The sequence below is a fragment of the Electrophorus electricus genome, chromosome 6 (genome assembly GCF_013358815.1).
Source record: "Electrophorus electricus isolate fEleEle1 chromosome 6, fEleEle1.pri, whole genome shotgun sequence".
In the NCBI taxonomy this organism is placed as follows: Eukaryota; Metazoa; Chordata; class Actinopteri; order Gymnotiformes; family Gymnotidae; genus Electrophorus; species Electrophorus electricus.
This window is the reverse complement of record NC_049540.1, coordinates 8,008,672-8,149,511: the sequence shown is the minus strand read 5'-3', so window position 1 is coordinate 8,149,511 and position 140,840 is coordinate 8,008,672. Positions and strand designations below refer to the sequence as shown.

The window sequence follows — 140,840 nt, the reverse complement described above, 5'->3', positions numbered from 1 at the left end:
TCTTCTGCAGCTGAGGGGTGTTTATATGTGGGGGAGGTGGGGTGTGTGGGCAGGCCCGGGTGTGGTGCCTTCTCTCGGGGCAGGCGAAGACTGCCTGCTGGCCTGCGAGCCACTGACGGCCCGCCAGGCTGCTGTGGTGAAGCGGCTGCCGGCTGTAGACTCCACAGTGCCCGCCGCCCCGCCCGCCTGCACAGTTTATTTTAGCTCCGCTGGCTCTAATCAGTTCCAGCTCTCGTGTGGTGGGGCCTGAGGGGAGAAAAAAAATGAAAGAAAGCAAGCTCTCTCTCTCTCTTTCTCTCTCTCTCTCTCCCTCTCTGACATTCGTATGCTGTTTCTAGCTTTCATACCCTTTCATTCTCTTGATCTCTAGTGTACTCTCTCTCTCGCTCTCTGCGTCTGTCTTAAATGCACATTATTTCTGCTCATGCTGTCTGTCTTCTCTCTCATCCTGTCTTCTGTCATTCCCACAGCCGTGTGTCCCAGCTATGTGTGTCGCTCGTTGTTCCCTCTGTGGTGCATCATCCCTCTTAATGCTTTTGTTCTTTCTATCCTTTTCTGTTTGGTCTCCATCTGTTTTCCTTTTCTGACTCCCTGAAGTTCTTAATCAAATTCCCCTTGTTTTGGCACTACCTGACTGCTGCACTTCACTTTGCAAATGTGAACAGCAACAAAAAGGAAGATCAGCATGTCAAGAGCACTAAACATCAACCACCACACTAATGAACAGAGGACTAAACTGAAACTGGATCTCTCTCTGTCTCTTCTCTTCTCTCGCTCACTCTCTCGCACTCTCTCTCTCTCTCTCTCTCTCGCACTCTCTCTCTCTCTCTCTCTCGCACTCTCTCTCTCTCCCCCTGCAGGAGAAAGAGAAGAAGTACATGTTGCAGGTGGACAATCTGAAGCTGAGGGATGTGGAGAAGAGCTTCATGTCCAGCAAGCACATCTTTGCCCTGTTCAACACAGAGCAGAGGTCTCTGCACATCGCAAACTAAAAACACAAAACAATCTGCCTGGTTGGAAATACACCTGTAACTTCATCTTGGTGAACTCATCAAGGTTATGACAGTGTCTCTCTACATCACTCTCTCGCTGTCTTTTTTTCACACCCACAGGAATGTGTATAAGGACTACCGTCAGCTGGAGTTGGCATGTGAGAGTCAGGAGGAGGTGGATGGTTGGAAGGCATCTTTCCTGCGCGCGGGTGTCTACCCAGAGCGTGTGGTGGTGAGCTTTCCATAACACTCCCATGGCATAAAGGTCACTACGAAGGGCATGAGGTTTTTACACCCTACAAAGTTCACCTTTATCAGCCTTCATTGTGTGTATTACTAAAAAACATGTAGAATGATAATATAGAATTATATTGCCAATCTTCATGGTTATATATCTTCATGCTCATGCATGGTTACTTATGGTGATTTTTGCTAAATGTCCCATTGTTATTATAATATATACATATATACATTTGCTTACACCTTTTACATACATGTGTGCTTAAAAAGTGCTATGTGTCGTTTTTTCTTGCTGTCGCATTAGGAGAAGGAGAAGGTATGTGACTCTAAACCAACTCAAATATGATTTGATTTTTATTTGTATGACACTTTTTACAAGTGATGGGACAGCCTTATAGGTCTTCAGGTCTAGACTCCTAGTTAGCAAAGGAAAACGCCCTGAAATGACAATCCCTGGGAGAAGACAGGCAGGGGGAGGGCTTCTTCCTCTGGGCTTCACTGGAGAGTGGCGTTTTCATGTTCAGCGCACAGAGCAAGTGCAGGATTACTCTCACACTTCAGTTCCAGTTCTACTAAAGTACAGCTGCAGGATGTTCCATATGAGAAGAGTTGAAAATAATATGTAGAGAATATATCTGCACTGCTTATAAGACAAGATGAGTTCCTGTGCAGCTTGACCTAGGCGTTACCGGACCTTTGAGTCTATGTGCGCTACCATGGTGATTCACTTGCTTCTCCACCCGATTTAGGGTGAAGCAAGCGAGGAGAGCAGCTCAGATGGCTTCATGCACTCCATGGACCCACAGCTGGAGAGGCAGGTGGAGACGATCCGCAACCTAGTGGACTCCTACATGGCCATCGTCAACAAGACAATCCGCGACCTCATGCCCAAGACCATCATGCACCTGATGATCAACAACGTGAGTCTGACATGGCTGTGAACTGGGGTAGGGCGGGGAGGGAACAGCTCATGCCGCCGCGTGCATTTGTTGAGGCTGTGGTCCGATGTGTTGGCACACTGTAGATATTGGGAGGTGGTTTAAGGTCTAGTTGGGACATGAACTATGTATGGCCCCCCACACATGCACAAATAAGCACATACATACACATGCACGCCCACGTCCAAACACATGCACGCACACACACACACATATACTTTCATAGTTTGTATGGGTGGTGATGAATGGCTTAGTTCTCTCTAATCTTCTTATGTGAAGTTGGGTTTTCAGGGTTCAGACAGCTGTCTGTGTGGCTTAACTATGGCCTGCGTGCTGCCTGTTGATAAACAGACTTACACACACCTACATTCTTGGGAAGCCTGGTGCTAAACACAGCTAAACACTGTTCACTACCTGAGAAACCTACCCTTCGCCTTCTACCGTCACAATGATAACACTTACAGAGTAATACTTCCACATACAACCACACTGTACTACACACTCTATAGTATTACAGTATTATATACTCTTCTACAGTAGTATACACTCTTCTGAAGTACTACATTCTGTATTTTACAGTCGTCTAGAGTACTATATTCCCTTATACATTGTTAAACACTCTTCTATATTACTATATTCTCTTCAACAGTACTATATATTATTCTACAGTATTATACACTCTTTACAATACTGTACACTCTTTCAGTCTATGTGTCTACCCATCTGCTTGTATTTTTTACTTGTATTTTAAACATATGGTAATTGGAGTACTCAAATAATGTATAGTAAAAGTGTAGAACAGTGTATAGAAGTGCTTGAAAAAAATTCTCTTCTTTTCCTCTCTCTCTTCCTCTTTTCCCTCCCTCTCTTCCTCTTTTCCCTCTCTCTCTTTCTCTTTTCCCTCTCTCTCTTCCCCTCTGTCCCTCTCTCTCTTCCTCTTTTCCCTCTCTCTCTTCCTTTTTTCCCTCCCTCTCTTCCTCTTTTCCATCTCTCTTTCTCTTTTCCCTCTCTCTCCCCCTCTGTCCCTCTCTCTTCCTCTTTTCCCTCTCTCTTCCTCTTTTCCCTCTCTCTCTTCCTCTTTTCCCTCTCTCTCTTCCTTTTTTCCCTCCCTCTCTTCCTCTTTTCCATCTCTCTCTTTCTCTTTTCCCTCTCTCTCCCCCGCTGTCCCTCTCTCTTCCTCTTTTCCCTCTCTCGCTTCCTTTTTTCCCTCCCTCTCTTCCCCTTTTCCCTCTCTCTCTTCCTCTTTTCTCTCTCTCTTCCCCTCTGTCCCTCTCTCTTCCTCTTTTCCCTCTCTCTCTTCCTCTTTTCCCTCTCTCTCTTCCTTTTTTCCCTCCGTCTCGTCCTCTTTTCCCTCCCTCTCTTCCTCTTTTCCCTCTCACTCTTCCTCTTCCTCCTTTTCTTTCTCTTTCTTTTCTCACTTCTTCCCTTCCCCCTCCCAGACTAAAGAGTTCATCAACGCAGAGCTGCTGGCCCAGCTGTACTCCTGCGGGGACCAGAACACCCTGATGGAGGAGTCGGCGGAGCAGGCCCAGCGCAGGGACGAGATGCTGCGCATGTACCACGCGCTCAGGGAGGCGCTCCACATCATCGGGGACATCAGCACCTCCACCATCTCCACCTCCCTGCCTCCACCTGTGGATGACTCGTGGCTGCAAGTGCAGCGCACTGGCTCAGGGGGAAGGTATGAGACAGAGAGACATAGAGAGAGAGAGAGAGAGAGAGAGAGAGAGAGAGAGAGAGAGAGAGAGAGAGATACAAAGAGGGAGAAACAGAGAGAACCCGTGAGAGGAATGGAAGGGGACAGCAGGAGAGAGGAAGAGAGAGGGAGCAGTAGGGAGGAGATAGAGAGAGAGAGGGAAAGAATAGATATGAAGGAGGACAGAGAGGCAGGGAGGGAGACAGCGAGAGAGGTTGAGAGATGGAAAAGCTGGAGAAGGGAGAGCGGGATGTTGGGACTGAGAGAGGGAGAGAGGGTGTAGAGAGAGAAAAACTGACAAAAAGGACAGATTAAAAAACATAAACAGATATATAGTTTGTGAGAGGTGAAAAAAATCAGATTTTCCATGTTTCCTTCAGAAGAATGTCTGCTAAGAACTTTTTAACACCACAGCAAACAGAAATGACAGAACTGATGAACTACAAATGTTACCCAGAAATGAGTCCACCAAGCTACAAACAAGCCATTATGTTCTGCTTAAGATCAAAAATCCATGAAATGGCTCCACCTACAGGTGGAAAATGCCTACAGCGTCTCTTTAAACTTCAAAACCTTAACAATGCATTTTAGGTTAGTGCTGTAACAGATTCCAAGGAATTCGTCTTGTTGACTAAAGTTCCTGGTGAATAAAACTGATTCGGATTCGGATTCTCTCTCTCAGGTCTCCGGCCGCCAGTCCCACTCCCCAGAGGCGGGCACCTCCTCCAGGACCCCCGGTTCGCCCTGCCTCCCGTGGGTCCGCGCCAGGACCACCAGGGGCAGGCGGGCCACCTGTGCCCTCTCGCCCTGGGGCCTCCCCAGACCCATATGGAGGACAGCCCCCTCAGGTGCCCTCCCGGCCTAACCGTGCCCCGCCCAGTGTACCCAGGTGAGACAAACAACCTCTGGCACTTTAGCGTGGAACACTGCGGAGTTAAAAGGAGAATGTGTGGGTAACCGCTCTGAGGCAGTGAATGTGACCCGGTGTTAGTGCGATTAGTCCTACCTAACGAGCCGATCCGTCTGCTCCTAGCCGAGGCGTGTGACACACCTGAAAGCGGAGCCATGGGGGTGAGTGATGTTTGGGGCATTCACTGCTCACCATTTCAGTGGTAAATTGATAAAGTTCTCACAGGTTTGCTGCCATCAACAGACCAGCTTTACCTCACAATAGTTGAAAACGCCCATTTGAACTTTTGTTACGCGTCTTGTTGGGTAGTCATGCTTTAGCACTATGTTTGCCATTTGCGCATGATTGTTACCATTCAAATGTTAAAGCATTTTGTGACTGAGGAAAGTGCATACACGCATACACACACACATAAAAAAACACCCACGCACATACAGATTAGCACCGCTGATTAATTCTGTTAACTGTCAAATGAACAGAGTGAGGGAAGAAATGAGTGTGTGAGAGAAAGATGACATTCGGATTCTCTTTTGATTTCCCTGAGCACTGCTGATATGCTTGTCTATCTTCTGGTCTCTCGCTAAAAGACACACAAACACACACACACACACAGACCTTTAGCAGGATTCCCATAATGAAGGGGCCATAAATGTTTTGAGTTCTTTCTGCTGGTGTGGATGGGTTATCCTCTGAAGGTATACGCCAGCACTGGGACTACGGGGCACTGGCAGTGGTACATTCTCCCTTCAATTTAGTCTACCACTGGATTCGGCATCTGTCCAAAACATTAGACCGCTGTTTCTCAGTAATGCCAGATGAATATAAACATTTAATAATTAATACATTTGGGTCATTCATTTAGTGTTAAAGTTTCTCAAATCAGGCTAGAGGTTGTACAGGTCACTGTAAGTGCTGTGAGAGAAAAGGGCTGGTGTGCTGCTCTGAGTCGTCATGCTGCACTCCGCCTCTCTTCTTGCTCTGCCTCGACTCCACCCGTTGACTTTGATTGCTGTTCACAGAATTGCTATCAGTGACCAGTGAGGAGTGGCACTTGTGGTATGTGTGTGGTTCTCTGCCCCGCCTCCAATGGCCTTTCTGCCCCACCTTTACTCCCATTCTACTGCGCCTCCAGAGCCTCTCTACTGAAACCTGCCGCCTGCTCACGTATCGCTGCATGGCCTCTCACTCAAGCTTCCAGATATTCACTCACTCACACACAATTACAAACACAAATACACACACACACACACACACACACACACACACACACACACACATGCAAAAAACACACATAAACCATTAGAGTCATTATCACTGTGGTGTAATGCATACTGCATGGTGTGTGTTCCCCACCCAGAGACTGTGTGGCAGTGGTCAGGGAACAGGCACCCCTCAGATACTGCAGTCTTCTCTAGCATGTCATTGCTTTTACTTTGGATAGAGATAGCTATACTAGAGTAAATACAGATGGAGATAATGTGTGTGTGTGTGTGTGTGTGTGTGTGAATGTGTATGTGTGTTAAATATTCTAAATATGCTAAATATTCAGTTTGTTTGTTAGTTTGTTTTTTTGTTTAGGGATGATAACTATTTTTTAGATTCTTTCCCAAACTGTTAATTTCTCTTATACACACACACACACACACACACACACACACACACACACACACACACACACACACACAATACAAACACATATACATTCCACCCTTCTGTGAGTACAAGGTTCTCTCAGGTTTGAGCTGTAAAAATGAACCTTGCCTGGTCTTGGCTGTTTCTGTCAGTTGTCTTATCATAGCATCACATGCACTGTTGCTGAATATAAACCCATTGTTCAGTATTATGTCATGATATGAATATAAGTCCATTGTTCAGTATTATTTCGTGTTATGAATGTGAGTCAGATATTCAGCAGCATCTTCATACAATGACATGTTCTGTAACTGCTCGCTGTTCACTGTGGTAAATTGATCAACATTTTTCCTCTGGGGCAAATTAGATTTACACAAACAGGGGACTGACATTCAGTTTCTGTGTTTCTATCAGAGGTAGATTTCAAAGTTGCAGTCCAACTTTAATTAGTCAAACCTAAAATCTTGCTCTCTGATGTGCAGCTAATTATTAGCGCCACTAGGTTTACAAACATTTTCTAATAATTGTTATTTAATAATTGAGGACACCACGTCAAATATGTCAGCTGTATGCCTCAGACAAAAAGTCCATATTGTCTTATATTTTGTGTGCAATTGTATTACATAATGTCCTGCAGTTATTGTAGGTGTGCGTGTTATTTTGTGTGTGTCTTTTGTGCTATTGTATTACAAAATGTTCTACCCTTTTTATAGGTGCATGTGTTATCGTGTGTGTGTTTGTGGGCGTGCACGCACGCACGTACAGTGCATGGCTCCTCGTCTCATCCATGTTCTCTCTGTCTGTGTTTCCATAACAGCCGACGACCCCCGGCCTCACCCACTCGACCCATCCGATCCACAGACTCCTCCCTCTTTGACTATTAGCTCCTCCCATCACAGTGACAGAGGGGACAGATACGCCTATCCAGCCAAAACTGATCCCTCCCATCCTCTTTCTCCTCCACAACTTCACACTACTGCACACAGTCTCACTACTGCACACAGTTACAGTACCGCACACAGTCACACTACTGCACACAGTCACACTACCACACACAGTCACATTACCACATGCAGTAACACTACTGCACACAGCTACACTTCCATATACAGTGACACTACTGCACACAGTTACACTACTGCACAGTCACACTACCACATGCAGTGACACTACTGCACACAGTCACACTACTGCACACAGTTACACTATTGCACTCAGTTACACTACCACACAATCACACTACTATACAGTTACACTACTGCACTGTTACGCTACCACATGCAGTGACACTACTGCACACAGTTACAGTACCACACACAGTCACACTACTGCACACAGCTACACTACCATATGCAGTGACACTACTGCACACAGTCACACTACTGCACACAGTTACACTATTGCACTCAGTTACACTACCACACAATCACACTACTATACAGTTACACTACTGCACTGTTACGCTACCACATGCAGTGACACTACTGCACACAGTTACAGTACCACACACAGTCACACTACTGCACACAGCTACACTACCATATGCAGTGACACTACTGCACACAGTCACACTACTGCACAGTCACACTACCACATGCAGTGACACTACTGCACAGAATTACAGTACCACACACAGTCACACTACTGCACACAGTTACACAACTACCCAGTCACATTACCATACACAGTCACACACAGTCAAACTACTGCACACAGTGACACTCCTGCAGCCAGTCACACCCCACACAGGTAAACTACCACATACAGGCACAGTATCACACACAATCACACTGCTGCACACAGACACAGCACAGTACACAATGGCACAACAGCAGCTGCGCTGCACCACAACTCTCACGTCCTGCTTAGGTTAGGGAGAGACAACATGAGGCCTCCAAAACTGAACCCAAGCCATGTTTGTGACCCGAGTAGTTTTGTCTATGGGATGTTCCCAGTGCCACTTGGGTCATCTGGAAGCTTGAAACACAGAGCTTTAGTAAAACATAGGGATGAGGAAATCTAAACATGTACATCTAGATGATTTAGTCACACCTCTACGTCCTTATTCCACACTGTAATAGAGGACCTGTGTAAAGAGAGCACAGCCCAGTCCAAACGCTCCTCTCTGCATTTCTGTTGGTTTATTCTCCTTCTCTCTTTGTCTTGCATATGATTAATTATGTCTTGATTTCCTCCTTCTTCATGCTTTTCTAATGCTAATGCAACTTCGGTTTCTGCTGAATGGCTGCATCAGGGTCTCTTTGCGAAGATGATGCATTATCTCTCCAGAGTGCCGACTGGAGTGTTAAGGATAACTGCATCTTTTAAGTAGAGTATGCTTTTAGACAGCGTTTTTATTTCTCTCTTATGTTGATTTTCTTTGTGTTTTGTTTTGTGTTTGTTTCTCGGGCAGTGGTCCTTGAAGTCACAGGCCAGCAGACGACACCTGGCCTGAATGGTAATAAGCTTTCTGATGGTCCTGATTTAAAGACACAACTTCATTTTGCAGAGCTAAGCACGTTTTTCCTTTTTCCTCTAAATGGTCGCCACCTCGTGGTGGAATGTATAGTGACACCATGTCACTTGAAGGTCTCCTGCGGTATAGGTCTATGTCAGTACTTTTGTTTTGTTTTGTTTTGTATTGATCCATATTGGTCTGGCTCAGACTTTCTTCACAACTTAAAGCTTTAAAAAAAAATTATTTTTTTTTTAATGCAAACCAGAACAAACAAGGATAGCAGGGTGTCTTCCAGCCTAGCTGACTTTGGGGACACCTTTCATTTAATTTCTACTGCAAACCTATTGTTTAGATTTTTTATATATACATATACATATATATATATATATATATATATTTATTCTTCTCTCTCTCTCCTCCTCCCAATGCTCAGCCGGCCTCACAAGGGCAGCCTGCCGTGTCCCGAGAGTCCTCTTCCTCCGTCTGACTCTTAAGCAGCCCGTCACATCTTTTCACTTCTCTTCCTCTTTCTCTTCCAACTCCCTCCACATTCACCATCCAGTAACCATAAACCAGATCTCACCGGCGCAATTGAACTTTGACACGCACACATGCAGGGGCGAGCCAGTGGGTTGGGAGAGAGATGCAGAGATGGAATCCTCTCCAGATGCTGCCTCTCTTCCCCTCTATACCCATTTGATGATCTTCTGCGTTCTTCACAGTGGAAAAAAGAAGGAATGTAAGCAGCATGTTCTGGCAGATGTAGACTGTTGGTTTTGCGGTTTTTCTCTTTTTGGTCTGCACCCAGACCCTCTGGGCTGCGCTAATGGTCGACAGTTGTGCGTCACCATCTGCTAAACAGTTTAGATGAATCATCGTCTGATCCTCTGATACAAATACAAGTGTCCACATCTTACAATAGTTAGAGCCTCTTCTCCTTACCTTACCATGCAGCTAAACCCCTTTGTGGAGCTTTTGCTAGGAGTATACGTTTGTTCTTCTGATGTTCCTCAGAAGTCCCACCTTTCCAAGTAGCAAAATAATATCTTCAGTGAGGCTGGAATTATATAGGAAGTGCAATATAGCCAGGGGTCAGCTCTTTCAGTGGCTGGGCACCTTTCACCCCACACAACACACGACAGACCCGACATCTCCGAAAGCAAAGGCATGACCTTGCGCTTTTCTTTGGTTAAATGTTGTTCTTCCTAAATTTGTTTCGATTGTGCAAGGCAGGAATACAGGAAGACAGGGCTGAGGACCGCAGAAGCTCACCGTAGCCATGTCTCTTAGCTACACCTATTCTCTCTGTTCTAAAGTCATAGGGATGTGAAGCAGTTAGCATCTATCACAGATGTTTTACCTACTCAGTCTTGTATGAACATCATTTATGCAAACTTATCCCAAGTCAAATTGTGCTTGTTTGTAATTAATAAGTGAATCAGGTTTTAACAAGTGCATCCATTAAAAAATAAAATAAATAAATAAAATTTAATATATATATATATATATATATATATATATATATATATATCTCACTGCTGGTCTATGCATACACATCATGGTCATTTGGTCTAACTTGTTCTGTTTTTGTTGATAATACCAGCTGTGAATAAATCAGTGTGTGTAGTGATTGTTGTATTCAGTGGGCATGCTTACAACCCCTGCGCCATAGCCAGGCAATGGTAACATTTCTCCTTGGTTTCCTACAGACACAGGATCTTTCACCTTTCACCTTTTCCTTAAGCATAGTCTCTCAGTAAACGTGGTTATGAAAAAAAAAAATCTTATTTAAGAGTAAACAGCTTATGGACATAACGTTAAATGTGTTATCTTTGTGGTGCTTTTCTGGAAGTTTGCTTCCACTATCTAGAAATTAGTTTACTCCACCTGTAGGATTACAGAATATTAAATTACAAGTGAAGAAATTAAATTATGTGCATGGGAGAAAGCAGTGCATTACTGAGAGAGGGGAAGACGTTCTTGCTGTCAGTTCTTAAATGTATTCAGTGCGTGTGATGTGTAGCATGTACACACACACAATTCAAGACTTTGTTTTGTGAGGAGGAATGTGACTCAGTACAACCTGTAGCTTCTCCCACTCAGTGCATGAGTCAGTTCTAACAACACTGACTTGTTCAGGACAATAAAATTCAGTGTACCAAAACTTGTGACTACTGCATTTCATTGGTTTCTGAGAAGTCTGGTTCTGTCTGAGATGTCACAATTGATTATTACCCACAATTTGTATTATTGTTTTATTACTTATTTAAAAGAATGATATCGATTTAAAACATTGAGGAAAAATGATACAGCTCAAATTCTATATTGTGATATATACTGTTGAGAAACTACACTTCATTGAAGAGTGCAATGACAGATTTATATTTTTACTTCAATCTCTTAAAAGAAAAGAATCGACAGGAACAAGAGGCTCTTAATTTGATAAGGTTTATTTAAGAGACCAAAAAAAAAAAGGGGGGGGGGGTGTGTGTGTCAAATTTCTTTTTTTGCAGCAACAATTTTTTCTGTTATTCCTTTGTGCTCCAGCAGACTCTACTGAATTAAAACAGATTAGTGTAAATACTTATTAAGAATAAATAGAATTTAATTTACCTTTGAATTTTATTAAATCACAGAAGCCCATTACCCTCCACCTCACCTGGTTCCTTTTTTAATTATTAGCTATTCTTTTTTTCTCCAGTAGGCAAGGGGTAGTAGTACTACTATTTCATGTCCATCTCCCACACACGTTCAAATTAATATACAATATGTTACACAGTTACACTATTTACAGACCTGTTACAAGCACGTTTTTCTCCTCTCATTTCTCAACAACATACTTAAAAGAACATTTCTTAAGTAGCAGGAAAATACAAACAAACCAAAAAAAAAAACAAATAAACGACCACAACATCCTCCAGAAAAGGAAGTTACAGTTATTAAATTATTTTCAAAAGATAATGAAAGCAAAAGTTAAGGAAGAGATACTTGGAGACAACAGAGATCCTTCCCATCTCCTGCATGGCCTCACAGGGGCCCACTGGAAGTGCTTGGTTTCACCATGTTTCAAGTCTAGCTGTAATGATATTAGTCATCCTTAAAGGTGGATGTACTTTTAGAGCCAACTCAGATTTCAGATCTCCACTGCACCCAGTTCTGTAAGCCTATTCATATGTGCGACACACATTCCAGTTCTAATGGTTTAAAAACCAGTCTGTTTCCCATTACATATTAGAGCTCCCCAACATTTTCTGATTTCAGGAACAAAGGTTGAGTAAGTCTCTGGCATTGTGGTTAGAGGGAGACATTAGACATGGCAAAACCAACCGTGATGTAAAACATACCCACTGAATGAATTGCCCCTTTTTTAAAAAACTGAAACTCTTACAAAAGCTTTAACTTCTAGTTATGCATGTTTACAGCCCTATCCATTAATCACTTCAGTCTTTACAGAAGCAAACCCTCAGCCAACCAGGATCTAATTAAAACATGGTTGGCATCATAGAGTTTTCCAGCACTCCATCACCACTCATCATGTTCACATGTAAAAGCAGCAATCCTCTACACGTACGTATGTGTGTGAGAGGGATTAGTACTGGGAGCAAGCCAATAAAGGATACTGACACTCCAAGAGTGCTTTTGGATCCATGGGCTACTAAAGGAGCATTTTTCAACACATTACACACAAAGATAATTTGTCATCAGCACACGACAGCTGCAGACATGCCCTCTCCAGACACGTGATATAACGCAACCACTGACTGAAGGTGAATGCGAGGGGATTTTGGCAAATGTTTTAGGGACAGAGTCTCCAGTAAATAATATCCCTTCAGTTTAAGGAGGGCTGTGGTCATTGGGGGGGGGGCGATGCTTCATATGTAAGCTTCTCCTATTGCCGACATACATGTTTGCCCGTTATTACCCCGTACAACTTGCTAGACATTGATGAATGTGGCCTTACTCCACACCTCACATCAGTCCTCCAAATCCAGTGCTCATATACGGTCTATACTTTGTCTTGTTACAAACCAAATGACACTTTTCTGGTCAAACACTGACATTTTTTCATGAGCACAAAGAATATATTCTGCTCATTTTGGTTTTCACCAACAGATATACACAGATCTTCCTTACTTAAGATAAACTAACAAGAGTTTCCGTGCTTCCCATTCTAACTGACCAACAGTTACTAATGCTCATTTGCTGAGGCATTCATTTTGTTTCCAATCTTCAAAACAAAGTGAAAAAAAAAAAAAAAAAAAAAAACCACAAACAAACTTCAGTAACCCAAAGGATTTGACCCAATCGTACTGATTGTGATATGACTAATATAGAATTCAGACAGAATCTTCCTATTGCACCTACTGTCCAGAGGAGTAAAGCAAGAGAGAGAACCATGTAAAGCATGTAGGAATACCACTGCTCAGCTCAGCACCCAAGCCTCAGGTTACTATACTTACAAGCTACTCTTCTTGCATATCTGCTAGGTTTAGGAAAGTGGCAATAATCAGAAATAAAGAAGGACAAAATGTCTTCCACCAAAATAAAATGAGCTAAAACGAGGTTGGGTGCACAGCGGGGAGCTCGAGGGTCCATCAGTGTGGGTCTGTGTAACAAAAGCAGCAATCACAAGCCTTCAGGCATCTTCTATGACAGGCAGGAGAGTGGAAAAGCAGGGGTTCTTTTCTTCCAGAAGGCAGAGGGTAACAGAAGCAGAGAGCAAGGGTGGGGCAGTAAGGGCAGGGGAGGGCTCTCAGATCACCATGATCTTCACTTCATCGTTCTCGTCGGGCCGGTAGAAGAAAGGGATGCAAGGGTTCTCTCCCAGGAAGGGGGCGACCCGCGCCTGAGGGTTCTGGATCTCCTGGAGCAGCTGCATGATCTGGCGGGCCGTACCATCCTCCCTGGGCCTCAGAGACGGGCCAGCAGGGGGTTCTGGTCCCCCCGAGCTCTGGGGCAGGTCTGTCCTGGACTGCAGATTTGTAGTCAGGTCTACAGCCGTGCTCATGTCCATAAAATCTATAGGAGACAGAAGCAGACCAGTAATAAATGTTACAACATTATTTGTGTCCGTAGCCACGCTTAGGAAGCATTTTGAGTGTTTACATGTAGGCCTGGACAATGATATTGCAGTAATTTTAACCCAAAATGTGACATTCATAACGTCACAGTATAATCTTACCATGCCTCAGTAACTGTTTCAGCACCATATAGTGTCATTTTACACAAGAGTCCAAAACTATATTTTCTCACCACAGTAAGAGAGAAAGAAGCTGTCAACATTGATGTGAACTCTTCATTTCCTCCCTCACTCAACAACTCCTTTGAACCCATGTTCTTAATACCACAATACCGACATTTTCACACTGATTTTAAAAAAATATTGACTCCTTCAATAAACATCAGTGTGTCGGCCAGTCCCGTTTCCACCCGTCGACTGACCTGGGCTATCTACAGCATTCAGCTCCACATGTCTCTCCACAGGCTGGACGATGTCCTCCTCAGCAGACAGGAGGTCGGGGTTTCCGATGGCGCTCATGTAGCGACTGTACCACTCGTTCCTCTCTCCCACCAGACGCATCACCAGCTCCTGCAACTCTGACAACTTTGCCTACGAGAGAGAGAGAGAGAGAGAGAGAGAGGATCCACATGTTTCTTTTCTAGTTGGCTCTGTTCCCGTTTATTAAGAATCCCCAATGTGGTAGGAACAAAAAGACATGAGAATAAGAGACAGATTTTGGTACTGTCTCTCAAGTTTGGTAACCTGCACTGACTATGTTACGTACATCCAACTTCACCTAATAGGCTCTCAACTGCAAATTCTTATCCACCACTGTGGATGCTGCACCATCACTGCACTCTGAGCCCGTCCATCTGCATCTCTGAGTGACAATACTTATATTTATACTGCAAATGCAGGATAAACTAAGTTATATCAGTTTAAATATACAAAAAATTGCATTACACACGTGCGAACAATATAAATAGATATAAAAGATTGGCAACTTTTAACTAGAGCTATAGCGCATGTGTACCCAATAAAGTGACGACTCGGTGTAGGTAACAGTACCTTCATCTCCTCCTTGTCTTTGGCTAGCATGCTGATGTACTGCTCCTTCTCTTGGTGCTTCTGTTTCATAATGGCTCTCTGGTTTTGATACAGTGCAATGTATTCACCTAGAAGCAGAGACGCAGATAAACCTAACTGAAGTACAGACTTCCTGCAACCAAATTAAGGATTCATTTTCTCTTGGTCGCTCACACACACACACACGCACGTCAAAGCCTGCCTGGCCGCATGCAAGTATCAGCACGTAGCTCTCACCGATGGTATCGGTCTCTCCAGAGAGTTGGATGCAACGGTGTTCCAGCTCATCCACTCTCTCTTTCAGGTCCACCTTCTCTTGCATCAAGGCTGTGAATCGCTCTTGGAGCTTCTCCATGGCGAGCTGCAATGCCTCATGCACCTCCACAGGGACACCATCCAAGTACCCTAAACACACCCACCCCAGCAGAAAAACACCTCAACCACATTAGAAACTTGATTAAACTTTTTAAAAATAAAAATTCTTCTAAACTCTAATTGCACCATGATAAAGATGAATAAAATGGTCACTATAAAGAAACAAAAATGTCTTTACTTTTGCATATGCTCCCAGTACACAGGGTTCACTCCTTCAGTGACCAAGTAGTTAGAAATAACTAACATTTGATCACGGAAGCTTTATTTGAGGAGTTCCACTGAATGTAAATGAAAGAGTACTACAATGGGACCCACCTGTTTCTGTGCATGTATTGTGGTGATGGTGTTCGTGGCTCATGGTGGTGACCTGCTGCAGGGCAGCCTGGTGTAGCTTCCTCTCCTCTTCCAATCTGTGCAGGACTTCATCCCTTTCTCCCTCCAGACGGGACAGGGCAGAGTGCAGGAAATCCTCCTGATGCCATGGCAACAACAACAAAGTTCACCCATCTCTTAGTTTGACATTCCCAAATGACACCCCTCAAAGACGTATGGAAATGTGGATGTAACTGTTAATGAGAACTTGTGCTGCCATCCTAACATGGAGTCTCACCATTTCTTCTCTGCTGTCAAAGTCCTCTGGGATGGCTATAGACGATTTCTGGAAGCTCTCTGGCAGCGAATGGCTTTCCACTCCATCACCTTGACAAACAATATATAGGACTCAGTTGGAGATGTAAATGGTACACACTCCAAGCTTTTGGATCAATCCTCTGAACTCACCTTGGTCCCTGAGCGTTGTATTCACAACAGAGCTGTTCAGGAGCTCCTGAACCTCGGTTTTAAGCTGCTCGTTGTCCTTGGCCAGCAGGTTAACCCTCTCCTGCAGATCAAGAGTTTAAAGAACAATATAAGCAAACAGTGACACCAAGTAATAAGCAAAATGCCACTGCCTGATAATTATGGGGGCTTAACAAATATAACATAATATCAACCTGAAGTCAAGAACAAAAGCTACTATTGTGATGACTTACCACCACCACCACTATTTTTAGGAGCCATACTGGAGCCATAGTGCCAAGTACGGCTGTACTGAAGCGTGTCTGACCTGGGCCTGCTGCAGTTGTAACTGGCTCTGCTCCAGCATGACCTTCCCCTGCACCTCCTCGTGCTGCAACTGGTCCATGAGTTGCGTCTGCTGCAGGAACTGCTTGTGGAGCTGCTCACGTTCGGCAGCCACCTGCTGGTAACCGGCCGAGTACTGCTGTAGGTGGCCCAGGTACTGGTCCCGCTGCTCCTGCAGCGACGAGCACTCCTGTGTCCGCTCCTGCAGCTGCAGACCCGTCAGAACTGGTTAGGAGGGCGGGGCACTTCCGAAAGCTTTTTTTTGGCAACTTTGGCCTGCTGGAGGGCGTAATTATCTTGCAGGAGAATTCGTCGACAAGCGATGTGTCGGGTACATGCGACGAGGATTGCTCACCTGTTCTTTGGCGTTGTGGAGGTCTTCCTGCAGTTGGCCCAGCTTGCGGGCGATCTCCTTCTTCACGTGCTGCTCTGACTGCAGAGCGCTGGTGAGCTCCATGTTTTCATTGGTCTGCAGAAGAGAGGAAGGGCAGAGGATACAGTCAGATGGGCTGGAACCGGAGCTTTGTCTGTATTGTTCCGTATTTGCCGAGGTGTGTAAACAGTGCAAATGAAAAACTAAGCCATGTGAAAATATAGACCGCTTTCCAGAACACAGAACTTACACGGGACACACACGTTTTGTTTTTTTTTTTGTACCATGTCGTGTTTAACCACTACAGTAGCCAAAAAAGAGAATATTTCTGCATTAAGGTCATTATATTGCTTCTAACACGGAAAAGGTTACTCTTGTTTTCCCTACCATTAGGACATTTTTGTTCCAACACACAGCCCCAAAACCAACCCCTCCCCATTTTTGTCTCAATATACACTTAACCCTAACAACCCCCCCATCCAATGACCACCACCCCTGCAGGAGCGCACCCCCCCCCACTCCTCACCAGCTTGACAAAGCCATTCTGGAGCTCAGCAAGCTGGTCTTTGAGCTCCCGGTTCTGGCCCAGGGCTCGGCTGATGGTGGCCTTGTCGCTCTGAGCGTCCTCCAGGATGCGCAGCCTGTCCTGGACCTCCTGGGTGGCGTGCTCAGCCTGCTTCTCCAGCTCCTCCACCCGCACCTCCTGCTCCTGCACCAGGCGACTCAATTGCTCGTTATCTCGGACCTGCAGGGGCACCGTGGGAAGGCAGCGTTTGACAAACCGCTCACCTCTCTCTCGTGGGGGACCACCTTTACAGTGACAACTGCAAGATTAATGCTTGTCTGACAAACATGTCTCCTGTTTTTCAAACCCCACATGTATTAACTCTAGTACACTGTCGTATCCTGTGCGTCTGCTGGTTTGTAGGTAATAAAGTAGCTAACCTGGGCTTGGTACTGCAGAGCGAGGGCCTCTTTCTCCTCCTGGAGGGTGTGGAGACTCTCCTCTAAGGCTCGCTCCCTCTCTGAGGGGCCCAAGAGCGGGGACGCTACCTGGTTCTCTGGCTCCTGAGACATTACAGCTGAAAGGCCAGAGAGGGTCAGTTTCCTGTCAAACACACCCTTCTTTTCAGAAACAGATGCCCTGAATCTGTCAAATGGTTGGTTATAAGTAAAAACCCTTTAACACAAAGTGAAATTCTGTGATCATAAACCAGTTATAGCTTTGTTTAAAGTTGGGTTCAACACACAACAGAACTGAAAATGTATCACTATGTATTAGCATCACACTATTATTTTGCTTACATCATTCCATTTGTGATAAGGAAATCACTGTCTAGGTAAGTCAGATTAAATATGAAAACATGGTGAGTGAGCGAGGAAGAGGAGTGTGTGATGAAGACCTGTAGTGTTCTTGAGCTCTGTGATCTGCTCCTGTAGCTCCTGGATCAGAGCAGCATTCCTGTCCCTCTCTTGTGACATTAGGGTCACCTGGACACCAGAGCCACAATCAGACACAGACCAAAGCACCTTGGGAGTGTGTTTAGAAGGGTCTGTCCCTGGAGTGAACGCGCACGTGCGCATGTATGTGTGTGTGCGGCAGTACCTGAGAAAGAAGCTGTTCCGTCTTATCCTTCCATACCTGGCCCTCCTCCTGGATCTGCTCTGCATACTGGTCTCTCTCCCTTTGCAGTTGGGCTACCGACTCCATAAGCTATTATACACACACACACACACACACACACACACACACACACACACACACACACACACACACACACACACACACACACACACACACACACACACACACACACACACACACACACACACACACACACACAAGCCTTCCAACAAATGCACTTTACTCACTTTAGTAACTTCAAACACAGAGACAAATGAAGACACACACCTCTGCTGTGTGACTCTCCAGTTGGTGTTTCTCTTCCAAGAGAAGTTGAATCTGCTGGTGTTCAGAAGGCGACCCTGATTGACTGGAGAACTAGACAGACACATCACTGCCTATTAATTACCGAACATGTGCAGAGGTAAAGTATGGGGGGCTGTTATCTGTAATGAATCCCACAGCATGGTAAGCTTCGGGGCGGAGCTGTGTGTGCTGGGCGCCGACCTGCTGGAGCATAACATCAGCCATCTCCAAGCGCTTGCGGAGCTCATCCAGCTCCAGGCTGAGAGCGCCATTCTCACTCGATCTCAACCGGAGCTGCTCAGACAGCTCGGAGCTCTGCTGTTTCATCTCTTCACTCGCACTACTAAGAAACAGACAGAGCGAGAGAGAGAGAGAGAGGGAGAGAGCAAGACACAAAGGTGGGAACAAAATCAGAAAGAAAAGGAAGAGACATAACACAGGAAAAACCTCACATTTGCAAGACTTACTGTAACCTGACTGCTTCCACCCGCAGACTGTCTCTCTCCTTCTCCAACTCTCTAGTGTGCTGCTCGGTTAAAGAAGAGGAACACATGGAGGAAAAAAAACCCCCCCCAAAAACCTCAAAATCAGACAGCTGCAGTTGAAGCCCATGTTTAAATCAGGCATGATCCCAGACTGAGCTTAGGGAGAAGCGGTGTTGCTTTTCTGAGGATGCACCTTCTCTGTCTGTTTCTGCTGTGTAGACACTGTGGATAAAGTTCTCTCCAGCTCTGATATCCTCTGCTTACTGGCCTGAAACCGATTGGTGAGCTCTTCTGCCTCGCCTGAGAGCGACAATGCAACAGACACACACACACACGGACACGGTTCAGTTAGATCATCACACTTTATGGTGGGTGAGTAATAATAAATAGATTTAAATAATATTAAAATAAACATTGCTGCTTAGGCATAAAATAATCTTTGAACCACAGAACTTTATCTTCCCAACACGGAAACAAAATACTTAAGGATCCCTGTCTGTGTGCAATCCAAGAAGGTCACCAAGGCTCTAAAACATGCATATCTCCATCCTCATGTAAAACACACAGATACACATTTTTCACCCTGTGCTCACTTCACTTCACTTCCCTCCTAAGGATCTACAAAGAGACACACACACACAAACCTGTCTTTTGGCGTGCTGCTTGTTGTGTGTATGACAAGGCGGTTTGTAGCTCTGTTTTCTCAGACACCAGAATGCCAATGGTCTGAATGTGAACCTGGAACAGCACACACAATCTTTATAGAATGCCCCACAAAACTTTGAGCTCTTCAAGTGACTCATTCTAAACACATTTCATATTGTTTATCTTGAGCTGTAGCTGTGATAAAGATGAATATGTACCACGGCTGGTAAAGAAGCACTCATCCCCAGCACCAGTACGCTTACTTGCTCTATATTACTCCTTATTAGTTAGTTTTATGAACAGCTTACAAAGATGACCTATCAAATGGCTGCAAGTGGTCGAGGGTGCTTCACCTGCAGCTGCTCCCGCATGGCTCCTTGCTCCTTGGTGAACTTCTGCTCAAACTCCTTCCGCTCCTTGCAGGAGAAAGAAAGAGAGAGACTGAAACAGTAGCAACAGCAGTTTTATACGTGCCACAATTAAATCTACAGTTTTACTTTGCAGTATGTTGAGGAGGAGGGTACATTTAAATTCTTGTTTACCTTTTGCAGCTGGTCCGACAGCTCCTGAGACTGCTTTGTCTAAAAGCGCACGCACACAGGAGACAAACACGCACACGAAAATCTCCTTATAACGCTAGTAAGAAAATGTAGATGGTCTGTGCAGTGTCATACTGCTATGAATAAAGGGAAGTATTAGTAAGCATCAACTGCAATGAGTTTTAAATGAGTTATTATAATAGCCATCATGGGCCCACGCTGCCTAGATCTGCTAGCACCTGGCCAGTAAGTCTGTCAATTAAACACATCAGCTTGGTTAGCAGACAGAGACATGCTGCAGTAACTATTTTATGTTAATCCAAGGATAATCCTTAGAAAACAAAGCTACATTACACTAAAAAAAAGAAAAGCAACAGAAAGGTTTTGCCCAGACAGGTTCTTCATCGTGCAGATAGCAAGTAAATCTGAACGTGTGAACACAAGGGGGTTTGGTTGCCCGAGAAGCCATTCTGCTTGGCAGCATGGAGAAAAGGTCCACGCAGCAGACACATCAGTACTAGGACTGAACTACACAGCCTTACCAGCGTGTCTATCTGTGCAGAGAGCTGAGAGTTTGTTAGCGTGCTGGAGTCCAGCGCTGCAGACAGCTCCTGGTTCCGAGCCTAACGTGCAGGCATGCAGACGAAGGGGACAGAGGGAGGGAGAGAGAGAGAGAGAGATGAAATGCTGAAACATTAACCCAAATTAAGCTTTCGTCAGAAAGAGAATAAAATGTGATGCTTCCAGGTTTCAGGTGAGCTGAGACTAAAACGGGAGCTGTACTCCTCTGAAGATGAGATCAGGGATACAGCGTAGAGTTATACACCACGCAAAGCCCTAGGTCACCACCCAGAAACCCCTTTATGGTCTGTGTACAACAAAGGGTCCAGAGAAGAGAAGAAATTGTAATTAAAACTAATGTCTCACTGATCAGTGCTATGTGTAATGTGGTCCATTCAGTGAGTCTGCAATGCTGCTGCTCAACCACATCCTGGAGTGGGAGTGTTCTGCTCACTGCTGCAAGAGATCATGTGACCATAGGCACCCCAGGTCAGCAGTGGCTTTACCATACTGGCTCAGACAGACAAATTCTGTGAACAAGACCAAGAGAGTCTGAGTGGGTGTGTATGGAACAGGAGGCTAGAATATATACCAATTTCTGTGGCCATCTAACTTCATGTGGGACAAACATTAAAATGTATAAGATAAATAAAGAGAGACAGTTAACCTGACAGAGTCTGATTTTTGTTACATGACAGCCAAAAAGGTTTTTGAATGTTTCTTTACTGCATGACTTCTATTTTTAATGACTTACTTCTCTGTTCACTTTGAGACAATATTTTAAAATAAAAACACTTTGACAAACCCAGACACCAGAGGTGGCATATGTATGTAAACCAATCCTGCTGAGGGCCTGGCCTCTTGGCTTTGGTGCAATTACCATCACTAGAATCCCAACTGTTAACAAGACAACCCAAAACAGAAGCGCATCTGAACCGAAAAATGAAATGTGACAATGAGGATTATATTCCCTGGTTCCTACATTTGATTTAAAAAAAAAATAAAAAAATTAAAAAAAGCTTTAGCTTTTAGTGTTGGCTGGTGTTTGCTTCAACTTGCCTCCAGTTGTTTGTCACTGACAGGAACTGGCCCACCTGTGTCTCCATTGACATATGAAGACGGGGACTGTTGTTAGGACACCCAGGAGGAAGAGCAGACATTACACAAAACACATGAGAAGATTTTATAGTCACAGCTCAAAGAAAAGGAACCCACATTTCAGAAAGGTATTTCCACATTCTAAGAACAGTACTGAGGATCATATTTTTCAGACAGATGCTGGTAATCCCTCTGAGTGACTCCAAAACATCTTCTGGGTCTAAATGTGTTATTTGACATTCAACAGCTTTGAATGTCACAATAAACGCAGCCTTTTCTGTTTTGCCTATCTGCACCTGTTGGTTCAGAAACTCTCTCTCACACACACACACACACACACACACACACACCTCTAAACTCTACTACTGTTGGCCGACAAAAGGGATAGCAGTGGGGCAGCGAGGCGGCCATGTTGAAGCATTTGCTCCTCACCTCAGACACGAGGCCGTTGAGCTGCTGGGACAGTTGTCTCAGGCTCTCAGTGGATGACAGCGGCCTGCAAAACCACAGGTATGAAAAACAGACAAACCATGAGCTGGGAAACAAATAACCCCACCACCACACAGTCCTGCTCCTAGTGGCTGTGCTCCATTTTCTTCGTCCTTCTCCTCCCTGATCGAAGCTGCTCTGCTCACACTTGGCATCCAGCAGGTCGTCAGGGCGGAGCGGGACGAAGAGACCCAGACAGTAGAGCCCGAAACAGCTGATAACACCTCACCTACTCTCCTCTGGAGCAAACCCATCGCCATTGGCATCAGAGTCGTAGTTCTGCTGGGGACATAAAAACAGAAGATAAAGAACATGTCTGATAAACATGACACAGTCTGACTAGACATGGCAACATGAGGCAACAGGAAGCTAAAAGTAGAAGAAAAAAAATACAAGACAGTTCCAAGAGATAACAGCACAGACAAAGCAAATACGGGTAATGCGACAAACACCACACTTGGGTTGCGTGGCACTTAGTACTGGGTACAGCAACAAATGCTAAAACACAAATAACAGTGAGATGTGCTTTGACAATCTTTAAAAATCAGCGGGTGAGAAACACGACTATGCTAGCTTGTACTGTTCATCAGTACACGCTCACAGCCATCCACTCTGGCCCACTTCACCCTCCCCCTGACCCCATCATTTTTACCCAGTTTTCCTCCCCAGCTTTAGTCATTATGCCAGTTCCTATGTCATATGACAGCTACCAACCAGGTGCAGCGAGCATGCACTTCCCTGAGACACTACATCTTTTTGAGCTGCCGCCCATTCCGTGTCTCAGGGAAGCGGAGCACACTCAGAGGAAAGCGCCAACTGCCGTCTGCACACAGACGTCCACGATAGGCTAACATCACTGTGACTGAGCAAGGACAGAGTAATGCCGCCCCTCCCACACAGTAGTGCCAATTTTTTTTTTTTTTTTTTTTGTGCTCTCTTGGACTCCTGGCCATGCATGGCTGCAACATTAGGGCTCGAAACAGCAAACCCACAAAGACAGGGCGAACACTTTTCTTTTGCACCCCTCAGGAGGCTGAGACCTGGTTTTCTGGTCATAGTTTAATCTTATTTTTAAACTAAAACATTTGATGGGGACCCCAGACAGAAATATGATTTTTTAAATCTTTTTTTTTTTGGTCTAGGCCTAGGCTGTGCCCATGAAAGTTGCCTGCGGCATCAGACAGGCGGACAGACAGACCTGCAGGGCAGTGTTGTCAGCGAGACACTCTGAGTTAGTAGCAGTGGGGGTGTTAGACAGGGGCGAGGCGCGACCAGCCTCTCCGATGGCCTCCTCCTGGATCTGGGAGACGGGGGAGCCCCGCGCCTCCACATCACCATGGTCCTGATTTAACACATGGCAACAGACACATTTTACACACACACACACGTGACTGGAAATCCAAGCTATGAGTGTGTTAACACAGCCAAAGCAGATGATGCATTTGAGGTGTTTATGCAATAGTAGCACATTGCTTTGCAGTCTGGTCAATGGGTTGCATGACAATACAACACTGTATTATACATCTCTGTAATTACAAACTCGTCCAGTGCACCATTCATCAACTGAAAAGCATCAGAATTAAAGTTCTGATCCAGGAGGGAATTTGCCTGCCTCCACTACAGCGTTCAATAAAAAGACTGAGTCAAGGTCATCACTCCTACTCATGAGTGCTTAGGAACAGAACTTTGTCACAGCATATATTAGAAGAAAAAGCACAGAAATAAATCCTATATTTGAGGCAGTATAGAGGACTGTCAGTACTGTGTATCAAACACACAGCTCAGCGCTCGAACAAAAAGAACAGAAAGACACAGAATATGTAGATCAAATATGAGAAATAACCAAACTTCAACACTGCAGCAATGGCAGTACCAACACTTTGAACCTAGTAGTGTTCACATTTATCTGCAATGCACCTTCGCCAACCAGCACCATTAGAGTGAACATGCATTTTATACAGCAAAGATGCATTCCAGTTCACTTAAACTGGTTCAAGTGGTGAATTTAACATTAGCTCCCGTGGTGAGATTAAAGCATGCAAAGGGGAGGAGAAATCATAGATAAGAAAAAGAGAGCAATGGTGGATAGGAAGGTATGAGAAAGACCAGCTCACCTGGCTGTTGACCAATGGAGGAAGAGCTACGCCATTAGTCAGACTAAGATCAGACACCATAACATTCAGAATATTCTCAATCTACAGGGAATGGGAGAGGAGCGAAAGAGAGGGAAGTGTCTTAGTGAGAGGGAGAATAGGAGAGAGGCACAATGAAAAATCAAAAGAAGCAAGACAAGCATTGGAGAGAAAGAAAGTCTATTTAGTGCCACTGTTAGTTGCTATGGACCTCACTGAGTTGGAAAATATCGGCCACGCGGAGATAACAATCGACCAGAGATTGTCATCTAACAAGTAATATTTCACTGCTAAGCCAAGGAGACTGCTTCAAAGTATTAGCAACACGGGTGGCATGTGAATTTAACAATGTGTGACACCTCGGCATAGGTAGGTATGCATATGTGAAAACCGTTCATAAAGCATGCTCAAAACAACCTAACCTCCAGGTACCCTATGCTCTCTGCACTGCAAAATGCATACTAGGAAAATGAGCTTTAACATTATTAGCCAGCTGAAGAGGAATGCTAGCTGAGACTCACGCGGTCTGGCGAGTGTCTGTCGGCAGAGGCAGAGTCTGCCTGGGCCCCTCCCTTTACCTTCCTCTTCTTCTTTGGTCCGGCAGCAGTGCCTGTGGATGGAGCACTCTTCTGCTGAAACTCTTTCAGCTGTCACATGGAGAGACACACAGGCAATAGTCAGTAGACTGCTTCTGCACTCTTCATTCAAGTGCACAAACTCCTTGGCCAGATAGCTGCAAGGCAGCAGCCCAGAATTCACTTTGGGATTTTGGTCTTCCATCCAGACACCAATCACATGCAGGTAGGAGCTTCTTACAAACCTGCCAACCAACCAGTTCAGGGAGGGATTATAACAAACTGGTTTAGAAACAACAAGACTTATGGTCCTAAATGACAGTCTTGAACACTCATATGTAATGATTCCAAATGGATTGTGATCATCTAATCATGCATATCACTGTGATTCAAACAAAAATGTCTCAAGAAGAAAGGGTGTGACTGTCAGCACATTCGGTCACATGGTAAAGTACCATTTCCTCACATCACCACTTAAAGAATAAACACCATCATATTACATTACCCACAAAGGATCAGGGGCCTAATTTAGGCTTTTCCTTGTGGTTATGCATTCACAGATATGAGCGCAGAACAACTCAGCTGCATTACTAAACACTTATGCAGTACAGAATATGATACAGTATACAGTACATAATAATGCTGCTTAATTAGGGTCAAACACTTCACGAGCAAGGCAATAAGAAATATTTCACAATAAAAGTTTCAGTATTATGTCGATCTTACATCGTTTGGTGCAAATGCACTGAGGACAGCTGCACAGTTGCAGTACATGCAAATGACAGCTGTCTCAGAAGGAGTGGGAGGAAGCAGTCATCTGATATATACCAACTCTTGTCATGACTCGAATTCCTCAACTCTGTCCAAGCTGGAGAGTTATCCCGTCTGCACTGCACCAACAGTCCATCGTTCACAACTGATTAGCACAACACAGACTACAATACAATTCTGAGCTCTAGCCGTCATGAGATAACTCGATTTGAGGGCAAGTCTGGTGTGACCGGACTTAAAACTGCGTGCAGCTTGAAAGAAGCACTCTTAGTTTACGTGGCAGACATCTAGACAGCTACACAAGAGACCAGGAACTGTTCTCATGAATGCATTAACAAACGTCAGAGAGCTTTCTTTGCTTTGCTAACTACCTGAGAACGTACAACACAAGGCGGATTCAACTATCCACCTGTTAAAATGTACGCTATCTAGCTGCGTAGCTATCTAGCTAGTAAACCAGCTGAATCTTGTAATTATCCAAAAGAGCAAATAAAAATAGCCAACATAGCTAACTACGTAAGGTTTGCACATGATGGTTAGACCTACTTAACCTAATTACCTTACAAACCTAACTAATTAACCACTTGACGTTAGAGAAAATGCAACCTAGCTGGATATTTAAGGAAGCTAGCTACCTACCTACATCGACGCGTCACATCCCGGTATTTCGATATTCCAGTGAAACTTGAGAAGTCAATGTTAAATGTACCAAAACATCCTCCTACTAACGCTAGCTAGCTAACCATGTAGCTTGTGGTCTTGGTAGCCATTTAGCTAGGTTAGCTAACATTAGTCGACTTACAAGACGTTAGTTAGTAAGATAGCTATGTAACGCCAGATGGCTAACCTAGCTAGCTAGTTAACCAACACAAACCAATCAAGACACTTGTACGTTTAGACTGACAAATCCTGTAACATACAGCGGAGGCATAGATGCAACACTCGCTTTATTTTCATTTCCAGCCTTCGCCGCTGGCTAATTCCAACGACACAACATTATCATTAGCGAATGTGTCATACAGGCCAGGCTACATCCCCGACATCCGATTAAACCAAAACGCGCAAAAGGGCGACGCGCAACTGGACAAGTTCCTGGACGGAGATCGGTAGACGTGGAACAGCTGTACATAAAAACAAACCGGCCGACTGAACACACCTTGCTAACCTATAGTACACATGCGAAGCACCGTATAAACCACTACTGGTGGCACAGAAAAGTTGACCAAATACCTTTTTCTTTGCTGCAGCGAGTTTAATTTGCCTGCTGTGATCGGCCATCCTCTCGTCCCCGTGAGCGACTGGCACCACGTCATCAGTTTAGTATCCGTGTGTGTGAGCATTCTGCGACAGAAACGAACACCTCCCATTTACTCCACAGCGTCCCCATCGTAAAACTAATTTCCAGACTTTAGTTATGAGAAACTGCCTTTACAGCCGCGCAGTTAAGACATATGGGATATGGGAATGTTTTGTCTTGTATACAAGGAAAAAGTTTGGATGAGTCGATTTAAAAAATCTAGTGTTATACTGTTTGGGGTCATTGAAGAAATAAACACAGGTGGAATGAGTTCAATAAAAATGTAGATTGATATATAGACAATAGCCCTTTTTTCTTGAGAACAAATAATTTGTTTTTAGAGTGTCAATAAAATTAAACGTCATTTACGTAACAACTCGAGAGCCAACAGGCGTCCCTGTTCCTGGATGCAAGCACGCATGCCCAGTAGAGGATGAAGTTGGCTTCTTATTCGCCAGCTTCATATTCGACTTTTCCGTGCCACCTTAAATCATGCTGCAGTTATTCTAAGCCGCCTGTAAATGGCGTAATTTAACACAGAATAAATTAGGTGTATTAAAGGCGGTAAAGTAAATCTATCTATCTATCTATCTATCTATCTATCTATCTATCTATCTATCTATCTATCTATCTATCTATCTATCTATCTATCTATCTATCTATCTTTACGAAATAACGAAATGTCTATGTATAGATATAGTATACATATTTCTATAGTATATGTTTCCCATCTGATTGCAAATATGAGACTTTTGGGAATAAAGAGATTAGGTTGTAGGAAATAAACACATTACATAGTCTCACATGCCAAGTTTACATAATTAAAAATATTATAATCATTTTTTTTCCTTTGGGATTTTAATAGTGTATTAGTATATGTTTCACATTTGATTGTCAATTTTATGTGACATTTTGGGAATCAACAGTTTAGGCCATAGGAAATAAGCATACTGCACAATTTGACCGCATAGTCTCAGATGCCAAGTTTACAAGGTCAGAATTGCATATCTGATTGTCAAATTTTTGATGTGTTTTTTTAGAATTAGTAAATAAAGGCATAGGTAATAAGAAGATTTGCTCACACTACATAGAAAAGATGACATAGAAATTACACAAAAATGACAGTTTACACACAATGTCATGTTCATAGGGTCACATAAATATACTCAGGTACAACTGTTTCTACTTTGGGATTTTTATCATCTTTTCAAAAATAGGAGGAAAAATAAGCAGAAATTACTCAGTAAAACCTTCACCAGTTCCATGCTCTGTAAGTAAAACTTATATCTTACATCTCACTGATTGATAGACTTTATGATTGGCAGGTATTGCTATAGCGAAAGCACAGATCCCCCTTTATTGTTATTCTATTTACTATTGGTATTTAAAATCTTGTGTTATAATGTATGTTGTAGGCATTATGACTTATGTATTTGGAGGCTTTACAGCAGTGGTATTCAAATCTGGATCTCAAATCTGCATCATTTCATACAAATATTTTATTCTCAGTGTGTCAAATTGAGCCATATACAGGCGCCTTAAAATAAACGTGGCGTCATTTAAGGTGGAACAGAAAACTCGAATAAGAAGCTGGCAAATACTAGGCCAACTTCAGCCTTGTAAGTAAACGGGCGGTAAATGCGAAAACGGGAAAGAGAGACGTTGGAGAGATATTTTCCCACGAGAACCCCTTATTCATCCTACTTTAACAAATGGCGAAGAGCACAAGAGTTAGCGCCGACTGAACTGGCGAGCTAGTTAAAATAATACAAGTTACCTAGCCTGCCTACATAAATGCTAGCTGGCAAACCTAGATATCGGGCAAGTCATAATCTTTCAGTTTATGTGCGTTACTAAGATAGCCGGGGCACGTTAGCCAGCTGACCTAGCTGTCGTTTAGAATCGAAAAGAAAACAGACCTTTCTCATTGCGTATAGTGACTAAACTGTAGCCTTATTCGGCCCGTCGTCTTATATTGTGTATAGTTGTAGGTTATTATGTTACAGTGTCCGGACTCCGTGTGTGGTTCGTATATGGGCAAAGGCGATAGCCTACATCACCAAGGTAAGAACTGCACTCTGCCATAGCGAGACATCACACGGTCCACAGTTGCTGCATCTCGCCTCACATCACGCCTAAAACACTTTTAAACACACTTTAAGGGCAAAAACGTGGACATGCTGTAGAAACACAGGTTTAGACAGAACACCACCGTTATTTGTTCATACAAGGTAGAATCGTTACAATCATTTCTCATTTTTCATAGCAATCTGGTATTTGAAGGTTCAAGAACTGCAAACTTAGTGAGAACCAATGAATAGCGAAGGTTGCGTTGCTTTCCACAAAATGCATCCTGTATCCTTTCCATCATATCGTGTCCATAGTTTTGGCTGCGTTCCCGCTTTGCCACATGACAGAGGAGGACTTGATCCAGAACCCCCTGTTCTGCAAGGTCCTGGCCACGCTGTCACAGCACGTGGACCGAACCGGACTCACTTTACATTTAAAAAAGGAACTAGAGAAGGTTAGTTCCTAGTCACATGAATTTACACCCCTATCTGTATTTAAATTACATGCACATTTTCCCTATAGAAGTGATAACAGCAATGGATGTTGGTGAAATTCCAACACTACTTCTTTATGACTAACTTGGCTCCTTGTCTTAACGCTGTAAATCATGACGTTAAATCATGATGTTCCGTGAAGCACGCGTGGAATCATGTGGGTCACGAGGAATGGTTTCCTTGCAGGCACAGAAGGAACTCCGTTCACAGAGGCTGGGCTGGCTGCGCATGGAGAGCCTCCACAGACTCCTCCAGGAGATGGTCCAGGAGCACCGCTCCAGCCAGCATCACTCTGGCACCCCAACTGCAGGAGACAAGGTAAAATACACCCCGTGTGCTAATGGCTCAGTTCCTGTAGTTCTTAATAGTGTACTTTTTGTTTTTAGCACTAATGTTACTTGAGTAACAAAGTGCTGGTAGCACACAAGAAGACAACCAGTTGTCTATCGGAGTGTTCCTGAACCAAGCCCTCGAGACCCACCGCACAGCCCACAGTTTGTGCTTTCCCAGGTCCTAATATACCTGTTCAGTGTTCTTATTGGTTTGGTTCAGGAATGATGGGATAGGATATGTCAATTGTGCGACTGGTTCTTCTGTTTGCAGTTCTATGCCACTCTGGAGCAGTGTTTGCTTGTGGCTAAGTGTATGAAGCGGCTGGATGCCAGTCGCACCGTTGACCAGAACCGGTCTCCGTTCTTGGGGCTGTCTGCCGAGGAAGTGCTACATCAGATGCCCTGTAAGCAGGTATGCTCCTCCCACCACCAGCATGGACCACTTCCCACTATTCACCATCACAGAGATGCCACATTTAGGTCAAAGGAGACCGGATGGGGTGGAAAGGAGCATATTCATGATGTATGACAGACACACAGCTCATAGTTTTAGATGCTGAATATTTCTTTAAATGATTTAATGTGTAGCTATGTATTTTGAGAGCACCGTTTTAAAAATTGTTTTCAATGGTATTGGAGTGTGTCTAGAGAGTTTAAATATAAAACCTAATTTAATGTGTTGAATTATCAGTATGTTGAAGAAACTAGTTCTTGTTTAATTCTTTCCAAATAGGATGTGCTGCAGATGAAACAGAGATTACCAACAGAACTGCAAAAGCATCTGAAAAAGAAGCTCTTCTACCTCCTGTCTTACTACCAGCCTGAGTGGGGTAAACTGCTTAGGCCTGTTAATCAGCTGCATGCACTCTCAGACTTTCATTGTCTAGAGACAAAGTCTAGAGAACTTATCTATCAGAATTAAACACTGTATTGTTGATGCTCTCCTTCGTCTGTTCCAGTGGTCGGGGTTTTTGTAGTGATTATTCAGTGGCAATGTTTTAGAGCATAACTTTTATTGTACAAGGACATGCTACTTGGCAATATTGTTATGAATAAAAAATCATATTGAACTAAACAATTTTGCATCGTTACACCCCTTCACACCGCTAACGTAAGCTAATGTCTTACCTCATTCTGTATTCGGATGGTTTTCTTTTTTAGAGAATGAAAGTGAGGGGCTCAGGTGTGTAAAGCTGACCAAACTGCCAGGGCTCCTGGCTGGTGAGCGCGTCAGAGCGGACAACCTAGCGGAGAAGAACAGAGAGAACGCCCTCTCTCTGCAGCGGCAAACCCACTCCTACCTCTTGGTGAGTCCATGCAGAGCTGCACTCAGCCTTGCCTACAGGTCTGCCTGCAACAGCAGCTGCAGTAAGAAGGTTGGGGTTGAGGGCAGGGGTAGTGTCATATTACAAGTAGTCTTCATCTGTGCTGATAGGAGCTACTGGAGTGCATGCAGCTTCTACAGACCCTTGTCCTGGACTTGCGACTGAAGGTGCAGAAAGATCTTGACAGGAAGAAGATTGAGTACTTTGAAGCCAAATGTGAGATTGGCATTCAGAAAATTAGGTATTTACACTTCTGATTCTTCTTTTGAAATGGAACTGTAGCACTTAAATTATATCACAATAGAGGCAATTTCCTAACAATGTGTGACTATTGTATGTAGTGTGTATGGTACACCATACACTGTACAGATAGCAAGACTACACATATATGGGTTGACTTTTGAAATGTTTAATTATAAACAAGTTTCAAAACATGCCTAGAAGTAAAGCAACACTGCAAACAGTTTAAGTTGTTGGAGTGCTGCAACGTGTTGGCCCGAGTGCTGAAGGGAGTGGAGCAGGATGCGCAGACACTCTCCACATGGACGAACATTTATTACATGCGACATACCGGCACTCACATATAACATGACCGATGAAGATGAACATGAACACTTTTAACAATAACAAGACTAACCTTAACGTTAACAGCCTGCACACAGTAACAAGGGTTTATATACACAGACAAGATGAGGTGCAGGTGTGGCCACAAACAAATATCCTCCCACTTCACGTGGCGGGCCAAACCCCGTGACTCGCGGGAGGCGAGCCTTCCGTGACAATGCTACAAACAAGGGCTACGTTATTTGTTGTCACTGTTGCAGTGTTTGCCTTTGGCATACAGACTGCTATACGCAGTATATATGCTATATGCATATATATGAGCCCTCTACCAAATAATTACCACAGCCATGTTGGATCACTATAATGGAGGTATCTTTTTATTTCTGCAGGGCAGAGATGCTTGCTGTCCAGCTCGATACCTACACAAGAGACAAGATAGCAGCCCACTGGAAAATAACGTAAGTAACGGCTCTTCTTTTTCCATTTTCTTTCAGATTTTCCATTTGAAGCGTTGGTGTTTATATTAAATAATGAAGTCATCGGGTTGTTTTGGACTTTTATTGTTGTAACAGTATAATGCACTCGCTAACTGACGAGTTGTAATTAAAATGAATAAAATGTACTTTTTAAGTGAATAATTGTACTTTTTTTTCCCCCTTCCTTCACCTCTCCCATGTTTCACTTCTCGTTCACCTCAGAGAGAAACTCGGCGCCGAACTGCAGGCCGCCCAGCTGGAGAAACACTCGTTGGAGTCCAAACTGGCCTCCTTTGAGATCTACGGCAAGGAGTTCGAGGCCCTGGCTGCGGAGTATTGCCGTCTGAGGGAGGAGATAACCACCAGGTCCTGGGCACTGAAGGAATTCACAGCGTAGGTTGCTGCGGGCTTTCCATGTGGCAGTGAGAAGGAGACGCTTAGCCAGATGATTGGTGTGCAGGCCTCAGTCAGCAGAGCCCTGTGGTTTGGAAGTGGTACTGTGGATTTGAGAGGATGTACAGTTGCTAGTTTCACTTGTTTGTGCAGTTGACTGATGATGTATTATGAAACTATTCCCACCTTGGTTTATGCCTACAGATATTTTTCCATGTCTTTTTAAAATGTATTTGCATTATTGGTGTTTTTGATTATTATAATATGCCTTAACGACTCGTGCTGTGTATTATGTTCATATTTTTAATTCTGGTCTTTTTCAAACTTCAGATATGTACAGCCATGTCTGTTCTGGTCATCCTCCAATTAAGCCTGTTACTGACCTGCAGGCTTAACAGTTGTTATAATAATGTAATATTAACTTGTATTACTGAAATAAATTCAATTCTACTAATTATAAAGTATGCCTGATGCATATGCAGCATTGGTCTCGGAGGTAACGCAGCTAGGGAGAACGGCTCCGACGAAATTGCGTCGTTTGCTGTTGAGCTTGGTTACTTGCACGGTTGTTGCACCGTGACGAGTAGCAAGACACCTCCATACCAGTAGGGGGCAAACTGCTCGAGGAAGCGGACGGATATTCGACGCTAACGTCATCTTTGACGTTAGACATTTTGACTAGACATTAGTTTTAGCTCATGTTTTGCGACCTTAGTTGAATTGTATTTAAAACAAATTATGGATGTTGTTCTTTATCTCGCAGCTGCAGCGATTTTAATTGTTCTGATAATATTCGCTGCAAAGGTTCGTAGACGTACAGAGGAAGGTGAGTGCAAAAACAAATCACTAACCGCTAGTAGGAAACCTCGACGTGTTCAGCCAAGTTTCCCCCCCCCAAAGTGTTTCACGTCAGCTAGCTAATGTTAGGCATGTCATGACGCTTGGCTAGTTACGTATCTTCACTCAAGTTTTGCGGAATAAACCACCGCCGGCCGTGAAACATCCACTACAGATGATGCTCTTTCACCAGCTGACCGTGAAGACCGGCAGAATGCTGTGGCTCGAGCCGCGGCCGCTCCGCGAGCGCCCGAGGAGCGCGGGGCGGGAGCGCGCCGGCGGCGCAGAGGCCTCGGCAGTGTGACGGCACAGTGGCGCGCGCAGCGCGACGCCGAGGACGGTAAAGCAACTTACAGCATGGAAACAGCACCGCCAAAATTCCTCACAGCGAAAGCGTTGCATTTGAGTGCGGTGTGTGTGTGTGTGTTTTCTGTCGACCCCTTGCTCAGAGATCATTGGTGAGGATGAGGTGGATGAGGAAGGTGAGATCCCCCAGGCAGAAGAGCGACTTCAGGCAGCAGGGAAAGTGGGTGCCAAGAAGCAGAGAAAGCTGGAAGAGAAGCAGGCCAGAAGAGCTCAGAGAGAGGTGGGTGTTTACGCAGACCTGCCTGTTAGAAGATCAGGCAAGACACAGTTTATAGAGAAAACAGTTGCGCAAAACGCAAACACTGTCTTGTAAGTGCCCTGAAACAGAAGGTATAACACAATACGCCAATGTAAAGTCCTGTCACCTAGGGAATGTTTTGCATTAGTAAATATCTGAAGTTGTTAATTTAATCGCTTTCATGCAGTTTTCACCTGTACACAAATTCTGTTTTCTTAAGTTTACTCATTCCTCTGTGTGGTATTTAGATAATTTAATCCAGCTAAATTTACAAAATTCTGATTAGCTGAGGGGACAATTTTTTTTTAAAATATATTTATACACACACACGTATATGGCAACAATTTTGTCAGTTTAAATGTCAGCTCTGGTTCGGATCGTCTTTATATTGTGATGGTGACAGTTTGGCAAATTTTCTCAGCGTGTCCCAGAATGTTGTGATAAATAGCTGCGTGAAAGGGAAAGTGTGCTTTTTAAAGAGCTAAAAATGTCTCAGTCTGGTTCTACCAAGTGCTTCATGATGATATCAGTGTGCTGATATGCTCCATTATGGCAGGCTGAGCTGGAGGAGCGAGAGGAGAGGAGGCGCATGCAGGAGATCAGAGAGCAGGAGAAGAAGAAGGAAGAGGAGAAGGAGAGACTGCTGGAACAGAAACAGGTTGCTGCAATGTCCAGTTACTCAAACCGAACACCAGGGGTCACTGTGTTAAAGTATGAAATGTGAATGTTTGAGTGGTGAATGCACGCCGGATGTCGGCTCATACCTAGGACCACTTACTGTGCTGCCTACAAACCCTACAAATGTATAGAGACTGCTAGTCAGACTATTGTCACTTTAGATGTACCTCTTCCACCAAATGAACTCTGTGGTAAGACCATGGGACCTCACACCCTGCACCTTTTCGCCTCCAGGAGGAGGAATTACAACGAGCTAAGGAGGAGCAGGAGAAGAGAGAGGAAGAGGAGTATCAGAGACTCAAAGAGTCCTTCATCATTGAGGAGCAGGGCGAGGCTGAAGAACTCACTGAACAGGAGGTTGGTGCTCCTGATGTTTGAGTTAACGTGAGTGAGGTTTTCTTTAAATGTAATACTTGCATGGTGTCGTCATTCTTGTAACCTTGGTCTCCCTTTTGTGTTTGTTTCTGTCAGTCACACAACCTTCTTCAAGAGTTTATCCAGTATGTTAAGGTACGTGTTTGCACATGGCTTTTAAGGCCTGAAAACATTTAGACAATCAGTTTCTAACTTTATTGTTTAGTTATTTCTTACTGTACCAAGGCATAAAACTGAAAGTCTGCTGTTTCAATAGGACTCCAAGGTGGTGTTGCTAGAGGACTTGGCATCACATTTTGGAATGCGTGCCCAGGTAGTTGAGTTCCTCTTTCTTTCTTTGATGATATGAAAACAGTTAGACTTCGAGATACTGGAAATGAATGCCACAAGAGCGGCTCCTCTAATGACTCTAATGAATGTAACGACGGCTCCTCTAATGAATGTAACGACGGCTCCTCTAATGAATGTAACGACTCCTCTAATGACTCCTGCCTCTTGTTCATTTTGTAGGATGCTATTGCCAGACTGCAGGACTTGATAGCAGGCGGCTCACTTACAGGTGCGTTACATGGTGGAACAAGAGCATTAAGACGATGGATGCTAGTTCAGTTTGTGAACTTAACAATATACAGCAAGCGTACCTGACTTCTCTGCTTTCCTTTTTAGGATGTGTTGTTAAAAAAAAAAAAAATTTTTAGAAAAGGACATTAAATTCAGTAACCATGCAGTTTTCCTGCTGCTCTGTAATGCACACCTTCACTGATGGTCTCGGTCCCATTCTGTCCCATATTCTGTCCAGGAGTGATCGATGACAGAGGAAAGTTCATCTTCATCACTCCACAGGAGATGGATGCTGTGACGCAGTTCATCAAGCAGAGAGGAAGAGTCTCTATTTCCGAGCTGGCCCAAGCCAGCAACACACTAATCAGCCTTACGTCCACCGTTCAGAGCACCTCCTTGTCCACTAGTACACAAACTCTGGCACATGGAACATCAGCCAGCTAATTCTTTCTTGTTTGTTTGTTTCTGTTTTGAATATCTGTAACTTAATTTAATAAAATTCAATCCCAATCGGACTATTAAGAGGACTGAACTAATGTTAATATTTATGTAGTGCCTTTCTCAAAGCCGAAGGTCACTTGGGTTGTGACGTTGACGTGATTTAATTAAAGGTTTGTCTGTTCCTGTTAATATAGCATTTTAAAGTAGTAATTTAGGCTTTAAAATCTGGCCTCAGCACGGCCACCTCTCTGGAGCACTGAAGCACTATTTTGCCACACTACAAGGTTCTGGTTTTAATGGATTTCCTCTTCCTTTTTAGATGTAATTTTTTTTGTACCACACGCACGAAATAATTAGTTTGTGACACATTTCTATGTACATATTTCACAGATTTTGTTAAATTCTTATTTTTCCTGAAGACAGCAACTGTTCTATGTAACATACAGAAAACCAGTTTTGACGCCTTTGCTACATGCGGTTCTTGCAGACATTTCACTGTTGAATTTTGTAAAAACAACTGCCAAGGCTATTTAAGCAATTCTAAAAATGCTCTGAATACATGCATGTTGAATTTAAATGCAACAACATCTGGTTACGTTTTATTCATGTATGCAGATCGTAGGATACGTGTATTTATTTTGGTGGGGTTTTCGGAGGCCAGTCAAAGGGGGCGCTGCATTTCCAATGGGCTGTATCTTACATCGGTGTGTTCATCTATCGTTAGAGACTAATGAATTTTGGAGGAACGTTGTAGGCTACTCAACATTGTTTTAGTTCTGTTAAGTCAACCTCGCCAGCGAACACGGAGAGGATTCAAAGTTGAGACATTCCTTATGCGAAAAGAATCTAATTTCGAGTGAAGATTGTCCAGGTTAGTAGTGCATTTCTGAGAACATTTATGATACTACGCCATGTCAGTGTAGTCACGTGATTTACAGACACTTCGTGCGGGAGTTGATGTTGCACTGTTTGAAGTTACGTTGCAACATTGTAGCACGTATTTATCGACGTTTGTCCTATAAGTAAAACACGAACAGCACAGTTCGAGCCACGTAGTTAAAACAGTGTCACAGATCCAGCATGCTAACAACCACAGTCCTGCAGATTTTTCCCTGTCAGAGAAATAAATCGTTATGCAGCTCGTCTTATTTGGCGCGTTGTTCCCTCCGCAGTGGCTGCTACCTTACCGCACAGCTATGGCGCTGGGTTTATCCCCCGCCGCCGTCTGCCAGTGCTTCACGCTGGTGGCCCTCTGCACCTCTATCGCCGACCCCAACTGGATCAACGTGCAGAACGGCACGGATCCACACGGCAAGCAGCTGATTTACGGCGTCGCGTTCACGCTGCACGCGGGACAAAACCTCACCGATACCGGTACGAGCTCCGGGGCGGGGGTTATAACGCGCGAGGAATGAAAACGTGAATCCTGCTACATTATACGTTCAGTAACTGGGATCGTGCCGTTATGTCCTGGTTTTAGAATGTGGGAATCAGACCGAGTTAGCTCATGAAGGCAGAGTTGGGTCATTCTACTGTTTTCTTTCTCCAGTACTCTGCTTTGACACGGAACAAACAGGCGTGTGCCATGATTGCATGTCAGTGTGTAGGGTGGACCCTGACTCGTATGTTGAGGTCGTTCTTGTTATTGCTGTTGTTCCAGCTCCTCTTGGTGGGCCGAACGGCTTGGGCATGTGGCTGCTCTATGTGCTGGCTGCATTCTCCTATGCCTCCGTATTCGCCTCCGGCTGCTCTTTCCTGCTGGACTTCCTGGGCGTCGGGTTCACCCACTCCAGAGTGGTAGCTTCCTTCCACGTCTCCACAGGTGACGCCGCTTATCTTGGCCCCTTCGGGAGCTGGGTTGGTACAGTAACTCTTCTAGTGTGCGCAGACAAGAATCTGATCCAAAGGCAGGGAAACCAGACTTTAGTGCTTGTTTCAGTCATGAGTGTATTGGGTCCCAAATGGTCTGCCCCTGATCAGATGCTACTCTAGGATTGACCTATAAAACAATGATATACTGTGCCTGCCATGAAAGTGTGTACACAGCTACTCCTGTACCACCTAGAGTTCACCCCTTAAAGTTCACTGCTGGCTCCACACCATCATTCCTCACTACTGCAAATGCATACATTTCATATTAGTTTCAGTGTACTTACTGAATAATTCACAGTAGTTACTGCATTATATGCTGTCACATTAATGACGGAAATACAAACGGGATTTAAGTTAACTCCACAACATTGTCCGTTAGGCTGCGTTGTCATTATACTCAAACTCCTCCACCTCTCTGCCCAGTGGTGCTGTGTCTGATTGTCTTGGGCGTGGCTGGCACCTGTCTCTATGTCATTGAGCACAACGTGCAGAATGGGAGGTGGGGCTCACTCTGGGACCACCCCTCGACTCCGCCTTATGGACTACAGACTTATCCTGGAGAGAGCATGATCATCGAGATGCTGGCCATCCTCTTCTCCTTGGGGGCTGCTGCCTTCAGCTTGAGATGCCCTCCAGAACCCACCACTCCCAGCCGCTACCTCTCTGTGGAGTCTGAGGACGGGGAAACAGAACCCCTTATTGGAGGACTGGGAGAGCAGTCAGCAGAGACGTTTCCTACTGAACAGTCTTAGCATTACTTATTACAATTTTGACACAAATGCCTTTTTAAAATGCTAACCACAGGAAAAAAAAATACATAGTTACTTTTCACTTGACACTTTATTGAATAAGTATGTATTTATGTGATTGATTGTTTTTTCTACAGACAGGCCTTTCTAAACACCTTACAATCTCTGGAGTGTTTATACATGTTTAAGGTGTTTATACATCTTAAAAGCTCCAGGCCTTCCTGTTGCGCTAGCCTTGTAGCTGGATACACTATGGAGCCAGGAACCAAAGAAATGACCAAACCACAACAGCATTTTATGTAGTAATTTCTCAGGCACAGTTACTGAGCTGCTACCTAATATTCAATGGTACTTAGTAGGTTTTCCTAAAGGGATTAGCTCATGGACCTAATACCGAAAAACCTGAAACTGTTTAGAGACCAAACTGAACGTTACCATATTCTGTATGAAGGCAACAGGAAGCTCCATGTGCCTTAGGATCTGTTGCATATTGGTCATAAACATATATGTAAAACGCATGGTGCACCTGGCTTGTAACTCACTCACACATATTTAGCATTCTGAATATTTTCCAAAAGGGGGCGCTATATCCTTGTCTTATGATGCTGTTTTATGTTTGCTGACAAGAGATTTTATTGGCTGGCAACGAGGATTGTGTGTGGGTATCCTCAAATTGATCATTTGTCTTCTTACACCAGAATGATTGATGTCACACTGCCACGTTAAAGATATTGAGGAAAGTGGTTCCTCTGCTTGATATTAAGTTTAAGTCTAGACTGAATATCCCCACTGGTATTGCAGTATAGTCCAAGACTAGACTTAATCCATTTCTGGGAAACCAGCCTGAGGAAAACAATCTACAATATTAATGAGTCATATCATATCTTTATTTTAAACATAACCGCTACAGGAGTTCAGTTAAATTTTTATCAGCACAAAGAAGGATCAGTAAGTAGACTTTTTATTAGAATGTCATTAAACATTAAGGAAAAGCTGAATTTCTCGGCAGTAATGGGTAGTAACTCTGACCTGATGACGGGGAGGCTTGTGCCAGCACTAAGCTCGAGGCAAGCACATTTATCTTACTACATGGAACACACTTCCTGTTCCTGTGTTATCACCAGTCAGCTGACTAGTACCGTACCTATGTGGTGACAGTCTGTGATTTTTGCTCCTTTAAAATGTGCTGCAATAATGTCTGCATACCTAATCGAAACCCCAAACATTGTGAATTTGAATGTTCCTTGTGGTTTGTCTTTGTGGCATGTTATTCTTTTGTTGTGTTACGGTAATTTTTCATTTTGTTGAACTGTGAGCTCGACTTATTACCTCACCATTTTAATGTTATCTCATCACACAGTCAATGACTGTTAACTATGGCTAAATACTCATGTAAACTCATTTAAACCTTTTATGCCTTTCCTATCCCCAGACAGGTTTTCACTTTGGAAGTGTTAAAAGGCTTCAGTTGAATGTATTATTGTTTATTTGGCTTTATTGAGGAATGATTGCATTGTATACATGGCATTGTCTGCAGTACCCTGAGATCAGGATCATGCAAAGCAAAGTCAATGTTAATGACATTATCGGTTGTGTTGTGGGTGAATGATTGGATGAGGTATTCCCCATGACTCATCCAATCACCGTGACACACTCAGGAGGACAGGAGCTTTCATCCAGCATACATCCCAGCTCTGCTGCCTGTGGTCACTGGGATTGGGGCTCCAAGATGACTTACACCTGTCAGGGACACTTCTGTTAGTTCTGGGTTGAGTGAAAACATCCATAAATAATTTTGGTTTGTTTTCTGAATAACTTGTAAATATTATGTTTCACCAGGAGGGGGCATAAACATGTAACCAGATTGATGTTATGTGCCTTAATGTAATTAAATGTAATGTGTTTTTAATAGGAATCATTCACTTTGTTTGTCATTAAGTCTTTAATGAATGTAGACTTAAAAAAAAAAAAAAAAAGAAAAAGTCCATTTTTTATTGACATTCTTGTACTGCTTGAGGGCTAAAAAAACAAAGTCTAAAAAAAAGTCTTCTTAGCATGCTTCTAACCCTCTCCAAAACAGAACCACACACTATAGTATCTGTCAGCTAGGTCAGTTTATCGCATAAACATCTACATGCAAGGCCTACCAGCAGGATAAAACCACACTTTCAAACCACACAAATTTCAGACCTGTGCATCAACTGAGATGAAAATAAAGCAGTTGGCCATGTCTCTCTCTCTCTCTCTCTCTCTCTCTCTCTCTCTTTCTCTCCCCACCCCCTGTCATATGACAGCAGCTTGTGCTCCAGTTGGATGGAGACCATCGCCATAGTAACCTTGACAAATCGTTGATGTCACCACTGAATTTGTGAATGAAGAGAGAAAATGAAGGGAAAGCAAAAGACTGTGATAACCTGTTCTGTGATTAACTGTGCACAAATGAAAGTCCTGTACTCTGCATTATTAACTGGTTTCTGGGTTTTGCTTTGTTTTGTTTTGTTGGGGGGGGGGGGGGGTGTTAAAAGAGCTGTAGAAAAGAGATGCCACTGAAATCCCAGCTTCCTAAAATGGTGTTTGGTTGTTGGCCACCAAAAGAGAGTGTATTCACTCTTGGATAAACCAAATCTGGGAAAATGATGTGATTAAGTATTGGCTAGGAGAAAGAGCATTGACTTTGCAGGGGAGCCACACTGTGTCATAGTGCCAGAGCTATTTTCTGTTCCTTCTCAACCGATTATTGCTATTAATGAGAGAGCTAAAATGAGTGAGAGAGAGGCATATCTTCTCTGCTATTAACTTAACACATCTCTTATTTTTGCACTGTCTTTTTGAAACCTATTATATATTTTTGTGATATGGCTTTCTAGTGGTTTGTGAGTGTAAAATGGTTATATAGTGCTTGGCTGTTTGTGGCAGTCTGTATTTTTCTCCTCATATAGGAACCTTTTTAAGGGTTCTAACTAGCTTGAAGGTCTTACAGACAATATCACCTTTACATCCCAGTTTGAGAGAATGTAGTTCAGAAAATGTAGTGCAGCTGTCTGATTTCTTCATATATTTATATTTATTCTCTGTTTGTACTACTGAATAAGGCTTGTCCACATACGACGTAACAGTGATACTGCTTGTAAGACGTATATTCAATTAAATGTTTGCATTTATGGGATTTAGCAGACACTCATCCAGAGTGACTTACAAAAGTGCTTTAGTTGTCTACTCAAAGTATCTATCTTTCTCTCTCTCTCTCTCTCTCTCTCTCTCTCTCTCTCTCTCTCTCTCTCTCTCTCTCTCTCTTTATATATATATATATATATATATATATATATATATATATATATATATATATATATATATATATTGAAAAAAGGTCTCTCTGTGACCTTGTGGTTTTAGAAATCCACTGCCACATCTCAAAAGGCAGTTTGGCAGTGGCACTTTGGCCCCTAAAGTGCAAATAAGGCGCACACCAGGAGGTAGAAAGCTTCGGAACCAAAAGCTTAGACAAACCACGAAGAACCTCTTTTGTGTCAGCTATTCTCTCTGAGGCGAGGATGCCAATGGGAATAAAACGCACGCGCATTAAGGACTTTGTAAAAGGGGGCGGATCTGTCAGCTACCAAAAGGGGCGGGGTGGAGGTGGGTGTGCGACACAGCTGATGCTACCCACCCCCCACCCCATCACCTCATCCTTGCTCCGGGCGTTAGTGGCGGATCTCCGTGCATCGTCTCGCTCGTTCATTCTCCCCGCAAACCGAGAGCGACCTCGGGACCTGGCCGAGCGGGGCTCGCGAACCGAGCGGACGAGCAGCCATTCCACGCGAAACAGAAGCGCGCGGCGCCAGTGCAACCAGTAAGTGGCAGGGTGCTGGGATGGAGCCTCCTCGCGTCCTGGGCGCCGTAGCGTTGTCTCGCCAACACCTGTGTTTCCCTCCCGCTCTCTAGCTCGCGTACTCCGCGCTGGCGGAGGCTGTTAAAAACTGTATGTCTACCGGTCTCACCCGCGGTATGTTTAGTGTAACACGAGGAGAGAGATTTTCCGTGTTTACCGTTTTTGCTCGTTCGAGTGAGAGTAAAAGACGATTGTGATTTTTTTTTATGATAGAGAAAGGGACCAGGGTGCAGAACGCCGTGTTAAACGACGATTGCCCCCCCCCCCCCAACCCCCCCGAATATTGGCAAGAGAACTGAAATTATTTTATTGGAATAAAACGCGTTATGTAATGCATTAAAGAGATACGGACATAGGGGAACAGGGAAAGAGAGAGAAAAACATCCAACAGGATTGTTCATCCTGTGTGGCGTTGCTGTTTGTGGTGCACGGCGTAGCGAGACTGCCGTGGGCTCTCTATTGTGCCAGTACGCGCCGCCAGGAAGGCTCTACGGACGGGAGGCAGCACTAGCTTTCGTGGAGCCGCCGTTCACGGAAAACACCGACATTAGTGCGTTGCCTAATATGCGCTCAAGCCCGCAGACGCAGCCCAAATGCGCCCGATTTGTTTCTTACCAGGCCCGTGAATCCATTGTAAGCGCTATTATGGGATGTGACGACCCAAACGTTGTTAGGCGTGTTTGTGAATGTACGTACGTATTTATGTGCGCGGTTTACTGGGGTACTGGGGGCGTCATGGAGGTGAAGGTGTTGGGCAGTTGTGTCATTTACAAAGCATGGCGATGAAGGGGTCGTATGTACAGTAGTAGCACGGAGCAAGGCCTGGGTGGAAGGCTGCGTACAGCCACTGATTGGTTCTGGATATCAGTGTAGGCCACACCATCACAACCTGCATACACAAACTGACAGTTTCTATTTTCATGTCCTCTCTCTCTGTTTTTTTTTTTTTTTATGTACTTTAGTGTTTTGACTCTAGGGTTATGAAAGGAAGTAAAGACTGCTGCTTTGACATCCGATGCCAATTAAAGACCTGATATCCACGAGTGCATCAGTACTGCAGGCAACATCATTATCACAGTGTCTCAGATTATCTGGAGGAGGGAATTATAGAGGTGTTTATGTGCGTGTGCGTGTGCGTGAGAGAAACAGAGACATACACACACACACGCGCGCGCGCGCAGAGAAGCAGCGCGAGCGTAACTGTGTGTGTGTGTGTGCGCGGGGCTACATGAAGCACGGGAGTGATGATGTAATGCGTGTGAGTGAGCGACTGTAGCAGAGAGAGGTAGTGGAGGCACGTGCCACTGCCAATCCAAGCCAGGACCCCTGCTGGACAAATGACGATAGTGCACTCAGCCGCTGCTGCCTCCTAAGATGGCACATGGCTTACAGTTTAATAACGTTCATCGTAAATCTAACACGTTGCAAAGGCGTCATGAAGCAAACGGCTGTACATGTATTGTCTATAAGGCAAGGACATTTGAGTTACATCCTTCAGTGAAAGAAGACAGGCGACCACGCATTTCCCCAAAACCTTTGGAATATTTTAACGTATTTATTTATGTGTAGAAAACGTTTTGTTTATAAAATAACCACAAAGTACATATAGAGTGATGTCAGAATCAGGCAAATATTGCAGATGTAATTTGTTGCATGTACTATGAAAGTGATAGTGATACTGCATTAGGGGTATTTAAACTACATAATAAAGGACAGCTAGTATAAAGAGCAAACCACCTCAGTTATGACAAAATTGTAATGTATTACCATATAATATCAAATCAACTTCTTATTAGTGAATTGTTTAATATTGTAGTTAAATTAAATATGACATTTTGATTTTGTGTATTGAAATTTGAAGACCATGAATTTAGACGAGGTAATGACTTCTAGTGAGGCTGTTTGGATTGTTTCAACATGTGAGACTTTTGCTTGGGACATCGCCCTTGTGTCATTTTATAATGAAATTTCTCAGTCAGTCAAACAGCACAGGATTTTTTTTTTTTTTTCTCAGAGGAGATGTTAAACATATAAGACCAACATCCATTGGAGTTTACAGGAAACACAGTAGTAAAATTCCTTATGTAAATCAGTACAATCTGCCTCTGCACAGGTGAATAATTAACCCAACAGTTTTAATCTTCGGACGTGTCAGGGTGTGTCTTGTTTGCCCCTGAAAATAAAACTCTGGAGCAAATAGTTTTGTTTGAATGTTTTTGCGGTTTCACTTTAGCATTATGACCTGAGACAGCTAGAGAGCTGGTTCCAGTTCATGGAAGTTTTTTCCAGTGCGCAGCACATCCTGCAGGTGCGTTTGATATATGTAATAACTATTTAATTATCAAGGAATGGGGTCCTGTTAGCACTGCAGATATCATAACATCAAAAAATGATCGTAAAACTATAATGTGAAAAAATTAATGTGACTGAGTGAGATCATTACAACTGTATGTTTCTTTTCTTTCTTAATACATATTAATTTTGTAGTCATTAAACATTATAGTAAGGACCTTTGAGCATTTTCGTTTGTTTGGAATTGTCTGACAGATTTTTTGTTGCTAGTTGTATTATATTGTTGGGCCTGACAACCTTAATATGGATATACATTTTAATCAGGGAGTATTATTTTCAAGATTGTGATTTACACCTTGATTTAACGCTTAGTATCTGATTAAATTCAGCTTCCAGTTAACAACAGGTCAACTATATGCTCTTGAAATATTAGTGTTATTCTTCATCTAGAACTTTGAAAGCATGGCATGGAGCCACAGCTGGATCCCTGGTCCCACCACTGGTCTGTAGTCCCTGGATCATGGACGTCTTTCCCCAGACCACCCCGGCCCCTGCCACCCAGGCTGGTGCTCCTGGGATGTGCTTCTGAAGAGCTCAGCCCAGATCTTTACCTCTGCTGTGTTTCCATTTTCACCCCTAAGTTACATCAGTCAAACTTGACAAATGCATTTAAAGGCTTCCTAACTAAGATTCATTTCAGTGTCTACATTGCTGTTCTTGGATTTTTTAGTATTTCAAATTTTTTTTTTTTTTTTGTACTTCCATTCATGGTAAAAGTGTGATAAAGTGGGAGTTGGTGTGATAAGTTTGGCTTTTGTTAGCGTTTTGTAATGAATGTTGTCAGTCAAGTTTGGGCAGTTCCTTAGTGAGGTTGTTCTGTGTACACCTGCCCTTGGGGAACTCCAGAGGGTTGGAATCAGGATCTGGTGGGTAAATAGTATTAAGGCTGAAGTTTCATACTAAACTTTCTAGCTCAACATAGTCTTTGTGTTTACACTCCAAAAAACAGTCCAGTTTACAAAAATGGTTCCAGGAAATCTGGAATAAAATAATAATAATTCTGTAATAAAATCTTAATAATTCTACAGATAAGCAAATCATCTAGCTTGGAATGTATTTAAACAATTTTTTTTACCTCATATATACACTTATACACACACACACACACACACACACACACACACACACACACACACACACACACACACACACACACATATATATATATATATATATATATATATATTTATATGCACTCTAAGAATTCTTTGTAAGCTATCTAGTGCCTGAACATCCACTAGCCGATAGCAAAATGTATAATACAGATTATTGTTCTGTTAGCAATTTTTAATGTACCCAGAATTTTAAAGCTGCAACAAGCAACTTGTTTTTTAAATAATATTCAGTGTACTAATATTTACCTATGTGTAAGGCATCGTGTGCTCATGGTCTCTCCTGTGATTTTTGTGTGTGTGTGTGTGTGTGATGCATGTGTTTCTCTGTTCTTTGCTCCTGTGTAGTGGGGGCACTTGCGCCCCAGCCCTGCCGCCCTGCCTGCCCCAGCCTGCAGGGGTCGCCGGCGGCTGAGTGAGGGGCGCCGTGCTCCTGGCATGGGCAGCGTTGGCAGTGGAGCCTCCAGCCAGCGGGCCATCACCATGCGCAGTGTGGGCACACGCACCACCCCCAACGGCCCCCTGGCGGCTGTGCCGCCCCCCAACCCCACCGCCCGCCGTCGCCTGGACGACCGCAGCTTCAGCGCCGATCGCCTCCCACCGCCGGGCACAAAGTCAGCGGGCGTGTCGGCAGACGAGCGCACTTGCGGCGTCGAGCGGGAGTGCTATGGCAACGGGCGTGGTGGGCATGCAGATTCGGAGCGCGGCCTGGGCAACGGCGCTGGCCGGCAGCATGCGGGTAACGGCCCATTCGCCAATGGCGGCGGGAGGAGGGAGGGCCACAGGCGGGGCGAGAGTCTGGACCTGTGCGGGAACAGCGTCGTTCTCAACAATGACAAGAACAGCCACCAGGCACCCATGCAACACAAGGACAAGTGCAAAGCCAAGCTGGACAACCATAACCCCCCCAACATTACGCCCATCTCTGGCAAGCTGGAACAGGCACAGGTACAGCACTTCCTCAGAGAGGTCTTCCTCGGAGAGGAAGGTGTTGTATTCTGCTGACATAGCCATTAACAAACACAGTGTAGGCCACAGTGATTGAAGCTCTCAAAGGTACATTATAATGGAATTGGAAAGAAAAGGTAGTGATGCTAACACTACAGTTGTTATAAAGTATGCAGTGGAGATGAGTTGCTCTTGTTAAAATTCATGGACAAAGGTCTCGATGAAAGGAGGAGTAGAATTATTCTGAGGCTGTCCAACTTTATCCTTTTAAGGGACCCTTAACTGAAATCAGGCAGAATCACCCTGCAGGGTCTGTAACGTTTTCTGTCACGCCCCCCCTTTGGAGGAAGAAACATGCACCCCCCATGATGAGAAATTGGGCAAAGTGTAACTTTAATGAACTGACACTAACAAATAAGATCACGAACACTCCTTTCACCGTTCTTTCAGTAAATTACATTGTGCAGATAAAGAGCTACTTACAGTTAAACTTGATCAAAGCATGAGGCCAGTTGGCGCTACCCTCCGAGAGTGCTGGGCTGTCCTGTGTCACAGCAGGGACAGCGGTTGGAAAGACGTGGTGCTTGGCATCATGCGTCTCAGAGGAAGCACCTGCTCACTGCTCAGTCCATGGCTGGTAGTTGTCCTACAGGTTAGCTAGCTGGTGGGTGGGAACTGGCATAATGATTCATTTGTGAGAAAACGGGGATAACATTGGAGGAAATATAAATGGCAACTAAATAGGTTTTAGAAAATTTGCAATCACTTTGATACAACGATAACAGTTAAGTGACCTATTAATGTGACTGGAGTGTTTAAGTGTCTTCTTAATTTGTTGGCTCTCACACTGCGAGAATTTTTAATGTGAACCCAAGAGTAAGAGAGGCTTTGTAATATTTTCGGGACTTGATTTTTGGTTGATCACAGTGACTTGCCTTGTTTTTCTCTTTTTTTGTCCCCCGTCGCTGTCAAATACGTCTCCATTCTGTAAACCTACAGACTCCCTGCGTGAATGCATATGACTACTAACGAGAAAACTCGGGTTGTTTATTGTTCTGCCATGACAAAGATTCCAACGTCAAAACATTAGTTACGCGGTACTTTCTCCCGGGTCTCATGCGGCCCTCTGTCATGCTTGTGCTCCCCAGAGGAGGAGCACACCACACACTTAGAGAAACGCTGCTATAAAAAAGCAACGAGTAAAAGGTTTTCCCTGAGTGGCTATTTCTGTGCTAATCCAGATGTAGGTTACTTCAAGCTGTATGTAGGTTCATCATCCTTTCATACGAAGTTGGAGCTTGCTCAGAATCCATACGCAATATGTGTTGTGCCAGTGTCTAATCTAGTCATATGTTCTTAGAATTTCACACATGATCAGATGTGCAGGTGAACAAATTTTTTTTCCCTTGCTTTCCCGTTTAGGACCCAGACACGCTGGTCCGTCCCTCTGCCTTCAAACCTGTGGTGCCCAAGAGCTTTAACTCCATGCAGAACCTGGTGTGCCCCCTGCAGGCTAGCACAGGTGTAGGAGGGGGCCCAGGCAGTGGGGCCAATGGGGGCAGTGGGGGTGACAGAGGGGGGCAGGCCGCTTCTGGATCCCGGCGGGACCAGGACAGTCCCAGTGGGCAGGGGAGCCAGTCCGGGGGTGGCCGGGCGGCACAGGGCAGCCTATCAGACTCTGGGAGGAACTCTCTGACCAGCCTGCCCACCTATGCAGGCTCGGGTTATGGGCCGCCCCCGGCCCTAGGGCCCCTCAGTGCCTCCACCAGCCACATCAACCGGCTGGGCACGGCCGGCCTGGACAAGCCAGACAAGCCAGGCTACCAGAACGGCCTGAGCGCCTCGGACAGCGGCCGCTCGTCCTCGGGCAAGAGCTCCTCTTCTTACCAGCGGCTCAGCCACCTGAGCGACGCACCCGTACCCCTGCGACCCTCGCCATCCTCCGACGATGTCATCCGCGACCTGGAGGACCGCCTGTGGGAGAGGGAGCAGGAGGTGAGGCAGGATGCAATGTCTGGGATTATGGAATAGCAGCAAAAACCTGCAATAGCCGAAGCATGCTGCAGCAGGTTTGCATGCAGTGTTTGAATCAACTTTAAAAGTGTACTTTTATATTGTATTTTCATTAGTAAATTAATGTCGCCATATTTTATTGTGAATAATTTGGTATTGTTGGATTTTTGTCTTTACTTGGTCTAAAGGGGCAAAGGTTATGCTACAAAGCCATACATTTTATTGTGGTTTATTTGCGTCATTGTTATGTCATCTTGGTTAGTTGGTACAGTGTGTCAAATGTAAAAGGTTTTTGCTCTTAAGTCACCCACCTAGTTCTCAGTCATGGGGTTTTTTTCAGCATCACTGTCACAGATGAAGAAGAGGCTATAAAAGGCTATATTTTAATAAGTGTATAATAATATACTATTACATTGTCTAACCCTGTTATATACAAAATCAGTGATTTTCAGCGATATATTACTAGCGACCCCAAAAAAGTGAGATCCACCATACCTCCACTGCCTGAAAGAACCCCCCTAACAGGCCACCTGGTCATCCCTCCCTCCCTCTCTCCCTCTCACCCTTGCTCCCTTGTTCCCTCTCTCCCTCTCTTCACCCCCAGGTCCTCCACATGCGGCGGAACCTGGACCAGAGCGAGGCGGCCATCGCGCAGGTGTTTGAGGAGAAGCAGCGCGTGTGGGAGCACGAGATGGAGGAGCTGCGTCAGAACTACGCGGGGCGGCTGCAGCAGGTGACGCGCCGCGCCCAGCGCTCCCAGCAGGCCCTGCAGGCCCAGATCGCCCGGCTGCAGCAGGACAAACGCCGGCTGCAGGATGACATGACCGTGCTCCTGGCCCAGCGCGAGGAGCTGGAGAAGAAGTGCCTGGACTTCAGGAAGGAGCAGGCTGACCTCCTGCCCAAGCTGGAGGAGACAAAGTGGGAGGTGAGACGGATAGGCGATGGATCACAGCAGTTTGGATTGCACTTACATGTACAGCAATATAATAAACTCCATATCTACAAGCTCTAAGATGCATTTCCCAAAGGCATCGTAACACCAAGATCATTGTTAAATGGTGGACGAGTATCACACTCGCATATCAAACACTATGATGAGGGTCCAGCACAATGAATCCAGGATGCAACAAGATCAGGAACTGCAGTCAACAAACGATAAATCATTTGCTTTTAGATCTTCTTACATCCAAGTCCTTCCAACACTTAAAAGAGTTAAAATGCCAAATCCTCAAGTATGAGGGAAAACATTATTAACTGATTTATGAAAATTGAAAGCCTGAAACATTTTTCCTGACTGATATTAGCATTGAATTGCACTTGAAGATGAATGGTGATGATGATGGATGCAATAAACGCTATATATTAACCCATCTATTCATCTTCTTACATCAGAGTCCCTTCACTGCTGTTAGTGTTAATTACATCAGGCATAGCGCAGGTAGCTCCCAGGAGTGGTGTGACCACTTAGACGTCACCTCCTGTACTCCTCTCCTCTTCTCACCTGCTCCCCTCTGCAGGTGTGCCAGAAGGCGGGCGAGATCTCCCTCCTGAAGCAGCAGCTCCGAGAGAGCCAGGGTGAGGTGACCCAGCGTGCGGGTGAGATGGTGGCCCTCCGAAACCAGCTGAAGGAGCTCAACGCCCAGCTGAGGGAGCGGGAGGAGGCGGAGATCAGCCTCAAAGAGTCCTTCTGCACGAAGACCCTGGAGCTGGAGCGCTGCGAAGCCGAGCTGCAGGCCATGCTGGCCGAGGTGAGAGAGTGACGCCTGTCTGCATGTGTCCGTTTACCCGAACTATGTAGCAGTATGCTTGGTTCATTATTTTTTAGGCATTCATCAGGAAGTGACGGGATAATGAGGAGTTATGTCATTGCGTTTCGCTGAAGCTCTCGTAATCAATTTTTCAGTTCTTGATTTCTTTTGCCATACTTAACCAGAGAAGCAGTGTCCCCCTTGTAATCTATCCCACACCGTCCATCCAAACCTTTTTCTAAAGTCCCTTCCTCTGTGACAGGCAGAATTAGCACTTATCCCTCAGGCAGGAGGCACTGACTCACTGTATACTTACACAGTTGGACTGTGTGAAAGTATTTTGGCTTTTTTCTTCTTCATAGAGCAACTACTCTATTAATAGCTATCATTACTAAGAGTGTCACCTGTGTCAGCTTTAATTCTGTAATTCTGTCATAATTTTATTCACTGTATCATTTGTGCTCTCTGCTCTGCAGACCAAGGTCACCTTGCCTAAGTACTGAACATTCACTGCTTTACGTGTACATAATTGTCTTCTCTTATCTGACACTCCTCATTCAACTCGGCGTTTCCTTTGCTGGAGAAGATGATTGTGTGACGAGGAACAAACATCCAGTGATGTGGTCCCTTAAAGAGCTCGTCCCTGTTAAATAAAGTGGTCTCATTGCCCGACCTGCTTGTCTCTCCTGCCTCCTCTCTTCCCTCGCAGGTAACCGTGCTGCGAGACAAGCTGAGCGCGTTCGAGGCGGAGGTGGCTGGACTGAAGAAAGCCCTGAGTGAGCTCAGCGGCAGTGGCTCTACTCTCAGCCGCACGCCCGAGCCCAGCCTGGCCGACGTGGGCCATCTGGTGCTGTCCCGCAGCAGAGAGCGCCTCCTCTCGCCCCTGAGCCCACCGGAGGGCCCCAGCTCACTGCCTCCTCTGCCCCTGCCCGCTCCGCCTGCCCCAGACGCTCTGCTCAGCCTGCAGAGCGACGACTCCAAGGTGCAGAGGCAGGAGGCGGGTGAGCTGCGGCGGCAGCTGGAGCTGCTCCAAAGCGAGCTGCGCGTGGAGCGGCAACAGCGCGAGCGTCAGGCCCTCACCTTCGCCCAGGAGCGCCACACCTGGCAGGGGGAGAAGGAGCGTGTGCTCAAGTATCAGGCGCAGCTGCAGCTCAGCTACGTCGAGATGCTGCAGAAGAACCAGGCCTTGGAGGAACGCGTGGACCAGCTCGGGGTGCAGCTCTCCATCCCTGTCCCGCCCCCGGCCCTGCCCCCAGACCCACCCCCAACTTTGGCCCTACCCTCGCCGGGCTCGTCGCCACCCAATGCGATCAGCCCAGAGGTCCCCATCCTGGCACCCATAACCGTGTCGCTTACGTCTCCGACCCCCCCAGCTGAGGAAAAGAAGATGCCTGTGCTCCATCAGCTGGCGCCCCCCTGGCCTGTGCCCACACGCTTGGAGAGGATCGAGTCCACAGAGATCTGACAGCGGGTGAATGTGACCTCTTTGATGCAGTACCACTTAGAGCACCAGTTACAATAGTGTTAAGTACAACCACCTCCCCCACCCCCCACTAATCCCCCTGCACCAAAACAAAAAAGGTCTGCAACTTCTGAGGATAGTCCAAGGATGCCCTGCTGAATGAGGCTGACAGGGTTGAGGGGTGAAATCTGGGATATGGTTATGTGAGGCTTCATTGACTGGCCTAGAAACATTCTTGTGTCTTGAAAGGCGTTGGTTTAGTATTGTGTGTAGGTGGAGTTGGCTCCAAATCTGTAGCTAAGGAGAAAGAGTAGCTGGATTTAACACTCAGGGGATATGGGATTAGGGATTAATAATCCAGATTAAAGGCAAGGGATCAGGCATTAATAATACAGTCTTAAGGATAGACTGTTGGAGCTTTTAGCCAGGGTACCCTCCTATCAGGAGAGTATCTGTCTGACACCGGCTCTCAGTATACCAGTCACGATGCCAAACTCACACGTCATCATGGTTGAACTTCTATGACCTGAATCCTAACATAGATCTAAACAGACATCAGACTAAAGTCTAGAAACACTGTGGGTATAAGTTATATGTTACTCTTTAAATTGTTCTTCAACTACACCAAGCCCACAACAAACAGCTTGATAAACAAAATATGGGAAAAATATGAGTTTTTTTTTGTAATTTTAATGAGAAGCCACATGGAGATGAGATGCTCTCCTGTTTATGGTGCTTGTCCATACCACACAATTGTTTTTCTTGGTTTGTTTGTTTATTTATTTGTTTTATTTTTGAACAGAAGGACCAAATATCTATGAGGTGTTGCTGGTCTTGAGGTCTCTTGTAGTGGGTGTAGTTCAAGTATTTATTACCAATGGACTCCAGCGCCTTAGGGTATGTTTTTTTTTTTTGTGTGTGTGTGTGTGGGAGTTCACCTCAACCCCCTGTGCTCTTAGCAAAAGCAGTGGCGGAGGACTAACGTGTGGTCATTTTGACTCAGAACTTATTACCAGAACATCACTTTTGCCTTTTTTTTTTGTTTTGTTCCATGTTTCTAAACAACGTAGAATATATTAGAAAGAGCGTGAGAGTGAGGTGTTAAAAAAACACAAATTGGTTAATGCACTTTGCTTTGGTCTCAGACAATGTTTTTCTTTTAAGAGAGGTGTGAATTGTGAACGAACAGCATATCTGCTGGGTGACGTTTGGCTTATGAAGCTGCCGGTTAGAGGAGGTGCAAGCGGCTGAGCCAAAACAAAAAATTTAAATAAAAAAAAAATAAATAGACAATGCTATGAGGGCAATCGGAATAGTATGTGGGTAAGGGTGCACTTTTGAAGTACACCCCGCAAGTTGATAAATTGATTATATGAGCAGGAACGTATCTTCTTCCAAAAAGAATATGTGTCAATGTATACTTTCTGAAAGTATCATTTAGAATATTTGACTTTAAAAATATAATATGCAGTAGATTGAAGTGGTGTTCACCGTGTACACAGGCTGCATTGCCATATATGAATGAGTTATAAAGACTTAAGTGTGGATCGTGTGGATGTTGAGGGGGATTAGGTAGTGAGTTTGTGTAGTATGAATTAAGACTGTGGGAAGAAAAGGGTTAGATAAATTTACAACAGGTGGTGACAAGACAACAGAGGTGGTAAAGTGGTAGCATTTAAAAAAAGAACTATAACACCTTCTGTCACAAAGCTTACAGCAGTATCATAAGCCCTGTTTTATGACCGTTTGGGGCACAGAGAATCACTGGCCGTGCAACCTCAAAAGGTCACTGACATGAAGGCTGCTTTGAGAAAGGCCCCTATTCCTGCTAGGAATATCCGCCAGTGAAACAATGTCTCGGCTGGGCTGATCAGACACATGCTTCCCAACCGCAAACAGGTGCTTTTGTAACAATAATACTTTGAAGAATTATCCTTTGGAGAAACAGGGGCCCTCTCAGCACAGACAGACCTGATTTAACTCATAAGCAAATTACACTACTCTGGTTCTTTTGTGCTGAAGTAAATTATTATTATTATTTTAATACAGAAAACTGGCACATTAAAACAATTTGGGCTGTCCCATGACACACAGCTATAACATGACACCCTCAATGACCTTGCCCCTACCATTAAATAATGCCACAGTTTGTGGCAGCCTCGTGTATACATCCCAAATGAAACACTGCTGCTTTTTGTGACATCAAAATAGATTTAATTTTGCCAGTTATGCTACATGGCTTTGATATTTGTCTCACACGCACCTAACTTTATTACTGCATGTGCCGTTCTGATCACAGCCAAGCGTAGTCTGAAACTGCCTACTGATTTGAGATTAATTATCTGATCTTTCATAGCTTTATGACATTGGGTGTTAGGTGAGTACAAAGCTTTAGATGGACACCACCCCTCCACTGATTCTGGCCACATTTGCTGCTATGTAATTCTGTTGTGTCCTGCTATGTTCTTGGTAGAAACAAAGGGGCAGTTGACTGCATGTAAATATCATTGTTATTTATGTGTACATATCTATTCTATCCAAATATACTGAGCTATTGCGTGTGAATACTTTTGTGAATTAATGAGACTGACATGTCAGCTTTTATTTTTCAAACTATCAATATAGGAATATAATATATGAATCTTTAAAAATTTCAGTCGGCCATTACATGTAACAATCAAAGTAAATACATGAAAGCTCCTCATGTTTTTCCCCCTCTGTCTCACAGTTCTTAAAATGTAAGAAGGAAGGACAAACTGTCACCGATGTTTTCATTCTGATTTTTTATGCTTCAAAATCGCTTGGGGAAAAAAAAGCATATCTTAGCAAATATGAACTCAAATAATAAAGATGTGAATAAAAACAAATTTTCACCTAGGGTTTTTTTGTTTGTTTGTATTTCAGCACAGATGTCATTAAGGGTCACAGTGAGTGGGAGAAGCCTTTTCTGAGCAAATCTGGAATACCACAACAGTGGTACCATACCTATGTTTAGAGTGTTTACAAAGTCAACTAAAGGTCACATACAGATATGATGCAGATCAGGATAAGCATATTTTAAATGACAATTCAAATAATAAAAACAAGTAAAATATGAGGAATGAATAAATAGCAAAGAAGATGGGCAAATAAAACCGCACTTCACTGGACGTTCTCGTCACGAATGAGATTGGTTGAGATTGGTTGGTTCCTCTTCATGGTAGAATTGGTTTCGTCCAGCAGTTTCCACCTTTGTGTCCGTGCTGAGACACTGTACTACGTATGACATGACGTCTGGTTCAGGCAATGGAGGCACATGGGCAGCAGCATGTCCATGCTGACCTCGAAAGTGTACGATGTTCTGTCGTGCGCAGAATAATTTGACGGATTGAGACTTACTTCCAGTGTAAGTGGGGGATCTTTCTCACACGTTTATACCATTTAGTTCTCGCGCGGCAGCTTTAGGTATGGAATACGAGCCAGCTCGCTAGCCTATTAACTAGTACACTAAGATAAGATAAGCTACCTTCATAGCTAGAATGAATGACATCGAATTGAATGTGAAGTTTTCCCGACCGTTACAGGGAAGCGAGCACGTTATAATATGTATAGTACTAATTCACGGATGATGTTTAGATAAATATTGTCTAACTAATTTGGTTTATAACTACAAGCTAGCTAGGTACGATAAATATTCAACCAACATCCAGAGCTGAAGTGCAGTTGACCGTGACACTTCCGTTTTGATATGTCGCAGAATTGGGAAAATAGCAATAGCTGTGCAGTCCTAGCTAAGTACACAAGTATGTACCGTGATTAACCTTTATTATAAACCAACCCCTTTCTTCTGCAAGGACCGTCAATTTGACATTACTGTGTTGACTGTCTAGCTAAGCTAGGTAAATAAATTATTATTCTAACATTTAGCCGTTTCATAAGACCTGTTTTAAACGCCTAAAAACATGCAAATTATTGTTGCCATTTTTTGCTAAAAGGAACCGTTGAGCGCGAATGCGTGTAGGAGCGAAATGTATTGCCATAAATATTTTACAGGATAATAACACTTAGGTTCGTTATGTTCTGCTCCGTATACTGGGAACTTTGTATGAAAGTTCTTTAGCATAAATCTTTTCCTCATGTTTCTTCAGTATAGACCCATGTCTACGAGGGCATTGTTGCGTTATGTGGCCAAGCTGCGGCACGCCCACTCGCACCTCAGGCTAGAGTGCAGGCACATCTCCTCGCGACAGAAGAAGGGCAAACACGAGGGGGAAGAGGAGAATGGTCCTGAAAAGTTACAATCCCTGGTGTACAATCCTTCTGCTTACTACCAAAACAAAGTGGAGCGGTCTGTGCTCTTGCGAGATGCTTCTGGGTTGGATGAGGAGAAGGAGGCGGGCTCTCCAGCCGTGGTCAGTGCAGTGTTCAGACAGCCGGGCAACCCGTACACTGTGAGCTCCTCGCGCCGCTTATCTAGCGCCAAGAACATGCTGCTCGGTCTGGCTTTGAACGGGGAAGCAGCTGGCAAAAGGAACAAACCTGTCAAAAACCAAAAAGGCAACAAGCTGGATGTGAAAGTGGACACGCGCGCCTTTCAGAGATGCAGGCCAGAGTATAGCAGCTTTACTCATGACGTATCCCGCCGTCCAGCTGTCCTTCACATAAAGGAGGCCTTGTTACTGCTTCATAAAGTAACTCTGATAAAAGGCAACATGGAGCCTTCAGACATAACCAGCCTTCTTTGTGAACTGGGCCGCGTGGCCCCTGAACAGACTGTGGTGGTAAGAGGCGATACGTGCTTCTACATGCTTCTGCGCCACACCATGGAGAGCCTGCCGAGCTTCACGCACACACAGCTGCTGGAGATCCTGCAGTCCTTCTTGGCTCTGGAACTCTCCCCCTCGCACGCTGTGCTCGGCCAGCTGGAGAGCGAGTTTGCTCGCCGGGCAGGTGTGATGGAGCTACGGCAGCTGCTGCTCGCAGCCGACCTGTGGAGAAGCCTTAGATGCTCAGTGCCGCAGTACCTGGAGAGGCTGGGCGACGTCATCAGCCGACACTTCGGCCAGATGGGACCACCAGAGCTGGTACAGTTCATGTACGTGCTGGGAGAGAGCAGATATTGCCCTGCTTCACTCCTGCCACCCCTGGAAGTGCTTCTCATGCGTCATCTGGATCGGCTGAAGGGTGAAGAGCTGGTGACTGTTTGTTTGGGCCTGTTTAAATCGCAGAGCTCGCTGTCGGAGGGAGCCGTGCGCAGGCTTGTTGACCGGACCCTTGCTGTGATCGAGCACGTGAGTGACTTTGGCCTGGTTAATGTGATGAAGCTGATGCGCTTCAGCCACCTGGACCATGTGCCCTGGCTGGAGGCCATGGCCAATGAGGTGCCTCGCCGGGCGCCGCAGATGGGCGTGCAGGGCCTCATGCACGTGGCCCTGGCCTGCTCTGCACTGCACTACCGTGATGACCGTATTCTCCTTTCTGTGGCCCAGCATTTGCCCCAGAAGGCCTCGCACTACAGGAGCAAAGATGCCGCCAAGCTCCTGTGGGCATTCGGTACCCTGGGCATCGTTCCTGGCCAGTACACCAGCCTGTACTCTGGTCTCACTGAAGTGCTGCGGGAACGGCAGGCCGAATTCCAGCGCTTCCCTGAGCACCTCCTCACGGCTCTGCTTGGCCTGGCATTCGCGGGTGAGTTCCCCCACGACCTGCTGAGCCTGGCACTGAGCCCCACCTTCATCAGGCAAGCCAGCCAACTGCAGAAGATGGAGCTGAAGAAGGACCTGTTCACTCTGGACGGAACGGTGGGAATTGAGCTGCCCGGCTGGACCGGACCGCGACTGAGCCCGCCACTCAGGGAGGAGGTGACGAAGCAGCTGTGGGACTACGCCCAGTCCGACGTGTGTCTAAAGATGGAGGTGGTGGAGGCGGAATCCATGCTGAAGGAGCTGCTGGGTGGAGAGGCTTTCGTGTGCAAGCGAATGATCCTACCTCACATGCGCTCCATAGACCTCGAAGTGCACCTAGACCCCAGTGATAAACCCCTGAGTCTGACCTCAGACCCCCTTGTCGGCAGCCCTGCTTCAGATGAGGGCTCGTGCGGCCCTTTGGGATGGGAAGCAGGGCACGTGGGAGTGAACCTGACCGACGACCTGCTGGCCCAGCTCACCCATGCCAAGAACACGCTGCTACAGCCTTCAGCGTGTCCTGCCCGGTGCCCGAACCTTTGCCCCGTGGAGCCGCAGGGTGAGAGAGGGGGTATCCTCAGTGTGGGAGTTGACCTGAGTGACGACCTCTGGCACGCCCTGACCAAGCGCAAGGGACTCTCCCCTGCAGTCGGCCAGGTCCCCTCCAGGCCTGCCCGCCGGCGGCTTGCCATCCAGGTGACGAATCGGAACCACTACTGTTACCGGACCCGGCAGCTACTTGGGCTCCACGCCATGAAGAGGAGGCAGCTGGAACTGGAGGGGTATGGGGTTGTGGAACTGCCGTACTGGGAGTGGTTACCTCTGCTGCGCCGGGCCCGTGTTGAGAAACTTGCCTACCTGCACTGCAAGATTTTTAGTAGCTTAGAAGCTGCAAAGAGGTGACTGCTGATCTCGCATTCAAGTGTTTCCATGTGATTTGCAGAAATTAACATATCAGCTGCCAATTTGTCAGTTACATCTTGTCACACAGTTTCATGAAATATTAATTAAAATCGGCATGGTGTAAAAGTGTCAACACATTGCGATTTATGACTTCACAAAATAATCTATTGTAATGCTTTTACTGCTTCCTAAAGATGTGAATGTAAAGCTTAAAATCTTTAGATATAAACTGATAAAGCAATATCTAATCAGTGCTACGATTGCTGAACATAGTGGAAGTCTAATTTGAGGTATTGTGTAGGCTTACATTACATGTGTCTCCTTACCTGATAGTTAGTTACTTTTACAATATGGTGCTAATATATAATAATACAATAATATATAATAATGTGATGATAAAACAAAAAGTTACTTATTTGGTTAAGAACTTATGAAATGTGTTTCTGTGAAATAACTCGCTAGCAAGTCCCAGCGAGCCACTGATCGTCATTAACTGACTCAGCATGCTGGTCACCAGATCTGCACTGTCAAACCTCTTCAGCAAGTAAGACTTGTGGAATTAGGAAAAGAAACGAGCAGTTATCTCGTAGCACGCTTGTTAATTATCGAGTACTGTTTGGTGTACCCTCCACATGTCCTTCGAGTTGCAGTCTTTGTGTTCTTCGGCAGAACTTGCTGTTCGTGTTTCTCTGGGATCTATGAGCGGGAAACGCACAGCATCAACCCCCCCGTTGGCCTTCTCCAACCCGGCTTGGCCGTCACCTCGGTGACGGGGAGCCTTCCATCACAAGTGTCCTGCCAGCAGCAGAAAGAGAGGAGGGAGGAGAAACGGACACAATTTGGACAGAAATATTAAACTGGCTTGAATTAGTGTGGCGTCTTGGTGTCTTCCAGTAGCCTTCCTTAGGGAGAGATTTCCAAAAAGGTTTTGAAAATGGATATTACACATCTAACGATGTTAATCCCATTAGACAAAAACTTCATATTGCTGTTTTTAAATGAACAGGAATGTTAATAGAGGCTGTTGCCAGGAGACATGTACATTACCCTTATCTTAACTTATACCCAACTGTATAATCAGCTGCTGTCAACTCACAGTAGTGAAATGGAGAGACTGAGACTAGGGACACTAACAAGAACAACAGGTTTGACAAATATGCCAGTAATTATTAAGAAGATTATTTCAAGATAAAATAATGTAGTTTCTGGTATAAAGCAGATGTATAGGATCTATTTATTCTGCTTTTTAAAGTCCATTGTTTGCCAAAAATGAGGTCAATAATGTTAGTTTTCAATTAATAAGTTAACAGTAACAATGTAGTTTTATCAACATTTTAAAATGTAATGGAGTGTTTAAAAACACACTATTAATGGTTAATTCACATTTAATTAAAACCTAAGTTTAAAAGTACTCCATTGTGTATTTTGTATAACGGCGTCTCATGCTACCACGTCGCCATTTCAATAAACGTATTTAGCTCTCGTTACTCTTGCGCCCTCTAGTGACCGATCACCTCTAGTGACAACAAGCTCACCCAGCTTGCCTCGCGTATTCCTTATTCAAAACCCAATTTTATTGATGGATGAAATATACATCACAAAACAATGCAATCACGGATCCCAAAACTATTTAGTTTATTGTCAGTTGTATAACAAAATTTGTCATCGTGATATATAGAAATCTGCTTACATTTACAGAGCGGACCAGCAAGACTGCAAGTCCAACAGCAGCGCAAGTGTGGGTAACGCGTTACTGGACGCAGAGTTTGTGCAAAGATACTTTAACTGGAACACATTCAGAGCTGTGGCTCAGATTTGTGCCAGTCCTTTTCAGTAGGACCGAAAAGAAGTGCATTAGTCCCCTTATTAATTCAAATAAGCTGAAATATGTAGAGTCTGTACTGTGGACAGACACAATGTTCTGCCAAAAAAAACAAAAAAAAAACAAAACAAAAAAGCCCCACAAGAAACGTAGTAAAACAAGGCTCGATGTGTTTTCCAAAATGGAAAGACACATTTGAAGAAGCTGGACTCAGAATTATAGACATTCCTCCTGGACAGGTATGTAAACGCGAACTGTATAATGCGGTGAACTGAATGGCAGACTTCACATACCGAATCGAGTAGATGAATCTTTATCACTTAGACACCCAAGTAAAGTAATACTTTAAGTGAACCACGTTCAGAGAAATGTTGCACTCGTGATCTGCATCAAACTCCCGTGGATAAGGATGCAGCGAAAGTCAAATACAATGTACAGTTGGGAGACACGTTGGTGAGTCTAATGGAGTGTCCGACTTGGCTTAGTTCTATGCCTTTCCTGATGCTTATAATTTATAATTAACAGATTTTACCTCGTAGATTGAAAGTGAAGTCATAACAATTTTGGTGATAAAACTGTAACGGAATCGACGGATTCTCGTAGATTTTAGAGGCATGATTTGAGTTCATGCACGGGCTTTGAAGGAGCAAAAACGTTCCTGTGTTGTTGTTCAGCCGCTAGAGGTGCTGTTGCTTGAGTGTTGATTTTTTTGTTTGCATTTTGCACGCAAGTGTTAATAATTGTTCAACAAACTTCACTAAATCAATAAACCACTTCTCAATTTCCACTGTTTTGTAGAAGTGCACGGATCCTGCCAGGGCGGCTCTCCTCGCGAGATGAAAGTGGTCTCGAGCGCGACACCAACGCGGGAATTACGCGAGTCACGCGCACAGCTGACAGTTGCTCTCTCAGAAGCTCTTCAAAGAGTATCCGTAGCGTAATACCCAAAATAAATGGCCGAGACTGAGGAATTAATCAAAAGTATTTGTGATAACCCGGAACTTTACAACAGCACATCGAATGAATATGGAAGTAACGAGAATGAATTTCAGCACACACTATAAATGTACAATGCAGTCCCCAATTATTTACACCTAAATGAGTCTATATATTAATGGCTACATGAAGGTAAGGTTTAAGCCTAAATTTACTACACTTCGGGAATTAGAAGGTACCTAAATGTAAAAATCAAAATATGCCCTTAACAGGTCGATTAGCAACAAATGACCCCATATTTAATTTTTGGACATTCCAGCTAAGACAATAGTTAGCAGCTGTAAGTATGGCAAGTATGTTAGATTTATATAATGGTGCACTTAACACCACAACTATAATTTCACCAAGGAAAATGTAACTGGATAGATTATGCCAAAACATCTTAAGAGAAATAAGACTCTGGTTTTTATTTAAAATTAAATCAGGGAGGGAAGGACACCAAGGAGAGAACATTTACAGTAATTTGTACTGTATTCACCTCACTATGAAGGAGGATTTTTTAAAAAGATATGTTCAACTTCATCCATTGCTGTTGAAAAGAAAAAAAAAGTAAAAACCTGTCACCGCTAGTGAAACCTTGTTCAAACTTGTGCAATCGCTGTCCATAACTTAGCCATTGATCGCCGTTCTCAGAGAGAAGACAATCCTCACATCCGTCGGGTGTAATAGCTTATGCAATGAGGAGCCAAAACATGATGACAAGCGCCACGAACAGGAAGAGGCGAGACAGGAACTGTTCATCCATGTGCTGCGGGGTCCCAGGGGCTGCTGGGAAGTTTAGAAAGGAGGAGGGTGTTATACATGTGGCACTGAAGAGTCAGGAGAAGGTATTGATCCCCAGATTCTCTGTTTATTTTCAGTTGTGAAGAAACTGGGTCCATTTCTTTAGTCAGAAAGAAGGATACTACTAGTCTGACATAAGGCAGTCCAACAACAAAGGAGTGTGATCAAACTTAAGAAGCAGGACAGAGTGAGGAGGAGGTGAGAAGAGAGGGGGATGGATGGTAAGAGGGGTGGATGAGTCTTGGGGGAACAGAGCACATCAACTTCTGCCTCACAGGCATACCATGCCATAGAAGAGTTACAGAGAAATTCAGAAAAAGTATACATGTGCAAACATAATACAGAGGAGGAAGCTATGTCATTTTATGGAATTAGAGTGACCAGAAACACATTTAGATTTACAGTGAGACACTTTTATCCAAAGTGACTTACAATTATGACTGAATACAACATGAGCAATTCACGTTAGAGCTCTCCTTAGGGGAAACCTGGCTGGGGGGGGTTCAAATTGGCAACCTTCTGATTGCTAGTCTAGTAATTTAACCACTAAGCTACAGAATCAGAAACAATCAAAAAGTAAAATGGAGATTAAGTCCTTCAAGGGACATAGCTCCATGACTCAGCCAGGTCACGCCATGTAAATGCTAAAATGCTAAAGGCACCAGGCCTGATTCAGTAACAGGTGAGAAACTAGGGCTACACCTGGGGTGGGGATTGAGGGTGTGGGGGTTGTCATACCTGGGGCTGGCCGTCCATCATTGATATTGAATGCTGTAGCAAAGATGCCAAAAGGAAATGCACCAATCCCAAAGGACATCTGAAAGCCCCCATCTCCAAAGCCAAATCCTTGAAATCCCTGTGGAAAAGAACCACTGCTTTGAACACCAAACAAGAGGTACTAACAAATGTAGAAAAGTGAGTAAATGTAGAACTGTATTTAGTTCACTCGCATTGTGGAAGTACATGGTGTCTGTAGTGGAAGAACTGAGTTTCAGGCTGCACATCTGGGAATTTCTCTAATCGATTCAACATGTCTAGGCTATTGCTACAGCATCTAAGATTGTATTTCATTATAACACCTACCTAATAATCTAAGAATTGATTTTATTTAGGTGAGTATAAATATAAATTCCAAGTATTCCAAGTTATAAAAATAGCTTGTAGCCTATACAACAGATTGAGGACAAGACACAGAGAAATGTGATGCAATCTCAAATGCCAGGTGTTATCATTTCCTGAGAGGGCACCAAAAAGCAGTTTCCCAGTTCTCTCATTGGAGATACTGCTTAATAAGTCCCTTTGGGGGCAGGATTTTTACTAATGAATTACTTGCTCGTTGGCACTACAGTAACTGCCTACTGTAGTAGGCCATGTAATAGTTTCATCACGACTAGCACAACAAGGTCCACGGTATTGCAAATGTGACTTTAGAACATTTCACGCAATCTGACAATCAGTGATCCAGCTAATGTGTTTTCACCAAAAATATGTAAACACTGAAATGGCTCAGACTGGCTTTGTAAAATGGCAGAAATTATTGGTGCTTATTTGTTTGTTTTTCAACTATGACTAACAAATCTGGCTAATTAGCACAAAATGATTTCACTTACGCCGCGATTCTCAGGCTCTGGTCTTTGCCCCTGTGGTCTAGGAGGAGTCCTCTCTCTGAAATTCCAGAAGCAAGAAAGTTAATGCATTCTTTTACCAACTACTACCTTTTTATTTACTTTGTTTGCTTTTTGCAACAGCAATTTTTTTTAAATTGGCTTTTGAGCTGGCAGCATGTGAAATTAATTGACAATGCACACATTTCTGAATAGGAATTTAAAGCATTAAATTGACCTGGGGTCCTGCTGACCAGTGCTACCTCGGCCATACAGTGGGATGACTTTATCTCGGCTGATACCCGCTTTACATACTGGACACACTTGTCTATTTGGTCTGGTTTCCAACCACTGTGAATGGGAATGAGGTGGGGCAGAGACAGACAGAGAGACACACGTCATATACAGATATACTTCAAGGAGAGTAGAAATATAATGTAAAACTTATGTTATAAAATGTTAAATGTACCTGATGCAAGCAGGGCCAACTGAGTCAACAACAGACATGCACCCAAAATGATGGAATGGAAAAAATAAGAGTTAGTATTTGAGACTCCTACCAGCGCTGGTTATTACTGTATTCATTCAGTTCAAGCCCACGGTGCCTTACCAAAACAGGTGGCCGCACAAGCTTATTACAGCGTCCTTGGAAGTGTCCAAACAAATATTGCACTCAAAGGTACTGTCTTGGCTGGCGTTTTCTCCCGCTGCCTGGCCACTGGATCCAGTCGTCGCACTATCGGTGGCCGCCGACCCGGGTGCTTGAGGGGCAGCGCTGGCCATTCTGTCTAAAACGGGGAATCCGAGCTGTATGAGCGGATTGCACAACGTCTAAAAAAGTAAATAAACACACTTATAAATACGTTTGAAAAGAAAACCCAGCAGGTACACATGCAGCACACATTGTACAGCTATGAAAACGGATATCTCTTACACTACATTAAACAGATTTAAGTTACACACCGCAGTGTTTAATACCCAATACGCAAAGCGCATCACATAATTTTGTGAACGATGATTTCTTATGCATTAAAACGACAGTGAAACTGTCAAGCAGAGCTTGTGTTAGCTAGCTAGCTAGTTAATAAACCACTGCTGTATTTTCTATTTAATTCCACAGTTCAGTAAGTTGGCAAGAGCTAGGGCTGCTTTTAACTGGCTGATTAGCTAGGTTAGCTTACGTAGCTGGACAACTTGCTACCTTGTCATACAACAAGCAGATGTGTAACAAAAACGCATTCCTTAAAAACCCCTCATTAAGCAAAGCTACCTTAAACGTTTCGACCAGCAGATCTTGTCTTAGGTGCAAAAATAAATTCTATAGCTCCATTAGTCAAGTCATCAAGTAGGTTACTGCGCTTCACTTTCAGCTGATTGCATCAAGCGTTAGCCCGGAAACTGTACGGCCTTACGTCATACGCAGAGAACCAACCCGCTACGTACTCTGCGTCTGGGGATGTTGCCAGAAATTTTTTCTATTATGTGCATTTCTGCTCAAAAGCTATACTACCAACCACAACCATGAACTATCTCAGCAAAGAATTCATTCGGCTAAAAACATTCGTTTCGCACAGTTTGCAAGAATGACTAAAATATACGCAAACGTAAGTGATGGAATTAAAATAAAGTTCGTACGTAGTGTATATATGTAACAACGCATATACGACAGTTCAACATAGTAACTACCTGAGCGTGAATGTACTGCCAAGAATCAGTGGTAGTGATTGCAGTATTCTGTTAAACGTTAAGACTTGTTAAATGTTCGTTTCTTTTGAGCTCGAAGGCAGGAACATTTGAATATTAACCGACTCTGTTTCGCAAAGTAATAAAACAAGGCCCTTGCTGATGTTCTCTTTGTAAAGAAGGCGTGAATGGCGCTGAGTGGCTATAGCCCCCTGCAGTCTCTGGAAGGGCTTTACCCATCGCCAACGCCTTTGAAGTTCTGCGCGCGGAAACCGTCATTTAGGATGCATTCAATAGATGACAAGCTGTGATGTGCAGAGACGGGGGACTGGGAGAGTCGGATGGGTGTGTGCAGGGTCTGATTTGCAGCGGGGTGGTGGCCTGTGCCACATGGGCCTCCCTGCATTCCGTCGGGCCTTTTTTGTCATTTTTAAAAATGTTGTTCTACCTTAATTTTCAGTAAGGTGCAGTTTTAAAAATAATTAATTGTACCAGCAGAACCATGGCAAATCTAATTATGAGCTTTAGATGCAATAAATTGAAATTGAAATATAAGCATTCATAGATAATTGGATAAGATTACAAAATTAACAAACAATTTGATGGACATATACACACACAAACTTCACCCATGTGTAATGATCTGTCAGATAGTACCTAATCCAGAACACAAACAGGTCTCACACAGGGATACACACAATCATTCTTAAAGGAGACAAAAATGTACAGTGTATACTGCACTGAAATTGGTTAGGCTGACAGCACAGTGCAATGTTAAACTATCAGAGGAATATCACTATTATATTAATAGTAATATTAATATTTCCTGTTTACGGGAACAGATTAGAGTGAATTTATGTAGTTAACAAATTAAATCTTTTCCTGAAATCTGATCAGCTAATTTTGCTCAGAATCTAGAGTTTGATAGAGCGCCAAGACTCTAGATGTTGACGGACATCAGAAATGTTTTACATTATTAATTTAGATTTCTATTTTATTAATTCAAAATACAGATGTTGCCTATTTTCTCAATATAGCATGTCAGTGAAATGCAGCATTGAATAAAGCTCAATTTAATTTATTTATAATAAACACATCCCCTTTAATAAGTAACCAGAATACTTCAGAACAGGGTTCATTAACGCGTTTGATAAAGAGTTCATTCTTTTGGATCAAGGGTTCTTGACCTTATTGCTCTTGTACTTTGTGAAACCGACACAAGAGGGCGACAATTTCAAATAGCTGTCAACTGACTGAACTGCTTATATTGTAATTAATTGTAACCACGGAATCATCGTTACATTTTTCAGTAGTTTCATCACAGCTGCAGCTGGAAAGCGCTGCAAATAAAGTTAATTTTTTTAAATTTGCTAATTTAATTGTGAAGTTAAATGAGACACAATTCACAAAAAGCAAACAATCGTTTGGTATAGTGCTGCCCTGGTCCTGTGTCAGCTTGCACAATAGATCAGTTTTGAATTTGTTATCACAAAGTTGGCCTTGGTACTGGAGACGCTGATGTCAAAGATGGCTGCAATATGCAGATCACAGATCAGCAGGGGCAGCCCCAGGTTACAGCGTATCTGCCCTTCTTGCTGGGCATGTTGGTGCTTCTGCTTGGTCAGTGTGTTTAACAGCGTCTAAAGCAGGCAAAGCACCTCTGAGTGCTCTTTAAGACCACAGATCCATTGTTAAGAAATGGCTGCAGTGGAGAGGAAGGTGGAGCAGGCAGATAAATAGTGTCTGGTATTGATGATTACATATGAAAAGATATTGTATAAATACTAAGTAAGCACTAGTAAGCACTAATACATCTCCTTATTCTACTGCTATAATGTAGATTTGGGTCAGTTTGGCTGGCACTGCGGGTCCTTGACCTGCAAGTTCCATGGGTGAGACAACTATCCGGACATGGCTCTGTGTCAGAACCCATTCCAGGACGAGTGGGCCGCTGGGAGTGTTGTAAGGCAGTAGACCTTAACCCCTTCCAGGCATTCGCCAGTCTCAGGCCGGATTGCAGAGACGTGACAGAGATTGGAGTAAACTTTCCTCAGGGAATATGAGTTCTGTGATCACATTTAGCTTTGGTTTACTTAGAAGAGAAACCTTTGAAAGTGAGGTAACTGACCTCGCCCATATTGATGTTCCTGTGATGGTTTTGACCTGTCTGTTTATAAGGTTGTGTTTTTTTTTTGGTTTTTTTTTTTAAATGAGGGGTTTTAATGAACACAATGGCATTTGGGGGACCAGTGGCCTGTTCATGCTAAGCCACTCTCATGCTGATGCTGTGTGTGTGTGTTTGTTTACCTCCAGCACCACCATTTCTGAAGCAAATCCCAGCTGACCTGGGATGCTTTGACTTCCACACAGGAAAGTTGATGCCCTGCTGTAACGGCCAGAGTACCGAAGGGCAAGGGGCAGGACGCACAGACTAACATGGACAGATTAACGTAAAATGAAGATAATGTTGGCACTCACACATGACATTAACAGTGAACATTTACAAACATCGAACAAGCGTGAACCTAGACAACCATTTACAAAAACAAACACTTCAAAGACCGACAGCATTGCCCTCCATGACATGGCTTTATATACACACAAAGACAACACTAACCCGGTGCAGGTGTGGTCACAACTAAACAGAGACCCTCCCACTGCACGTGGCCAGCCAAAGCATGTGACTCGTGGGAGGCGAGCGTTTCGTGACAGAACCCCCTCCCAAGTGCCGTGGCTCCTGATGCGTCTGTCCAATGAACGCGAACCTCCGGTTGTTGTGTACATATAAACACAAAACACACAGCATGGCAGTGCCCGGTGCCTGCCCCGTACCAGGCGGGCCAGGTGCTGCCAGCAAGGGAGAACTCGCGGCAAGAGGGAGAAAGGCAGCTTCCCTGTCTCTCTCAGGGTAGGCCGGTACGCTCCCAAAGACATTGCGCCTACAAACACACCACAAGGCGCAAACACACACACAGTAGCACCCACACACAAACATACAAGGCACGGTGACATGGCGCCCGCCGTCCCTGCAGGCGCCTTGACGTGTCCGCCGCCTCAACGGACACGCGGGGGTGCACGTCTGCCCCGGTTCCAGACGTGCTACCTCCCTCATTGGTCTTCCTCTCTCCTGCCGCTCTAGGAGCGTCCCAGAGGCGGTTTGCCTCTGAAGCTTTGGGCAGACCCTTCCAGTTTCGCTGGCGAGTCCACTGAAGGGAGGGGACTCAGGAGATCCCGCTGGCTCCACTCAACCGCCCTCTTTCTGGTTGTTGTGGTGCCCCTCGGTCGCCCTCGGTCCTCCTTGGCCCCCGCTCAACAGCCTCCCGAAATTCCTGGGGGTGTTCCCCTCCGCTTCCGGAGAAGACACGCACAGTGGTCACGGTCCTCTCCTGGGATCCAGGCAGTAGTGCGGGGGGTGCCTACACACCTCCCCATAGGAAGTCCGTTTTTCGTCGCGGTAGTAGGCGTCCTGTGTCGGTCGGTCTTCCTGTAACGGTTCGAGTACCGAAGGGTGAGGGGCAGGATGCACAGACTCCTTTGACGTGGACATACTTTAATTAACATGAAACGAAGACAACGTTGGCACTCACACATGACATTAATGGTGACCATTTACAAACATTGAACAAGCGTGAACCTAGACAACCATTTACACAGACAAACACATCAAAAGACAGACAGCACTGCCCTCCACGACATGGGTTTATATACACACACAGACAACACTAACCCGATGCAGGTGTGCAGGCGTGGTCACAACTAAACAGAGACCCTCCCACTGCATGTGGCGGGCCAAACCACGTGACTCGCGGGAGGCGAGCATTTCATGAGGTGAGCGTTTTCACCTGCATACTGCAAAAAACCAAACAGAGGCTCTGCAGTGAGTAAAATGATATTTTCTACTATTAAAAATTGAATTATTACATGTTCTAATGCTAATTAGCTTCATTTGCATATGGATACAAAGGTGAAGATCATTTACACTGTGCTTTTCTTAAAGAGACAACATCAAGTATTGTCTGTTCTCAAAAAAAAAAAAAAAAAGTACAGCTTGCATTTAACACATTTTGCAGCAAAATAAAGTGCTCCTCACAAGATTAGGACCTACTGTTTAAGTGTAGAGGGGGATAGAGATTTGCTGACCAGCAGGTGGCTGTAGGTCATTGTTACACTGTTACACAGGCTACTGTTAAACTCTGGCAATGGCCGACTTGGTTCTGTTACAGATTATGAGGAGAGTCAGACTAATTGACAGAAACTTCCAACAAGGCAGTATTGGAGGGTACATGATATGAATATTATTGATTCCTGCACTAATCTGCATCATTTTGAGAATCATTTGAGTCTGGAAACATTCACAGAATTGTTCGAGTCTGACTGCATTATAATCTTCCATAACAGCTAAAGTGCCAACTGCTCATAGCACTGGTAAGCAACATTTAAGCACCATGTAGGCCTATGGGATAAATTAAAATAGTCTTTAAAATCTGGGTAATTTCTGTAATTATGTTTTGCATATTGCATTTGTTCAGTGTGTTGTTTGTATTGGCTTTTCAGGCTCCCGTGGTAGACCCAGCATCAGTGTGTCAAGGGAAAGTCTGGAACTCTTAGTGAACCAAGGATTTAGGGTGAAAGTGACAGCATGGCTGTTTGGTTGCTCAACAGCTTTAATTTACAATAAACTATGATCTCTGGGCATTTCAAGATTCACTCCCATCAGTGACAGTGATCTTGAACAGCATGTAAGAATTCTCCATCAGCGACATCCCAGATCAGGTTTTGAGGTAGGCAGTACTTTCAGTTGATGCAGATGCAGTTGAGCCTTCCATATTTTAACCTACTATAGAAAGATAAAGCTTAGGTAATGAGTGTGTGTTGTCTAATGAAATCTTTGTGCTATGGGCATATATGTACCTCCACATCAAGTGCATGATACACTGAACAGAATCGACCCAGCTGCAGCCACAGAAAGGTGGAGTAACGTTATTGCAAGGCGCGCTAATCACGTACCACTTCCTAACAGTCTATGGCACATCGATGGATACATGCGCCTCATACGGTAAAATTACATGTAATATAATTCTGTGCAGTTAAATTAACATTCATGAGATAAACCGGCAATAAACCTGTTAGTCTTAAAACGTTCCCATCTGCTTTCACAGCTGGGGAATTGTGATGCACAGCGGTATAGATGGACACTCACGGGTCATTACCTACCTGACCGCCAGTACAGACAACACTGCCCAGACAGTTCTGGCTCACTTTCTTAGGGTAACGTGTTAGTATGGACTTCCATCAAGAGTCAGATCGGACCATGGGGGTGAAAATACACTGGTAGCACTGTTAATGAACCTGTTGAATGAGGAAGGATGAGGCAGCCACGTTACAGGGCTATCAGTTCACAATTGGCCAACTAAACACCTTTGGAGGGATGTATTCACACATGTCATCCATTACTATTACAGCTTGTTTTACTCTTACAAAGATAAAGGCCTTCTTGAAGCAGACAATGAAATCCATAAATACTCACTCCAAGCAGTGTACCTACCAGAAATGAAAGAGATTGAGCTTTTTCAGAAATGCATGGAACAACCATGACATGTGCGGTGAAAATGATCGCACCCCTAACCAAATGTGGCTGGTGAACATGATTGGCAACCAGCAAGTAGACAGAGATGCAATCAAAAATGTCTTTGGTGAGAATCCTTACAGTGAGGACAACTTGGAAACACTGTTGGCACAACGTGGGGTGCAATTAGAACCGTTAGAATCAAAAGAGGAGGTCTTTGACCAGGCAGTAGTGGTGAGCCCATCACACATCAACCTTAACCAAGAACAACAACAGATGCTTCACGATGTTCTCACAAGAATTACAGACATAAAAGACAAATATGTACCTTACATTAGAGAGATCATCGCGGTGCTTTCAGCCTAATGTTGAAAAAGGACTGATAAAGAATTTGCAGTATGGACAGCATCAACGTATAGTCCTTGTTAGGATGCAAACAAGAAGCAGATTGATAATTTCCCAATTTTGGATTGGCTGTAACATGTACATTGTTACAAATTTTGAACTGTAATGCCACAACAGAAACTGTTCCAAGGGGAAACAATACTGAAAGGTCAAATGGAATGCAAAAAATGAATAAAATAATAAACTGACCAATATTCTCTCTGAAGTTATAGTTTTATTTGAAAGCATACAGCTTTTCAAATCACATTTGTTGACTTGTCAGCAGGTAGTTTTTAAATTGTATTGCAATGCCTAAAATAACTAAAGTAGGCTAAACGTTTCCAAATCCTAATGACCCAAATATAGCATCAGTCATCAGATCAAGTAGCTCATTTTCATTTTCTGTACACCACGGGGAAGGAAAAGTGACACGGAGCAAGTTGAGGCATAAAGAAAATTATTTCCTCTCATCTCCCGGTCATAACATTGTATTTGAAGCCACTGTGGAAAACCAAGAGGTGGTACTGCATCTGCTGCCTTAACAAACACCAACAGGTCTTCAAAAAGTGAAAGGAGTTTCGATTTGTTAAAACAGACAGACAGACAGACACGCGCAAACCAGGAATCTATTTTTAATACTCTGGCTCAGTTTTAATGTTCTGAGCATTTTGTACAGTCTATGAAACACTTGTATGTTCCATAAAAAGATTCATGCTGCTTAGTTATATTTAAAATAAGACTAAGAACATAGAAACAACAGAACAATAGAACATAGAATCACAGAAACAAGAGGAAAGTTGTTAATATGATAGAAAACAAGGAAACATGCAATTGGGTCATCTTCTGTCAAACAGAAGGAATATGGAGAATAGTCTCTCCTTCATAAATAATGGCCCCACAGTTTAGGAGAGAATACCTGAATAAACACCACTGTCAAAATCAAGAAGGTTTTAAATAAAGTTGGAGGACAACTTCTTACAAAAACTGAGAGAATGACGTACATCTGCAACTTTGGATATCTGCATCCACCCAGCTATTGTGAGCAGTGGTAGCTCCGTGGTTAAAGTGTTATGATTATTTATTAATGGTACAAGTTATTCATTTATTAATTCTTAAGCATCAGAAAAGAAAGCAATTTCAAGCCCTGCCACTCAGAGTCCCAGATATAAAGAAAATGGGCCTATCTTTTAATACATTTTTACTTTACATATCAAATCTTCTCAGAAATATGCAGAAAAAGGAATTGCTTGTACCTAATTCCACGCTGACTGTGAATGAAATAAATGAAAGGTGGTTGCTGACCTGAAGAATTCTCTATTAGGCCCGCCACAATCATCAGCCATCTCACCAGGGAATTCAATCCGTGGACGTTTGTGCCAGTCAAAACAGCTCCGATTTAAAAGCTGTGATGACACTGTGTAGAATTTTCCTCCTTGCCACAGCTGTCATTGTAGAATGCTCGCTGATGTTTTCCCTCTTGAAGTCTCTAATGATAGTAGCAGGGTCTTCCATTTCCTTTAAACATGAAATAAACAGCCAAGCAATAACACGTAACTTTATCTTTTAGTTTTTCAGTTCTTATCCTAGCATGGGATCATACATTGAGCATATAGCTAAATGTTTCACTCACATCAGACGTACTGTATGGACGTTTTGGAGAGGACAGCATCTGGATGTCTTCCTCGGGTTCACTGTTTGGTAATATGTTGCTGCATTTACAAAAAAGAACCAAAGAACAAAAAATCTGTGTTGCTATATGTGGATCTACATCCATTAACAAACACGGCACCAAAACAAAGTGCTCCATTCAGTTTTGCAGAAACACTTCAACTGTGATCCAGTTAGACACATAGGCTATAGCAGGATTCATAAATCTTCTCACAGTGCTGTGTGAATGTGAAGAAAGATAAGTGGATTAAGTTACTAGTATTTGGTGGGAAGGTTAAAACACAAACAATGAAGGACAATGATGGGCCTTCTCGAGCTTATACCAAAGTAAGTAAAATAGTAGCATCTTAATAAATGCTTGAGAACCTGATTGCTGTGAACTGGCTACAGGACACACCTGCTGCTGCTTGTAATGCAGGAGTCTGCATTACAAACTAATGGCAGACTTGCTGCATATTTACTAACAAATTAATTAAACCAGAGTTTAAATGTGTGTCTGAGTGTCTAATTACTGTCATGTCTGCTACTCGCACTTAGAGGAGAAGTTGTCATGGGAAAATGCACGTGTGTATCTTTCAGTGCACTTTCAGAAAGCAAGGACTGGTCAATTGGAATGGATCAAAAAATGCAAACGCATGCACACACATGAAAACATTATGTAGGTTAAAATAACAGGTACTTATTATCAACTAACATATCTAATAGTAACTAACAATAGGTGTGTAGTAGAAAGAAAATAACACTGAAAATTAGTAATATCTGTCCTGATTAGCTGTTACATCTTGAACTGGCTGATTAATTCTGTAGAACACCTGATCTAGAGGTTGTTCATTTTAAGACATTGTTCAAATTAATTTAAGATGTTGGTAAAGAGAAAATATGTATCTAATATTGCCAGGAAACATATTTCAAGCAATTGTGTAATTACCTCAGGAGTGCCTGCATTTACATATATGTGGCCATTATTTTCCTACATCATAAACAGCATTGTTAATTTATGGATTTGTGTCAACTACAGTATTTCCATTATTCCTAAAACATGCTCATAACATGATGTTAGCTGTGACTGACCAACTGGTCTCTCAGGTCGATAACATTACACGCTACTGATGCTGATGCACATGTAGCCATTTCAGAATGAACACTGGGAGAGACCTGATGTTAGCATTTTGATTCGCTTTAAAATGTATTAGATTGTTTAAAACCATTCTATCAATGGTTAATTCACATTTAATTAAAACATAAGTTTAAAAGTACTCCGTTGTGTATTTTGTATAACGGCTTCTAATGCTATCACGTCGCCATTTCAATAAACGTATTTAGGTCTCGTTACTATTGCGCCCTCTAGTGACCGATCACCTCTAGTGACAACAATCTCACCCAGCTTGCCTCGCGTATTCCTTATTCAAAACCCAATTTTATTGATGGATGAAATATACATCATAAAACAATGCAATCACGGATCCCCAAGGAAACCCAAACTATTTAGTTTATTGTCAGTTGTATAACGAAACTTGTCATCTTAATATATAGAAATCTGCCTACGACATTTACAGAGCGGACCAGCAAGACTGCAAGTCCAACAGCAGCGCAACTGTGGGTAACGCGTTACTGGACGCAGAGTTTGTGCAAAGATACTTTAACTGGAACAGAGCTGTGGCTCAGATTTGTACCAGTCCTTTTCAGTAGGACCGAAAAGAAGTGCATTAGTCCCCTTATTAATTCAAATAAACTGAAATATGTAGAGTCTGTATTGTGGACAAACACAATGTTCTGACAAAAAAAAACAAAAAACAAAAAAAACACAAGAAACGTAATAAAACAAAACTCGAAGTGCTTTTCCAAAATGGAAAGACACATTTGAAGAAGCTGGACTCAGAATTACCGACCTTCCTCCTGGACAGGTATGTAAACGCGAACTGTATAATGCGGTGAGCTGAATGGCAGACTTCACATACCGAATCGAGTAGATGAATCTTTATCACTTAGACACCCAAGTAAAGTAATACTTTAAGTGAGCCACGTTCAGAGAAATGTTGCACTCGTGATCTGCATCAAACTCCCGTGGATAAGGATGCAGCGAAAGTCAAATACAATGTACAGTTGGAAGACACTAATAGAGTGTCCGGTTTGACTTGTTAAAAAGCCAGGTTCTTCTGCTGCTTATAATTTATCTAGGATTCTGCATACAAGCACTCCCGCCCTGAGATAATAATTACCACGCGGTGCACTTAACTTCCTAAATGTGATGAACATCTTACCTCGTAGATTGAAAGTGAAGTCATAACTTTGGTGATAAACGGTAACGGAATAGACGGATTCTCGTAGATTTTAGAGGCATGATTTGCCTCCTTGATTCTTGACTAATGTAACTTTAATATTCTTGTTTACATTTTGCACGCAAGTGTTAATATTGTTCAACAAACTTCACTAAATCAATAAACCACTTCTCAATTTCTTCTGTTTTGTAGAAGTGCACGGATCCTGCCAGGGCGGCTCTCCTCGCGAGATGAAAGTGGTCTCGAGCGCGACACCAACGCGGGAATTACGCGAGTCACGCGCACAGCTGACAGTTGCTCTCTCAGAAGCTCTTCAAAGAGTATCCGTAGCGTAATACCCAAAATAAATGGCCGAGACTGAGGAATTAATCAAAAGTATTTGTGATAACCCGGAACTTTACAACAGCACATCGAATGAATATGGAAGTAAGGAGTAGAGGGCGGCTGCATGGAACAGAGTCAGCGATCCAGTTGGTCTCTCAGGTCTGTGAAATGAAATAACGTTTAAAAACTCAGTTCTAGCTTTGACTTATTTCAGATGCACTTGAAACCGCCAGACACTTTCAGTGTTCGGTATTGACGAGTCAGTTTAAATGTGGTGTTCTTAATTTAGCTAGCTATATCTCTGCCTGTTTCCTAAATGTTTTGTTTACTGTTTGGGTAGAAACACATGACTGAAAGTTGTTGCTGTAGGTTAGCTACTTACATTTAAAATTCGGAATCACTTTAATGATAACCAAGCTGCAAAGTATTACCACTTATATTCTAGTAAAGTAGACTTGAGGCAGGCTTTCTTTACAAAACCTTTATTTTTCATACGACTATTACTAAAATTGATTTATATTATGCTTTTCACATAAATATTCACATAATATTATAACATATAGCAAACTGACAAAGGAAGAAGGGGGTCCTGTTCTGGGTTACTGGTGTCACAGAGAAAGCTTCTCCCTACATCGGAGAGAGACCACCACTTCAGTTGAATACCAGCAGGAGGAATCCCATGTAGCTGAACCAGCAGAAGATGTAAAGTGAGTCAAGTTGAAGCCTGTGACCACTTCTCAGGTCAAGCCTGACATCAATCACCTCAGATGAAGTCCCTGCTGCAGGTGCCTCGGGGGTTTATTCCTCAACTTGCCCCGAGAAGCAGGTGCCTGAAAGCACCTGGTCTGACCCCCAGGCGGAAGGCCTTGGGCTCACCTCCCAAGCAACCCCAGGGGGTCCCTCCCAAGAACAACATCTCTCTGTCACCTTGGCCGCAGATCACAGGTGAACATACAACTACGTTTACGGCATTTAGCTGATGCTTTTATACAAAGGGACTTACAATTATGACTGACTACAACTTCAGCAATTGAGGGTTAGGGGCCTTGCTCAGGGGCTCAACAGTCAAGTACCTTAACCATGGAGCTACCACTGCCCTGGCTGAAACTCCATGATTCAGCCATGCCACTCCCTCTAAAAGCTAAAATGCTAAAGGCACCAGGCCTGATTCAGTAACAGGTGAGAAACTAGTGCTACACCTGGGGTGGGTGTTGAGGGTGTGGGGGTTGTCATACTTGGGGGTGACCATTCATTATTGATATTGAATGCTGTAGTACAGATGCCAAAAGGAAATGCACCAATTCCAAAGCCAAATCCTTGAAATCCCTGTGAAAAGAACCACTGCTTTGAACACCAAACAAGAGGTACTAACAAATGTAGAAAAGTGAGTAAATGTAGAACTGTATTTAGTTCACTCGCATTGTGCAAGTACATGGTGTCTGTAGTGGAAGAACTGAGTTTCAGGCTGCACATCTGGGAATTTCTCTAATCGATTCAACATGTCTAGGTTATCGCTATAGCATCTAAGATTGTATTTCATTATAACACCTACCTAATCATCTAAGAATTGATTTTATTTATGTGAGTATAAATATCAATTCCAAGTAAACCAAGTTACAAAAATACCTTGTAGCCTACACAACAGATTGAGGACAAAAGACACAGAGAAATGTGATGCAATCCCAAATGTCAGTTGTTATCATTTCCTGAGAGGGCACCAAAAAGCAGTTTCCCAGTTCTCTCATTGGAGATACTGCTTAATAAGTCCCTTTGGGGGCAGGGTTTTTACTAATGAATTACTTGCTCGTTGGCACTACAGTAACTGCCTATTGTAGTAGGCCATGTAATGGTTTCATCAAGACTAGCACAAGATCCACGGTATTGCAAATGTGACTTCAGAACATTCCATGCAATCTGACAATCAGTGATCCAGCTAATGTGTTCTCACCAAAAATATGTAAACATTGAAATGGCTCAGACTGGCTTTGTAAAATGGCAGAAATTATTGGTGCTTATTTATTTGTTTGTTTTTCAACTATGACTAACAAGTCTGGCTAATTAGCACAAAATGATTTCACTTATGCCATGATTCTCAGGCTCTGGTCTTTGCCCTTGTGGTCTAGGCAGAGTCCTCTCTCTAAAGTTCAAAGAGGTTTTATTGTCATTTCAGCTATATACAAGTACACAACAAAAACAAGACAATGTTCCTCCAGGACCATGGTGCAACACAAAATAACAGTGCAACAGACAACATACTACACAAGTGCAAACAGTCCAATATAGTGCAAAAATGTAATTAAATAAACAATAATAAATACAAAATAGAAATACAAAGACAAATACAAAATGAAATTCCAGAAGCAAGAAAGTTAATGCATGCTTTTACCAACTACTAACTTTTTATTTACTTTGTTTGCTTTTTGCAATAGGAATTATTATTGGCCTTTGACCTGGCAGCATGTGAGATTAATTGACAATGCACACAGTGTCACAGAGCACATTTCTGAATAGGAATTTAAAGCATTAAATTGACCTGGGGTCCTGCTGACCAGTGCTACCTCAGCCAGTGGGATGTGGGATGACTTTGTCTCCGCAGATACCCACTTTACATACTGGACACACCTGTCCATTTGGTCTGGTTTCCAACCACTGTAAATGGGAGATATACTGTAAATATACAGATATACTTCAAGGAGGGTAGAAATATAATATAAAACTCATGTCACTCCGCCCGATACCCACAAAAAAATACAAATACAATACCCATCATGCAGTTATTCTCCAGGAGAATGACTCATCCAGTCTTCAACAGTTCACCAGATCCTCATCACCTGCATGTTGAGTTCACCTGTTTTTTCATATATATAAGCCATTCTAAGACTGTTTGTCATTGTGAAGTATTGCCTCCAGTTCATCTGTGCATACCGAGCGTTCTATTCATGTTTTTGATCTCCTGTTTTTGACCTGGTTTTCCAGTTACTCTGGACTCCTATTACTGCCTACCCCTTGATGGCTTTGTCTGCCTGTTTTTGGACTTGGACTGTTTTCCTCTATGATTGTGATTACCCTTGACTGCATCTCTCTGGTTCTGACCCTGGCTAGTTTAACCACCATGGATACGGATTACGATAAAATTCCGGCCTTTTATCTGCAAGCATCTGACTTTGCCATTATGCGGACGGCGGATTCGGAGGCTCTGATGGAGGCTGTTATCAGCCAAGGACAGCTTGTCAGTCAACACCAGCATGTCTTCGAAGGAGTCACATGGTCCCTGGATGTTCTTGCCAAACAACAAATAGACCAACAGGCCCAAATGGCTGAACTCGGACAGTGTCTAAGAGACCTTACTACTCAACTACAGGCCATGATTGTCTCTCCAGCACAACTCACTTCCTGCTGCTGCTACCGCTACTGCAACATTGCTCATCCTGTTTTTCCAGTGAGTAAACCTGATAAATTTGACGGCTCTCCGGACAAATGTAGGGGTTTCTTGTTACAGTGCACCCTTTATTTTAATAGCATTCCACCCTGTTCTGACTAAGCCAAGATATCTTTCCTTACCGCACGGCTAACGGAGAAAGCACTGGATTGGGTCACAGCTATCTGGACTGCTCAGACGTTGTTGTATAATGACTCTCTCGCCCAGTTTAAAGCTGTTTTTGATCATCCACATGAGAGGAGAGAATGCACACAAGGCTCGGCAAACTCTGCCAGGGCAATCGTGCGGTTTCAGACTATGCTTGCGAGTTTTGCACTATAGCTGCTGGTAGCAGACAGAATGAAACAGCTCTGCTTTCGCGTTTCGTAACGGTCTTAACATGGAAGTACTTCACAAACTGGCTTGCCATGATGACGAGCTGAATCTTGACCAACGCATCGCACTAGCCATTCAGTTGGATCATTTTATTCAATAACTGAGACCATGCAGAACAAGTCATTTTCACGTCAGTCTCCCCACTCGAGGAATTAATCAGTCGAGCCCAGAAGAGAAAATCCTGCCGAGCCCATGCAGTTTGACTTCACTTGTTTGACGGTAGAAGAGAGAAGATGCCACTTCCATTTACATGTACTGAGAGAGTGCACTATCAGACTCTAACCGGTTCGCTTCCCCAGCACAGAGGAGAGATCTGGAGACCAAGCCACTAGCCCACGTAGTAGTCCTTTCCATTAAAGGGATGGTTGCTAAATCCTTCAATTTACCTGTTTTTGTTGGTTCACACTCCCCATCATCTTTGTTTACAGCCTTAATAGATTCAGGAGCAGAGGGCAATTTAATTCATAACAGTCTAGTTTGGAACTTGGACATTCCGGTCGAGCCTCTACCTAAAACCCTTCACCTGGCCACTTTAGATGGGTCCCCATTAGGGGCAGGTTCTATCGCTCTCTGCACCACACCCATCAAACTCTCCACCAGTGCACTTCACACTGAGATCATATCCTTTTTGGTTATAGAAGCCTCATCCTTTCCCATAATGCTTGGCCTCCCATGGTTAGAACAACGTAACCCTAGTATCTTGTGGTCACAGAAAGAGATAATTCTTTTGGCATGCAGATGACCACCGAATGGTCATGCCTTATGGCCTCAGCATAGCACCTTCTGTTTTTAAGCTTTTATCAACGATGTACTTCGGGATTACATAGGACAATATGTTATAGCATACATCGACAACATCATCTATTCACCTAATCTGAAGACCCACGTACAACATGTATGTTCTGTTTTATGGAAATTCCTAGAGAATGGTTTATATGTTAATGGAGAGAAGTGTGAATTTCATCTCTCTACTACGACATTCTTGGGTTACATCTTCAGCCATGGCTGGTTCGCCATGGACGACCTCAACTGGCCCGTTCCCACCACTATCAGGAAACTTCAGAGCTTTCTCGGCTTTGCGAACTTTTATAGATGTTTTATTCGATATTTCAGTGATTATAGCAGCTCCTCTCACATCCCTCCTTAAGGGAGCCTCAACTAAGCTACACTGGAGCCAAGAAACTTGAACATATGTTCAAACAGTTAAAGGAGGCTTTTACCACCGTCCCTTTACTGAAGCATCCTGTTCGTGGTTGAAGTAGATGCCTCGAATATAGGTGTTGGGACGGTATTGTCACAATGGTATGAGGCATCAAAAATGCACCTCGTAGCATATTTTTCCCCACAAATTGACCCTGGTGGAATGCAACTATGGGATAGGGGAACAAAAGCTACTGGCTATGAAGCTGGCATTGGAGGACTGGAGACACTGGTTGGAGGGAGCTAATCATCCATTCCTAGTGATCACCGACCACAAAAATCTAGAGTACATGTGCACGGTGAAACGGATGACTCCGCGTCAAGCCCGCTGGTCATTATTCTTTTCGAGATTTTGCTTCAAGATTACATACCCTCCAGGGTCCCATAACACGAAAGTAGATGCCCTGTCCCGTATCCACCTAGGGGAGACAGAGGAGGAGCCTACTGATCCAGAGACCATTCTTCCTTTATGGGTACATCTGGCTTCGATCCAATGGGAGATAGACAACCAGATCGAACAAGCTACAAGAAGCATCATCATCCCTACTGAATGTCCTGCAAAAGGAGGTCTGTACCGGCATCATGCCGATTGGCTGTTAACTTGGGCTCACTCATCCCTTACTCACCCCCTAGGATACTGCCTACTGGTAAACTCATGCCTCTCTCCATACCCGAAAGACCCTGGTCCCACATAGCGGTGGACTTCGTCACTGACCTACCTTGCTCTGACGGCGATACCACTATCCTGACAGTACTAAACAGGTTCTCTTGTGGTGTAAGGTTCATAGCCTTTCCTGGTCTACCCACCGCCTTCCAAACCGGTGAGGTCTTATTCAACCAAGTTTTCCACATATTTGGTATACCTGAGGACATTCTGTCAGACCATGGTTCTCAGTTCACATCCTGTGTTTGGACAGTCTTTTTTTGAAAATATAGGGGTGGCAGTCAGTCTGCCCTCAGGTCATCACCCTCAGTCCAACGGACAATGCGAACGTGCTAACCAAGAACTAAAGTAAGTTTCTGCATTGTTTTTGTATGAACAACCCCACTGACTGGTCCAAGTTCCTTCCTTGGGCAGAGATGGCCCAGAACTCTCTCCCGAGTTCCTCCACGGGCATTACGCCATTTGAGTGTTTCCTTGGTTACCAACCCCCCATGGACTTCGGTCACTACTGACATCCCTGCTGTGGATGTATGGATGCTGTGGACGTAGTGAAAAGGTTTGGGAGGAAACTCAGAGAATTCACCATGTCTGAGGGACGGCGCTGGCCATTCTGACTAAAACGCGGGAACAACGTCTAGAAAAGTAAATAAACACAATTATAAATGCGTTTGGGGGAAAAATAAACAGCAGTTACACATGCAGCATACACTGTATACCTATGAAAACGGATCTCTCTTACACTACATTAAAACAGATTTAAGTTACACACCGCAATGTTTTCTATCCAATACGCAAAGCGCATCACATAATTTTGTGAACGAAGATTTCTTATGCAATAAAGCGACAATGAAACTGTCAAGCAGAGCTTGTGTTAGCTAGCTAGCTAGTTAATAAACCACTGCTGTATTTTCTACTTAATTCCACAGTTCAGTAAGTTGGCAAGAGCTATGACTGCTTTTAACTAGCTGATTAGCTAGGTTAGCTAACGTAGCTGGACAGTGTAGCTGATGCATAACAAAAACTATGAATTTACCGATCTGATTTCAAAGATCGGTATCGGGGCCGATCAAGGCATTTTTAACTGCTCATTATCGGCTTTATTGAGCTCGAACCTAAGCTCGATCCTTTGTTTGCGATCCTTTGCTATCATAGGGGTGTTGTAAACGGAGAACAGAACGCGCCTAAACTGGAGAATGAAACAAGTCCAACGTGTAATGTCTGCAATGCAAGCATTTCACGAGGCAGTAGTAACAGCTAGGTTCAATATTACCAATTTGACACGCCACCTAAAAAATAAACACTCGGCGGAATACAGCGAGTTTACTCGGGTTTGGCAGGCAAAGGCTGCACCGAAGAAAAACACTAGAGGAAACTAAAAAGAAAAGAGGAAATTTCTCCGGAGACCTGGCCAAAAAGGTAACATAGAAGGTCATTGAATTCATCGCATTGGATGAACAGCCTGTCTCTGTGGTAGAAATACACGTTTTCGTCGTCTTTTGGAGCAACAGTACGTCATATCATCTCGACACTATATTTCAGACACGGCTGTACCGAGGCTTTACAAGGTGCGCGACCACTTACGTGGTCTTTTTAACATATGTCACTGCTATTGGCTTTACCGCAGATATTTGGAGTTCTGATGTTTCCCCGATGTTTCCTGGGTTGACTCCACTTTTGATTTAAAGCGTGCGGTATTTCTCGCGAGCCTGTAAAACAAGCAGTCGAAGAGATGTCCAACACTTAGGAAAGACAAGTAACGGGTCCATGTCATTTTGTGGGATAATGCAAGAAATATGAAAATACCAATGGCTGATTGTCAAGCATATACGCTGGATTGAGTTAAATAACTAATGTACTTGAAGTGTGCCCTGTGCAATAGTATTATCTAGGAAAATATAAGTATCGTATTTAGAATCGATATCGGAAGATACTCAATATTAAATGACTCGGATCGGTATAGGGGGCAAAAAAAACTTGATCGAGACATCCCTAGTAAAAACGTATTTCACATTAAACAAAGCTACCTTAAACGTTTCGACCAGCAGATCTTGCCTTAGGTGCAAAAATAAATTCTATAGCTCCGTTAGTCAAGTCAAGTAGGTTACTGCGCTTCACTTTCAGCTGATTGCATCAAGCGTTAGCCCGGAAACTGTACGGCCTTACGTCATACGCAGAGAACCAACCCGCTACGTACTCTGCGTCTGGGGATGTTGCCAGAAATCTTTCTATTATGTGCATTTCTGCTCAAAAGCTATACTACCAACCACAACCATGAACTATCTCAGCAAAGAATTCATTCGGCTAAAAACATTCGTTTCGCACAGTTTGCAAGAATGACTAAAATATACGCAAACGTAAGTGATGGAATTAAAGTTCGTACGTAGTGTATATATGTAACAACGCATATACGACAGTTCAACATAGTAACTACCTGAGCGTGAATGTACTGCCAAGAATCAGTGGTAGTGATTGCAGTATTCTGTTAAACGTTAAGACTTGTTAAATGTTCGTTTCTTTTGAGCTCGAAGGCAGGCACATTTGAATATTAACCGACTCTGTTTCGCAAAGTAATAAAACAAGGCCCTTGCTAATGTTCCCTTTGTAAAGAAGGCGTGAATGGCGCTGAGTGGCTATAGCCCCCTGCAGTCTCTGGAAGGGCTTTACCCATCGCCAACGCCTTTGAAGTTCTGCGCGCGGAAACCGTCATTTAGGATGCATTCAATAGATGACAAGCTGTGATGTGCAGAGACGGGGGACTGGGAGAGAGTCGGATGGGTGTGTGCAGGGTCTGATTTGCAGCGGGGTGGTGGCCTGTGCCACATGGGCCTCCCTGCATTCCGTCGGGCCTTTTTTGTCATTTTTAAAAATGTTGTTCAGTTTAAAAAATAATTACTCAATTGTACCAGCAGAACCATGGCAAATCTAATTATGAGCTTTAGATGCAATAAATTGAAATTGAAATATAAGCATTCATAGATAATTGGATAATATTACAAAATTAACAAACAATTTGATGGACATATACACACACAAACTTCACCCATGTGTAATGATCTGTCAGATAGTACCTAATCCAGAACACAAACAGGTCTCACACAGGGATACACACAATCATTCTTAAAGGAGACAAAAATGTACAGTGTATACTGCACTGAAATTGGTTAGGCTGACAGCACAGTGCAATGTTAAACTATCAGAGGAATATCACTATTATATTAATAGTAATATTAATATTTCCTGTTTACTGGAACAGATTAGAGTGGATTTGTGTAGTTAACAAATTAAATCTTTTCCTGAAATCTGATCAGCTAATTTTGCTCAGAATCTAGAGTTTGATAGAGCACCAAGACTATAGATGTTGATGGACTTCAGAGGTTTTTACATTATTAGTTTATATTTGTATTTTATCAATACAAAATACAGATGTCTATTTTCTCAATCTGGCATGTCAGTGAATTGCAGCACTGAATAAAGCTCAGTTTAATATATTTATTCATAATAAACATTTTGCCTTTAATAATTAACCAGAATACTTCAGAACAGGGTCGAATAACGGATTTAGTTCATTCTTTTGGATCAGAGGTCCTTGACCTTATTGCTCACTGAAGTGTTGCGCTTGTACTTTGTAACACAGACACAAGAGGGCGACAGTTTCAAATAGCTGTCAATGTATCATTAGAGCTCAAGATCTTTTTACAAGACATGGTAATAATAACCACTCAGTCAATAGCAAGTAAATGTAGAAATAAACGTTACAGTATAACACATATTGCTTATTTCTTTTTATCCTACCACAAGTAGACATATGGCTGTGTCAGTAAACTGACTATGAGCTGCTTACATTGTAATTAATTGTAACCACAAAATCATCCTTATATTTTTCAGTAGTTTCATCACAGCTACAGCTGGAAAGTGCTGCAGATAAAGTTAATTTTATTTTATTTGCTGATTTAGCTGTGCAATTAAATGAGACACGATTCACAAAAAGCAAAAACAATTTTATTTTTACGTTTAAGTTATTGTGTTTTCTCTACGTATAAAATATTTATAGAAAGCTTTTGTAAAACAACCTATAAATAAATTCATATTACAGAAGATTTACTGAAGGTGCAATTACTAAATGTTCTCATTATTTATTTATGTTATTTATTTATTTATTGCGTTATCTTTGGTGAATAATTATGTACCTTGGCGGTTAGGTTGAGTTCAGTTCACGATGACAAACCTGCCACAGACGTAATGAGAATAATAAATATTGATATCAAAATCAGGGCCAGGCCTACCTTACCTTTTTAATTTATATATGTAATATCTTTACATCTTTAGAAAATAATCAAAGTGAGGAATCATGATACACCATACACACATATATAGCCACACACACATAACTTTTGACAATACGACACAACAGGAAGAAAAACACACGGCACGCGGGGCGTGCCTGGTTCCCTGGTTGGTCACGGTTTCTTTTTTGAGCTATTGCGTCACAAGCATGCCGTAACAGCAACAAGGCCGGAGTAGCGAGAAGTGACGGGATGCTCAGCGAGGGGCGGGGCGTCGCTCCAATCCGTGTGGTTGCCAGGCGCTGGGTCAATGTGTGGGAAGTGCTGAAATTTCAGAGCGTCACAGGGGTACTTCGCCACCACCACAGATCGCAGTAGCTGCGCTCCTGCCGATACTGTTATGTAGCCAGCGGATGGTTACGAGAAGTTCATGTCAGAAAAAGAAAGCTGAAGAAAAGTGTCAGATATAACGGCGCCGATCGCTCTCTGTGACCCTGCGGATCTTTAAGGACTTAGAAGGTTGTCATCTACTTTAGCCACACTTCAGCGGCTAACAGAGCTAGCTAGTGTTACTCAGACGAGCTAGCCACTATCGGTCGGGCCATCAGCGGACACTTTTGGCTCACGTCCGTCGGGGTAAACCCCTTTTAAGACGTAAACATCAACTAAATGATTATGGAGAGGAAGAGGATCGAGTGCCCGGCTTTGCCACCGGGCTGGAAGAAAGAAGAGGTGATCCGGAAGTCGGGACTTAGTGCTGGCAAAAGTGATGTTTATTACTACAGGTAACGCTAACGCACGGCTACACTGTATCACTTTCTAGAGCATCGGAGTAGTTACGTAAAGTGACCGCTACGTTTGAGTTCCGAAACGTATTTATTAAGGATGAGTTTACGTGCTTTTCCTAAGATTAACTCGAGCCACCCAGCCTTGCACGCGAAAGCTGCAGTTTGTTAGGATTTTGAAGCTGGACCCGAGCAAGTGTATCCCCCTGACCTTACATCCGTGCACCTCTGTAGCGGTTTACAAAACAAGTGTATGTAGCAATTGCACGGAGTCTGGAGCGTCCAGAATGTTTCGGTGTCAGCATGGTTTTTGATGCCTTGTCTTTGCCATGTTTCTGAACAACTTGGGATCATAATTTTCTTAGCCATATTACAGTTAAGAAGTTATATTTAACAATATAATATTCATACTAGCATCATAGTGGTCTCTCTCTTGAGTTTTGACTGAGAAGCAACATCTCTTATCAAAATACATTAATAATTGCCTTATTCTAGTAAATAAGTTGTGGGAAATTTACAAAAAGTGCATCTATCATGCTTGATCATTTAAAGTGGAAATAAGCAGTTTGCCTGTCCATCTCAATACTGACTACAGTCAGATCACATGACTGATCATATGTTCCATCATAATACCTGATTTATGGAAGACTGATTCATATGCATTGTTCAAATCGGACATTGAAGGGCAACATGAGGACAGGAGACCGGAGGCCTTCTTTCCGGGCTTGAGTGGCGTATTGGTGTACACTGCGTGATTTGGTGGGTTATGTTCTGGTGAGAAACGCAGTGAAGCTTGTATGCAGTGGTTGAGTGCTTCGAGGCGGCCAGGTGGGTGGTTGGCACAAGCCTGCTGTTACCTACATGTTCAAACCAGCCATGATGAGGAACAGAAACTCATTTTCCCTGCTTACAGGCTGCTGTTCCTTCAATGCTCATGTCAGATTGAGCATGGTACCACACTTTCTGAACCCTGCTGTTGTACTCTTTGACCCTGTTTCCTGATCGAAACCGCAATCATCGTCACCTAAAACAAGAAGAGGCCTTAGACCATTTGAGGGTCTATTTTGGTAACGAGCCCTATTCTCAGGAGAACGGCCACCCTATTCTTATTCATGTGGGAGTGGTCAGCGGTGGGGGGAGGTTTTTGTGAGCTGGTTGGCCATCTCCAAGTATTTCCGGCGATACAGTCGGGCGTCCTGTGCTGCCAGCCTGTGCTCTGTTGGGTGCTGTGTCTGCAGGTGAGGCCCGACCTGCCTCAGTTAAACCGGCTCGGCAAGAGCAGTGCTGGCTCCCTAAGTGGGCTGGCCTTGCTGCTGTGCCTGGCACAGTACCCCCACCCCCCCTCCCCCAATACCTAGGACATACAAAGATTTTCCTTTTTTTATGTAATGTGCAAAAGAACATTTTGTTAATAGCATTTTTGTACTCCCCTCTTGGTTGTTTGGATATGTATGTGTGTACCCACAAATGTGCAAGTGCATGTATGCATGTGCGTTTCTGTGTGCACATGTTTTTATGTATATGTATGCATGTGCGTGTGTGTTTCTGTGCTGATAGATTGATTATAGCAAGCTTTTCTGTGTGTGTGTGTGTGTTAGATCGATTATAGCAGACTTTTCTGTTTTTATAGCCATGCTATAAGCAGAACAAAAGCTGTGAAGTGGCTTCTTTTTCCCCATTTTTTTCTTTCTTTCTTTTTTTTGTTTCTCCTTCGCTCTCGGTGAGGCAGCGGCGATCATGCGCTGTGGGGGAGGGGTGTTTGCTGTGGCTTGTTCCGAGGTGCTGCGATGGCAGGGGAAGCGGGGGAGGCCTGTAAGCCGATCTGCCCCGGTGGCGAACGTGGTTTATTGATGGTGCCGGGTTGGTGACGGGGCAGGGTAAGGCGCTCCTGCTGCCCCCGTCTCAGTACCTTTGACTCTGGCTTGCTTGTGGTCGAAGTTTTAATGCCAAAAGTCCGTGAGCTGACTTCTTTTCATGCCACGCTCAAACAAGAGACAGCGCAGTTGCTTGTAGAGCTGGCATCCTGTTCTAGAGCTGGCATCATATTATAGATTCAGCCTGAGCACCAATCTGCTCTTAGGGACTTCTACATTTACCTGATCTGAGATCAGCTCTGGAGGTTTATCTGTATTCATGGTGATCCCAGGTCAGCTCTAGAGGGAATTCTAGATTCTGACTGAACTCAATTCACAAGGTATTGTAGCGCAGCAGTAAATGCAGAAACTGACCCAGGATCAAGACCCTATCTCCGCGAGGACTGGTGAGCGCAGGTCTGATCTGGAATCGGATGGGCGGAGTCTGGCCTGCAGGCCGGGCCGACAGTTCGTTAGAGGGTGTGGAGCACTTGTGGGGAAAAAAAGGGTGTGGAGCCTTCCCTTCTGCTGTCCCCAATGAACCACTCTGAGCTGCACTGAGCTCTTCTGCTCTTCTGCATTTCTCCTTCTGACTGCTATCAGATGTGTCATTTTTACACACTGAATGCAATCAGCATAGCCCAGCATGAAAGCCTGTCTTGCTGCGGACAGGCTGCGTCTGAAGAGGGCTTGTGCTGAGGGTTCGTCTCGCCCGCCAGCGCAGACAGCTCCTCTCACCGGTGACGCTAAAGCGGACTGCCGCTGCTCAGAACTTCCTGTTTAGGTAGTGTCTGAAACTCTTCCCCCGCTTTGTCCTGACTTTGCCGTTACAACACCATTAATTAACGAGACCAGATCAGCACACCGTAAAAGGAAGGTTACATGCGAGATACCGTGTTAGAAGAGAACTGTCCCTAAGTGCATGTGTAATGCATCACTCTTGGTGTGGGGGCTTGCATGGCACTGACACAGTGTAAGTGTGAAAATGCTTGGGGAGCTAATGGCAACTGTGACTCTGTGGACACCACAGCAACGCAGTGTTCGTTTCCCGGATCACACCTCATACAAAAACTGTTAATTATCTCCATCTCTGGCTCCGCTCACGCACTGCGTCTTCTGTTCCTCAGCGACTCTACACTCTCTGCATGATTGGGTGACGGGGCTCCGCCCCACTCACCCTATCGTGCCTGTACCAGCCTGTGTCACAGCTGCGGCCTTGCTTTGTCATGTGTGTGCTCACATGCATGTGAGGGTGCATGTTTAAGCTTGTGTGTGTGAGTGTCCACGCATGTATGTGTGTCTGCGCGTGTGTATGTGCGTGTGCGTGTGTGTACCCACGCATGTACACCCTCTTGTCAGTTGGTTGGGTTCCAGTTAAATTCAGGTGTGCGGTGCAGTTCTCTGGCTCTCCCCGGTCAGTGGGGCTATATGAGAGTGTGGCTCTGTGTGGGGCTTTCCCCCCTTACGCCACTGTTTACTTGCAGCACTCAACTGCTTGACCCAGGCCTGTCCCCATTACCATTTTTACTTACAGAGCTGCTCTAGGGTCAGTCCTGCACTCCTGTCCACACTGGTATTGGTAATTGCTAGTTTTGACACAAGCCTGATCCTGGAACAATTCTTTTACTCAGGGCCTCGAATGGCTGTTCTTAAACTGAGTCACAATTTGAGTCATCGCTCAGATTCCTCTCCTGGTGCTCCCTTGGCTCTCAGAACTGGCTGCTTGCTTTTGGCTCAGGACAAGTGTGGGCACCCAGAGACTCTGTTCCTCTGTTCCTCTGTTCCTCTGTCCCTCTGTCCCTGCTCAAAGCACCACCTTCCAGCAGCCCTGTCCTGTAGAGTTTTGGGACATAGGATACACTTTGTCATTAAGTAGACATTAGATAGCCCTTCCTCTGCATGTTTGCAGACGGGCTTCCAGTTGCTCCGAGTGCCGTTTCCCCAGAGCCAGCCGGATCGCTGGGCACATCACCGATTCATTGTGAATGTGTGGCACCTGCTCATAAAAAAACAAAACAAAAACAAAAACCCAAAACAAAAAAATAAAACACCAGTCCATGTTCCTGCTTTGTGTTCCACGCCCTTCGGTAAGACGTGCTGTTCAGTGCGAGTGTGAAGACTTGCGCTGGACGGGATCCACCTGACCTTACCAGTGCGTCTCTGTATTTATAGACGGTGTTAATTACTGTGAGCTGTGGCTCTATTGCCTTCCTCCATGGCAGAACTCATTTCCTCTCTTTCTCTCTGCCTTTCCCTCCCCCTTCTTTCTTTCTCTTCCTCCCCCACCCTCGCTCTCCCTTGCTGTCTCTCTTTCTGTCCCTCCCTCTCTCTCTCTCTTTCCCTCCCCCTTTCTTTATCTCTCCCTCCCTCCCTTTCTCTCTTCTTCCCTGTCTCATTTTCTTTCTTTTTGTCTTCCTCCTTCTCTTCCGTCCTTCTCTCTTTCCCCGCGTGATGTCGCTTGGGCTGAGTGCGGACGTGGCGTTCCTGGCGTTCCCGACCTGCTCGGGTGTGATGTAATGCTTGTGTCCTTGGCCTCTCGGCAGCGACACGGCATTCCCATCACTCCAAGCAGAACACTCGCTGCTCTCTCCCTGTCTCCTGCCAGCGTGCCGAGAGGCAGTTGCTTCCTCCCTCCGCTGACTCCGAGGCCAGGCCTGCTGTGGCGTTCCCAATGAAGGCCTTTATAAATCCCTCTACCTTTGGAGCAGTGGGTGGAAGAACCTCATGAGCTAATCCCCCCAAGGCCTCGTGGGAAGCCAGCCGAGAGCATGCTTCCTGTTTTGCGTCAGTTGCTGTCGAGTCCTGAATCCTGTTCGAAGCGGTTTGCCTTGTGTGCTTGTGCCGTGTGGATCTGGAGGAAGGCTGGCCTGACTACACCTTCTCTCTAGCCCCGTGTCCGCTCGCACACTGGCCGTTCTTCAACTGTTCACAGGTCTGCTGATGGAGAATGCCAAGCCGTGTTCCATTATAATAAACATTTGTAGTATGTACGCTGTGCCCCCTGCAGCAGGTCCTCCGTTAGCAACCATGACCTTGTTACTTTGTGAAAAACTAAAGAGCACACAAATCCAGCAGCCACTTATGCGGACGGCCGAGCTGTCAGTCAGGCAAGGCTCCTCCTTAGACCTGAAGGGTCGCCGGTGGCCCGTCTGGAGCTGACTGCAGCAGACGAGACTGCCATCCCCTGGCCTTGAACCTTACGAAAGGCAGAGGAGAGCGAAGCCAGTTCCTTCAGATGCGGTGAGGGAGGTCTGAGCCATGCCAGCGCTCTCTCCACTGTGACTGCAGACTGGGCGGTCAGCCACGTGAAGCTGGTTGGTGGAGCCAGTCATTCTGTGAGAGCGAGACTCACTCTCGAGCCGGCGTTGTGAACTCTTGGGCGAAGCAGGCTTTCTGGGGAAATGCCACTGTCTCTCCCTGGCTTCTGCCCTACCGATCTCTCTACTGCTGTCTGTGCTTGAGGCTTGTCTTTTTTGTGGGATCTTTAATGAACTTTTATTTATTTTACTTATTTACTTATTTACTTATTATATACTGGCAGATGTTCGTGTATGTGATAATAAATGTGTTATTACTATTTTGCGGCTGTGTGGTTTACTCCCTCCTTCGGTATCTGTGTTTGCGTGCCTGTGCGTGTGTGTCTGCGTGCGTGTTTCTTCGTGACTGCATGCATGTCTGTGTGCATGCATGCATGCATGTCTGTCTGTGCGTGTCTTTGTGTACCTGTTTATCTGTGTCTCTTTGTGTTTGTCTGTCTGTGCATGGGTGTGTGCATGTGTGTGTGTGTGTGTGTGTGTGTGTGTGTGTGTGTGTGTGTGTGTGTGTGTATAAAACACACACTGCAGGGGTTGGTGCTCTGGGCCAAAGGCAGCACTGGACCAGGGAAGAATGCTAGTGCCACACTCCCCCTCTCTTACCCCTCCCCCACCGCCATGCAGCTCCGCCGTTCTGCACACACCCTTTTAACGGCACCCAGCATCCCCTGGGGAGATGCCACAGCGCCCCCTGGTGGCCCCACACCTTTTTGCACTTTTACCCCCAAAGTTTGGGTTTGGGCCAGAGACCGTTGCAGGGTGTGGTAGTTTTGGGAGTCCTCTTCCAGGTTGCACACGGAGCCCATATGGTCACACACTGCTGAGAAAGGAACTGCAGCCTGCGCCCCTGCTTACATCAGCACTTTCCCAAGCTTGGGGGCGGGGCATTAGGGGGAGTCGGGGTGGAGGATGAGGGGTGCACATGGCATGCTCAAACCGCTTGACTTATAGAAGGCCTGGGTCTTGGTGCATGGAAATGCTTGATAAGTTGTGTGTGTGTGTGTGTGTGTGTGTGTGTGTGTGTGTGTGTGTGTGTGTGTGTGTGTGTGTGTGTGTGTGTGTGTGTGTGTGAGAGAGAGAGAGAGAGAGAGAGAGATATGGAGTGAACGTGTGTGAGAGAATGTGTGTGTGAGAGAGCGAGACCAAGCGAACATGTGAGAGAGTGTGTGTGAGAGAGAGAGATTTGGAGAGAGAGCAGACATGTGTGTGTGTGTGTGTGTGTGTGTGTGAAAGCATGCATGCACACAACCTTGTCCATGGGTTTCCCTCTCTCTTTGCGTTTTGAGTCAATTCTGACTCATGCTCTGTGTAGGCTAACCTGAATGCTATCGCACAGTCATTTCTGCCCATGATCTAGCTGCACCGAGACGATGCTCTACCCTTTGCTTAGCTTTTAATCCAGTTTCATGTGACCACCAAAACCGAAACACTAACACATCTATGCCTGTGTCTGGAAACATTTTATGGGAACCCAAGCCAGTTCAGATCCACAACATCTGAGTTTTTATTTATTGATGAAATTAGAACTGAAGCAGATCTTTCAGTCAGACCCATTGTACAGCAGTTCAGTGCAGATCCAGATGGTGTAGACGGGGACTCTGAGACCATCTGGGCAGTGGTAGCTCAGTGATTAAGGTACTTGACCAGTAATCAGAAAGCTGCCAGTTCAGGCCCCACCATTGCCAAGTTGACACTGTTGGTCCCCTAAGCAAGGCAACCTCAATTCAGTCGTAATAGTAAGTCACTTTGTATAAAAGTGTCAGCTAAATGCTGTAAGTAAATAAACTCATGTAAATAAATTGGGTGTGGCTCTGCGACCAGAAGATGAGGCTCTGTGTTCAGTGGCTGGGACTCTGTGACCAATAGGTGAGGCTCTCTTATCAGCAGACATGGTAAGTGATCATGGGGTGGGGCTCTGTGACCAATGGGTGGGCCTCTGTAATCAGTGGGCAGGGCTCTGTGACCAGTTGACATGGTTCTGTGACCATGGGGCGGGGCTCTGACATGCGGGCATATCGCTCAAAGAAGAGCCCCTCTGCTCGCTTTGTTATCAAATGTCTAGATACCCAAGGAGCAATACCTCATTTTCAGGATTTAATTAATAAAACCTGTACAGCATACTGCTGTATTCTGAGACCAATAGGCAACACACACATGCACTCCCATCCCCCCCGCACACACACGTAATTCCCCCCCCCACCACCACACGCATGCACACACGCCCATCCCCACACACACATGCTAACTTACTTGCAGCAGTGGTAGCTGATAGGCATCTAGCCACTGTGCTAACTGCTGTTTCTTCGTTGTGCGTCTGTGGTGACTGTTCTCTGTGTGCTTATCAAGAAATGAAACTGACAAAAGCTCACGGGCTCGTCGCCACTCTTCCGGATCGAGCTTCTTTGAGGTGCCATTTTAGGAAGCCATGTCTCCGAAGAGTACATGACCGTCCGGTACCGTGATGGTCTGCCAGCTCAGAGCTAGTCTCCCTGTAACTGTATTGGGAGAATTGTGCTAATTGGACCATGGAGCACAAATTCAAATTTATGCCTGAGGAGAATGCAAGTACGCCCTGCAAAATAAAATAAAAAAAAACCCTCCTGTCAACACAGTGCCCCTAAGGGTGTGTGAACAAGCAACAAATAAAATAGAATATTCTGCACTCTCTTTGAAGCTTGTTGTGGTCATAAAAAAGCCCTCCGAGAGCGGGCATTGATGAGAGAATGTTGGTGCGAGAAGGTCTGTGAGAGAGTGGACTCCATGGATGGAACTGGACTCTGGCTGCTGTAATAAGCAAACACATGTGGCTGTTAGGGAGGAACAATGGGACTATTCCCCTGTCTTTCCTTTTACTGCATGATCCAGTGGTTTTTATTTGTTTTGGCCCATGTGAAGAGCTTGCAGACGTGCTGTAACTGGGTCTACTGAAAATAAACACATTATGCAATGGGGGTCACGTCCCTCCCTCTCCGTGTTTTTCATGAGCTCAGTTTTTTCTACCGGGGCGGACATTGCCTGAGTGTGCTCTTCCCCTTACGCCTAATGCCACAGAACGCCACAGAAGTTCATATTTATCAAACTTTGAGGAGGAATGGATCGTTTTGGTATATTGTTGCCCTGGTCCTGTGTCAGCGTCAGGCTTACACAATAAATCAGTTTTGATTTGTTATCACAAAGTTGGCCTTGATACTGGCGATGCTGATATCATAGACGGCTAGAATATGCAGATCACAGATCAGCAGGGGCTGCCGCATGTCACAGTGCATCTGCAATTCTGGTTGGGCATGTGGAGCTTGTCAGTGCATGACGTTAGCTTCTGCTGGATAACAGCGGCTTGACATAGATTGGAGTAAACTTTCCTCAGGGAATATGTGAGTTCTGTGATCACATTTAGTTTTGGTTTACTTAGAGAAGAAACCCTTGAAGTCAGGAGGTAATTGACCTTGCCAACATTGATGTACCTGTGATGGTTATGACCTGACTGTCTGTTTATAAGGTTTTTTTTTAATGAAGGGGTTTAATTAGTGGGGTTTTAATTAACACAATGGCATTTGGGGGACCAGTGGCCTGTTCATACTAAGCCACTCTCACGCTGTTGCTGTTTTTGTTTTTTGTTTGTGTACCTCCAGCCCCACGGGGAAGAAGTTCCGAAGCAAACCCCAGCTGTCCCGTTACCTCGGCAACACGGTTGACCTGGGATGCTTTGACTTCCGCACAGGAAAGATGATGCCCGGGAAACTGCAGAAAAACAAACAGAGGCTCCGCAGTGAGAACCTAAGCCTGTCCAAGGTACAGATACCCAGTACACCCCCGGAATGCTGGGAATGTTGGGAACGCCCCTAAATGAAGTTGGTACACGGGTTTAGGCCTTGGAATAGCAGAATTTGTTTGTGTGTGTGTGTGTGTGTATGTGTGTGTGTGTGTGTGTGTGCGTGGGTGTATGTCTATCTGTGCGGGGTGGAGTGGGGTATAGTTAGGAGGAGCACAGAAGTTGGTGTAGAGTTTGCAGTGTCCAGAGTCTCTGAAGGTCAGAAGCCTAAGTCACACATGGTTTTTGAAATGGCTCAGTTATTTTTGAATTACATTTTTTTCTAATTTCAGTTTGTGAAGTGTGTGTGGTTCTTGTGTGTGGTTTGTAAGATAAAAGTCTGGTGCTAAGGGGCTTAGCAGGCTAAGTGTCTCTGGTACTGGGGGGCTTGTGGGTTTATAGTTGACCTGTGGTGCAGTTCCTTAAAATGCTTATTGTAAAATGGCTGCAGCTGTTTCGAATGTATTAGCAGGAAAAGTGTTCTGGAAAGGTATGGTGCTGGTGAAGTTAACGAAGGTGTCCAAGGCCCTTAGTTCAGCGGAGTGGAGGTTTGTTTGTTTGGATCAGCAAAAGGTGAAGCATGTTTCTATAGCAAAGCTGCTGAAACCTTTTTGAAGGGTTCAGTTTCTCGTTGCCACTGCCTGTGTAAGACTACTTGTGTCGCAGTCCATGTTGGGCAATGGTTGCTCAGTGGTTAAGTTACTTTACTAGTAATCAGAAGGTTGCCAGTTCAAGCCCCACCTCAGCCAGGTTGCCACTGTTGATCCCCTGAGCAAGGGCCTTAACCCTCAGTTGCTCAAGTTGTGTTCAGTCAGAATTGTAAGTTGCTTTGGATAAAAGTGTCAGCTAAATGCAATAAATGTGTCAGATACCAATGGTTTGAGTTTGAACATCTAGTGTGTCTGGTTTGTGAGTCAGTTGATTTCACAGGACACTGCCAAATCAGTTAATGGCAATAAATGTGTGAATTTGTAACCTTTAGTATCGTCACAGATGTGTTGCGAATTCACCTTTTTGGTGGATGTTAAACTGCTCCTACACATACTTTTTCTCCTGTGTTTTGATTGTTACAGTGATCTTGTGTGTGGTTATGTAAGAGGCTGTGTTAATCATTGTCGTCATCCTGGCTGAGCAGATAATGGCAGTATGCACATATGCCATAGAGGCAGGGAAAGAGAGAAACGAAAGAAACAAAACGAAAGAAAAAAAAACCACCACACGGAAGGTTCTGGAAACCCATTTGCAGAGCTGCTACTCTTGTGTGTGGTTGTGTCATTCTTTTCACAATGAAATGAATGAGCTGAAACTCCACAGGCCATTTGACTTAGAGCAAGGCCCCGTGGTTTCCAAACACAGACACCACGCCGAGTCATGCTCGACTGGCCAGGCTCTGCTACTCAGCTCACTGTCTGATGCCTTGGTGACGTGGCTTCATAGTGAGTCAGTAGAAGCCAGTAGTGGGTCAGTACCCATGCTAGTGTAGTACAAGTCCTCCGCACCTTCCGGTGAGGCGTGTGTGTGTGTGTGTGTGTGTGTGTGTGTGTGTGTGTGTGTGTGTGCGTGCGCGTGCGTGCGTGCATTTGTGTCTCTGGGTTTGCATCTCTGTCTTTGCGTGTGTGTGTGGTGTTTTGTAAGTTCAACACAAGTCATTGGGAGCTAACTTGTGTTGAGATAGTATCTTAAGAATGTGTAACAGTACACATGACCACACCTCCACAGGATAGACTGCTTGCACGCACACACACACACACACACACACACGCACTTGTCACAATTTAAGTAAAGTCTTGAGCTATATTAAGAATGAATTTCAAAATTGTAATGTGACACCTGTCACTGACATACTGGCACTAACTAAGCTGAAGTGACTCAATTTCAGCAAGAAATGAGTTTGTAGGTTAGACATTGTAGGCATGTTGCTTTTTGAATCAATCAATAAAAAAAATAAATATATATGTATGATCGCTTATAGAATAGTTCAAACCATTTCCAATTTAATGAGCTGTAAATGTTTTAATAACTGTTATCTTCACACTCCTCATACTGAAGCAGTGGTTAGTTTTCTTGGCTGTGGTTAATTTAGCCCTCTGTTAGCTTTAGCAACACATGCTAAGCCCATGCTAGGGAGCTGAGAGACTGCTCAGTCCTGCCTGGGCTCATTGCATCATGGCCTGGCGGGGTTTAAGCAGATGTCTCGACCGTACCGTCTCTCTCAACCGATGGGAATTTGGTCATCTGGATGGGAATCTGCACTGGTTGCTCTGCATCTTTTCCCTGGAACTCAGTTACGTGACTAGAGCGCCCAAAATAACCATGAAATAAACGGTCTCTGTCTTGAGGGTATTCCGGTTTTCGCTGTCCGAAACAATGGCACTTTTTTAACTCTGCCCCCAAAAACTCATGTACCTTGCCACAATCATCCCCCCCCCCCCAATTTTTTTGTTTGTTTTGTTGGAAGGAACTTTGGAATATGCCACGTTGCATTGTGGAATGCAGTAACCATGCAGAAAGCCCTGCCCGATAGCTCATGCTGGAAATTTCTGTGTCTATGGTGTGGTGGAGAAATCCGTTTTTACCATATTCACTATGCGAGTAGTATGTAGTGTGCCATTTTTAATACAGCTGATGTCTGTGAACCAAATGAGGGGGAGGAATGTCAGATAGTCAACATCGTGCCTTTTGAACAGAGCCTGTGGTGGGACGAATTCACATTACATGCAAGGCACGAGCCCTGCGTGCACGTGTATCTGTGCAGTTGGTGAAATGATTAGAATCTGTAATCTATAGATGAAATCCTCACATCACCTGCAGTGTTTGCATTCTTGTGATTGTGGTGTGCCATGCGTTCACTTTCAGATATGAGTGTAAATATTGTGTGTGTGTGTGTAAGGGTTTGTGTGTGTGTCCTTTTCAGACAGATTCCTTTTATTTCAGTCTTTCTCAACATGGCTGATTGACCTCAGGAGAGTCATCTCAAGGCAGCAGTGAGTTTTCTTCCTCTGTTTCTGTCTGACCTCTGCTGATCATGGTCTTAAAGAATCCCCAGCAATTCCAATAGGACACTGAGGTTCAAAGTCCTTCATGTATAGACCCACATTCCACATGCAGTTGGTGGTTGAACATGCAGCAGTGCTGGTCACTGATGTGCAGAGGTAGTTTGGTGGAGTACCCCTTGGACCGAGGGTAGCCCCTCTGTGCAGACGTCTGTATTTTTCTCTCAATGCTCTCTGTGGTGCCCCCTTCAGGGCTGTCCCCGTATATGCTGCCATCTCAGCATATGTGACCCCATTTCTGTCTCGGTGTTTGGGGCGGGGCCTTCGCACTGGTTCAGAAAACAATGACTGATAGGCTGAAGTTTTGCTCATCTCTATCTGCCTCTCCCATATATTTTATTTATTGTATACAGTGTATTTAAAATTTTTCAAAATTAAGTTTGTTTGAGTGGCTAGAGCTGATGGAGGGGTCTTGGGTCCTGCTCCATGTCTGGATACATTCATGCTGTGATGCGGTGAGACAAAGCAGGATGCGGGAATGAGTCGTGTCGAGCACAACGAAATGTTTTAGTGTAGCACAAAACAAAGACGGATGCATGGCTAGCACGCTAACCGGGTTAAGCATCGACAACACTCATATGCAAACACAAGACTTATATACATACACACTAACGATACACAATGAGGAGTAGGTGTGAAATACAGGGAGGGTGTTACCATACAGACGAACACACACACACACATGCATGCACACAAACATACACGGGGAGACATTTTAGGGGAGGGGCCGTACTGTGACACATGCTTCCTGAACTCATAGCATCATTGAGTCTGCACACTGGTTTTACAAATGAAAATATGTTCCTGTCTGATCTCTCTCTCTTTCTTTCTCTTTCTGACTGCAGGGGAAGCCTGACCTCAACACTGCACTACCCATCCGACAGACAGCGTCCATATTCAAACAGCCTGTCACCAAAGTGGTCAACCATCCCAACAACAAAGTCAAAACAGACTTACAAAGAGCAACGGAGCAGCCTCGCCAGGTAAGACTGAGATGTCTAGACCTGTTTAGTCCAGTTAATTGCTGTTAGGTCCAGTCTGCTGACTGTATGTTTCTTGATAACTTAGGTGCTTTGAAGGTTACCTAAACCCTCCAGATGTATTGGGGCTGCTGTCTCTCACTTTGGACACAAGAGGTTGCTCTTGTACATAGATTTCCCCATACGTGTGCTGCAGTTAGATTGGCTTTGAGCTGTTTTAAGCTGTTTGCTGTTGGATGAATGTGAACAGCCAAATGAGGTATTTGCTCCAGCAGAGAGCTCAGAGCACAGCTGGTGTGTGATTTTATTAAGGAGGATGGCGAGGGTACGTCTAGCTTTAGTATGTTGGGAAAGTTCCAGAAGGCTCTCTGCTTCTACTTGTGTTTTCTCCTTTGCCCTGCTTTTATGGGCAGCAGAGAGGAGCACTGGACACATGCGGCAAATGTGCGAATGAAAGACGTGTGGTTTCAACTCTTGCCTGCCAAAGGATCGTTTTTATAAAGGAAACTCAGGAGGGCTTTTTCTCTCTTATAGGTGCCACCTTGTCTCATATTTCCCATTCTCACTCCCCATTTCCAGCCCCCCAACCACCACCCCCCAACACATTTTCAGTCTCCCTTCATTCCCACACCCCCCAAATATATTTGTGAGGACAGAATGACCACCGAGGGGGGGAAATCTAAGGAGAAAGGGAGTGAGAGTTGAGGAGAAAGAGAGAGCTTTTGTGTGTGTGTGTGTGTGTGTGTGTGTGTGTGTGTGTGTGTGTGTGTGTGTGTGAAGGGGAAGCTAATGCAATCATTGGTGTGTGGGATATAAGCTCTGTGCCTGAGTGGCGTGTGCTCCGTGACCAGGGCAGTACTAACATACACATACACACTGTATGCCTGGAGACTGGTTTATGTTTCCTTCATACGTGCTTTTCCAAGACTGCAGAAGGAGGGGAAAGCACTTCAGATCTGGCTGGAAAAGTCACTTTCCAAAACAGAATCGCCTCCAGCGACTGACCATCAATGCATCAGCCTTTCAGGAGTTTGTTTCGGGTGGTTCTCAGAACCATTTCTTGCAAAGCCTGAAGCAGCCTTTATATCTGGGCAAGGGCCAATGTGAACCTGCTTTCCACCAGCTGATCTGAGATCAGTAATATACCACAGCCTCTGATGCCTTGCGGTGTGTGTATATGGTAGGCTGCAGAAGGGGTATCTGTTGCAAGTGCCTGTGTTATTGGGAATGTAATTCGCTTAACATGGTGACACTGAAAGGATGTTGGCATCATATCATGACAGAATTCACTGTTGCAGCACAAAGACTCACTTTGTTCCTGACACTCCTATCAGAAACAGTACTTCTGATCACGGCTCACGTCTCAAGGCGATGGAGGCTGTGCTGAACTCACCAGCGTGGTTCCTGTGCTGCCGTGTGGCTGGTTTTCAATAAACATGTCTTCATCATGCTCATGATCTGAGGACAGGTGGAAGTGTCTTGGTGTCTTGAAACTGGGTCAGGATAGAAGAGCACTTTGAAACTGCACCGTTGCTGAAGAGCTGATCAGTTTTCTTGGAACCGAGGACTGATTTGCCCGCCGTCAGTTGCTCCCATATAAATAATGAAGGATATAATAATACAGAAATTGTAACATTTTAGGGATGGCATGATACAACTTTTTCTCTTCCAATACTGATACTTAAACTCAAGTATCAGCTGAAACATATGCCAAATCGATATGTTTGCTTTAATTACATCACTTTAAATTATTTATAATCGGAAGTGCTTCACTTAACAACCCAAAGGTACCATGCCCAGATTGTTCAAACAAGCACACTACTTCCTTATGGGAAGAGTTGAATGGCCAGCATTTGTATTATACAATTACAGCTTTTTAATATGATGAACCTGATGTATTTCATTCTTCTTAAAGAATCAGATTGGATTTGTTTGGTATCTGATCCAGCAGTACTGGGTATTGGACATCTCTACTAAATTTCAAAATTCTGTTATCTAAATATAAACACTTTTTTTCCTTTGTTGTGGATGGTTAATAATCAGTGGAAATTGCACATGTGTAGGGTTAGGATCAGAGGTCATACATGGTTTTTACGACCAAGGTGCGAGACTGGAGCACAAGCCTTTGGAGAAACACGTCAGTGTTTATTTTTCTTTACATTATTCACTTGACTTTGTTGCAGGTAAACAGTAGTATTTATATATGTGTGTAAATAAACAACCGTCACACTCTCATGAGACGCTCAGGATCTGGAGAGGTGTGTGTGCGGGTGTGAAAGTGCCAGCCTTCAGCAGTCACCCCTGATCGGCTCAACGGATGCATGTGTTCCTGCCATTCTGATAAGAGGCTGGTGGAGCTGGTACTGCCATCTGAAACTCAGAGCAGAGCAAAGGTACCAAGAGCAGAGACACAGCACCAGTCCCCAGATCTCAATTCCCTCCTCAAAACAAAGCCATTGTTGTAAAGGGTGGATTTAGCTGTACTGGCCCCGCGGTGACCATGCAGGAGCTTTTATTTAAGAACGCGCTTCAATAAATCCCAGACCTGTTTATGAGCCGTTGTTGGCCAGTTGTCCACAGCTCTGAGCAAAAGACTATCGATAGCTCCCTTGGGCTGGCGCGGGGCTTTATTGTCTAACAGCCATGCGCTAAAGGTTTATTTAAAGCCTGCATCAGGTCTGTGTTGGAGTGTAAGCCTGATCTGTGACCAGTGACAAAATTCCATTTCTAGAATCATAAGCAGAAAGGTGAGGCGAGTCTCAAATGGTTCGCCATGATCAGTTCATGTCTACCACGTGTGTGTTTATGTCGTGTGCCCCATGCTTGTGTGTTTCGCTTGTGTGTTTTGCTTGTGTGTGTTCTGCCTGTGTGTGTTCTGCCTGTGTGTGTTCTGCCTGTGTGTGTTCTGCTTGTGTGTGTGTGTGTGTGTGTGTGTGTGTGTGTGTGTGTGTGAAGGTTCAGTTTAAGGGCAGATCCTTCTGCAGTCTCTTGTCATGACTCAGCAGTCATCAGGGAAGACTAACCCAGCCTACCCCAGAAACACTGCATTACTAAAACACCTTGAACGCACCAAAAGCGTTGCTTGCTTTAATGGTTTTCGAATTATTTTTCTTTTGTCAGTGTTGGATTTGGGGATTTAAAAATTAGCAGTAGAGCCTGTTGTGAGATCTCCCTCAGGCTGCTTAGTGCTTCTCAGTGAGACCAGTAGACACACTTTCCAGGTTGCTGGACAGCTCAGTGAAACCAGTAGACACACTTTCCAGGCTGCTGGACAGCTCAGTGAGACTGGGAGACACACTTTCGAGGCTGTTGGACATCTCAGTGAGACACGTAGATAAGCTTTCCATGTCACTGGACTCCTCGGTGAGACCAGTAGATGTGCTATCCAGGCAGCTAGACTGCTCAGTAAGATGAACATACAGGATGGCAAAACTAAGCCCATAACTGCTTGGCTTGTCGTGTACATTCCTGTGTTTAAGTGCGTTTCTTTTCCTCCTCTTTGTTCAGCTATTCTGGGAGAAGCGATTGAAAGGCTTGAAGTCGTCAGATGTCACAGAAGAGGTTCTCCGCACCATGAAGCTTCCGAAGGGTTTACAGAGTAGGGCTGATTCTCTTTGCCTCACTCACATTCCACTGCAGAGTCTCACTCTCTTAGTTGTTTTCATAGAATAAGTACACTGAGTTACCATGTTATAGTGTATACTTGCTCTATAGCTCCACCTACAGGCTACCAGTCCTACCAGTGCGTATTGTGAGGACAAATATTGCATGCAAAGGCAAACAAAAACTACAAAAGTTACTTTAGGAACTACAATTGTTTTTGTTAATATTCATGCATTTATTAGAATATATTAATTCTATAATATAAATATTTTATTTATTATTACTATACAAATTCTATAGTATAAATTATATAGTATAATAATGAATAATGTATTCATGGACATATCCATGTGCTTGTCCGTGCGTGTATGTGTCTGTTGGGCAGGTGTAGGCCCAGATTCGTCAGACGAGACGCTCCTGTCAGCCATATCCAGTGCTCTGCATATGAGCTCGGGGCCCATCACGGGCCAAACATCCACTGCCGCAGAGAAGAACCCTGCCATCTGGCTCAACACCTCACAGCCCCTCTGCAAAGCCTTCATCGTCACTGACGATGACATCAGGTGGGTTGACTGTGTGTGTGTGTGTGTGTGTGTGTGTGTTTGAGGGTGAATATTGGGAGTTAGACAGTCGACGGCTGGTTGAGCAGGGCCAGCTGGGTTGTTAATAGTACTTTTTTTTTTCTTCCCCATGCAACCTTGTGAAGCCACTGACAAATGTCAAGAATGGGCAATAAAGTTATCTTCATTTATCTGTCCATTTATCCATCCATCCATCCAGTTATCCATCTGGGTGTGAGTATACTGCTCCCGGTGAGATTTGAATGCGGTCCACCCCTGGAGTGGTGATTTGAATGTGGTTCACTATTGGAGTGTCATGGGCCCTTTTTTCCAGAAATCTGTTCACACTGGTTTTCAAGTTGATTGCTGGAGGTGACACAGACCTCCACCCCCAACCCTCACCCCTTGTATCCTCTCCACCCCTCGCCCCCACCACTGTCCTGCTGTTCTTTGTGACACCACCAAACCCACACAAGTGGTGCTGTTGACCCTGAATTGCAGTCTCTTTTGTAGTGAACCCCAGTGTGGTCTGCGAGCAGCTCCACCCAAGCCTCTGTGGCTTCGTTTATTTCTCTTCCCACTTCATTTTCACTTTCTCTCAAGCTTTCCTTTCATCTTTGACCTGTGTGGGGACACTGGGGTCTCTTCTGAAGATCAGACTCCCAGTTAGCATGAGCTTATTGGATAGGAGACGACTTCATAAGGTTCATAATGGTTGCCAATTTCAGAGCCACTCCAGCTCCGTGAGGCATTACGGACAAGATAAATTGGCATCTTGCTACTGTATATAGGAAAAAACGAAAGGCTGAAATAAGATTTTCTCTCAGCAAGACAAGGTAGTTTTGGGTTCAGAGAGCTTCCAGAATACTGATTAGTTTTTCCCGCTTTAGCGGAAATTGTATATTTATCTGTAGCATTGCATGAGGACTGATTAAGTTGCATAGTGTGAAGTGATAAGCCTCTGAAATAATTGGTGCAGGTTTTAAGTCCCCTGTGAGATGCCACCAAGATGAGTGGAACCAGCATGGGGACTTGGGGCATCATTCAAAAGCTAAGTGTCTGAAAGCACTGAATCATTCACAGTCACCTGTAAGACATTGGGATTCTCCAGAGTCACCACTGCATTCATTTGACGTCTTCACGCAGGCAATGCTGAGTCATGTGCAGTTCTACTTGCAGGCACTAGATGGCAGTGGATGCACGTGAGCGTCTGGGCAGCGTTAGGCAGGGATGTGGGTGTGGGGGTGGATCCAGCCGACCCTGTGGACTGTGAAATGGGTCTGAGATGAGCTGCTTGCTGTCGGTGATTATAAACCCGGGTGGAGGTGGTTGGAGTAAATGAGTCGTATCTAGTCCACTCTCCTGTTCTCCTTAAACCCAGTGTGAGACTGCTGAGGTTTGAAGCAAATAGCCTCCACAGTCATAGTGCTGGAGGTGTTGTGCCCATGGTCAGATTGAGTTTGTGTGAGCACGTGTGTGTGCGACATGGCCTTGCACATGCACGTAGATAGCGTAGTACGTTTGTCAGGAGAGTTGTGAGTGTTTGAGCGCGTTGGTCAGTGACACTGGAGACCCTGCGTATGATAGCAGGTCCATTTCCGTGGCATTGTTACCCGCTGACTGTTCAACCGGCTGCATCCCTTCCTCTCAGTTTCATGGTTCCACTGATGTTAAAGTCATGGTGCATTAATAGGAACTGCACGTGCCATGTGAGTGTGTATGTGTGAAGGTGAGTCTGTGAGTGTGGATGTGTGTAGAGGAATAAAGGTGGGCTCATATCAGGTAGAATTTGCCTGTGGTGGAACTGCAGCTGTTATTGTTTTTTTCTTCTTTTTCTTTCCCTTCGTTAACCTCTAATTAAGAAGCTGCCGTTGCTACTGCATGGCTAAGCCTGGCGTTCGTTAATGAGAGGGCGTCGTTAATCTCAGACCAGAAGGTGCTGCATAGACAGACATGTAGTGCAGACAGGTGTGTGTGTGTGTGTGTGTGTGTGTGTGTGTGTGTGTGTGTGTGTGTGTGTGTGTGTGTGTGTGTGTGTCTTGGGGTGTGGGGGAGGTTGGTAGACGTGCAGGGAAACTGAGTGACAGGAGGGAAGGGAGGAGACAGTGTGGGGGCGGGGCAGAAGATGAGATGAGTTTGGTGGAAGGGGAGAGGAGGGGGGATGGGTGCAACACTGCTGACGGATGATGGAGGATGTTAAAAGGAGGTCAGTCATGATCAAGAGACCAGTTAAACAGCAGTGGACAGGATACTGACTTCCAAAGCAAACCCCAACTCCCCTTCCCTTTCTCTCTGTCTCCTTACCTCCCACCCTCCCTCTCTCTAATTCAGTGTGTCCATCTCACCTCAGGGAGCAGGAGCTGAAAGTGTACCAAGCCAGGAGGAGTCTGGAGGAGGCCCTAATGGCCGACGGACTGGCGCGGGCTGCCGACTCCGTCAGAGACATCGAGGACAAGGCGGCGTAGAAGCAGCAGCAGGTGAGAGGGAGGATCCAGCCACGGTGGTGTTTCAAACCCCCTCCACTGTCAGAAGACGCTCCACTGCCTCTAGGACTGCCGCTGTTGGGATTCAAAGCCATTTTGAAAGAGTCGAATCGAATTGTTTGAATGTGCTTGATTCAAAAAAAAAAAAAAAAAAAAATCCCACTGCCGATAAGCGGTCGTGTCACTCAAACTGTTTCTCACTGCGAGAGATTTCCACTTAAGCAATTAGTATTCCACTCCACCCGGGCCTCCCAAAACCCTCTCTTCTCACGCAGTTAGGGAACTGTGAGGTGATGTCTGCTGCTGAGTCTAACCACAAGATTATTCAAACGCTCAAATGGAATTATCAGTTCATATAAAATTATATTTTGGCCAGCATGTGGTGCGTACCTTATTAGAATCTTTACTTAAGTATCCAAAAAGAAGCTGCAGAAGGGTCTTCAGGAGGGTCTGAGCTCGTAAAATATGATCCCTTTAACTTCTGACCCTTCAGAAGGGTCTGAGCTCATAAAGCCTGATCCCTTTAACTTCCAAACACTCTGAAGGGTCTGAGCTCGTAAAGTCTGATTCCTTTCACTTCTGATCGCAGTAACCTGCAGCTTTGACCAAGCCCTTCTGCAGACTGATCTGATATAGCTATACATACTTAAGCAGGCTTGGAGCTCCATATCTTTGGCATATGCTCTGCCAGTCTGCTGAGACTGTGATGCTTTAAACCAGAGAACCACGATTTTATCACATGGAACCACTGAAAGGCACTGTCTAGACGCAAGCCCTTAACAGGTCACTATTTGGTCTCTGTAGCCTACTCTCAGTACATTTTGCATTAGCTTTAGCATCATTTCCATTTTGCCATGGACTATGCTGTGCCTTTAACTATGCTAAGATACCAGCATACACACTGGCTACTAGGCTGGGATGCCAAGGAAGTTGGTGCCTTTCGTGCGGAGCAGGTCCGATTCTCTGATTCCTCTTTTGCGTAGCCAGGGTTACGAGGGGCGCGAGGCAATGGTAGTGTCACCCAGTGGGTTTCTTTTTTGGAGAAAGCCCATCTCAGAAGACCATGAAATATTCAGATGGTCATTAGGAGCGGGGTCTAACTGCCACCTCTCCCCAAGACCCCTCACCAGTGCGCCGTGCCCCCCATCCTCTTCATCTCTCGCCGATGAATCTTTAAAGCAAATTAATAGTTCATACTGGCCCTTCTCACTCGGTGGAGCTGCCTGCTCTCTCTCCCCGGCCCAGAAGCGAAGCAGCCCACTCCTCCATCAGGCCACATCTTACATGCCTGAGTATGCCTCCATTTTGAGAACATATAGCAGCTATCAAAAAAGAGTGAGGAAGAGGAGGCTTTCCTCCTCCTACTCCTCTGGTTAGGTGTGAATGCTGATGCAGAGCCCCTGTACAAAGCTGCCCTGCCACACTGCCTGCAGCATGGTTTGCCGAGTAATCACTTCCATCGTTTTGTTGCATCGGTTGCCTCGAGGACCGTCTTGCCCCCCTGGTTTTAATATGCACTTTGCGCTGTTTATAGCTATCTGTTTGCGTGAAGGTTGGCCCACAAACGCAGCTTGGCAGAGTGTTTATCTGTAAATATGAGTTTGTTTATGTAGACTTTGCCCTCATGAGGGGAGGAGATGGTGATGGGTGCCCTTCAGGTGGTGGTTGGGGGGGGGGGGGGTTGGTAGGTTTGTCCCTTTTTAAGGATCATTGCGGACAGGAGTTTGCAATCACTAAGTGCAATTTGAATACAAATTACGGTGTATGTGGCGAAGGGAAAAGAAGGGAAAAGAATTTGCATTAATCCAATCGCAGACTTTTTCTAAGATAAATGTGCATGTCCAGTGCATCAGGGTGGGTGGATGCTTTCATTTGAATGAAGAACAGACCCCTCTCTCTGCTCAAGCAGCCATTTAGCACACGAGGCACAGGGGCTGGTTGTGCCTGTTGAGTCAGCTGCCAGAAGGCTTTGGGAAGGGCGGGTCACCTGCAGCATGCCTTTAATGTGGGTGTGGTGAAGGTGATTACGGCTCTCTGGCCGGGCAGGGGCTCGTGTCCGGGTTTATGGCTCCACGTGTCGCCGGGACCAGCTGAATACAGGGGCTCTGGGGATCGGGAGATCTGGCCAGGTCCTCTGAAGCCTCTCACATCAGCAGGGTTCACCTAGAAAGTTCCACATCAGCTCCTGCTCCAGTGTATCTTTTTTTCCTTCATTCAAATCCTTAAAAAGGGAAAGCATTGTACAACCCCTACAGCTAATATTCTAGAAAATGCTCCTCCATACCATGCTCAGTAACAAACCTCCTTTCCACTTGAGCAGGAAAGAAGAAAAAGTATGTGGGGGTGTTTGGCAAATTGGAAAGATAGTAAGCTAGTGGCACAGTGCTATAGAGGGTGCTCAGAACAGTTTAGGAGAAGCATGGGGGTGGAGCCATGGGCCAGGAGCCAAATGGCTGCCTATCTCTCCCCACCATGCAACAGATTACCCTGCCTCCAACACCACCCCAACTATCTCCAACACCCCCACCTGCTCAACTACCCTGGCCATCCCTATCACCCCCACAATCACCCCCACAATCACCCCCACAATCACCCCCACAATCACCCCCACAACCACCCCCACAACCACCCTGACCCTTCTTAAAACCTCTGCCCCCACAACCACCTTGACCCTCCCCAACACTTCTGCCCCTAAAACCAACCTCCCCCAATGCCAGCCATCCCACCAACTGTCCTCAACACCCCTGCACCCACAACCACCGTGATCATGCCCCAACTCCTACACAACAATCCTGACCAAATCCCAACATTCCCACTCCAGTAGACTCCAGTATGAGAGCACCATCGCTCTAATATGCATAAATAGGGGATGGATTTGATTATCATCAAGTATGATAAACAAAGGCATGTGCTGAATTACCCCTGAATAGGGCCAGATTTTTTTGCAGGCACACACACACACACACACACACACACACACACACACACACAGAGAAATGCTGATGTGATGCAGCAAGCCCTTACGCTGACACAATAACAAAACAAAAAATAAATAAATAAATGCAAGAAGTGATGCCTGTGTCAGCAGTTTGTCTGCTGGATAGGGGAGGCTGAAGTCCAGGAGATGGAAGGTGATTAGTTCTTGTAATCTCTGTGATAGGAATGTTTTATTGCTTAATTGCTAGAGGATCTGAAGCCTGCGCTTTTTTAGCTAACTTGTAATTACAGCATGTTTGGACATGGCTGTTACACAGCTCTGAGTAATTGAAAAAAAGTAGCAGCAATAGCAGAGAGGAATTGGAAATGTCTGTGTACATGTGTGGGTGTGAACATGAATGTGAGTGGTAGTGTGTGAGTGTGAGTGTGTGTGTGTGTGTGGGTGGGTGGGTGGGTGCACGCGTTTGCTTTCACACTCTGTAGGGGACTTTCCCAAGACCCCGGAGGGTGTTTGCTAGAGGAAAATACCCCCAATTATCAGAATGTTATGCTCGCTAATAAATCATTAAATATTAAAGAACTGTTAACACCACTTTTACATAATTAAAGTGTGGGAGAGGGAAAGAAGCAGACCAGTGAGGAGAATGGCTGAGCTGAAACACAAACAAAAACATCTCAACCTCTGCTCGTACCACTCCCATATCATCTGTCGTTGAATATACACAGTGTCTTCCTTCTTTGTGGTGATCATTAGGTACCTAATGTTTCCCAACCAGAGGTGTGTTTTTCTGGCTGCCATCCCATATGCTGGGCCAGCAGAGATGGAGAGGGGGACGTGTTTGGAGGGAGCACACTCAGCAGTACGCCTCTGGCTCACTGCACCCAGCACTCGACCGAGCAGCGTCCTGCACGTGACTGCGAGAAGCAGCTTTGCTCTACACGCCGCAGGAGACGCATCCTGGTTTTAATAACAGCCAGGAAAAGGATCACTGGCTCCTCTGTAAATGTCAGCTGGCTGCTTTTAGAAGCACAGTAGGGAAATCCTCTAAAGTTCCACTTTAGCTGTAGTCTGTTTTGAAGGCCCTCAATCTTGTCTGTCTCTTTTTATGGTGCCGGGTGGTGTTGCAGTACAAGCTAGGCTTTTTGTGTGTGCTTGTGTGTATCTGGTTATATATAGATGTGTATAGGTATGTGATGGTGTGCCTGGATGTGTGTAACCACATTTATATAAGTGTGTGGGTATGTGAGAACATGCTGCTTGTTGGCCTATGGCATTATGTGCATACACAGTACTATCTCTATCCAACACAGTTGTACTCTTTCAAACAATGTTTTTCAATTAGTTGTACTATTTCAGTCAAACATTTGTACTATTTCTATTATGGACACAGTTGTACTATTTAAAACACTCTTGCAGCGTTTTTTCTTAAATAATGTTGCAACATTTCAATCACAGTTGCACTATTTTTGTCACACACAGTTGTACTATTTAAAACACACTTGCAGTATTGTTATTAAATACAGTTGCAATATTTCAAACACAGTTGTACTAATTCAGACATAGCTGTAGTATTTCTGTCAAGCACTGTTGTAATAGTTGCAGTAGTTTTGTCAAACACAGTTGTAGTATCTATCATTTGAAATCCTCCACATTTCAGATTCTGCTTTTCCCTAATTGCCTTTCTGAAACTGCTTTTTTCTGACCCAGCCATTTTCAAAATCTCAGCAGTGAAAAATGTGTTAATATAATATTTAATCTTTTCCTTTTTTGGGTGGGGTGGGGAGGGTGGCTGTATACTGTCTCTAAGAGTGTATAATTAATGTGTGTGCTACAGGCAGACTCTTAAGTTGCAGGCCAGTTAGTGTTAATTACCCATTTCCCCCAAATCTCAGCGCAAGTAAAAAGCATCTGTTAATGGAGATGCAAATTATGCTTGTGGTGAACTTAGCTCAATTATAGACCTTTCCCCCTCCTCTTTATTTTTTAGAATGGGATATTGGCATACCAAAAATTGCTTAAAAGGATAGTGCTTTTTCTTCTTTTTTGGCAGTATTGTAGAGACAAGCGTTGCTTAATTTTCACTGTAATTTGCACAAGATGATTTCCGTGTCAAAGCCCTAATCAAAAGCACTTTCGCAACTGAACAAGTGCGGTTGCTTGTAAAACACATTCATTGTCCATATTATAAGAGAATTGGCAGGAAACTATACCAGTAACATCTGTATTGGAGATGGCAGTCAAATGGAGGGGCTTCATTTAGGTTCATTTGGCAAATGCATTTTATGTTAGCACATGTAGGTCACATAAAGGATCTGTTTTATGATTCTGTACTGACAGACATACACTGTGTTTCTTTATAGTTTGTTTGGGATAGACCGAGGCAGGCAAGCGCACATGCGCGCGCGTGCGCGCACACACACACAAACACACTCTCTCTCACACATTCACTCACACACACACACACACACACACACACACACACACACACACACACACACACACACACACACACACTTTATGCCATCTTCAAACCTGTCATTGATTTCCACTGGATCCTAGAGGCCTTTCTTCTCAATACTCCCGTTTGTACTTCAGTGTGATTGAGGTTCTTCCTAAGTGGTATATGCTGTATGTGAAAGCCCGCAGCAGGCTGACCAGTTTTAAACATCCAGTGATACTTTGACCCCTCCGCAACCATGCATACCTGCCTTCTACCTGTAACATGACGCAAACTCTTTAGAAGACAGGAATGTAACTTGGGGGCTCCTCCAGAACAGGCAGGAACTCTGCTTATGTAGGTGTGTACATGTTTAAATACACTAACATTTAGCCAAAGGGTGATATTGGTCAGTGGTCAACTGGTAAAAAATCTGATATTGTTTTTTATTGGCTTTCTCACCTCTGTCTTTCTTATTGCCCTCCCAGGATGCACTGAACTCATGCCACACCCCTCTGTCGACCTCATGGAGATGATGTCATCAGTCTGCACCAGAAGCTGCAGACCCAAGCACAATTTTCATGCCCTCTTACAAATAGCTTCAACCAAGGCCTTTCTTTGTTGTTTAGAGCATATATTTTCTTGTACATATCTATATATGATTCAGAAAAATGTGTATTTTGTTTCAGAAAAGAAATCATTTAAATTGAAATGTTCATTTTATACAGGCAGATAATGAGCAATACTTTTGGGACACTGAGTCAGGTTGCAGTGTGCTACATTTGTATTGCTAACTTTTTTTGGTGTCGATGGTTGTAAGGGATTTGTTCTTTTCAGGGTTTGTAACAACTAATTAATGCATTTACAAACTTATGATTGAGAACTTGCTTATTTAAGAAAAAATAATTTTATACCTTGAAAAAAATACTTGTACATTTTGTGCGTTACTATAGAATGAATAAATGATTATATTCAATTAATGTATTTGTTTTTGTTTTTGATATATTACTGTGCTTGACTTTATTATGATCATGCATATATCTGTGTTCTTGTAAGGAAGCAGAAAGTCTCTGTTGTGTAGGACAGTGTCACAAATTTACCAAACTATCAAGTATTTCCCTCCACTGCCTCAGTGCTAAGTCTTCATTTGCTCCCTTCCTTTCTCAAAGGTGGTTAGCCAGCACTGCTATGAATTAGGTGCAAGAAGCAGGTATGATTTGACATTTTAAACAAGTCACCCTTACTGAAAGAATAATCCTTTGTTAAAATGTTAATTGTAAGACCTGTTCAAGTTTCGAATGAAAAGCATCCATCTTGATTGATATAAGCAATGGGGAATATATGGCATCAGGGTGTGCAGAACTCATCTGTGGTGTCCATGAGACCCACGTGGGTGGTTTCTGATCTTTCCATTACAGCCAAGACAAGCTCTGTGCAGGACTGCCACGTAAAGTCATTTCCATGCATTAATGGCCTGGTGTTGCCAAGATGTTATTTGTCCATGGGAATTTTTACCGCTCCCCTAATCTCTCTGGTTGGCAGAGGCTTGCCTACAAAATGTCCACAGAACCCATTTGCATCTTATAATGGTCACATTTTGCATAAATTTTTGGACTCTAAAAGCAGCAACTAGATTTTTTTTCCCCACCTGTATGTATTATTAAAAATTTTTGAAGATGCAGATGAGGTCTTGGAAGAGCCAGTCAGAGGAAGCCATGTGGCCATACAGTCAGACTGGATCTGTGTTACCTTTAAAACTTAATCAACTTTCATGAAATGCTAGCTCCAGTAGGTCTCAGTGCTGGGTAGTGGTCCAAAACCAGTCATTTTGCATCTTACTGCAGCTCACATTGTCTGGTGAATGTTTCTGCTGTTCTTTCTGCAGCTCTACATGCCCAGTGTCATATCTGGTTCATCGAGTGGATAAATCTCCAAGATGACCATGTCACTGAATGGCCTGTATTTGTTTTGTGAATCTGTATTTCCCAGTCTCCTTTGTCATCATTGTTTAGTAAATGAGCATGAAATTACTTGGGAGCTCATAATTACTGCTGGTGATCTGTTGTCATATCTGATTAGTGACTTGCCTGACACTGCTAAGATGTGCTCTCCAATGTAAGTTGGGGTGAACGTGAACTTTCCATTAATCAGGCACTGAATAAGCTCTGAAACTGGGCTCCTGCAAAGAGAATTTGTAAATCTAATCATTGACATTTGACAGGACACCAAAAGAAGGAAAATGAGCCCCCATCCCTTGCTGTGTCTTTTTTTTCTCTCTCTGGCTCTTTTCTGTCTGGCTCTCTTTTCTTCTGCCCTCTTTCTCTTCCTCTCTTCATCTCTGCCCATCTTTCAAACCTGAGGGAAACTGCACAGATCATCTATTTCCCTTTGTCCCGAGGATCAATAGCTAATTGAATGTTTCTCCGCTATTTTATGACCTCTAGTGTTTACGAGGTGAAAATTCGCCTCCTTCTACATATTTTGTAATGCTCGATTCATTCATTCAATTATTTTTAAGTGTAATGGCTGTGGTTATCGAATTTTATTGTCTCCTTGCGATTAGAAACACAAAAAGTAAGACCTATAAATAAAGTATATTTGTGTCATTTTCTTTTTAAAGATATAATACATGCTTATTGTTAGATGACACTGCCTTTTTCAATACAGTGGTGGTGTGAGATTTGCATATTACAATCCCAGAATGTAAACTAATTATTAACTGCATTCCCAGTTAAAATATAGGATACATATGAGAATATGTATGTTTTAGGAAAAAAATGAGAGACAAAATAGTGCTTCCTTATATTCTATGTTACTTTATTTAACAATAAAGCAATTTAATACCAGCAATCCAATATACGTCTCATACTCATGAATCTCATGCTGCCTGTTCCCACCATCTCCCTGAAGTTCCTGTACTCTCCAGGCTGGAAGTACCACATCCTGCCCTTGTAGTGGGGCATTTCATACAGGAGCCAGTGGCCGTCTAGCACATGGCAGGACATGAAGCCGCTGGACCAGTGGTAGCGTTCTGTGACGGAGTCGCAGTCGTCCATGATCTCCATCATCTGGCCCATGAAGTTCTCCCTCCCGTAGATCCTCGTTCTGTAGGGTCCTCTGTGCTGTTGGGGGAAAAAGAGGGAAAAATGTTGAGTCTGTGTAGATATAGGAAATGGCTATGTGTTGGAGATCTGGTAAACATACCATTGGGATCAAGCGGCAGGACTTGACCCACTCACTCATCCCCCACATGCTCATGTAGTCGGCGTACTCGCCCCTCCTGACAAAGTACTGGTTACCCATGAAGTTGGGGCGGTCGTAGACCATCCAGCAGCCGCTCTCCACCCTGCAGGAGTGGCAGCGGGCCAGGAAGGGAGCCATGTCGCTACAGTCACTGGTCCACTCATAGGAGTGGCCCTTGAAGTTCCTGTCCTCGAAGAAGATTATCTAGAACAACCAAGAAGAGATAAATGCCTGCTCTAGTCTAATGGGAACATTGGAAACTCTAGATACAGAATTCAGAACATAAATGGCTTCTTTTGCCTGGTATGTTACACACTGAATGTTCTCTTTTTAAATATATTGCTTTTCAATGTATTTTAACTAAACACAAAGAATGAACAAAAACCATCAATGAGATAAAACTAAGACTGAAGTAGTAGAGTAATTAACCACAGCCACAGTGGATTAGCTGTGGATGTGGGTAATAATTTTATGCTGCTTGTATATATAGAATTTGATATTTGATACATTTCACATATGGTTCTCACCTTGCCCATAGTTGTCACGGGTATTTTCGGTTCGTTGGAGCTGTTTCCAAACTGTGACTGATGCAGACTGTCCCGTTTAACCCTGGTATTTATACCTGACCAAACCCAAATGATTCAACACCTCCCATTGTACAAAAGCCCTGAGCAAGCAACATAGCACACAAGCCCACCATTGACCTCGTCTGCTTTCATTACAGTTCCATGTGATTAAGTTCCCGCAGTGCTTAAAATGGATATCACAGGCAGAACAATAGATCTGCACCTTTTCTGTGTGCGTTGTGGATTTGTTTGCCCTTTATGTCTTAAATGTGACCACTGTTCTGTACTTTTTGTTATGTTTGCAAAAAACATTCAACTGTACTCCACAAAGGTGGCTTTTATTTTGTTTTTGTCTTTCAGTCAGGATTAGTGGAGGATTTAGCAGAGGTGTAGGTGTAGAAAAATATATAACTACCCCTGTTCTATTATCATGGCACTATCTGTTTCTTTTTTTAAACGTAACCATACTGTATGCACTTAACATGCTCTCAGAGGGGACCCACAGGCACTTCACAGGCAGCGTCTGTGAGTAATCGTCTTTCTGGAGAAAAATAAATGTTTTGGATTGCTATTTTTTATGAGAGCTGTAATTCAGGCAGCTGTTAACTTTCGAATTGATTTTCATTTCCCTCCGACTGGTGGGTCAGACTTGGACATACTCTCAGCTTGTCTTGATGGCTGAGATATCTTATTTTTTCATTAAATCTGCTTTATGAATCTGTCCGTCTGTGGGCTGTCACTGGCTTGGGGCACGCTGTGTGGAAGTGTGCACGTGCCTGGAGAATGCACAGCGATCATTTAACATCTCAGAGAGCAGAATGGCCTATATAATTTTCTGCAAACATTTGTTAAATGTTCCCTTTTTAAATATATTGCTTTTTGATGTATTTTAACTAAATACTATAGTCCATGTGTCAAAGTTTTACTCAACTAGCAGTGACAGAGACAGGCTCAGAGGATCATTCTCTACTGTGTAATTCTAAGGGGTTCAACGAAAAGTCCCATTTGTTTTCATTAAAAAAATGAAGAATATTCATACAGAAAAAACCCATTAAAATTTTCACTGAATAAGTGTTTACCCCCATTGCTGTGAAAACACTTAAATTAGATCTGGTACAACCATTAGTCTTCAGAAGTCACGGAATTTTTTGAGTCTACCTGTGAGCAATTAAAGTTTCAGTAAGAAAATTATTGTTTATTACACTTATTGTCAAAGATAGACCATATGTATTTGGTACTTCTAGGCATCAGCAGTGATCCCTGTATTTCTACAGTATTCTAGATCATTGGTATCTGAACTCTAACCTACTGCACTGGCTAGGATGTATTCTATGAGTAAATGACAAAGCACTTTTGTAAGTCGCTCTGGATAAGAGTGTCTGCTAAATGCCGTAAATGTAAATGTAAAAATTCAATTTAAAAGCACATACAGACAAAGGAGCTATCGAAGCATGTCTGGGACAAAATTATAGAAATGTACTGATCAGAGTGTAGTTATAAAAATCACAATATTTTGTCATTCCATGGAGCACCATTCCTTTATAAAGAAATGGAAAGAATATGGCACAACTACAGCTCTAGACACAGCCATCCAAAAAGGTCATTAAAGGGCAATAATCAGAGAAGCAACCGAGAAGCTGCAGGGTACTCTGACGGACCTGGAGAGGGCCGCAGCTGAGAAAAGCTTTGCACAGGACAATTATTGGGTTTTATGGAAGAGTGGCAAGAAGAAAGCCTTCACTGAAAGAAAGCCATCATTTGGAGTTAACTAGAAGGCATGTTGGCGACACTGCAAACTTCTGGAACAGAGTACTCTTGTCTGGTGAGACCGAAATTGGACTTTTTGGCCTTGTGAGCTATATATGGCACTAACCAAACACTGCTCACCTCCCGCCCCAAGTGAAACATTGTCATGACAGCATCATGCTGTGGGAATGTTTTTTGTGCAGGGACTAGAAAACCGCAGTTGATGAATGGATGGAGTTGATGGATGGATGGATGGAGCCAAATACAGGGGAATCCTTAAAGAAACCCTGTTCATTCAGCAAGAAATTAGGATAGAGGTTCACCTTCCAACAAGACTATGACCCTAAGCATACTGCCAAAGGTTACACAGAAGTGGTTCAAAAGCAAGAACTCAAAGTCAAAGCCCAGACCTCGATCTGATTGAGAGGCTGTGAAAATATGAAAAATGCTCTTCATCAATAGTCTCCAACTAATCTGAGAAAGCTCAAGCAATTTTGCCAGTAAGAATGGGGAAAATGTCAGGATGCAGACATGCAACGCTGATTGAAACATACCCTAAAAGACTCACAGCTGTAATTCCTGCAAAAATGTGGTGCAGCCAAGTATTGATCATGGGGATTGAACACTTATGCAATGAATAGATGTCTGATTTATGTTTTAATTAACCTTTGTCGCAATGAAAAGAATATCACATTCAAAACAACCTAATTAAATTAAATTATATTTCATGCTGTGATAAATAATGTGAATTTTCAGTGTGACTGAATGCTTATGTGAGCCATTGGAACATGTGTGCTGGAGGGAGGAGTGGAGGTCCTCTAGGATTCAAATGCATTGATGGCGGTTTGTCAGCATCTTGTGTGTGAGTAATGGTTCAAGCCCATTGTCCTGCACGTACAGCTGGCTGGCTGATGGGAGCAGGAGTCCCTGACTGATCGCGCCTCCCTGCAGGGTATGCTGGGGAGGTCACTGCTCCTTTCCTGGTGACTGTGCTCCTCTTCTGGGTGAAATTCGCTCTCTGTGTCACCCTGTCGTCCTTCTGCCTTACTTTCAACACTTCATCTCCTTAAATCTGTCAGGGAGAGAGCATCTGCCTCTCACTGTTCAATCTAATTCCTAAGATGCTAAACACTGCATCTCTCTCTCTCTCTTCTCCTGTTCATATGGTCTACCTTTCTACCATATGCTGCATGTTATTACCCGCTCCCTTTTTCCCCCTGCTGTTTCACAATAGGAGTTGGAGGTGCTATAAAACACTGTCATGTGAGAAAACAACTCCCCCCTGCTTCCTGCTCGTAGAAATCCAGGCTTATCATTGGCCCAATCAGCGATAAAATGCTTTCTTATAAAATATTTTTTTCTACTACTGCTTTTCTCCTCATCAAATTGTCCAGCAGTTATGGTGGCAGGGAAAGCATCCCAGGCAGCGGGGAGAGGACCGGGGTCAGGAAAGGGCATTTATTGAGGACCTTTGCTAGCTCCATTGTGGCCTCTTTAGTATGGCCATAGATCATTTGACTTACACGCTCCTGTCCTTTTAAGGGGAGAGGAAGTCGTGAGGGCGCTTGTTCTGTTTCCACGGAGACCAAAAGGAAGTAATTAATGGTGCAAATAGCTGCTTGTAGAGGGAGAATGGCTCAGTCTTTGGAAATCATCTGGAGACTTTAGGATTATTGATTTAGATTGAGACTAGATAATCACTCCTGCAGGCAGAAATTATTTGTATGACTTAAGGCACAAGGTCTGGAGAAACAGATTACTTTAACGTATTCCTATTTGGATGACTTTTATAAAATCACTTCCCCAGTCTAGATATTCAAACTGTTTTTTTTTTTTTGTTTGTTTGTTTTATATTTTTTGATTGTATCGATTGCTCGGGAAAACCCAGCCTTACAGGTGTGATTCATGATTCATGGATAATTTCCAAACTGTCTAACAGGTTGATGTATGGCCGTGTTTGCAAAATGTGCTTTCCAGTATCAACAGATCTGCAGTGACAAATGACAATAATGACTTGTTGTACCGCGTTTTACATTCCTCATTAATCTTTTTGTAATGCACTTCCCTAAACGTCTTTAAAGGAGTCGTCTGTCATTCCGTAGAGCTGTGCTCCAAACTGGACGGGACAAGCTATGGATTTTGTTCAGTCCCTTTAGGAAAAGCTTAATTTTGCTGCAGTCCACACAGACGCATTCAAATGAAACCTTTTTTGGTTCATTAACCTTCTATAAACAGCTATTCACATTTATGTCACATTCACAACATATCAGCAATTCACATTCTAGGTTTTTGAATGTGAATTGCTGATGTATATGAGTGTGACGGAAACTAAATGGTGCTGATGGACTGAAACATTGAGGTCAACGTGAATTTCACATATTGACCTCGAAAGGTTCAATATGTAGAACTTAATCATAAACCAGCTAGTTTGAGCTTTGAATCAGTATTGTCTCTGTATTCACCTCCTGTATCTAAGACTTTATGGCAGGTCTTTCTAAACATGTATTTGCAAATGATATGACTCATCCAAACTGAGCTTCCCATGTCTGGTAGCAAGCTACCACCACTCATGGTACTCCAGAATAGGCCACAACAGATTAACATTAAACCTAAAGTCTAAAAATAAGCAAAAAGAGCATGATTAATTTTGAAGTGACACCTCAGTGTCTGGCCTTAAGTTCTGGGTCGAGGTAGCTCCTTTCGGTTGTGTGACAAGTGATAGATCAGAACTGTAAACAGGGGAACCACACAAGGTGCCCTTGTTAGCTGCAATTCTCCAGAATTTTCCAGAGGTTTCTGTAACGAGCCCCTAACCTATGGCTCTGATTGGGTCCGCACTTGGACGAGCCGTGCTTTTTTAAACGGGAGGAGTGGCAGGTTATACTCGGGGTGACAGCGGCTGAGTTAATGTGCTCTGCAGGGGTGATGGGAATCCAAGCTGCCATCTCAGAATGAACAAAAACCATCAGGAGCCTCATTACATTTAATTAACCTATCTGTGAAAATGACTGTCCTTAATTAAACTCCTCGCTGCAAGTGAGAGCTTGAGGAATAACAAGGCCTTGTGTGACTTTCATTCTTTTGTGTGTGTGTGTGTGTGTGTGTGTGTGTGAACCCTTTTATATTGCCTCAAAATGTAGGCAAGAAGAAGCTTGACTGCAGTTCCTTAGGTTAATTAGGCAACATCTTTGTAATGTATTGGCATTAGTCATCACCCATGCTCAACACAGCACAAAATTTTAATCTTGCAAATTTATATCTATTTATTATTTATATAATCTTATAATGTATTATGGGCTTTCAAATCCTTACACAAACTTTCTGCATCTATAAAAATAAATGAAAAAACAACAAATCATCAAAGCTGTTGGACAGACCAGATCCTTCCACTTGAAATTAAATGTGTCAACGGCCTCCCATATCAGACAATTACTCCAAGCTCAAAAGTAATCGTCAGAAGATAGTGTACATTTTGCTCTTCACTCTGAAAGCGCCTCTGTCACCTTAATGAGAGGCAGGCCCGCGTCAATCACAATTTATCCAGAATGCCTCACAGTGGCTCGGATCATTCAGTCTTTAATGGGCTCTCTTTCCAAGCGATGCTCTAACCCCAGAACAGCGGTGCAGAAAGGTGGTTACAAACGCCCAGCTCTCTGGAACGGTGAGAAAGGAGAGCACCTATTGATTGATCTCTCTTAATTAATGACTTAGAAATGGAGCCAGGACCAGCTAGGAGAACAGCACGGGCCGGGACCAGTTGGCATAGTGATTGATTCAGGTTTCGTTCTGCAGGACACGGCTCAAAGAAACATGCCTGCCCCTGCCCTTCCCCGCAGCCAGATACAACTGCAGCGCATATGATTTCACAATCGGTTACACCCAGTAATATTCTAATCATCACTAGCTGGACTGTTTTCCAGTGTCTTGGTTTTCTGAAAGACCTTTAGTTTATTGGTTTTATGGTGAAGTGCGGAGAAGCGGGTTTAATTTAGACCAGAAACATTAATCAAGAGATAACCCAATAGCCCGGCGACAACGGGAAATGAAACTATTAATGCTTTCCTGCTAGAGACAGACAGAATGGGGAAAAACAAAGGCAGGAAGAATGTACAGCTGGTCTCTGCTCCAGTTGATTATGGAGATGAAGAATGTCTTCATGGACTATATTGAACAGGGGTATTAATGCACTCGGAACGCGTTTCCAGATGAATTAAGTCGGTCAGAGGTAGTCAGTCGTGAACATCGCTTTACTGCCGCAGGGATGGAAACGGAAAAAGGCATATTCTCGCTTTGTGTTAAAACCCGCACAAACGTGTGTGTGCGTGTGTGCGTGTGTGAGAGAGAAAGGGAGAGAGAGAGGGAGAACTATAGAAAGAAATAAAGAATAGATGCTTTGCTATGATGCAGTGAAGACCACCGAGGTCCGCGTGTGCCAGTATACAGGCGCTCCTCTCAGGTCTGGCCCGCGTCGGGTTGAACAGACACGGCGCTGCCTCATCATGCACCTTCAGGAAATTCTGTAACCGATATTACATAATTAACACACCCTGGGCCCTGCCTGACACTACATATTCTCTTATTCCCATGGCTAAGACTAAGTGTTTGTTTCTCTTTTTCTTCCCACTGCAGCTTTCCCGATGGGCGACGGTAGCAGCTGTGAGCAGGAGACCCGGCGAGGTGTTCTCACGGCTGAAGCGCTGGTGCGGTGATACGCTAGTCAGAGAACGTCGGGCGTTCCTGCCATGTGACCACACAGGCGCCCGATTGGCAGGCGTGTTGCCTAGCGATAGGCTCAGCTGTGCCTGTGCCCGGATTGGAGCACGTCAGCCACATGGGCTGCAAGTGTGGACCCCCATCAAGGACATCCCCTCTGTAGAGCAGACAGAGCTTGTCCCATATAAGCCCATTAAGGGCCAGTGTTATTCATGTCTTCCCTCCATCGATGTGATCTGTAGTTTGTGCTGTGTATCGTGTGTGTGCTCACTGTGCGTGAGACAGCACTGGGAACTTGTTCAGTTTCCATGTCTCCGTTCACTAAAACGGACTGGAGCTGGTAGACCAGTTCAATCATAGCGGTTAGACTGAAAATGGTGTCCAATTAATTCCCTCTCCTCTCCTCTCCTCTCCTCTGTCTTCTCCTCTCCTCTCCGCACCAGCTTGTTAGGCAGAGAAAACCCAGTCATGGGAGTGGAGGCCTGCGGGAATGCAGATCTTAATTACAGCCTGTGACTGTCTCTCAGGCCCTGCCCTGTGTGTGTGTGTGCGTGTGTGTGTTAAAATACTCAGTGTGCATGCAGCAGAAGCAGCTTGCGCCGCACTGCCTTTGATTCCCAATTAAGCCAGAAAAAACCTATTGGAACTACAGCTATGGAGTTGCAGGCCAAGACTCAAACACACGCATACACACACACACACGCACACACACACACACACGCACACACACACACACGCGCACACACACACACACACATATACCTACAGTACAAATAAATCACATTCTCCCTGGGCAAGCTTGAGGTTAGCTGGCAGTGTCAAATAAATGGTGGGTTAACATGACCAGGCACTTTGGCCTCTAAAATTCCACTCTGCCCTGAGGCGTTTGCACTGAGGACACCGTTCTGCACAATGATGGAGTACAGATGGAGGTAAGGAAGCAGCTTGTGTTTGGTGGCAGCACTTAGCTGAAATCAATCAGCCCCGCCTTGATATCGAGCACTTCCTTGCCGGGCTCCAGTCACGCTGGGGCTGGCTGGCCTGCGTCGCATATAAAACACAGAAGGCGAGAGAAACAACAAACATGCTCGGATTCCCCCAGTGCTGCTGAGAGGTGTGCCGTACTCCAGAGGGCTTGGGTGGTGCGCTGTTCTCCAGCCTCGGCACAGCCTCCGTCTCTCTTCAAGGTGAGTGCTCTTTAAAGCCAGGCCTTCATCTGGACCCAGAGAATGAGGAACTGGGAGACGGAGGCCGCTGCACTTTGCAGAAAAGAAGTTTCACGCATGCATCTCTCCCTCCACTTTGTCTGAGACTTCAAAGAACTGAAGTTGAAGGCCATTTTTTAAGAGTGAAATTACAGTTCAGTGATAAATCTATTCCAAATCTGTCACTCCAGAGATCCACAGATACCCACAAGCACTCATGGCACAGTATGTTAATTTAATAGACTTCAGCCAGGTAAATAGGGATCTGGAAAGTATAATAGAATTTGAATAGAAGAGACACTGGTGTGTTCAGTTGCAATTGGAACCTGACTTGGTGATGTCAGAGCTCTAAGTACCCCTCCCACTTCCACTTTGCTGTTGACCTCACTGACCTCCCCATTCAGAACATAGGTAAGCTTAAAAAGGTATCAAAAATCAGCTCTATTCCTTTTGTATTCCTTTTTTTTTGTATCAATCTTCTGAATCTATTCCTATGAATAACTGGAATTCTTAAGTTGGGGATATGGGCAAAGTCACCAATCAGATCACTTTTATGTATTTGAACGTTCTTTGAGCAATTATGTATTTCTTCTCTAATTTATATACAGGCATTTACATGTTTGTATATTCCTGTTTTTAAAATGTTTACTTTGTTAGTCAGGAACAATGCCTGCATATCAACAGTATGCATAGAATGAGTCAGAGTTAGCCCAAGAGGGTCAGTTTAATCTGTTATCCCTTGCCAGATTTTAAAAGGTATCAAAATAGCATTCAGCAAAAAAAAAAAAATACATATGAGCATTGTTATAAAACAGCACCAGTAATAACCCCATGTACAGCTAGCAGAGTACACCGGTAAAACAAGTAAGGTGAATTGTTGTATGTTATGTTATGTTAAAAGGTACACCTGGCAGACTAAGCAAGCAGAATATAAGACTCATCATTCAGCCATAAGACTTCATTAGAAAGGATCAATATTAATATTAATAACACGTTCAGTGGTTGGTGTATGAACATGCCAGGAAAATTGTCAAAACTAAATATAATATGATAATCAAATCAAATTTGCAATATTATAGTATGAATTTATCATAGAAGAATACTTCAGTATAGCAGCTCACATTTGGTTAATTGCAGAACAGACAAAGATTAATATTTATGCACCTTTTGGTGAACCTGATAATAATTTTAGGTGTACCACACTGCTTAGTTCACTTTTAATTCACTGCCCACTTAAGCTCAGCTGCTGAAGGCCTGCTGTAGATCAGTTGTGCTAGATTAGTGTCGGGCCTAAACGCTGCAGGGCCATCGGCGTCCAGGGCTGTGGCCCATGTGCTGGGAAGGTGTGTAGGGGAGATGAAGTTCAGTGCGAGTGATTGATCACACGAATTGTTTGTCAGTGATGTCCACAGCTGAAATAAGGCTCACCTGCTCTCCTTCTCAATTCCTGCTTTTCTCAAGCAGGAGCTATCCGTGGTGCTGAAACAGGAGACGCGTGCGTTTTTACACCTTAAAAGAAAACCCTACTGATAATCTTTAGCTGAGAGATTCAGGCCATATTGCATGGACACTCAGCTCTCGATTCGCATTCAGGGTGTCAATAATCATATGATGCATGCTTATCTGCATGCGACGACGAGCAGGACGACACTGCGGAACATAAGGCGCACGTGAAGCGTAGGCCTTTTGACGAGAGCTACTATTTACTACTAAAAACCCAGCAGATTTTAGAATGACTAGGCTGTAACTGCACGACATGCATCAGGGCGCCTCTAATAAACATCAAAAGCACATTTGGAATAATGTTCTGTGCAAAAAAAAAAAAAGAGGCTGTTAAAAAGCTAGCCAAGACTCCCTGGCACAAAGCAGCTTTATAGAGGAAATGACAACAGCAGTCTCCTCAAAAGCAATGTGACAGATTGCTCACACATCCTAGTCATTTATTCTGCCAGGGTGATGCCGGAGGAAGGTAGCTGTGTGTGAATTGAAAACACTTAATTTCAGAAGCTCAATGGATTTATTTTCAGGGCAAAGGGTGGTGGGGGGAATTAGGGTGGTAGTGGTGGTGGCAGTAGTGTCAGGGGGTTCAAATCAACTAGCCTCCGATTCTGTGCCTGGACTCACAGAAACGCGGGTGTAGGTTCGACTATCGTTCTTGAACAATGCCAGTCGGCCTTTTCAGCTGAAAGCACCACCTAGGGCATGAATGAAAAGTCTGTGTGACTCATCAGAGGGACGTGTTATTCTGTGTTTTTTTAGTATTATTCTGTGTCAGGAATGACATCTCTGCCTGTTGCTTCTGAATGGGACTAAATTAGTAATTAAGGGTCCAATCCCAGTGTCGTCTCTTGTTCCTGTGCTTTTTTAGCAAGTGATGCTCAGTTTAAGCATCTTGTCGACTGGTGGGAGACAGGATAAATAACTCACGGGCACAAATTATTTTCACAGGCACAAATTGTTTGTTGTGTGGCTTCTTTTGATTAGTAGAAGAGGTGACACCAGTTCTAGATGTGGCTTTAATGCTGTAAAGCTTTTTTGGCCATATAGGTTTGGTCTGGTTACTTACATTTGTAGATTTAATTCCTTTCACCTCAAAAGGAACAAGTGAAATGGCACCTGTTCAGAAATTTGGCCCTAGTGGATAGTCTAAAGATTGTACTTGGACCTTTGACATGTTGAACCTTGGAGCTCAAGGTTGTGGAAATACATTCACTGCTGGCTGCAGAGAAACTAATAACAGATGACAAAGGGAATTGCTCCCACCTCCTGATCCTTATAGCTCCATGTACAGGGCAGGATTATGTTTACATTTATATTTAGCCACCCAGAAAATGCATCCTTAGATAATACAAATAGGTTAGCGCTTAAAGATACTCTTGATCTCAGATGCAGCCAGGAACAAGAGTCAGTAATGGTACTCAGATCCTATGATACATACCCAGATCCACAATACATACCCAGATCCATGATACATGTCTAGATCCACAATACATACCCAGATCCATGATACATGTCTAGATCCACAATACATACCCAGATCCATGATATATACCCAGATCTACAATACATACCCAGATCCATGATACATACCCAGATCTACAATACATACCCAGGTCCATGATACATACCCAGATCCATGATACATGTCCAGATCCATGATACATACCGAGATCCATGATACATGTCTAGATCTACAATACATACACAGATCTACAATACATACCCAGATCCATGATACATACCCAGATCCATGATACACACCCAGATCTACAATACATACCCAGATCCATGATACATACTCAGATCCATGATACATGTCTAGATCTACAATACATACCCAGATCCATGATACATGTCTAGATCTACAATACATACCCAGATCTACAATACATACCCAGATCCATGATACATACCCAGATCCATGATACACACCCAGATCTACAATACATACCCAGGTCCATGATACATACCCAGATCCATGATACATACTCAGATCCATGATACACACCCAGATCCATGATACATACCCAGATCCATGATACATACTCAGATCCATGATACACACCCAGATCCATGATACATACTCAGATCCATGATACACACCCAGATCCATGATACATACCCAGATCCATGATACATACTCAGATCCATGATACATACTCAGATCCATGATACACACCCAGATCCATGATACATACTCAGATCCATGATACATACTCAGATCCATGATACACACCCAGGTTTTCCCTGCACATTCCATCTCCTCCTAGCCTGGACCTGCTGCTGCTGCTGAGTTTGTCCTTCAGGAAGCCCAGCAGAGGCTCCTATAACTAAAGAGCTGCTGATATGTTTGTTATTTATTCCAAATTAATTCCCCCTGTTTCTCCCATGTAGCTTTAACCCACAGAGAGCGATTCTGCCTCTGTCTCTCACCTTATTCTCTCTGATCGACTTTGCCATCCGGGCCTGCCATCCAGTGTTGCGTCAGCGCTGTCCAGGTGACGGGCCTTATTCTTATTCAGCTGGACTCTCTCAGCAGTGCTGCCAGTGTGCTTCTCACCTGCGTATGCATTCAGCGTCTGTAGCTAGCAGCCTGGATGATTGACCAGAGGGGAAAATTGTTCTTAGGCATAGAGGAGATTTGAGACTTTAATCAGTTTGTTTGGCATTTATATGAACAATACGAGCATGAGTTTATTAGTTAATGATATAATGGAGTTTTGTGTTTTGTTAAAGCGCACGCTTGCACACACGCACACACAGCTACACAAACAGATATGCACACACACACAGTCCTGAGCCTCTCTGTAATTTGAATAGCTTGACCTTTACTGTCATTACTGGAGCATATCAAGGAATTTGAGGCTTTACACCATCATGTCCCATGGCCCTCTGCACGCGTCTCTGTGCTGTTTGGCAGCTGTAACAGCGTAACAGGTAGAGTGTGCTGCTCATGAAGGCCCCTGTTTGTGAGCGATAGCATGGTTAGATCAAGTGTGAAATAACGTTTATTAGGGGCATTTATTTGCCCGTCACGGCTGCAAGTGAGCCCTGCAGCATGTGCTCTGCTGCTTAGCTGTTGTACAGAATTTATGTGAGCTTTATCAAATACCAAATGTTATTAAGCAAATAGCAGCATTTCATAATTTTCCAAAGCACACTATGCTTCCATGTGACTGTGTGTAACACTGTGATTTGATCAATTTAGACAACAGAACAAAATACTTTTGGATTTAGTAATAAAATGAATCAGGACCTTTTGATAGGCTTAGGACACATGCCTCAAAATCTTGAGTGTGCACTATAGACTAGGAATGCTGATCTCAGATAAGATATTTTATTCATATAATCATATTCATATGGAGATGAACCCTGATTCCAGGTCAGCATTCTTACACCAATATGTCTCATGACTGTGACAGTAGGATATTCTTCCATTATTTATGTGTAAACAAACTCTAAGATTACTTGTCTCTTATAACAAACTCTTTACAAACACCTAATCTGCATCTTAAATATTGTTAAAGCTCTTGCTATGATCCTGTATCTCCAACTCTGTATACCCTCTTTTTTCTTCACATCCTTGGGAGTTCTTCCTTGCCAATGTCACTTTTGGCTTGTTCCTAAGAAGTCTGTATCTAATTTTCTTGAAACCCTCTTTGTAACAAATTGTCTACTGCAAAATGCACAATAGGAATAAAATTGCCCCGGGGTAGTTATATTACTGGAAAGAGAATGAAGTTACGCTAGGCATAAAAAAGCCAAAATCAGAGCTTGGCTTAAGTATACTTTGGAGCTTAATTCCGGTGGTGTGTGTCTCTCCTGCATGGTCACGCTGCTGGGGTTTGTAAACGTCATTTTCAGGTTGAGAGCAGTGGGCTCCCCCACAGCATCCAGCAACAGTGATCCTATGTGTGGGGAAAAAAGCCTGGGAGGGGTGCTAGATGATGGCTAACAGACTGTGCAGAGCAACAGACGGGATTCTACAGCTATCTGTGCACCTACAAGGTACACCTTAAGTGTTGGTTGTTTCTAATAAAGTGGCTGGAGAATGTATAAAGAAAGGATTCACACTAAGTTGTGGTTGTTGCCATGTGAACGCATAATTTATTGTGTAATATTTACAGTACTACACATGGTTGAATATTATATATAATGTTAAATATGTTTCATATTATATATAATAGAATTGTGTGGCATAATCATGTAAACAGTTTTTATCTAAATACTTATGCCTAAACATTTTTTAATATATCTAAATTGATGATTGGTACCTATATATGAAATTATTTCCAAAACAAAAATTGAAAATAAATATATATTACTACATTTTTGAAATGCCTCCATGACAAGTAGTTTCCATTTAGCGCTGTAATCCCTCAGCTTGTCCGCTACCCCAGACTGTTGGAGAAGCATCCCAGATGGTTCCCTCATGAAGCTCACTGAGAGAATGCCAAGAGTGTGCAAAACCGTTGTCTCGACACAGGGTGACTACCTTGAAGAATACAAACAATGATTTTGATTTACACTTTCTTGTCACTGCACAATCCCAAATGTATCAGTTCAAGTATTGAAGTCTCAAGTACTGATTACCATTCTAACATGCAAGCTAAGGCTAAGCTTAAATCCTCCGTCCATTGCCAGTGTTGTATTAATGCGCTTATCATGGAAAAAATGGCAGTGCTTTTGAATGTCAGTCCCTCCTTCCAGGCTTTAACTGAGAGACATATATAGCTTAACATATAGCTCAACCTACAGTTCAGCATATCTGATGTATTTAGTGCACTTTCAATCTCATTTTGCCTCACGTATAAAACCACATATCCCTGTATGTGCAATTTCCACACATTTAAAATGTCACTACATTTTTTGTTACCTTACCTGTAATTTCCACTGCAGGAAATTACAGACAGGACTTTCACATTTTTTTTCACAGCCTACAATATGTTCTTCTAAAGATCCAGGTGTGTTCAGAATCACTGAATCACATGGAGTTTAGCTCCATGTACTGAACACCGCTGTTGTTGACATGGACGGGGAGCGGTTAGGCTCTTTGTCCTTCGTCTGTTCCATTGTTCAGCAAATGTGCGTCTTGGTGCTGGATGTGTGCGGTACATTGTGGCCCTGTGATGTTGCCAGAGAGACAACATGCAGATGAATGACAGCCATGTCAGGATCACTTGAAGCTTCTCCTGACTACACTATGTCAGTTGAAATCATCTTCCTCCCTTTCATTTGACACCCTCAGGCTTTCAGCTTTCAGCGTGCATTACTTCAATTCATGCTGCTTTTCCTCCATGTCTTTTTGACAGAAAAGTTGTGACTCACGCATTTTGGCCATTTTATATACCATTTACATTTATAGATGTCTAATATGTTTAAAAGTGTCTGTAATTTATGATTTGGGCAATTTACAGCCCTTATACAGGTGTTAAACAATTTCAGTGGAAAAACCCTGCCAAAGGAATGGGTTTCTCTGGAGAGCTCAGGTGCTTTCAGCAACGCAGAGTGTCTGCTCTCCAGTTTCTGTGCATTTATTTGACTTATCTCAAGTTTCTGTATGTCTATGGGTTTTCTCTCTAGTTTCCATGTGTAACCATATGCTCCCCTTCCCACTTATTACGTGGTATGGCCCGCCATGTGCAGTGGGAGCTACCTGTTGAATGTTATCTTTGTGACTGCCCCCTTGTTTGTTACCACGCCCCCTTGCAATCACACACCTGCACCTTGTTGTTCACATCATTATGTATGTATTTAAACCCCTGTGTGTGTAGTTATTTGTCGGTCATTGTTCATGTAGATTTTTGTGCTAGTGTTTATGTTCATGGTTGCCTGCGTAAGTTTCATGCTCTTGTTTACGTATCGTTTATGCCATGCTGCACTAGCTTGTTATGTGTGAGTGCCATTGTTGTTTACCGTTTGTGTCTCGTGCTAATAAACTGTCTGTCTGCGTCGAGAGACGTTTGCGCATCCTGCTCCTTGCCGTGCGGCACTCAGGCCGTCACACAGAATTTGCTCTCCAGTTTCTGTGTTCCTGCATCTGCCTCTGCCCACTGTAAGTGACGTCATTGTGGAATGAAAAATGCCCCAAAGTGGCAGGCTTCTCAAACCCATGGGACCACAGGATGTATAGTGAAGTGTATATTGTATAACATAAATATCATGTGACTTCAGCTGAAACAATTGTCTTAGTCGCATCCACCTTTGAGGGTGATATCAGCGGGGGAGACCCTACAAGGCCTACCATCACCATGTGCTGTGCCAAGCACTGGCTGAAGTGGCATGAGTCTCGTTTTCTACTGTGAAACTATACAAACACATTCTCTGGAGTGATGACTCACCACTGTCTGGTACTCCAGCAGATGAATATGGATGAGCTGTTCCCACAGAATGTTTCATGACTCAATGTAAATGTCAGTTGTTAAGTCTGGTGGATGAGCAACAATGGTTTGGGGATGATTTTCATGGTTTAGACTGGGACAGCTAGGTCCAGTGTTGTCAAATATTAACACTACAGGCTCCTGAGTGGCGCAACAGAAAAGCATTAGCCTCATCATCAAGAGTTAGGTGTTTTGAACCCTCAAGATGCCATCATTCAAGAGATCAAATTAGTCAGTTCAAGAGATCAAAATTGGTACTGCTCTCTGGCTGCATGGAATGGCATAAGTGTGTCTGCTGTCAGTCGCAGTGACACTAGCCAATCCATGGGCTTGCCCTTGTTTAGCAGGGGAGTTAGTGCTTTCCTCTGAGCAAGTTCAGCGGACCTAAGTTGCAGTGTGGAAAACATATGGTGCTCCCTCCAGGGTTGTGTCATACCGCCCGACCCCCTATCACACTACACTACCCAGCAGACTCGTCACCCGGCCAATGACTCAGCCAATCAGGGATGTTCAATCAGATCGTTGTCACCGGAATATTGAATTCACCTGTGTGTTCAGAGGATTTTGTATATAAGCCTGTCTCAAGCTCTCAGACATTGTGAAGTACTGCCTCTAGATTGTCTAAGAATACTGAATGTTATTTTTCTTTGATTATCTTCCTTTGTACCGTACCCTGATTTTGTATTTCTTGTTGCCGATTTTTGCATGCCCCTTTTTTGGAATTATTGCCTGGTTTTTGGATGGCTCTTCTGGTTTAGACATGGACTGTTCTAGCTCTATGATTTGGATTTCCCCCTTCTTTGCTCTTTTGGTTTTGACCCTGGTTTATTCTCCTACCACTGAGTCGAACGCTATATTTAAAACATTTTAAAAAGGTTTTTCTAATAACTAAGGAATCTATTAAACTAACCGGCCATGAAGTCGGATCCTTACATTTCCACCTTGCCTTTACTTTTACAAAGTAAAGGCAAGGTGGAAAACATCCTGGAACTGTACCTTAAGGAACAAGAATTGAGTATCTCTGGAGACTGTGTTTCCTACTTTATGGCAGTAGGAAAGGGACAACCCCTTTCCTGTTTCTTTGTGACATCACAAGGCCCTTACGGATATGATTTGCTGAGAGTGGAGTGAAAGGGGCTTGACTGGCCAGCTCAGAACCCTGACCTCAACCCCATCAAACTCCTTTGGGAGGAGCTGCAGCACTCATTGAGTCAGACCTAGCCAGCGAACATCAGTGCTCATCAGAACCACCGTATCTTCCTTGAAGCATTGATCCAACACATCAGCCCATGGAAAGGCCACCTAAAAGAGTACAGGCTGTTACTGCATAAAAGAGCTTCCTGTTAGTAGACATGATTTCAGAATAAATGGACAAGCATGTGGTGAACAAGCAGGCATATGGATACTGTTGGGCATGCTACATTATTGTTGACATGGTGTAACACATTTAATACATAATAAGAGGATAATAAAAGTCCTATTTTAAGTTTGCATACATAAAAACTCATTGTTGACTGGTGGCTGAGAGATCAATTTTGGGAAATGTAATTGGATTTGCTAGTGCTCCAAACTGTCGGTGGGACTAAATCTGATAGGGCATCAGCCCTTTTAATCCTTTAAAACCATAAAAGCTTTGGGCTTAAATGTCCTTGCCTGAAGACAATGGATATGTAACACTAAACCCTCAGTGTTATTGTTTCAATGATCCCTGCTGATTTAGCGCTTGTGTGTGTGTGAATAAGACCTCCCATATTTGTCACTGACGTGCTTTGCCTTCTGTGCTGCTAATATTTTTCTTACTGTTTGCCTGGGTACATTGTGCCCTGAGTGGCACTGTTGAGTAACAAGGTATGCACAGGGCCAGGCTTTGAGGTGCAGCCTGGTTAATGGAGTGTTGCTTCTACCATTAAATCTGACATTAGATGGAGTGAAGGAGAAGGGGGGATGTTTTACTGAATTCTCCCTACTTTACACGTAGTATATATAGTGACATGAAGGAGGAAGAATTGAGACATATAAGTGATTAATTCATTCTGGGTGATACTGCCATTTGGGGACATCTGGATGGTGTATGAATGTATCACAGTGGGTGTAAGAGGAGAAACTGAACATTAATTTTCATCGATTTATTTAGTCAGTAGATTTACATATTAGTCCATGTTGGGTAACTTGAGTGTCCCTGGACACATGACTAAATCTCACCACTGTGAACTGTAACGGATTTAACAAACAGTGGGGTTGCACACACCCTGCCAGACTGATAGGGTGAGACGTAATCCTGCACAAAAAGGGAAGTTTATTTTGATCTCAGGTATTGTGATCTGAAACCCTTAACCAGGGAATTAATTTCTTCTTACTACCATGGTCAGTGTTTACTTACTGTGGTTATCTGACAAAATGTCTGTAGCCATGATTTGTTTTGTTTATTTACTTTTTTTGCTTAAAAAGGCAGACATGCTGTTTTCCACGAATGCTAATTCTGAATCTTCTCAAGGATATGACAGAAAAGATGCTTTCTTGAAGGCAATCTTTAATTTGCTTAAGTCTAAAATTCACACTGTCATGTTTTTCCTCTTATTACACTACAAACAATTTCAAAACAGTTTGGAAGCCATTAGATGCAACAGCAAGATTGTCACAAAAACGATTCTTGCTCTTGGTGAGTTTGTAGGCAGTCAGGTGGATTAAACAGTTGGATTAATTTGTGACAAGCTGCACATTTAATTAGACATCACTAAAATTAAATTATTTTTTTAAGCATAATGTAGTTTGGTCTTTGAGTGAACCCTCTTGAATCTCACAATGCCTGAGATGTTCTAGTTTTATGTTGCATGTGTACTGTATTAGATCCTTTTAAAATACACTGTACACTTATTCCTTAGATTGAATATTCCTTTTTGTCACATCAGTGATACGCTTAGCTTTCCATTAGCACTGGAATAAGTAAATCAGCTGTCCTTGACCCACTGACATTGTGAGTGCCTAGTGAGAGTCATGATCAGATGTTCTAGCTGCAGACTACAGTGACCTGCCCTCATCCCTGAGTTTCTGACTTAGACCCTAATCCAAGTTCAGGTTTATCTTTAGCCTTTATTGGGCTTTAATGCAGGAAACTGATTGAAAATGTTTTTTAACTACTTGTATTCACCAGATAAAGCCCATCCTAATGAATATTTTAAACTGCTACATTAAGAGGCTGGATGGACACACACACACACACACACACACACACACACACACACACACACACACACACACACACACACACACACACACAGACAGCTTGGTCAGTTAATGCAGCTGACCATTCTGTTCACACACCATAGCAGCTGTATGGAGTGCTAAGTGGATAAGGCAGCAAATGACAATAATGGATGGAAAAAACTGGCCTAACGAACCAGGGACAGATGTCTCACACAGTGGGCAGTGCTGAAACCCATTGCACGCAGTCTATAATACTGCCACTGAAGCCCATTTGAACCTGCACATAGTGGCCACGGGCTGCTACTGATTATTTAGCTGCTGTGTCTGGTGGGATTATGAAAAATCCACCAGCATGTAAATATGCAATTTTCTTTTGTTTTTCAGTGGAGAAGACACTGAGGCAGACACAGCACAAAGTGGAGTTGAGATTGAAAGCTTTTCTTCTTCTTCTTCTTCTTCTTCTTCTTCTTCTTCTTCTTTTTCTTCTTCTTCTTCTTCTTATTTATATATTTACTTATTTGTATTGTCTAGTCCTAATAGGTGCATCATGCTCTGCTGTGTTTTTGTGTATATTTCTTTAATGGCCTGCCTGGCAAGGAACTAATACAAAGTTGATGCACGTGCTTGGCCAAAGGTATTTGACATAAGGAATAAGATGGCTACAAAAGAAGAGACAAAGGAAACAACAAATGTAGCACAGCTCATCCCCTTCTTTTATAGCAGTCCATAACACAAGGAAATAGTCTCATATTGACTGGGGATAACCCCTAGCCAGAGGGATCTCTTCTCGAGTTTCCCTCAACCTAGTGGGTGCCAGACAGGATGGGTTAAATAGATAGTGTAGATGAGCCAGTAACAAGATACAAGTGTTAGTACTCAGGGGAGGTGGAGCACTGTGTATGGGTGACCCAAAAGCCTTCATCCTGGTGCCGCTCCAGCATTAGCAAGGTGGATGAATGGGGGCGGTCCCAGGGGTTTGGAGCCAGATGATCCGGGTGATGATAGAAGCATGGTGTCCTCAGCCAGCACCTCTTCTCCAGACCGCAACCCTCCCAGTCAATGAGGTACTGGAGCCAGCCTCTTCTTCTAGTGAAGTCCAGGATGGCCCTCACACCGTAGGCGGGAGTGCCATCTAACATGACAGCCAGAGTGGGAGTGTTCAGGGGCTGCAGGCGAGGAAGGTACCCAAGAAGGACAACAAGCTTTGGAGACTGCCAAGTCATGAACAGTTCTAGCTGCCCAGCTGAAGAGGTACACAAGACAAGTTCTCCCATGAGCCATGCAAAGTGTGCTCTCTGTGGCAGAGAGAGAACATGAGAACAGACCCATTTCCCGGAACAGGATCTAGTAACCATCATGCTAGTAGATGTCCAAGAGAGGGTCTCAAATGAAGAGCTGGACAGGTTCAGGCCCTGATGTCTGAAGAAGCTAACTGTACTCCAGGAGTGCATGAAAGCACAAATGAACCAGCTGCTAATGGATGGAACCACCCTGACTGGTTAACTGAACATGGCGGGGCCTAGACTGTAATATGAGACAGACCATCCTGTGCGCCACCTGGGTTGACTGAAAGAAAGCCTATGATTCAATGCCCACATGCACGTGGATCCTGGAATGCTTGAGGTTTTATAACATCAACAGGACTCTAAGAGCCTTCATCAACAACTCAATGGGGCTGTCAAAGCCAACTTCAGACCATGAGTCATCATCAAGTGCAGGATTTATAATGGAGATGCCCTGTCCCTGTTCTGCATAGGTTTCTTGTGTAGTAGCATTCCAACAGTCCTCTATTCTCCACTCTCATCCATTAGTGTGTTGTATTTGTTCCAGTAGCCCACTTTTCATCAGATTTCCCCAGTCCTCCAACATTTGACATGGACCTCGTTGACCTGGGCAACGTCCAAGCTAGTATGACTCTCTTATTCTGAACTCTCATGTTAATGAGGTAGGCAGGCAGCATTAAGGACGTTGCCTAAGGGACTACACCAGAGATGCCCTGGTCAGGACTCAAACTGCCAACTTCCTGTACCACAGTACTGGTCTGTTTCTGATTGAGTCTACCCTCTGGGTGATGATCAGATGTTAGATTTACATTGATTTCCAGATGCTCCATAAATGTCCAGAACCATGAAGTGAACTGGCTCTCTCGGTCCGTGATGATATCTTTTGGCAGTCCAAATATAGTAGGACACTTGTTGAAAGAGTATTTCTGCCTTCCAGTTTGCAGTGGGGAAACCTGCGATAGGAGAATTGGAGTGACAAGGAAGGTGAGTGAAAGGGTAGTAAAGGATAGTCTCATGAGTGCTTTGGTTTGTCTCGTTGGATTATCATCTGGTTGGTTAAGGTAGGCTCTGAGTTCACTTACGTTTGTCTTAGATTCTGTGAAATCCAAGGCTTGTTGTCTAAACCTAGTTGTTAGTCGCTTGGTAACAGTAATTACTCACTACAGGTGTAGTTTCGCCCTGACCTTAGGTGTGAATAGAAGGGCAGGCTCAGCATTTATTGAACTGAGTTAAATTAGGATGACTCAACATCTGGAGAAGGTTTGGTGGTGTTCTCAATCAGTTCATCTACATCTCACCTACAGGACTTCATAAACTCAGCTAAGTATCTTCTCATATTATCTCAATCCTTTATCTCATACATCCACAAATCAAGCATCTGAAATGTGCTTCACAATTCCTCTCTACATATTTCACAGATCTCCTCGACACAATCATAGACGTCATAATCTCAGCAACCTCACTGACTCACAACGCTTCACAGCATCACATATCGTGGTGGGGGGAGGGCTCTGGAACTGCCAATCTGCTGTCCACAAGGCTGACTTCATCTCAGCATTAGCATCCCTCCACTTCCTACACTTCCTGGCTCTGACAGAAACATATCACCCCTGAGAACTCGGCAACTCCAGCTGCCCTGTCCTCTGCCTTTTCATTTACCCATTTGCCGAGGCATCTTGGCATTTCACTCCACTTTCCTTCTCTACACTTTCCATCTCCTCTTTTGAATTTCATGCCATTACAGTATCTTTCCTCACCAATCTTCTTATCATTGTCATCTACCGCCCTCCAGGTTCCCTAGATCACTTCATTGATGAGCTTGACATCCTTCTGAGTGAATTCCCCATTGAAGGAAATCCACTCATTCTCCTTGGTGACTTCAACCTTCCATCAGACAAGCTGCATTCCTCCTGCATCCTTCTGCTGTTGATAGCATTTGACCTCACCCTCAACCACTGCCCTCTGACTCACAAAGCGGGCAATGTTCTGGACCTGATCTTCACCCGTACCACCACAACATCAGACATCGCAGTCACCCCCCTCCACCTCTCAGACCGTCACTTTCTATCCTTCTCTCTCTCCCTTCCTTCTCTTTCCATCCAGTCCTCTCCAACATGTTCCTCCTTCCTCCATCGCAATCTGCACTCCATAACTCCCTCTTCCTTTACTTCTACTATTTTGTCCACCCTTCCTCACCCAGACTCTCTACCCTCTCTCTCTTTGGATACAGTTACAAATACTTTCATTTCTACACTCTCCTCATCAATGAATCTTCTGTGTCCTCTCTCCTCTAGATCCGCTAAGTCCTCCCCACCTGCCCCCTGGCTAACAGAAACAGTTCACTGCCACAGGAGAGAACTAAGGAGAGGCAGTGGAGGAAATCTCACGTAGATTCAGACCTTAGCTCATACAAGTCTCTCCTTTCCAAGTTCTCACTGGAAGTAACATCTGCAAAGTCATCCTACTACAGAAAGAAATTCGAATCATCATCATCTGATCCACACAAGCTCTTCACTATTTTTTCTTCTCTCCTTAATCCTCCCCCTCCCCCTCGTTCCTCGTCTCTTACTCCGGAGGATCTTTGAGGAGAAAGTTGTAGCAATCCACCAGTCCTTTTCCTCTGTTCCCACTTCTCCAGCCAATGTGCATTCCCCAACATCCAACTCTCTGACTTCTTTTTCTCCTCTCTCCTCAGATGAAATTCTTCAACTCCTGACTTCCAGCAATCCAACTACATGTCCGCTGGATCCAATTCCTTCTGCTCTTTTCCAGACAATCACAAGAGATCTGCTTTCTTTCATCTCTGTCATAAACAACTCCTTATCTTCTGGATACGTGCCTACAGTTCAAAACTGCCAGGGTGGTACCAATCCTCAAGAAGGCCACACTTGACAGCTCCAGCGTTACCAACTACAGACTGGTATCACTTCTCTCTTTCCTCTCACAAGCCCTTGAGCGAGCAGTTTATAATCAATTGTCTCTTTTTCTCACCCAGAACTAGCTGCATGATCCCAATCAGTCTGGCTACAAACCGGCACATTCTACAGAAAAGGCCCTCCTAGCGGTGACTGAGAAACTTCATGCCACTAAAGCTGCCAAACAGTCATCTGTTTTGATTCTTCTAGGCCTTTCAGCAGCCTTTGACACAGTGAACCACAACATTCTTCTCTCTGTTCTTTCCAGGCTTGGTGTGACTGGCTCTGCTTGGAGATGGTTTCAGTCCTATCTGGATGGACGGTCCTATCAGATGACATGGAGAGGATCCACATCCAAACTGTGTAGACTCTCCACTGGTGTTCCACAAGGCTCAGTATTGGGCCCCCTTCTCTTCTCTTTGTATACTCGTTCTCTTGGTGATGTAATATCTTCTCATGGTTTCTCCTACCACTACTATGCCGATGATACTCAATTATTTCTTTCTTTTCTACCCTCTGACACGCAAATTGTGTCATGGATGACAGCCCACCACTTGAAGTTCAACACCAGTATAACTGAACTTCTCTTCATCCCAGGTACTCCCAACCCTTACCATGACCTCTCCGTTTCCTTTGAGAACTCCCTGGTATCACCATCCAAAGCTGCCCGTAGCCTCGGCATAACTTTGGATAACCAGTTGTCGTTCTCAGCTCATGTTTCTAATCCAAAAATGGACCAGCCTCTTCATACATGAGGTCAATGGTCAAAGCCCGATCCATATCTCGAGTACTTCGTACCTCAACTACGGCTCGGCTTGAAATACCTTGCTTCAGGTCTCATGGACGAAAAGCATCGAGCCTATTTTCTGTCCTGGCTCCAAGATGGTGGAATGAACTTCTGCTTGCTGTCCCATCTATTTGCAGAATATTTAAAGGACAACTGACACTGCTCCCTTATTGCCTGACTAATTTAGTACTTATTGTAGGGCACTGTTTATGTTTTTTAACAAACTCTAGCACTTATTGTTTCTAGCACTTATCATTGTTTAAGATAGACCTTATGTATTTTGTACTTATAGGTATCAGCATTCATCCCTGTATTCTACAGTATTCTAGCTCATTGGTATGTTTAATTCTAACCTACTATACTGTACTTGGATATATTCTATGAGTAAATGACAAAGCACTTTTGTAAGTCGCTCTGGATAAGAGCGTCTGCTAAATGCCATAAATGTAAATGTAAACGAGGACACAAACAAGCCTTAATGTTCCTGGACCCTATGAGATGGTGAATCCAAACCTGGCCTGGCCTTCACCTTCACAATCAACCAGTTCTCCAGAAACCTTGCAAATGCTGCCCTCTTGTGAAGAACATGCTCCTCTAGACTCAAGTATATCAAGATATTGTCAATGTGAACTACAATAAAGTCTAATTTGAGTTTTTTTTTTTTTTTTTGGTGTACTCTTCCACAGCATTGTTCCAGGGGAGATGTGGGTTATGACATTCCATCAAGGGCACCCCAAGTTGGAATGTGACAGGGTAAAGCAAGTATATAATATACATGGAAAGTCTCATACTGACTGAGGCCAACTCATGGACAGAAGAATATGGAATTGTTGGAGTGGGATGTGAACTACCCATGGCACTGTAAAGAAGGCTGAAAGCAGCCACCCTACCTGGGACTCAAACGCAGGTCTGACGGGAGCTAAACGTGACCTCTGACTACCAGACCAAAGAGCCATCTCCTTGACACAGCAGCCAGAGCACCCATTTAACCTTCCTAAGTGATGGTCTCCATCACACAATCCTCACCTTCAGAGGATGACAGCCCCCATCACAATGCCTTCACCTCCAAGGAGTGCCCCTGTGCATGACACTGTCCACGTGTCCCTCCGCACACAACTGCTCTTTCTATCAGGGCCACACCCATGGCCCTCAACAGGGGTCCTCACACTGGGCTTCACCATCACCTCACAGCAGGGGCGCATTGGGA

The 140,840-nt window shown here is 44.1% G+C and overlaps 11 protein-coding genes and 2 long non-coding RNA genes across 31 annotated transcripts in view; 8 read left to right on the top strand and 5 right to left on the bottom strand.

The window, feature by feature from the left end:
* The window catches only part of dnm1a (dynamin 1a), a 51,936-nt gene extending 40,906 nt beyond the window's left edge, over window positions 1–11,030 (top strand). For 2 of the 6 annotated variants that reach the window (XM_035527079.1, XM_035527078.1), the window contains exons 16-22: window positions 861–970; window positions 1,113–1,224; window positions 1,537–1,548; window positions 1,982–2,152; window positions 3,610–3,851; window positions 4,549–4,755; window positions 7,226–8,814. In XM_035527079.1, coding sequence (XP_035382972.1) covers window positions 861–970; window positions 1,113–1,224; window positions 1,537–1,548; window positions 1,982–2,152; window positions 3,610–3,851; window positions 4,549–4,755; window positions 7,226–7,292 — 921 coding nt within the window. In that variant the 3' untranslated portion in view covers window positions 7,293–8,814. The other 4 variants (XR_004776164.1, XR_004776162.1, XR_004776163.1 and 1 more) reach the window with 4 other exon arrangements.
* Window positions 11,031–12,057: 1,027 nt separating this feature from the next.
* golga2 (golgin A2) lies at window positions 12,058–27,356 on the bottom strand. 8 transcript variants are annotated; one of them, XM_027032137.2, is made up of 28 exons: window positions 27,280–27,356; window positions 25,225–25,350; window positions 24,686–24,766; window positions 23,770–23,913; window positions 22,801–22,853; window positions 22,515–22,578; window positions 22,044–22,109; window positions 20,966–21,046; window positions 20,427–20,465; window positions 20,238–20,300; window positions 19,884–19,977; window positions 19,433–19,539; window positions 19,222–19,280; window positions 18,956–19,097; window positions 18,737–18,826; window positions 18,431–18,538; window positions 18,228–18,315; window positions 17,770–17,906; window positions 17,351–17,569; window positions 16,807–16,920; window positions 16,435–16,659; window positions 16,110–16,209; window positions 15,940–16,028; window positions 15,645–15,801; window positions 15,192–15,359; window positions 14,937–15,043; window positions 14,309–14,477; window positions 12,058–13,885 (listed from the first exon to the last, which is right to left on the bottom strand). In XM_027032137.2, the coding sequence occupies exons 1-28, from the start codon at window positions 27,325–27,327 to the stop codon at window positions 13,620–13,622; spliced, it is 3,204 nt and encodes a 1,067-aa protein (XP_026887938.2). In that variant the 5' UTR covers window positions 27,328–27,356; the 3' UTR covers window positions 12,058–13,619. The 8 variants fall into 8 exon arrangements, with proteins under 8 accessions (XP_026887938.2, XP_026887939.2, XP_026887941.2 ...); XM_027032138.2 differs by having other exon boundaries at window positions 22,801–22,850; XM_027032140.2 differs by lacking the exon at window positions 20,966–21,046.
* A 1,589-nt stretch (window positions 27,357–28,945) lies between these two features.
* haus4 (HAUS augmin-like complex, subunit 4) lies at window positions 28,946–33,461 on the top strand. 2 transcript variants are annotated; one of them, XM_027032151.2, is made up of 10 exons: window positions 28,946–28,965; window positions 29,353–29,410; window positions 29,731–29,870; window positions 30,097–30,228; window positions 30,514–30,654; window positions 30,976–31,072; window positions 31,404–31,549; window positions 31,678–31,808; window positions 32,521–32,589; window positions 32,830–33,461. In XM_027032151.2, exons 2-10 carry the CDS (start codon window positions 29,380–29,382, stop codon window positions 33,002–33,004), a joined length of 1,062 nt encoding a protein of 353 aa, XP_026887952.2. In that variant the 5' UTR covers window positions 28,946–28,965; window positions 29,353–29,379; the 3' UTR covers window positions 33,005–33,461. The 2 variants fall into 2 exon arrangements, with proteins under 2 accessions (XP_026887952.2, XP_026887949.2); XM_027032148.2 differs by lacking the exon at window positions 28,946–28,965 and having other exon boundaries at window positions 28,973–29,410.
* A 91-nt stretch (window positions 33,462–33,552) lies between these two features.
* Window positions 33,553–36,570, top strand: ddrgk1 (DDRGK domain containing 1). Its single transcript, XM_027032152.2, has 9 exons — window positions 33,553–33,826; window positions 34,031–34,177; window positions 34,287–34,423; window positions 34,998–35,099; window positions 35,354–35,476; window positions 35,591–35,629; window positions 35,751–35,807; window positions 36,005–36,053; window positions 36,294–36,570. Exons 1-9 carry the CDS (start codon window positions 33,739–33,741, stop codon window positions 36,497–36,499), a joined length of 948 nt encoding a protein of 315 aa, XP_026887953.2. The 5' UTR covers window positions 33,553–33,738; the 3' UTR covers window positions 36,500–36,570.
* Window positions 36,571–37,181: 611 nt separating this feature from the next.
* On the top strand, window positions 37,182–41,032 carry LOC113591582 (transmembrane protein 127). Its single transcript, XM_027032133.2, has 4 exons — window positions 37,182–37,367; window positions 37,669–37,870; window positions 38,157–38,318; window positions 38,792–41,032. Exons 2-4 carry the CDS (start codon window positions 37,693–37,695, stop codon window positions 39,118–39,120), a joined length of 669 nt encoding a protein of 222 aa, XP_026887934.2. The 5' UTR covers window positions 37,182–37,367; window positions 37,669–37,692; the 3' UTR covers window positions 39,121–41,032.
* A 5,876-nt stretch (window positions 41,033–46,908) lies between these two features.
* On the top strand, window positions 46,909–55,519 carry LOC113591584 (leucine zipper putative tumor suppressor 3). The gene is made up of 5 exons (XM_035526775.1): window positions 46,909–47,418; window positions 48,841–49,413; window positions 50,036–50,356; window positions 50,949–51,179; window positions 51,889–55,519. Exons 1-5 carry the CDS (start codon window positions 46,909–46,911, stop codon window positions 52,642–52,644), a joined length of 2,391 nt encoding a protein of 796 aa, XP_035382668.1. The 3' UTR covers window positions 52,645–55,519.
* A 398-nt stretch (window positions 55,520–55,917) lies between these two features.
* On the top strand, window positions 55,918–60,078 carry LOC113591590 (FAST kinase domain-containing protein 5, mitochondrial). The gene is made up of 2 exons (XM_035527699.1): window positions 55,918–56,026; window positions 56,769–60,078. The coding sequence occupies exon 2, from the start codon at window positions 56,778–56,780 to the stop codon at window positions 59,205–59,207; it is 2,430 nt and encodes an 809-aa protein (XP_035383592.1). The 5' UTR covers window positions 55,918–56,026; window positions 56,769–56,777; the 3' UTR covers window positions 59,208–60,078.
* Window positions 60,079–62,407: 2,329 nt separating this feature from the next.
* rnf185 (ring finger protein 185) lies at window positions 62,408–65,807 on the bottom strand. Of its 3 annotated transcripts, none has more exons than XM_035527175.1 (7): window positions 65,683–65,807; window positions 65,023–65,243; window positions 64,882–64,900; window positions 64,651–64,763; window positions 64,419–64,473; window positions 63,547–63,664; window positions 62,408–62,793 (listed from the first exon to the last, which is right to left on the bottom strand). In XM_035527175.1, the coding sequence occupies exons 2-7, from the start codon at window positions 65,193–65,195 to the stop codon at window positions 62,696–62,698; spliced, it is 576 nt and encodes a 191-aa protein (XP_035383068.1). In that variant the 5' UTR covers window positions 65,196–65,243; window positions 65,683–65,807; the 3' UTR covers window positions 62,408–62,695. The 3 variants fall into 3 exon arrangements, with proteins under 3 accessions (XP_035383068.1, XP_035383071.1, XP_035383069.1); XM_035527178.1 differs by having other exon boundaries at window positions 62,408–62,790; XM_035527176.1 differs by having other exon boundaries at window positions 65,023–65,200.
* Window positions 65,808–72,651: 6,844 nt separating this feature from the next.
* On the bottom strand, window positions 72,652–76,064 carry LOC118241556. The gene is made up of 3 exons (XR_004776177.1): window positions 75,975–76,064; window positions 73,676–73,754; window positions 72,652–73,560 (listed from the first exon to the last, which is right to left on the bottom strand). It is a non-coding gene; the product is annotated as an uncharacterized LOC118241556 (long non-coding RNA).
* An 825-nt stretch (window positions 76,065–76,889) lies between these two features.
* LOC118241555 lies at window positions 76,890–84,124 on the bottom strand. Of its 3 annotated transcripts, none has more exons than XR_004776176.1 (4): window positions 84,019–84,124; window positions 79,080–83,700; window positions 78,850–78,965; window positions 76,890–77,001 (listed from the first exon to the last, which is right to left on the bottom strand). It is a non-coding gene; the product is annotated as an uncharacterized LOC118241555 (long non-coding RNA). The 3 variants fall into 3 exon arrangements; XR_004776175.1 differs by lacking the exon at window positions 76,890–77,001 and having other exon boundaries at window positions 78,595–78,965; window positions 79,080–82,628; window positions 83,614–83,700; XR_004776174.1 differs by lacking the exon at window positions 76,890–77,001 and having other exon boundaries at window positions 78,595–78,965.
* A 2,395-nt stretch (window positions 84,125–86,519) lies between these two features.
* On the top strand, window positions 86,520–113,071 carry mbd2 (methyl-CpG binding domain protein 2). Its single transcript, XM_027030697.2, has 7 exons — window positions 86,520–87,062; window positions 95,859–96,018; window positions 99,936–100,073; window positions 103,578–103,668; window positions 104,059–104,236; window positions 106,584–106,710; window positions 112,580–113,071. The coding sequence occupies exons 1-6, from the start codon at window positions 86,947–86,949 to the stop codon at window positions 106,696–106,698; spliced, it is 798 nt and encodes a 265-aa protein (XP_026886498.1). The 5' UTR covers window positions 86,520–86,946; the 3' UTR covers window positions 106,699–106,710; window positions 112,580–113,071.
* A 1,857-nt stretch (window positions 113,072–114,928) lies between these two features.
* Window positions 114,929–117,941, bottom strand: LOC113590534 (gamma-crystallin M2-like). Of its 2 annotated transcripts, none has more exons than XM_035527314.1 (3): window positions 117,933–117,941; window positions 115,296–115,538; window positions 114,929–115,213 (listed from the first exon to the last, which is right to left on the bottom strand). In XM_035527314.1, exons 1-3 carry the CDS (start codon window positions 117,939–117,941, stop codon window positions 114,929–114,931), a joined length of 537 nt encoding a protein of 178 aa, XP_035383207.1. The 2 variants fall into 2 exon arrangements, with proteins under 2 accessions (XP_035383207.1, XP_035383206.1); XM_035527313.1 differs by lacking the exon at window positions 117,933–117,941 and adding an exon at window positions 115,862–115,870.
* Window positions 117,942–140,775: 22,834 nt separating this feature from the next.
* The window catches only part of LOC113590533 (elastase-1-like), a 7,417-nt gene continuing 7,352 nt past the window's right edge, over window positions 140,776–140,840 (top strand). Inside the window, exon 1 of the mRNA XM_027030700.2 lies at window positions 140,776–140,840. This exon is cut by the window's right edge and continues 65 nt beyond it. Within this exon, the coding sequence (XP_026886501.2) occupies window positions 140,776–140,840 (65 nt within the window).

Coding starts and splice junctions, on each gene's coding strand:
- golga2 (XM_027032137.2), bottom strand. CDS start 27,327: ATGGCCGATCACAGCAGGCAAATTAAACTCGCTGCAGCAAAGAAAAAG. Junction 15,802..15,939: donor TTGACAGCAGAGAAGAAATG/GTGAGACTCCAT, acceptor CCATGGCATCAG/GAGGATTTCCTGCACTCTGC. Junction 15,360..15,644: donor CAATACATGCACAGAAACAG/GTGGGTCCCATT, acceptor GGGTGTGTTTAG/GGTACTTGGATGGTGTCCCT.
- haus4 (XM_027032148.2), top strand. CDS start 29,344: ATGTTACAGTGTCCGGACTCCGTGTGTGGTTCGTATATGGGCAAAGGC. Junction 31,550..31,677: donor AAACCCACTCCTACCTCTTG/GTGAGTCCATGC, acceptor CTGTGCTGATAG/GAGCTACTGGAGTGCATGCA. Junction 32,590..32,829: donor GCAGCCCACTGGAAAATAAC/GTAAGTAACGGC, acceptor CGTTCACCTCAG/AGAGAAACTCGGCGCCGAAC.
- ddrgk1 (XM_027032152.2), top strand. CDS start 33,739: ATGGATGTTGTTCTTTATCTCGCAGCTGCAGCGATTTTAATTGTTCTG. Junction 34,178..34,286: donor GCAGCGCGACGCCGAGGACG/GTAAAGCAACTT, acceptor CCCCTTGCTCAG/AGATCATTGGTGAGGATGAG. Junction 36,054..36,293: donor AGCAGGCGGCTCACTTACAG/GTGCGTTACATG, acceptor TATTCTGTCCAG/GAGTGATCGATGACAGAGGA.
- LOC113591582 (XM_027032133.2), top strand. CDS start 37,693: ATGGCGCTGGGTTTATCCCCCGCCGCCGTCTGCCAGTGCTTCACGCTG. Junction 37,871..38,156: donor ACAAAACCTCACCGATACCG/GTACGAGCTCCG, acceptor CTGTTGTTCCAG/CTCCTCTTGGTGGGCCGAAC. Junction 38,319..38,791: donor TTCCTTCCACGTCTCCACAG/GTGACGCCGCTT, acceptor CTCTCTGCCCAG/TGGTGCTGTGTCTGATTGTC.
- LOC113591584 (XM_035526775.1), top strand. CDS start 46,909: ATGGGCAGCGTTGGCAGTGGAGCCTCCAGCCAGCGGGCCATCACCATG. Junction 49,414..50,035: donor TGTGGGAGAGGGAGCAGGAG/GTGAGGCAGGAT, acceptor CTTCACCCCCAG/GTCCTCCACATGCGGCGGAA. Junction 50,357..50,948: donor TGGAGGAGACAAAGTGGGAG/GTGAGACGGATA, acceptor TCCCCTCTGCAG/GTGTGCCAGAAGGCGGGCGA.
- LOC113591590 (XM_035527699.1), top strand. CDS start 56,778: ATGTCTACGAGGGCATTGTTGCGTTATGTGGCCAAGCTGCGGCACGCC.
- rnf185 (XM_035527175.1), bottom strand. CDS start 65,195: ATGGCCAGCGCTGCCCCTCAAGCACCCGGGTCGGCGGCCACCGATAGT. Junction 63,665..64,418: donor CAGAGCCTGAGAATCGCGGC/GTAAGTGAAATC, acceptor TCTTTTCCACAG/GGATTTCAAGGATTTGGCTT. Junction 62,794..63,546: donor TGATGGACGGCCAGCCCCAG/GTATGACAACCC, acceptor TAAACTTCCCAG/CAGCCCCTGGGACCCCGCAG.
- mbd2 (XM_027030697.2), top strand. CDS start 86,947: ATGATTATGGAGAGGAAGAGGATCGAGTGCCCGGCTTTGCCACCGGGC. Junction 87,063..95,858: donor AGTGATGTTTATTACTACAG/GTAACGCTAACG, acceptor GTGTACCTCCAG/CCCCACGGGGAAGAAGTTCC. Junction 96,019..99,935: donor AGAACCTAAGCCTGTCCAAG/GTACAGATACCC, acceptor TTCTGACTGCAG/GGGAAGCCTGACCTCAACAC.
- LOC113590534 (XM_035527314.1), bottom strand. Junction 115,214..115,295: donor CCTGCCGCTTGATCCCAATG/GTATGTTTACCA, acceptor TTCCCCCAACAG/CACAGAGGACCCTACAGAAC.